Source organism: Brienomyrus brachyistius, chromosome 1 (genome assembly GCF_023856365.1).
Source record: "Brienomyrus brachyistius isolate T26 chromosome 1, BBRACH_0.4, whole genome shotgun sequence".
NCBI classification, from domain to species: Eukaryota; Metazoa; Chordata; class Actinopteri; order Osteoglossiformes; family Mormyridae; genus Brienomyrus; species Brienomyrus brachyistius.
The window spans coordinates 31,797,228-31,919,123 of NC_064533.1; the positions used below are offsets into that span (position 1 = coordinate 31,797,228).

Sequence of the window (121,896 nt, forward strand, 5' to 3'; positions counted from 1 at the left end):
ATGGAGGGGAATTTACGCTCCTGTAAGCACGTACACTGTATTTGTCTAAGGAGTCACAGATGTATGGGATGGCTGTCACTACTCTGCAAGCTCAATGGCCCAAAAGGCTGCAGATCTCCAGGGCGGTCACAAGGGGGCGTTTTGGTCAGTGGTGCTGTCTACTCAGCCACCCAACTCTGCACTAAGCTCCTCTGGTCCAGCTGTAGCAAGCGAGTTGTTGTTCTGGTGGTTAGGAATGAATGAAGGTCCTTCATTTGTTGACTCAGTGCCTCTTTGAGTTCCTGGGGAATTAAGACCCAGATGAGCTCACTTTGCTTCAGCGCTGACCCTTTGCCCCATGGAGGCATGAGGCAGTTGGTTTGGATTGCCTGGGTCTCCCAGTGTTGTGGACCTGTGCTCTCCATTGAAGGCTGCTGATCCCCTTGACGCCCTGCCATAGGAGTCCATCATTCATATCCCTGTCATGGTGAAACATCCATCTCTCATTCGCAAGTCAGATCAACAAGGAGGGTCAATGCTGAAGAAGCTCTCTTGGGGGAGGTTAACCATCTAATGTATGTAGATGAATTCTATTTATAGCGCTGAATGGTTGGTTTATGCTATTTTTATTTAGCTTAAGACGTCATTACCCAGATCTGACTGGCTTAGCGAAGGCATGGCTGACCATTAGTCTCTGTAATTAATTGCATTGGTAACACTCAAGTGAACACTTGACTTGACTTAACTTTCTTCAGGGGGCACAAATACCTAGTTACTACTCAAGTACAAATCATGAACAAATATAGTAGCTACCTGAGATAAAATGTGTCACAATTTAGTAATGATGAACAGACATGAGATCAGTATTTCACTTGTGTTATTCATTACTTGTTCCTTCAGTAGTTCACAAAGGATATAGTAGCAAATATTGTAACTGCTTGGGATAAAAGATGCTTCAAGATTCATTACTTATGAATGAACATGACATCAGTATGTAACTAGTTTGTGGTTAATTAATACATAAGTAAGAGGATAATGCTACATTAATTGTGGCTCCTCAATTAAAGTATTAATATTGCAACAGTCCCTTGCTCCACATTTTTCCTATATTTTGTCTCGTTTGCTGCAATAATGTACCATCGCAGACGTTCAAGTTCAAAACCACCACTACAGATATACTGATAATATTTTTTCCTCATTAATTTTTCGTACAAACTGCTAATCACCCCCCCCCCCCCCCCCCCCCCCGCCAACCAATCCAAGATTTTATTCCACCCCTCTGTGTGATCTTCACGTCCCATAAAACAATGATCCATTTCAGTGGAGGGAAACATGAAGCAGAAATATTCAGCCAGATACATTTTTTTGTCATTGCATGGAAACCATTAGCAAAGCATTAAGGTTCTCTTTGAAATGACCGAACCATCACAGAGCCTCACAGGTTGTGTGAAGGTCCCCGGGCAAAACAGACCAGCCTGCGGAGGAAGACCTGGAGCCATTAAAATCAGAAAGCCAGCTAATGATGGCAATATAGACAATGGTCTGCTGACCACGTTGCGCTTGACCTGGAAATATTTACAGCCGAAAACGAACAAAAGGACTCCGGGCTAATTCTGGAGAACGGGGCTGTGGCCGAGCAGATGGTAACGTAGCCGGGAGGTGGGGACACTGTTAATTACAGAGCCTCCCATCTCCACGACACGGCTGTAACGCCCTGGCCACTTCTCCGTAACACGGCGAGGTTTTTCATTACCACCAGGAAAGGGACGGCAGTGTCAAGCCATCCGCGCAAAACCTGGACCTTTTTGACCTCCTGTGTGTGTAGCCTTTGGTTTATTTCTGGCTTGGACCATCTCCCGGCTCGATAAAATGATAATGGACACCTGTTTGGGGACTAGAAGTTTCCGAAGTTGTTTGTATTCTTTTTCAGGACAGTGTGCTTTTCCGTCAGGCTCATGAGCAGAGCAGTGAAGGTGGTAGTATTTATTGCAGGGAGATACGTGACGGCGACAGGGAGACGTAAAACAGTGAGAACAATAAAGGAGAGAACAGTCAGGATGGGAGCTGCTAATATATGACTGGGTTCTAAATTTTCCACAGAGACTTTTCAGAATTCATGAGGAAGCCTGACAGCTCTGTCCATCTGTGAAAGCAGTATCTTTGTAACATAGCAAATGTATAAAACGAGTTAATGTAATCTTATTGAGAGTTAGAGATTCCTCTTAAGGTATTTCCTTATTCCTGCTTCTGTCTTTGTCCTTCCTCTTCCTCATCTTCCTCGTCTCCTTTATCCAAATAACATTGATTAGCACAACTGCTATCCAAACTGCACAGTACAGGTATGAGGTATGACACAGGTGCTACACACTTGTGCATGGTGCACCAGATTATTTTCAGGGGAGGAACACTGGGAGGGGAAGAGTAACTTGGGGGGGGGGGGGGGGCATTAAAAAAAAAAAAAAATGAATACTGTCACTGAGTTCTTTCTACTAAGCAAACAAACCCCATATTTTCTTAAATTATACAATAATTAATCATAGTAGGAGCAACAGCACTCAAGGAATTTTTCCAAGGAATTCTAAGCCTCCTGACAAAATGTCGCCTTGGACTTTTTCAGTAGATTTTGCCGAGTGGGGGGTTGAGTCCCCCTTGGTCGATCGGTAGATTCTGGCCCCCTGCAGTCTAGGGCCTGGGAACACATCCCTGTCCCAAGCCACACCCCCTCAGTGATTACCCTGCTCAGAACCAATGAAAATGGGAGAGGGGTCACCTGGGGATACTGCCCCCATATAAGGTAGCATAATATACAGCAGGCCCTGAGTATATGGTGGTTGACGATGTATATCGCTGAGGGTCAGAGGTCACAACTCCTTCTTATTAATGTATTAGCCGCAATGCATTTCTGTGCTAAGCTGTCACTGTTCCCAGGCCTGCCACGGATCAAGAAAGCAGGCCTTCGTGAAAAGCCCAGGTTTCGGCCAGTACAGCATCCTCCCAGCAGGAGGCCAGTGGTGCCAGGGATCCCAGGCCTTACTGGTAACACAACTCCGACACACAGGTCACTGACTGCTGAAAGCTGCCTTCCCCCACTGATCTGTGTTCCTTGACTTACAGCCGGTACATTAAACACTTATTATGGTGTTTCTATGACAATACTTCTAACAGTTGATGTTCAACCCCCAGAAAAATCAATAAACCCACAGAAAACTGTATTAAAGCTATTGTGCTACCTTTACGGGTCATTATAACTGCACAAATAGAGTGGAGACCTGGTGTTTTGTTACAGAATATGTATATTGCATTCCTCAAAAGTGAATAAAGTCAAATAACTAAATGAGAGTATCTTAAGCAAACAGCTGTACTGTAATGAAATGTCTTTCATTAATATAAATCATATTTTAACATTGGCACTGCAACAGTGGGGAAGGTAACACTTTACTTGAGGGGGCACAAATAATATAGTATTGTGCTATTACTTGTGTATTAATTAACCACAAGCTATGTCTTAGTTACATACTTATGTCATATTAATTCATCATTAATGAATCGTGACACATGGTTTGTCTAAAGCAGTTACTATATTTGTTACTACATCCTGATCTACTGAAGGAACATCTGAAGGGGCAAGTCATGAATAACACAAGTTAAACACTGATCTCATATTTGTTCATCATTAATGAATCATGATGCATCTTTCATCTCAAGCAGTTATTATGTCACTATATCTGTTAATTCTATAAACTGTTGAAGGAACTAGTGAAGGAACTACAGTGCCGCTTTACAATAAGGCTACCCATATAAAGGGTTTAGGAATGGTTTATAAACAGGTTATGAATTAGGTTGTAACAGTTTATAAATTATTAATAGACCATTTTAAACAAGTTATAACGCAGTTTTCTTTTTATATAACACAAGTGAAATACTGATCTCATGTCTGTTCATCATCAATTAATTGTGAAGCATCTCTTATCTCAAGTAGCAACTATATTTGTTCAGGATTTGTACTTCAGTAATAACTGAGTTATTACTAAGTATGTGTGCCCCGTCAAGTAAAGTGTTACTGGAGGGGAAAGTTATCCTGATTCCAGGGTGAAAGGGGCTCTAAACATCTGGAACATAACTGGATTGGTCTGGGCTGTGGACCCAATATAATATCGTTTCATGAGGCCCAACATCTCTAACGATGCCCGAGTTTGAATTTTCCTTTTTGGGGAACAGATGGAAGAAGCCAGGGAAAGAACAAACACAGCACCTTTGTTGAAAAATCAAAATAAGTTAGCTATTACAGTGGAAGTGGGATTGTGCTTTTCACGGGGCACCATTGACAATCTAATGTACATTACTAGGGGATGCTTCTAAGCCAAACTGAAGTATATAGCAATACTGGGAAATGGTACAAGTAGAATGAACCAATATGAATAAATGTGGCTACACTCACTCAGCCTGTAGAAATATTAAACTTCATGCACATGAATTGCGGTATACATATTTTACATATCTTAAGTTACTTTTAAAACATAACCCTTTTTACGGTATGTTCAGATGATAGTTGTTCTGGGGATCGTGGCTGCAGTAGGTGTCTGTTGGCATAACCTATATGCTAAATGGATGGATGTTTATACAGCATTTAGCTGTGGTATATAAACACATCTGAAAAAATAGGCAGTGGATTTTGCCAGCTCAAGTACCATTAATAATGGGAACATGAGGTATGTTTTTTTTCAGTAACTAACTTGCTAAGTCCTACAGAAATCCCATAATGCTTGTTGAGGAGGGAACACATTAGTTGCCCTTGGCATTGGAAAGAATGGGTCTCACACTTGTGGTCTCTGACTGACACCTCGTCCACTGACACCATGTCCACTGTAAGACGACCCCCTGGCTCAGCATTAGCGCTCACACTGGCTTGTGGCACCACCAGTTTTAGCAGGGCCACTGCCGTTGGGATCATTTCTGCTGACAGGGAAGTGGACGTAACTCAAGCCGCCCACCGTGCTATGTTCCGGAAGGTTCTTCACCTCAGAAATATCCAAAGAATGTTTGGCACCAGCCCGTCTTCCGGTCCTATGATTTCACATCTCGATTAGACCTTGCTTATGGTTAGTAGCCCAGTCTGACAGCTTATAATCGTTTCCTTCAGATCTGGTAGGCTGCACGAGGTCTTCATGTCAGGTCATCTCAGAACGGGGATACTGGCCAAGCCACCAGAGAGGACATCTAAGGTCTCACTCTTCTATGGCTCCTCCAATTTGGCTCTTCAGGATGATTCCTATCCCATGGATCTTACTGCCACCATGATCCTAACAGACTGTGTAGAATGCAAAAAGGACATTTGGTTTGACAACAAGCAAGGGTATATTCAAAATAGGAGTAAGATTCTGCTTCAAGGCTTTATCTGATTACATTACAAGGCAGTTCCACATCCAACTGCAAGACAGTTCATACCTAATGCTTTTCTGCTTGCATGTCTGTGATCTTAATGCCAAAACACAATAATGCATCAAGCTTTATGTTTTGCTAATACTTAATATATATCAAATCCTGCATGCCTTACCCTCTTGTCTCCTCCCTACCATGGCTTCGATGAGCCACATCTGGTGCTTGTTACCCCTCATTAGTCCTTGCATTTAAGTACCTCTTTGTCTCATTAGTCCATTGATGCTTCTTGTTGCCTGTGCCCATCTTGGTTGCCAGTCCATCCATTTGTGATCCCTCGAAGTCCTGTAAGTTTCCATTTGCTGTTCATACTGTTTTGTTTCAGCACAACACCTGCCCTCAAGTCCTTCATTCCTTAAGACACGACAGAATGACCGGACTCCACAAATTGCCAAGCAGCTATCCCCAGGAGCCCCTTACATTCTGCATCTCTGCCCACACTATTTCCTCTGCACCCCAGCCTCCTCTCCCAGCCTGAGGTTCTAGTCTGCTGACCTCAGGGGTTCATGGACAATCCCCTGATAGACTCGAAGAGTGACAGTGATCTGGAGGTGCCCAATGATCCCGATGAATTAGCTAAACCACTCACCGTGCAGATTGCCTTGCCACTGCCAACTATAAATGGGTTACTTCGCTTAGGAAGGAGATCAGAGGAAGCTCTGCCCAAGCTGATTACATCTCGAACTCCTGGTTCCCCAGAGTCAACGCTGATCCCTCTGGAGTCACCCTGCCTGCAAGCCAAGAACTTCTTCTCCAACCTGAACGCCCACCTGGAGTGGAAGTAAAATTCCACCATGTGGAAGGTGCCCGAGGCCAGAGCACTCTTCTTGCTGGTGGGGAGATACTGGCAGGGCTCACCCCAGGCACGGATCTTCAGGAGGCAGAGAAGGTCCAGGGAGGGGAGATGCAGCAGCTAATAAGTGAGAGGCCACTCCGCCCGCCAACTCTCTGCAGCTCCCCAATCAGGCCAAAGAAGGAAGAAGCAGAAGACGTTGGCTGTGCTTGCATCTTCCATCTCGTCAGACCCCATGCAGCTGGACCCCATCTTGTCAGGCCCCTGCAGCCCGAGACTCCTGGTCCACCGGAGCCCACTGCAGTGCCACCACATGCCACTTCTGCGGAGCCACCACACTGCGTTTCTCCTGAGCCTGCTGCAATCCCGCCATATGTTGCCTCTCCAGAGCCCGCTGCCTCTCCGTAGCATGAAGCCACTCAGCCCACTGCATCTCTGCAACATTAAACTGCTCAGTCTGCTGCCACTCCTCAGCTCTCCTCAGCTCTGCCCACCATCTCTGGCTACTAGAGAAAGAAAAGAAAGCTGATTGTACACACTGTAGGTTCCTGATCCATGAAGATCCACATTGCCCTCACCTGGTCCTGCAGCAGCCATGCCATCCGAACCTGACTCAGGAGATACCATTCCTCATATGTTCAACCCAAGTGAAACGACTCCTCGGTTGGGACACTGCTCTGAGCTGCTCCACCTGCTCTGCTTCAGCTATGTCCTGCTCACCTACAAATGTGCTGGCTTCACCTACCTTGCCTCCTGGTGTCCTAGCTTCTCCTGCCTTGTCTCCTGATGTCCCACCAGTGCCTGCCTCATCTCCTGATTTCCCACTGACACCCGCCTCTTCTACTCTTGTTGCCTTGGTGGCCTCCTCACAGTCACATGGCTCACCGTTAGCATTCTCCTCAACCCCTGCCATTCACCACCAGGCCAACACCCGACTCCCCAGTTGCCATCAGAAAGACATCAGACTCCCCGGTTGACACCAGACCGGATTGGAGGATACCCTTCCAGGGGACTTGAGTGGGACCCCCTAGACCTTGCCTTAAGCCCTGTTTCGTGGGCCTCCGCCTTATTCCCGGGCTTATCTCAACCTGGCCCTAGGTCCCAGGCCAGCTGAGGCCCAAGAGATTGGCTGGACAAGCTGGAGAGGAAGACGGGGCAAACCATCCATGCCAGCCTCCAAGACTCCAACACTGCCCACCCAGGCGACTCTCCTACTGAGGCCCAGAGGGAAGAACCTTTAGTGCTCTTCCCCTCCTGCCCTACAGTCCCCTCTGTGTCCTCCTGCTTCTGCCCTGCAGTCCTTTCAGCATCCTCCTGCTCCTGTCCCCCTGGGCCTTCAATGTCCTCTGGCCCTGCTGACCTTTTGGTGCCCTCCAGTAACACTGGCCCTCTGAGGCCCTTAGGTCCTGCAGTCTGGACAGGCTCCGCCTTACTGGTGCACAGGGTCAGGAGGGTCTGCATCCTAGGGTCGTCACCCAGCTCCTCAGGATTCCAGAAGATTTGCTTGAGTCCCTGTCCCAGAGCCCTGTCCTGCCTTTGTTTTACCCTGGCCTGTGTCCCTTATTACCCCCTCTGGTGTCTCTGTCTAAATTGTTCCCCTGTTTGTCTGCCCTGTTCTGGTGTGGTACTTTCTGTCCATCTCTGTCTCTTCTGCTCTCTAGTCCCTGTTGATGTTTAATGTTCATCCTTATGATCCTTGATTGTTCCTGGTACCTAGTTTTGTGCCATGTTTGGTCTGTTTCATCAAAGTGCTTTTGTTTGGTGTTGTTCTCTCCTGTTGTCCTCCTGGTCCCTGGTCTAGCCCTGCCTATTACATATCCATGGTTGTGCCGTGCGTCCTGTCCTGTTCTGTCCTGTCCAGCGGTTCTCCCCCCTGGGTCTTGTGTGCTGTCTACCCACTTGATCCTGACATGTTCTGTTTAATCCATTGTCCCTTCTGTCCCCCGGGGAGGGCGGGGTATACTGTCATGTCCTATACTCCTGACCCCAATGTGTGCCATGCCTGGTACTTGTCACCCCTCATTAATCCTTGTGTGTGTTTAAGTACCTGTTTGTCTCATCATTCCTAGTACAGTCATTGAAGTTGAACCTTCCTGTGTCCTTCCTGGTTACCAGTCCTCCCATTTGTGCTCCCTCATGGTCCTGTTTGTTTCCAGTCTCTGTTCATTAGGTTCAATAAACCCCCTTTTGTTTCACAACAACGCCGGCCCTCGAGTCCTCTGTTCTTCAACACATGACAATATAGTACAGAAATCCTTTAAATAATGATTTGATCAATGTACAACATACCATACAAGGCACCAGAGCAATTTGAATGAAAATAAATTATTATTATAAAATTTATGCCTGCTACTAATTATGATTATATGAGTTTTACAGGCAGATTAAAATAGCTATAATGAAAGACATACCAGAAATGGCATTGTTTTTTTTTTACTGGAAGCACTATCATGCATATAGAAACTGATCCACTGCATCCCACACTGCTTCATCCTGAGAGCTGCTGAGACATTTTACCCAGTGATATATTGACATATATCAAAGCCACATCCCAAATCACCCCCCCCCCTTCGGTAACCATGGGTTGCTGCAAGCCGCTCGCTTCACAGAGCACAGGGGCACACAGATGAAAACAGGGCGGGAACCGCATCTCGGTCACGATTCCGGCGTTCATTAGTGTGGCGCTCCAGCAGAATATTAAGCACAGCCTGGTGGGGCAACGTGCCTCCACAGACGTGAAGGTACGCCCAGTATCCCCAGAAGAAGGCCTCTGTTTGCTCTATGCAAACGCCAGCAATGACGCATAATAAATGCTACAATAACAATAAAGCTCTATCACTCTGTTCGATGTCCTGTGTTTGTTGGGCTCATGGGTGGTCAGCTGTGTTGCCATGGCAATCTATTATCATGCTTGGTTTTTCCATTCTGTGACAAGGGGGTTCGACCGTGCCAGGAAAGTTCTTCTTGAGAGCTAGCATTAGCCAGGGCAAACCCAGCGCGTGGCAAACATACAGGGAACAGCGAAACGCTGTCCAGGTATGCATCACACAAGAGGATTTAACAGGTTAGCAAACTGACCAGCAAAACCTTTTGACCTATGGCCCTCATGGAGATGCCACCAGTTTACGCATCATCCAAAAATACCCTCCTCTCAAGTGACACAGGAATTCAGTCACTGACTGTGACACCACAACATTCGTTGTCCTGGATGAATTCTCTTTGTGCTAAATTAGAAGTTTGTAATCCATCCAACCAAGATCCATAACATCCAACTATTTTTGGGTCCTGAAAGATAACAACATCCTCTGCAAAAAAAAACAGAGATTTCACCACAGAAAGACCCCAAGGCAGAAATAGCTCAGAGTCGAGCGCCACTCACGGTGGAGGGAGAGAAGATTTATGATGTGGTTTGTTCTGATGAAAGCTGACAAGATACATGCCGCTGGATGGGCTGTGCTTTGATTTAAAGTCCGCCTGCTGAGTGTAAATGGCATTTCTGCCGTTTGCCTTGGAACACAAAGCAGGCTGATGCTATTGAAAAAGAGAGAAGGAATTAGCAGGGTTTAAATGAGCCTCTCAATATACAAGGCAGATTTATGTACCGCGCAACACACGCTGTAAACCAATCGCATCTTCAATTTCTCGGGTTTCTTAAAACTTTTGAAACGTCTGTACGAGAAATTTTATAACGCAAGCCTTGTGCTGTTTGGTTCAGTAATTGGTGGATCAGAAGCACTTCCACAGCTATGAGGTACATGGCTAACTTCCTCCTGTCGGTGAGATTAAAAGGCTGCGGTGTTGCCGTGCTTCTCGTGTCAGAGCTCCTGCAGGGGCGATGGAATGTCCCTTCATGGCTGCCTGTCACACAGGCCTACAAAGAGGGGGTGTAAATCATCCATTTCCACCTTAGCCCTGAAGAGCTACTCACAGAACAAACCTGGATACCTACAGTAGAGCCAGTTTGGCTAGCGCATCTTACCCATGATGCCCGGGGCCTGATCCCCTGTGTAGATGAAGCGGACATCTGTAGATGGGAACAACAGCTGTTTGATTTCCTTGCTTTGTCTGGCAGCAGGAAAATCCGGCAGGTCTGAATCCAGCATAGAGTATGCATGACCTCCATGTTTGCAGGAGTCCAGCAGAGGTTGTGTTGAAAACGAGTGCCACAGCTTCATCTGGTGTCTGGTGTCTATGACTGAATGTATCCCTTCTAATTTTGGCTTGTAAGATGGACTCCGGCGGAAGAGTTTAGGGTCTCATACTCAAATTGCACAACTATGTGTAACGGCCTTATTCATTTGGAGGATTCTTTGGGGGTTGTTCTGTGGCAGATCATTCTGCAACGAGGTACAACACACTGTAGCCGTCTCTAGGAGGATGGCAAATAAATAGCTGTAGGCATCGGGGGAAATGTGCAGTGACAGTCAGAAATGTGTCACATCCATCCTTTTTCACAGAAAAGATGGGTAGTGGTCAAGCAAAGTAAATCCTGATGAGCAGACTGGGGATTAGGGGCATGTCACCTGATTGCCACGTGTCACAACCTGGTTGGCTGTTTCTAATAATGAATGCTCCTCGATATCAGTCGTGTGAAACTCGGGCCAGAGCCTTTGATGCCAACCTTCGGAAATTTGATATCAGGAAGATGAAACTGGATATTAAACTTTTGAAATTTGATATCAAATGATTATACGACTATATATCAACTTATTGAATTAGTACAGAAACCAGGACAAAGCTATCTTACTGTCATCTAGTGAATCTGGAAACATTGATTTATCTTTCATTCGTACATTGATACAATCTGTATGGTTTTTAAATGAATACCGGTATGACATTGTATATGTGGAGTACATCTTCTACTGTACGAGGATTTTGTTCCTGTAAAACTGGTGATGTTACAAAGAGTTACAACTGTGGCAAAAACATATTGAAAAACACTTTTACTGGCTGGCCAACTATTTAATAACATAGTTATCTGGATCAATGTCCTCTAGCGATAGTCAGTCAAATGGTATGAGCGGCATTTCGTTTGATCTTGCGTACCGTATCTATTTATAAATAGCTTCGGATCTTAAATATCAACGATTGCTAGAATGTGCTAATATTTTTGTTTTACACGTTAGCCAGTACATTTAGAATCTAAGTCTGTTATACGCATCTATTCATAAGCATGGAACAGAAACCACATGTTATTGATTGTTGTTATTACCAGGTATCAGTACTTGGTATCTGTATAGACGGGACTCCTTCAGAGCGCTGTCTTCTGTCTTGGTCTACTGGCTTCCAGATGGCACGTTCATTGCTGTGGTGTTTTACTGACTACACATGGTTCACACAAAGTGCAGTTGCTCTTTAAGAACCAGCGTTAGCTTTGCGGCCATTTCTGTCAGCATTCAGGCATGCTATTGACGTAGCAGACAAAACAAGACATGAGCAACAGAGACTTTCCTTGCACAGATTCAAACTGAATGTCCCCTTGAAATACACCTTCAGACTGAATTCGTCAGGTCTTAATGTACGGTTCCCTAGCAGATGTCAGAAACCTTGTGATTAACCAACGATTCCCTATACCACCGTGCCATATGATGCACACTAAACCCCCCCCCCAAATCTGTATAAAATACAACATATATTTGGTTACCACTTATGCACCCCACTGCATATACCTCATATATACTGTAAGTATGTGGATTTTATTACAGTTCAGTCCATGAATAGCATCTAAGCCATAAAATTGCCAAAACACCTTGATCCGTATTGCTGCAATACACACTAAGTTTAAATCCACCTCATATTACAGATTATAATTATATAAAGCATGTGAGAGATGCGGTCGAGCCCCGTAGCACAACACAAATGCATCTTATATGAAGACATCACAAGTTGAGAATAAGCAGGCCAAGGCTACTAAAGCTTTGCTAATCTGTACATAATAAAGCAATTTAAGAGAAGCCGTACGTGGGAAGTAGTTGTGAAAAGTCATATTGGAAGCAAAAATGTGAAGGGTTCTCCGCAGAGAGGGAGAAGCAATGAGCCTGAGCCTTGGAACAGGGTTAAATAAGAAGCTGAAGACAGACTGAATCTGCTGCGTCTCCCCCAAAGGAGATTAGCCGTGCTGGTTACGGGAGAGTAAGAAAATGACATCTCTGAGATACAACAATGTAGGCAATTAATTCTGGGCAAATGTCACCGTTATAAGGGCTGTGTAAGGGCCTAATCAAGGATTATTTTAATCTGAAGTGCTGAAAAAAAATAAAGAAAACGTTAGCAGAATTAAAAAGAAGATAAGAAAACAGGTGTTCTATTTTATGCGTCCTCCATTGCATTGAAGGGTCATCTCTCCTTTTGGTTTCCTTAACACCCAAAGTAGTTGAACTGTTGCCTTGTTCTGAAACCTGGTTAGCTAGTTTGTAACTGCAAGATTGGTAAAACAGAAACCTGTTATTTTGATAACATGGGGACCATTTTTGAGGTCCCCACCAAAGATCTGTGAATAAAATCAAAAAATGAAAAATGCCAAAAGTCTTGTATTTTGTTTGGTTACTTATGGTTGAGGTTAGGGCAGGGTAGGGGTTAAGGTCATCATTATGGGATCAGAGTATTCCAAATAGAAATGAATGGAGAGTCCCCACAAAGATATGATTACACACCTTTTTTTTTCTGTGTTAATTTTTTCTAATGTTACTTATCATTCATATTTCAGTTTCGATGATGAAGCTAAATATTTAACTGATGAGACCACAGCTTAATCATTCAAAGGTACAAGTACAGAGCTCTTGTGCTTCTAGTTTCTGGACCAATAAGCTTGGTGTGTTTCTCACCGGGCAGCCGACAGCCCAGGGGCGCCCAGGAGGTACAAGAAAAAAAACATCTCTCCTCTGATAGGATTTACCCAACATCACCCCAACCTGAAGGTTCTGGAAATGTTTGCCTAGAGGAAATGTTCCCAGAATTTGCACTGCCTGCAGACATCAGGGCCCATGATCTTGGGGCAAGAGAAACCCCATACTCCAGACATAACTACCCCCCCCCCCTTTCACTTTTCCATCCTGGAGTCCTGACCCTCACTAGCCAATGACTGACTTCCTGAATATTTCCTTCCAGACCATCTAGGAATGGAAGACAAATTTAGCCTGGCCTTTCGAAGAAATGGCGTATCACCTGACGAGGGAGCATGAGTGTAACAACCGTCTCTTACCTACAGCTAGATTATCATCCAGCCTCCATCTTAGCTCTTTCCGTTACCTGTGACAGTTTAATTAACAGCTCAATGATCTGCAGTGGCACTCCCTTTGCCTCACCACACCCTGGCGCGTTCGCACTGTCCCTAACTGACTTCACGTGTTTGTTTCCAGTCTTCTAACGGTTTCTCCTATTTATAGACCTGTCAGTTGCCGATTTGTGGTTAGGAAGCAACTGGCAGTATTTGTGGCTGTAATTGAAACCCATATAATACGTAATTGAAATGGACTGTGGATCCGGTCATCGCCCCCGTCGCACCTGCTGTGATCTGACCGCCTCCTCCATGCGCAGGTGCAGTAACAGTATATAAAAATGCGCGTCGTGGTTGTGGTCAGAAAAGCAGCCCGGCTACTGATGTTAGACAAACTGACAGGTTTCATTGACCAGTTTTACAGAAAACAAGAGGACCCACCCCTTTCAGCAGTGACAAACGCACAGCCAAAGGTCAACCTCAGCTATGCATCGCTTCACTGCTTCTAATGTCTACTTGGGTGGGGGTGTGGGTGGGGGTCCTTTTAAAAATAGCCTGGAAATAGCCGTGCCAGTACGTGATTGAGACCACGAGTCGGAACCCAGGTGGCGTTGCTGGGAAGGTAAGAACGGGCATGTCAGGAATCACACCTGAAGAAAAAGTGTCTCCCAGTACAGTCGTATATCACTCACCCTGCCAGGCTGAGCAGCAAAGCTCCCCTAGGTGATACCTTTCCATTGATGCATTGTCCATAACTGTCGCGTCTGACCTTCTACTCGCCCTAGCGGCTGAATTCATGTTTCTGACTCCCATACAGAAAGACGTAGAGACACATCTCAAACGTATATCCTGCCAGCTGATTGTATCATGCATTTATCCAACACTGTCTCGTTCCTCCGGTTATTTACTTTGTTTGCTGAAGGATGGGGCTCGCCGTCACATCCTGAGAGTCGCCTGCGGGGCTCGTTCTCTAACGAGCAGGGCTTTCAGTTTGGGTTTCCGGACTTTTATTTTGAATTTAGTTACCTAGCAGGGGCTTACACTGGAAATGACTTTTATACAGTGTTTTTTTTTCCATGATAATTGCTTCGCTCAAGGGTATAACAGCAGGACCCTTCCTGGGATGGGAAGCAGTGGCCGTTTCGGCCGTTTACAGATCCAACCCCTGAAGTGCCAGTTCTCCTGGCCCACCAGGACAGGCCTCCCACCTGGCATGTTTCCCAAGCTTTCACTTGCCCTCTTGAAGGTTCGTCGGAGCCAAACGTGCCCCCCCACCCCGGTAGTAAAAGTGTTGCTGACTCCTCCAAACCACACGGGCTCCCCTGGTGCCGTTTCGCTGGTGAGTCTGGTCTCGCAGCTCATGTTGATATCAAGAAACTGTGTTTTTCCTTTCTCTCTCTCTTTATTTCTCTCTCTCTCTCTCTCTCCCTTTCTCTCTCTCCCAGCAAAAGGAGTGTGAAGCGTTTGATTTATTGCAAAATGATCAAAGGCTCTTAATCCACACAAAGCTCGGTGGACGCGGGTGTCCCCCTGAGCGATGTGTCTAACACTTTGTTACTTAGCACGGCCGGTACGCTCTGTGTTAGTCATCCTAAATAACTATGCTGTTTTTTATGCAGTTCCAACCCCACACAGTATATTTCCTAGGAAATGTAACTGACAAATAAGCCAAATGATTTCTAATCATAAAAGTTATTAAGAAGATTCTTCCATTTTCCAAACTGCTTATCCTAGTCAGGGTCCCAGGGAACTTGAAGCTCACCCTCAGCAGCGTAGGACGCAGAGCTGGGGAAACACTGGACAGCCTGTCAGTCCATTACAGTAATACAGTTTCTCAGTCCAGTCCTCGGAGACTCAAAGACCTCTTTACTTCCTACCCGAAGCTGGGATGGAGCAAAAATGTGAACTGTCTGGCAGGGAATTTGGAGGGAGCAAAAACATGCACCGACTTGTGGGTCCCCGAGGACCAAGTTGGGAAACACTGCATTACAAGGCATACATACACTGTAGGCAATCTAGAGACATATTTTTAGGAAGAAAAAGGGAACCTTCACGTACAACATCACACAAAAACATGGAGCCAAGAGAAGTATGCATACGTGCTACTCACAGAAGCATACTACCCTGGATGAGGACGCTCCATGACTGAGTCAGACTCAGACTGGACAGAGCTGTGAAAGACCTGTTACACAGCAAAACAGAAGATTAAAAAATCAGTAATATGTAGTGGCACACAGCTGTTAACACACGGCTACTGAGCTCCTTGAAGTTTCTCGATGTCACCATGGGTTGAGTCGGCATTCCCAAAGAGGAGCGAGCTGAAAGATACCATAAACGTTTCTGTCCGTCTCAGCAAACAGAAAAGCAACCCATATTGACAAAGAGCTGACCGAGGTTTACATTTCACCTGACACAGAGCCACTGCAATAGAAACACAAACATAAACCTATTTTACAATCTACTGCAAATGTTATTCTTGGTGTTGGGGAACAAACACCAAATAATACATCAGCTCCGTGTAATTCTTAATAATAAATGTATTCATGGCTCTATTCATGACACTTACCCCAAATGCATACTACTGGCTGTGAATCACTGTGAATTAAGATGAAAGAAAATCAAGGCTTAGGAGAAATATTACCTTTTTTTATTATTTTATGTAGTCCGTGGCATTTCAGCTGATTGTTTCAAATTTCAGAGAGGAGCTGCTGTGGAATCCAGAAGATTATATCACCTCAACCTCTTTTATACTCAAAAAACGCTCTTTCCACGGTTGCAGTAGCACAGAAAGTCTGTGAGAAAAACCTTCTTTTGTTATCTGTCTGAGACAAAGATTTATCACCAGTGGCAGAAAGGGAGAGAAAGAAACCATTTCCCCCACCCCGGAGACCGGTTAAAGCTCGATTAAAGCTATTACCAAACTGCCCTACCTTCTCAGGGCCTGTAAAGAAAGCAGAGCGAATGAGTCGCACTCAAATCACCGTAGAGCCACGAAAAGAAGAAAATAAAGCCATTTTCATCTAGAATGGAGCTACAGGTGATTGACTCCGTAAAGTTGAATCAAGGGCTTTTACCCACTACTGTGGAAATGGTTTAGAGAGGAAGTACTATGGAGAAAGTCACCTGCTAATGAAATGACTAGAGAGTATGCTAATGATGTGGGGTTGTCAGGTTTCACTTGATCATACAAATAGACAAAATAGCGAATGTGTAAACATCCAAAATATAGATATTAGCATTTAAGTACAATTTCATCATGTTGATTACTATCTAAAACTCTGAGGCAATTTTTTAGATGACCGTAAAAGAGGACCTGAGAGAGGGTGATGTCAGCGGACGCCCTTCGGCTGCACTGAACGGGACGTCCCAGTGTTCCGTCTTCATTCTGTTCATGTACATGCCAGCAACACGCCAGTATGTTGCCGTGACAGCCGTCTCCCAGCCTGACATCGTGGCGGGGGGGTGGGTGTGGGGTGCGGAGGGGCGGGGGGGGGTGAGAGGAATGATTCAGCCCCAGAGCACAGGGTCGACACGCTGGGGGGCCTTTCAGAGCGAGCCAAATGACACCCTCCCCTGCTCGGCCTGGTGGGGAGAGTGCCATTGTGATTTCCGCGCACCATGGTCGGGCTGCGGGAGGAAAGGTATCCCAGCTGCCGATATCATCATCTGGCTGCTGTGGTGAAATCACGCTTTTACCGCCACTTTACTTTGAGTTCCCATTGGAAATCACCGGCTTAAGCTGTTATATCAGTAGCTTGGTATTCACAATTGGTAAAATGGAGCAGCTAGCACTGTCGCCTGACACCTACAGGTTGATGATTAGGTTCAAACAGTAGATGCCTACTTTAATCCTAATCAGTACTTCAGATTCATGGAAAATAACTGATTTTATCCTGGTGGGATGTTCTCTTGTACCCTTGAGTACAAAATTTTAAATTGTTATATTAAAAAACAGCTAACATGCTAATTTGATGTATTCTAATGGCTAAAATTGTAATAAAAATATCTTTGGATAAAAATGTTAAAATGATAACAGTTATAACAATAATAAGTTCTACATGAGCAGTCAATCATTCCATGTTGTGAGAGAAGTGAGAATATGAAATTAATTGTCATTTGAAAGGCAAAGAGGACCAGAGAGAGCATTAAACTGGATGACTGAGACTGGGACTTGTGCCTGAACACACGCAGAAGAATTAAAGTGCGAGTGAAGCTGTCCATTGATAACTAACACGTAATGTCAGCTCAGCCAGGTTGTCCTGGTAACAAAGACTGACCTGATTCCCACAATGAGGCAGAAGAAACACCAGACCTGAGGGACCATGTAATGGACAGAGGCGGAGACAGACTCACCCGAGATGGTCAGAGTGAAAATATCAGCACCTCAAACAGTTTAATAGAGAATGTATGTTAGGATAATACAGGAAACATATTTGTCACTAAGCTCCGGCTGAGAATTAACAGATAACAGTAAGATAATGAAAGGCTGTAAAGCCAATAATGCTATACTGCTCTTTTTATGGTAACCAATTATGTTTTTGTCATTCAAGTTGAATATATGGCTAAAAGTGTGAACTGCGAAAAGTGTGAATCTTATTCTGAAAGCAAGGGTATTAGTATGAATTTGGTTGCACTGGTTGCTATAGTAGCTTCAGTAGTAGCAATGCTGGAATATTGCCAGCGGGATTCACTGTCATTGATGTTGGATGATCAGGAACCCTTTCTGTGAGTTGTGTGTTGCAACCACTCCACTGCTGGACTTTCTCCCAGACATTTCGACTTCACAGTCACTCGACCAGGGCAACTCCAGAAAGGCAGCAGTTTGGCAGACTGACTTGTTGGGGAGGGTGTACTACACAGTGCACTTTACTAGTATGAAGTTATCTGTGGATGTAGTTCAGATTTTCCACAAAGTTGTTCTTTTCTGAGAAGGTTCCGCCACTCGTTGTACATCTCATTGTCAGACACACATAAGAGGTAAAATTCAGGATAGTTTGTGGGGTGGCATGGTGGCTGAGGGGGTCTCCTCACACTGTGCAGGTTGCGTCCAGCGTCCAAGCAGGCTGATCCGGCGCAGTCGTATGGCGAGGTTGAGGGAGGTGAGCGAGCCTCTCGGTGACATCAGGGCACAGCAAGAACCTGTGTCAACCTGAACAGCAGGGCTACCATCTGCAGGTCAGAGCTGCGTTATGTAGGATGCATTTTCAAATATGGATTGATTATATATATATATAGAATGGCTCTAACCTCCCCCCTCCCCCATGACTCTGTTTTTTGGGAGGGGGGGGGGTCAGCAGCACTGCCTCATACCCCCAGGCATGAGGGCTCAAAGCCCATCTCACTGCCTCATACCCCCAGGCATGAGGGCTCAAAGCCCATCTCACTGCCTCATACCCCCAGGCATGAGGGCTCAAAGCCCATCTCACTGCCTCATACCCCCAGGCATGAGGGCTCAAAGCCCATCTCTGTTTGTGTCTGTAGAGGCTGGCAAAGGCTCTGGGCTTCACTGAGACGCCATAATGGATAAGCAGCTGGAAGCTGGATCGATACTTTGGAGATTTTATACTTTATTATAGTATCTACTTTATTACCTAATTTTCCCAAATGTCCCTTCCCACCCTCCTACTGGGTCCTTTAGGTCTCATGGGAAACCATCTTTCTTATTACCAAATTTTATAACACTGCAAGAGCAGCTGAAAAAAGTAGTTTTGATGCTCTGGAAAACCGTTGTTCCTCGGCTGCCGAGCCTCAGTGCGTGTGTTTCGGCTGCTGGGCCAGCCCTCCTCCTCTCTTGGTGGGCGATCGACATAAACATATGTGCAGACAGCTCATGCGGATTTTAAAATAACGACGTGGACGTAAATTGCACACAGATGGCGCTCAGGCTCTCGGATGCTCCCGCGTGCCTCAGAAAATCGGGCAGAATTCCGCGAATACACCGACCGGCATCCGTGCTCAGGCTGCGCATGCACGGCATAGAGTGCCAGTTTCTGCTTATCTTTTATCTTATATCTCAGGATATTCTATTTGTGTACTGTGTACTTTTTAAATTTGTTTACTTACTCTGCCATGTTTACCTGTTTTGCGCAATGTGTACTGTCTTTGCTCTTTGTCTATTTGGCATTATACGTAAGTTTCTCTGAGCACTACATTCTCTGCGTTGTATACACCAGAGTTTCCCCCTGGGATGAATAAAATCCATCTTAATCTTAATCTTGATCTTAATCTTAACTTTGCTATTGTAACATTAGTTCAACATGAACTAAAAGCCCAGTAATACTTCAGTTTGAGATTAACAGGTTTCCCACTGGGCAGCTGATGTTTCCAGTAGGTTCTCCTGCACGGTATTCTTCCAGACACCTTCTTGTTCCCAGTAATAACATTTCCTGTTTTTAATTCCCATGGCATATTGAACTACCTCTTAACATTTTTATTTCCCCAGTGCTGACTCTTAAAAAAGTTTGGCATTCTTCACAGTGGGTAGTGGTGGCTTAATGGATAGGGACGTGCACTTGTAATTGAAAGACTGTAGGTTTGAATCCCCGACCAGCAAGGCACCACTGAGGTACAACGGGCAAGGTACCGCCCCCAAGCCCTGCTACCCGGATGCTGAATTAGCTGCCCTCTGCTATGTCACATATGGGTTCAATGCAGAGGATGCATTTTGTTATTGTGTGCTGTGGTGTGTCAACAATGACCACTGACCATCAAATTCTAAAAATTCTAATTACTGTGATAAAATACATCAATGTGTCAAAACCAGACCTTGTTTGCGATTGTTTGTATGATAGATTCTTAAATGCATCTCTTTTTTATCTCCAGAAAGCCTACAGGAAAAGCAAGATCTATAACACATTTAATGGCAAATTATACTGCAACAGGAAGCGTGACCCGTGATGCTTAAGTTAAATTACTTATCCTTCAATAGAATGCTCTTTATAAACTTGCATCCCCCACAGGTGACTTTAGGTGATGCACCTAGACATTGGAGACTTATTTCTGAAGGCAGTTCTTTTGTGATCACCGTGGAAACAAGCCGTCAGCGGGACTGCTGGGATTCAGACAGTCGGGTTGGGGGGGGCATCATCCCTCACAGCTGCTCTTGCGAGCTAGAGAACGAACCAGAAAACATAAAAACGGCCTCGCCTTTCATATCAAGCTGGTCCCAGGATAAGAGGGAGGCGGGATTTTCCCCGGATGAGAGGCCGGGCTTATTGATGTGTCCTGTTCAGTTTCTGCCTGAGGACCGATGATGAGATGATGGGAGGCAACAGCGAGGAAGGTGTGGGTGTGTGATGCTACCCCCTAATACCAAAAACTGGGTGACTATTCAGAATGAGTCCTGACATGCATACCCACACATACACATTCACAAAGGAGGCCTGAATCACTCCCCTCTGGAATCCCTGACATTCATATCATTACTATTGTTTTCTCTCTTCTTTTTCCTATCCAAAATAGTTACTAGGCATTTTATTGAAAATTAAACAGATTCAGCGTAAAATGCTCTTTTTCTGGGATTTAAACTGAAAACTTTAAATGGTATGCACCTTGCTGCCATATCAGGGCCACTGCTATGCAGGGAAAGAACAGTAGGTGGCAGATTGGTTAAGGTCCATGAATTTTAAAATTACAAAAAGGGACAGCTTTAGAAGAGTAAATATTTTTACACACAAGCAGCCAGAAAGGATTCAAATTATTTGCTAATTAAATCACTCTGGATAATCAAACATCTCCAGATAGTGTCATGATCATATCCGATAAGTGCTTTGCATGAAATTTAGTTTCATTAAATCATTCTATATTATACCATTCAATATTAAGCAGAGCTTTCACTCAAGATCAAGTACATACATTGCTCATATATATTGACTCTCCCCTATAATAAATGTTAAAATTCTTTTCCATTCACTAAGAACTGCAGCAGACCTATATGATGCAATAACACAGTGCATTCTGGGTAATAACTTAAGTTTAAGTGCAGAAATAACAGCCCTATCCTTGTGGACACTCTGTATGTGGGTTCAATAAAGTAACAGTGTGTCAGTAGCTTGCCCCTTCGACCCGACCCAACGAAAAGTATTGTATAACCTCAGGGAAAAAACTCAGTTCATTTATAGATTGATCCTCATTTAAAATGACTGACAACTATGGAAACTGTACAAATATAGAATTTATAGCAATAACACCAGACTTATTCTAGTAACAATAGGTTAACACTAAAGATCGTATCTATGTTTTTCTTATATTTTTCGCATAAAATAAAAGTATCAAAACAAGATTTGAAAAAATGTATTAAAAAGTCTTTAAACTGGAATCCCAGAAAATTCAAATTCAAAACTCAAAAGATTCACATAAAAATCATATCTGATTCATAAGTAACTCCCTTATTAAGCATTTTGTTTATGCCTTGTTTATAAGCTGCCATAGCCTACTTTCTGAATCGAACCTGTCCAAACACAAACTGCGGACACACTATGGATGCATGCTGTGGTGACAAGTATGGAAACCTTGAAGGGCAAAACGCACAAGCAAGTATGAAAACACATCAGCAAATACGAAAACACATCAGCAAATACAAAAACACACCTGCAAATCTAAATACACACCAGCAAATATGAAAACAATCCAGCAAATATGAAAACACTACAACTTTAGCGGTACCCTTACAACTTTTGGCCTCCTGTTGGGTAGACATCTTTAAGTACCTTACCTGTAAAAGTGAGAAATGCTTTGTCCGTACTGTGGCCAACAGTGTGAAAATACAACTAATTTTGCTGTGCGTATTTCATCTATTTTAAAAGGGGATTTGTCCATGGGGCATGAGAGACCGGAAGCCCAATACTGGTAATGGTAAGTACACTTAAACTGGATGGCTGTGCAGACATACTTTATCCAAAGACGCCAGTATATGTACCAAACATAGCTAAGAGTAAATGAAAGAGAATGGCAGAACGATAGTCACATATTTGTATTTGGGTAAACTTTAAAGTTAGCATTTAATTTAGATTATTGTATCGAGTGATACATTCAGTATAACACCTAATTCATTAAAGCGGTTTGGAGTCCTGGACCCCCCCCCCCCCCCCCTTCTCCGCACCAGAGGGGCAACAGAGGGTGACACAGGTGAAGTGTGGGAGCTGGGAGGAAGCAAGCGATGTTTCCGGGAGCTGTTAGAATAGAAATGACTCCCACAAAAGGATAATCATTGCTCAATGATTAGGGTTAGGGTCAGGGTCAGGGTCAGGGTCAGTCAAATGACAGACACAGACCCAGGGATGATGTTACTAGTGATGGACAAAATGATGCCTCACAAGCCATTTGCTGTACTTTCTGACTCCACTATACGGCACTCTTGGTTTGCTTCGGAGTTTGCTTTGTTGGTGAAGTCCAAAAATACAGCAAATGGTTCATGAAGCATCATTTTGGTTGTCACTAGCGTCTACTGTCACCATGGAGGTCCCACTGAACAAATGAAATAGGCACTTCAATGAGTATGTCAAATGGCCTGAGCTGAAGTTGACAGGGGTTAGTTGTACCTTACACAGTGCATTGCTTTCATTTCCTGTCTTCCCACTCTAGCATCTGATGCCATGTACCAGGAAAACGTGGCTCCTTATCCAGCACTGTCCCCAAATCCAGGGCAAGTGCAGCTGAGTGGCATGGTCCTCAGATTGATGCAGTACTACATCAAGGTGTGGTGCTCTTTAATTGTGTCAAAATATCCACCACATGTGGCACTCGCTGACTTAGAAATAATTGTTTAAATGACTTTGCTGTTTTAGGGTCTGAGGATGTCTTCTCTGTTCCAGATGATCCTGAATCAGAGGCTGGAAGCCAGACTGATCTGACTCTGTATGATGTTAGCCATGGAATCAGGCATCAGGTCTATGACATGTGGGCTAGACAGACTCAAGGGTCCCTGTCAAAGATGTGGAGGAAACCAGAAAGCTTGTAAATCTCCATATTCATGTAGAAAGACTGATCAGACTTCTCAGGAGGAAATATTCAGTCGTGGATGATACTTTACCTTGTTAAATGTTAGATACAAAAGAGGGAGACGAAGAAGCTCAAGTAGACAAAATAGCAAGAAAATGCCAAAAGACACCAAGATGGTGACTCCAGGGTCCTAAAGATGTACCTTTGGATTAACTAATGACTGTCAGCCGATTGACAGGCTCTCTGTCTAGTCAGAAACAAGCATGTGATGAACAATAGGTACATATCCTTTACATTTTCAATGCTGCTGCTGTGTTTTCGTATTTGCTGGTGTGTTTTCGTATTTGCTGGTGTGTTTTCATATTTGCTGGTGTGTTTTCATATTTGCTGGTGTGTTTTCGTATTTGCCGGTGTGTTTTCGTATTTGCCTTAGTTCTTCAAGGCTTCAGTAGACAAGACAATGCCCTCCTCTAATCAAAGTGCCAACCGACGGCAAACTCGGACCCCGACATCACAGTGTGTGTTGCCGGGGAAACAGCTTCCGGCTCAGGTGGCCTACCTTCCCACCAATCCAAAAATCACAAAAAGACACATTCAGCCTCTATTAGCATGCGTAACAATTTCGAGGAAGACTTATTTAATTCTGATGTGCTGAAAAATGTGTCAGACAGATGATAATACGAAATGGATCACATATTTATTAAACCCAATCTTGAAGAAATGAATGCCGTAAAACCCCAAATGGAACAGTGTAATACACTTTGGGGAGAGGAAAATAAATGTGGTCATGTGGGCATAAATGATGAAAATTCATAAATGCCACATCACGTGATTCCAGGTGTTAGTCATCTGATTCCGGTTTCAGGAGCAATATCGGAGGTAGGGGCTGAGAAGAGAGATAATATTTTCCTCCAATGTAAAAGTGTCATTATGATTTATGATGGACACACTGTTCCCAGTGCCCTGCATTATTACGGCAGGCTTCTCCTGGAGATATCCTCTTGGGCACTGAGCAGAACCATAAGAGGACCGTAAGCACACCTAAAGCCATCACTGCGCCATAATGCATATTCATTAACAGGGCTCTTGCTGAAAAGCAGCCACACTGGCTCACCACTTCACTATAAACTCGGCTATACTGAATATCATTCTAATGCAGCCTACAGCAGATACACAGTATCTGTTCCTTTAACTTTAAAAGTGGGCAGTGGCTATATTGCTTTTGTGTTTCCTCTGTCTTCTAGAGGCAGTGTAGGGTCACTGAAAATGTAGGGAGAAAAACACAGAACAGGACATCTTTCCGCTGAGGAATGGAGGCAGTGTACCAAGTAAACACACACACGAGCAGGGGTGGCAAGCCAACGCGACAACCTCCAACCACCGAGCCAGTTACTACAGGTTTCCATACTAAATAACAATCTCTCTCCATTTCAGTACTATATTCTTTGAGGGGTCTATTAAAATTGCAACCTATAGAGTTATCACTGAACAAAAACACACTAATATCAAAGAAGTTAAACCAGCAAACTCCTGATCTGGTGACTTGTCGGTTTCCGAGACTTTCTGAGTGGTGACTGACAGTTAGTTAATAAGGCAAACGGCCGCACATTTGATATCATCGGGGTTCTATTCCAAATGACCTCCTCCTTGGCAACATAGCAGGACGCGATGCTATCTGGGACCTTATTAAATATTGATGCTGCATGATTGAACTTGACATTGACTGAAAGGTGCCCATCTGTACTTAAATGTAGTTTACTGGGACATATAAGGAAAGGGCTGACCGGACGCCTGCATGTTTGTAAATTGCACAAGAGGTGTGTCTCCTTCATGTGGTCAGCATGTGGTGTGGCTGTCAACAACTAGATCTTTCAACAATAGCCTGCAGGTTCAAGTCCCATGGTCAGATTGATTTCTGCACCCAGGCACAGCACTGGAGAAAGACCTTGAAACCACTGTCAAGCTGATAAATATAATGGAATTAGCTTGTGATTCTATTTGGTGATTAAAAAGAAATAAAAAAACAATGTAGTCGATAAATAAACATGTCAGGTACTGAATGATTCAACCAGTGAAGATAAAAACATGAATTAGGTTTATAGTCCGTAGATGAGTCTGAGTTCTCTCGACGTGCCTTTATTTAACAATTATAGCTCTCCTTGTAGGACATTATAAATGTGCAAAATGAATCTCCACATTGGACCAGCAACTGGTTTAATGAGTGCGATTGTTAGTGCTGGATTCATTTGCTTGGTTTTAATTGAATCAATTGTGTGGAAGAAATAAGGCTTCCAAACTGACAGTGGTTGGGATGACTGTGCGCTGTCAGTCACTGATATATCCAATGGAAGACAAATAAGTAACCGATGGGGAAGCGGGATAAACCAGCCTGCGATAGACAGCCCACGATTATCGCACCCACGCTGGCTTTCGAAGCCCCATTATTCCATCACTATATGCTCTATTCCTGTTATATTTTGTGCATATCTTTCTGGCGAAATGCAAGTGTTATTTTGCTTTTACAAATAAATTCCAGAATTCCAGCTTCCTTTTTCATTGGTAGAAGAACGAAATCAAATCCATTTTGGTTCAAAGCCCGCCCACAGAGAGCTCGCACCGAAAGAAGTGCTGTCGTATTTGAGCAGCTCTGTCTGACAGGGTGACCGTGATCTGAGAAGCGCCTTGGTGAATAGTTTCTGACCGATTCTGACAGGTGCATCCTATCTCAGATGGAGTGCACGCACCACCCCAGATTAATCAGGGACATCACGATCGAGCCAAGTGAGCACACTGAGAAATCAGCCATGCAGTCCCAGCCCAGGGGTGACAGACACCCACCCATGCTCAGCTTGTGGGCAGCGTTGGAGCTGAGCCCCCGCTTGCCTGGGCGTCCTCATCCCTGAAATGGCATTTGTGCTACCGTGTTTGCTTTACAGAAAAAGCACTGCTCGTTAGTGTAAAGCCTATTTAAATGAAATGAACACACACATATTCACAGGTGGCATTGTAACTCCCACCTCCAAGTTTGAGGGTTCGGATTCCATGTTTCCTTTGTGTGCGTGGAGTTTGTTCGAAAGGTTTCCAGCTGGAGGCCAAAAACATGCAGTTAGGCTAATTAGTCTCTCTAAATTACCCGGAGCGGCCCCTACCTTCTGCCCTCTGCTGCCTGGGATAGACTCCAGGCCCTCCCACAACCCTGACCCGAACAAGCAGTTAGATGGATAAACATGTGTGTTTTAGCTGCTGTGGCCAGTTATTTCTGGTTTGTTTCAGCAACTTTTCAAAAGGCCTTTTTATGCCTTATGGTTTTACAGGTCCTCCTTATGCCAATAATTAAGGCGATGAACTTTATTCAAGGGTACAACAGTAATTCCCCTCATTGCATATGACCTTGAAACTTTTTCCTCTGCCTTCTGTTTGTTAACTCTGCTCCCGCTCACTGTCCATGTTGGGTCTAGTCAAGGGTCCCAAATGTTTCATACTCAATGTTCCAGGGTTCTTTCATATATACTACATGGACAAAAGTTTTGGGACACACATTTTAATCATTGATTTCCAGTGTTCCATCCAGACCCATTGCCATAAGATCAGGCACCTAACCATGCAGTCAGGTTTACGAACATTTGTGGAAAAATGGGTCATTCTGAAAAGCTCAATGAATTTGAGCGTGGTATTGTCTTAGGATGTTATTTTTGCAAAAAGTCAATTCGTGAAATTTCTTCCCTGCTGGATATTCCACGGTCAGCTGTAAGTGGTATTACTGCAGAGTGGAAGCATTTAAGAACAACAGAAACCCAGCCACGAAGTGGCAGAACACGTTAAGTAACAGCGAGGTCGCCGAGTGCTGAGGCCCATAGTGCATAATAGGCACCGACGTTTTGTTGACTCAATAACTGCAGAGTCCCAGTTTCCTCTGGCATTAACTCCAGCACAAAAACTGTGCACTGGGAGCTTCATGGAATGGGCTTCCATGGCCGAGCAGCTGCATGCAGGCCTCACATCACCAAATGTCGGATGGAGTGGTGTAAAGCACGGACTCTGGAGCAGTGGAAACGTGCTCTGTGGAGCGACGAATCACGCTTCTCTCTCTGGCAGTCTGATGGACGAGTTTGGGTTTGGCGGATGCCAGGAGAACGTTACCTGCCCCACTGCATTGTGCCAAAAGTAAAGTTTGGTGGAGGAGGGATAATGGTATGGGGGTGTTTTTCAGGGGCTGGGCTAGACCCCTTAGTTCCAGTGAAGGGAACTCTTAATGCTTCAGCATACTAAGACAGTTTGGACAGTTCTATGCTTCCAACTTTGAGGTAACAGTTTGGGGAAGGCCCTCTTCTGTTCCAGCATGTCTGTGCCCCAGTGCACAAAGCAAGGTCCATAAAGACATGGTTGGGTGAATTTGGTGTGGAAGAACTTGACTGGCCCACACAGAGTCCTGACCTCAACCCCATTAAACACCTTTGCAATGAACTAGAACGGAGATTGTGAGCCAGGCCTTCACGTCCAACACCAGTGCCTGACTTCACAAATGCTCTTCTGCATGAATTGGCAAAAATTCCGACAGACACTCCTTAGACTTGTGGAAAGCCTTTCAAGAAGAGTGACATGTGTTATATCTGCAAAGGGGGAACCAACTCCAGGTGTCCCAATACTTTTGTCCATGTAGTGTATGTATACAAGACACACGTATTTCGGTGGGGAGCTTGACTGGTAACAATAAGAGAGATGCATAAACTCACAAAAAACATGACCTGGGATGTCAGTAGAACCTTGATTTCAATGTGATATTGATTCTGGGTCTTATTGTAATAAGCTCTGACATTAACAGGGGTCAGAGGGTCCGGGGGGTTGATTTTGAGTGTGCTGATTGGATAAATTGCGGTAAGAGGCAACCACTTGACTTTCAAACTGATTGCTCCTGGCAGAGGTAAGAAGGGCCACCACAAGTCGACTTCGTATGGGGGGTGGGGCCTGTTTGAGCACGCAGAGCAGTCCATGGTACATTTACTCTGCTACTGCTCCTCACTGAGCTAGCTGTCATCGCCACACCAAACACTCGTTCCTCACCTCACCCGGATGTAGAGCTGCTGTCATGCACCATTGTAGACAGGTTGGCTGCGGTCCACTGCTTCTCATCCCCTTGCCCCCTTCATGCAATGTGACCCCCCCACCGCCCCCAAGATGAGAGTGAGCCAAGTCCAGCCAGGAGGCGCACTGCTGCAACGCTGACATCTGGTGGCCACCTGTGATTGTTGCACAGCTACTGAACAGCCAGACGTCCGAATGTCAGACCCCCTCGTTTCCCCACCTCAGCTTCCTGTTACGTTCACGTCCAGGTCAACTAGCTGCATGCCGAGGTCACAGAATGAGCCCCCGAGAAAAAGAACATCCGTTTGTTTGAAGAGGACATCAAAAGAAAGAGTGTGGCTTTCCGTCCTTACACCAACACCTCCCCCGATGTCTTCCATTTATAGCGCCTCGTCAGTGAAATCATGCACACAAAATAAACCAAACAGTCGACGCACCTCACTGGTTTTAGATAAAAGGAAAGCCAGCAAGTCAATTTTTTGGGGTGTAAGTCGGGGGGGGGGGGGGGGGGAGGGCAGGCCAGAGAAGACCTAGCTTTTCTGGGATGTCCGACAGTCTAGCCCCCATTTCCTGCCCTGGCTGGCATTCCCGGGAGACTCCCTCTCACACACACAGTGTCTCCAAATGGCAGTCAGCAGCCAGACGGCCTCTTTTGAAAAGGAGGTGCCCTGATGTTCATCTCCTCTCCTGGCCTTGCTGGGTATTTTTAGTGCTCGTAAACGGTGCGCAGGACCCAGCTTGGGGCGCTCTTTGTCCGTTCCCATGATGCACTATATATATCCCGTCTTCACCCGGACTATGATTAGGAATGGCATTATTCCGGGTGGGAAGCCCTTACATCTTCCCAAATACTTACCGTTTCAGGGCGGAGACGCCCACGCTCAGCGTTTCTCATACCTGCCCCACGCTGGAGTGCCTCTTTCTGCTCTTCAACCCGCCCAAATCAGGAGGGTACGCGGGTACCAGCGTCCTTTGTCACACGCCAAGCTGTTTATCATTCTCGGTCTCTCATGAGAGCGTTTTGATGTGTCGTCTGAGGCCTGTGAGTTTGAAAAGGAAAGAATTGTGCTCTGCCGTTCGTTGAACATAATCAACAGGTACCAAAGATAAATCTGTTGGCTAATAGAGAGAGTCGATCTGCTTCAAATATGTTGCGATAAAGAGTCAAGTCCATAAAAACATTCCCAGCAGTTTTGTGGGAATCCTATTCATGCTTCTGTTTGCTAAAAAGGGACTGTTCAGTCACGCCCACGTGAAACCCAATGAACAGGCTGCTCATGTGAGATACATGCACAATGTAGGTTTGATACAGATACTTTTAGCTACCAAAAAGTCCAATATTCTACTGCAAGGAAATGTCGCACTTATGTACAGGGGTCTCGTTTGTGTCACGGTGGAGGCCAATAAATTAGTGGTTTTTGCCATTTACATTCTCCTTAGTGTAGAACTTTTCCTACTGCGTGGAATAGACCTGGGAGTTTTTTTAAAAGCTGACACAGTCTCAAGAGTCTATACCAAAAAGCGCTGTAGTGCTGAAGGAACAGCAGGGTCACAGCCACTGCAAAGAGAGGGAACTTACAAAAAAGAGACCCCTGGCTACCTTAGGATGAACTTTTCCTGGAGGTACAGTCTGAGATTAGTGGCAGATCATAAAGCTTAGTGGAAAGCAGTGGCTGCTCATGGGTTAAACCATGCTTGTGTACATACTACCTGCTGCTCGTGGGTTAAACCGTGCTTGTGTACATACTACCGGCTGCTCTTGGGTTAAACCGTGCTTGTGTACATACTACCGGCTGCTCGTGGGTTAAACCGTGCTTGTGTACATACTACCGGCTGCTCGTGGGTTAAACCATGCTTGCACATACTACCTGCTGCTCGTGGGTTAAACCGTGCTTGTATACATACTACTGGCTGCTCGTGGGTTAAACCGTGCTTGTGTACATACTACCGGCTGCTCGTGGGTTAAACCGTGCTTGTGTAGATACTACGGGCTGTTCGTGGGTTAAACCGTGCTTGTGTACATACTACCGGCTGCTTGTGGGTTAAACCATGCTTGCACATACTACCTGCTGCTCGTGGGTTAAACCGTGCTTGTGTACATACTACCGGCTGCTTGTGGGTTAAACCGTGCTTGTGTACATACTACCGGCTGCTCGTGGGTTAAACCGTGCTTGTGTACATACTACCGGTTGCTTGTGGGTTAAACCGTGCTTGTGTACATACTACCGGTTGCTTGTGGGTTAAACCATGCTGGTGTACATACTACCTGCTGCTCGTGGGTTAAACCGTACTGGTGTACATACTACCGGCTGCTCAAGGGTTAAACCATGCTTGTGTACATACTACCGGCTGCTCAAGGGTTAAACCATGCTGGTGTACATACTACCTGCTGCTCGTGGGTTAAACCATGCTTGTGTACATACTACCGGCTGCTTGTGAGTTAAACCGTGCTGGTGTACATACTATCGGCTGCTCAAGGGTTAAACCGTGCTGGTTTATATACTATGACGAAGGACACACAGAATTGGCGAGTGACTGCGGTACTACCCCAACCACCTCACATGACAGGAGACCAGGGTGTTGAGTGAGGAGGACCAAAATGACTGTGATAGCCTGGATTTTACTCTGGTCCTGAGACACTAAAAGGTTCCTGTTGTCTCAGCCTCTGTTTCTGTGCTTGTTGATCAGTCCAATGTCCTGTAATTCACAGATATCCAGTCCTCAAAGACCCTGGGAATCATTTCAACGTTGTGGAAACACTTAACATTTTAAGAGACTGCAGAACTTTATTCAACTGTTGCTTCAGGTTCTTATTTAATAGTCCAATATTTGATATTTGTAACATTCTTTGATTGTTTAGAAACATTACCGCCAATATTTGTGTAGTAATTTTTGTGGCCAAAAATGCCACATTTCCACAATTTTGCCCTCTAATGCAGATGCATGCATTTGAATTTCAACTGGCCAAAACATTACTGAAATAGGGTATATTTCGCCACACTTATCTTTGCCTGGTCCTTGTTGTCTCCTGTCATGCTTATTATAACACCTAACTGTTATATCCGCATCACTGTATATGTCTTTGTGACTGACTGATATTCCCTGGATCCTTAAACTCCCTTTATGCTAATACACCATATCCAGCTCTTTTCCGTTTTGCTGCAGTTCTGCTTTCTTAACATTTCATCACGTTCTCTGTACCTGGATAAAGGTCCGTTTCTCCCCTCGCTGTTTCTGACTTTGACACGTGGACAGTTCCATGCATTGGAGTCCATTCTTAGCATCTCAGCATTGTGTCCAAGTGAGCAGTTAAACAGTCAGGATACTTTGGTCAGGCCAACATGACTTCCTTAGACATTCCACTATGACCAAAAATATTATAAGGTGAAATCCAGTAGTTTCTGATGTTTGTCACGATGTGTGTAAACAGAATCACTTAAATAATCCAGTGTAAACAGTGAAAATTTAAGTACGTTTATGCTAATTAATCTGCTAAATAAAGGAAGAAAATAAAAATGTTTTCTAAAGGTACAGAAGCCAACGACAAATCCTGCATCTCTCTTCTTTATTTTACCTTATTTCAGTGTTTGTGTTTTATTTGTACGGGGTAGCAGAGCATGTTCTCCTCTCCCTCAAGAAACCAAACTGCTGATCCGTAACCATGCCAACGGCCCATGTGGCCTACATCCTGCCATTCCAGGTATCCAGGATGTGTCACAGATAAGTTCCTCTCTACGCTTATTTTTATTTTTGTTCCATCATACGATGGGAGGATACAGCTGTCTCTTATTGATCTAAAATAACAAGAATAAAAAACACAACTAATTTGGGAGAAAAATCCCAAACTGCGGGCTATTTCTTTGGCTGTATCACAGCGACACAAAAGCTAAAAGGACTAATAAGTTTCAGTTTTTTCCTGTTACACAGTTTGGACAGTGATTTATATGAAAATTAAAGACTCGAACTAAAGGTTGCCCCCTGATGGCATGTGTGAGATCAACAATGACTCCCATGCCAGCTCCTGCAGCTATGCAGGTGTCCATCTGAAAGGTCCAACCCCCCCCAAGCAACCTCTGGTCATGTGATATGCCTGTCCGACATCTGAAAAAGTGGGCCACGACCTGCAGAAGTACATGCTAGTAATTTATATACCTCTTATCCAAGACATGGGTAGAGTTAAATAAATGTACGTGCATTATAGTGCATGACATACATACCTGTATATTTACAATAGTAATGGTGTCTCACAGTGTAAAAAGTACAAATACTTCATGGTAATTTCATTTAAAATAAAAGTCAGCCGAACACTCCCCAGGACATAAGAAATTATATTAGTGATGTATATGGCATTTATAATAATACAAAACAATATATGGTGCACCAATGTAAACCAACACAAAACATAACAAGGTAAAGCAAATAAAGGTCGTGCCTGCATGCAAGAACAAGGTCAATCGGCATTCAGAGCTGGCATATCATTTACGCGTGGAACAGTGGGAGATGTGAGTTCTAACAAAACATAGCAATTCCTCCTGAAAATATACAGAGCCGGGATTGAAAACGGACAAAATTTGATGATCTCGAATACAAACACTTCACGGCACTTCATCCAACGGCTTGACAAAAGCATGCCCGATAAATCCACGACGTCTATCGCACTTCCACCACTAGATGGTAGGCGTCAGCCATTTTTTTTACATGAAGGTTTTCTCCAATTTTAAATAAATGTTAATACATTTTTCTGTTTAAATGTCTGCGCTTCTTTCCCTATGTTTGGCTAAACACAGACAAATTCCATCCTACCGCTACAACTCCTAAATTTATTTGCAAATAGAAACAAAGTATTTTTGAAAGAACAATTTTCCCTGCCCAACGTTGCTCAGTCAACCAAATCATATTAGCGACTTAAGCGTTCCGTCGATATTGCACCTCCTAAAATGTAAAATGTCAAAAGGTTAATGACTTTTCGTTCCACCTCATTTGCCGTGGCGTGGTCATTTTTGTCTAATTAGGCTTGATCAAACCAGATGGGCTCTGGCTCTGTACTCTCGATAAACTTCTTTTATTTACCCATCAATGAATTTTGCGATATTTCCTATCTGCCTGCATGTCATTAGTGTGTGCTAGCTGTGAGGACCGACGAATAACGATAACAAACAAGGTGCCACTGACCAGTGGACTCGATTGGACGATGCACGCCGAACTAAAGCTGCGGTTCGAGGTCCTATTCTGGTTCCGGTCGCACAGCAGTCATTTTATTGTGCCTTGTCCTGGGGGCACCAATATGAAAAGGAAAAAAAATCATTGCATATTATGAGAACCAATATTCACAACCCTGTAATCAATGCCAGTGTCACTACGAATCAGGTAGACATACACTTTATTTTATTGAGAATGGCAAAAACTCCAAGACAAGTAAAACAAAAATCGGTTTAAAACATATCAGTGGACAAATCAATAGAATATGTAACAAGCTTCAGCAGGAAGGTGAGAAGAATTAGTAGTAGATGCCCTTCCCCCTCCAACTGTGTGCTTTCTGGCTTGGCTAGTAGCAGCGACCCGGTGGTAAATTTTGTCATTTCAGCAAACCAACGTTCTGACCCGCCTGATCATCACATTCAAGTGACCGCATTTGCTGTATCGGCGCGTACGTGCGACCACAAGTTGCATGATCTATATTCGGTATTTTGCATGCTGATCACATTCTAATGTTCAACATTTTAAAACCACAATACACGATGGTGACGTCACACAGACGTCCCAGGTTTGCCAACTTTTGTCAGATTTTCAATTCCTGATCAGTCTACACACATGCACACGTTTGTAACAGTTTTATTACCTTGTAAATAGCGTAAAGAGTTTGCAAACTACCCCCATTGCTTCTGATGTAGCTAATTATAGGTTTATAATGGAATAATATAAATTTGCCGTAAGATTTCTTGCGTGAGAGTCTGAAAGCCTGAGTGTCACTCCGGATGCCCGCTTTCCATGTACGTCCGTCTCTGGACTTTAAGTGGCTTGCGATTCAGTATTATTCAGCATTAGGAGCCACTTGAATGCATAATAATTATGAATTCTTTTTACCCCTTACAGTCCGCTGCCGTGGAACATTATGAAAGCAGCCCCAAAACCGGCAACCTCGTAATATTTACCGCCAACTGTGTTTTCAAAATAGCCCATCTGGGCGGTAAAACTGCAGGCCTGACAACTCCGCACCGGTGGGAAAGGCCAAGGGCGTGGAGGGAGGTGCGCATGCGCGCAAAGTTTGTCCTAAGTTTCGGTATCTCCCTGAAACACCGATCCGAGTATCTGGAGAAATGAATGATTTTGAGGTGTTTTACTGAGTGACCCAGAGGTATGTGCTGGATTTAGCGATTTATAGCCGTCCGACGGTGTTTGCAAACAATCAGTATAGCTCGAAAATCTATTTCCAGTGGAAATGCATTAGAGACACGTGGGGTTTTATTTGCTGGCTTTGGAATGGGCTCAGGTAACTTCCCTGACGCTACTTAATGATACGCTTAAACGGACTGTTTTGGCGCAGATTGTGGACAATGCTCATGCTGTAATAAATGGTGTGTATATATATATACAGATCAGCGCCGGTTGCATTTTGTATCAAGGAGTTATTCTGCTATGAGCATTTCATACGTCTGCGTCTTTCGCATTCGTTTTCTTCTGGCTTTATCGTGATCATGACTCCAGTTTTTAATACATCTAATGCATTACTTGGAAAGCCATTTGGGGAGAGTACATGGATTACAAGGAGAAAATCCCAGGCGCCAGAATTGTGTACTTTTCTGAAATATATTTTTAAAAATATTTCTTTTAATCTTTTAAGTTGTATTTGTCAACGACACGTCGCCGGTTGGCATAGTCTCAGGTTTATAATCTCTGCGTGTTTCGGAAGCCTCGCCGACTGCAGAAATGTCATTTAAAACCCACATAGGAGCGTAAAAGGGAGAAAGCGATATGTCTGTGTCTGACATTTTCATATCAATTCATATAGTAGTCTGTCAAACACAAAGACCATAATTATGTTAAATACTGTAATATGTTGACTGTTATCAGCTGCGGATAGATCAGGGGTATTTTATTTTTCTAAATACTAAACATGGAAAATTTGCTGAGATGAATGTTATACCCACTGGTAGTGCGAATTCCGTATATGCATCAGCAAAAGTCCTTAATATTACGCAGATGCATATTGTTATATGTAAATGGTAAATGTTATAATGTATTTTTGATTATTTTGGGGGCCCTATGAGGTTTGCTGTGCCGTCAGGGAAGAAGCGAGTCCCGGGGTGAAAAGGGAAATCGCTTCATCTCATCCATGATTTGTTTGTTTTGTTTTTGTTTTTGTTTTGTGTTGTTTTGTTCTGTAGACGAAATGTCCCCTTTTTCCACAGGGTCGCAAAACGATCATAACAAAATGGCTGCCCCTGCCAGCCCATTCAACCTGTCCGTATATTTCCTCGGCCGCGTAAAACGGTCCTGTTTATCAAACCTCCATCTACCCAAAGGCAAACGCAGGAGTGTGTAAAGCACCGCGGAGGCGCGTCTGCTTCGGGCAGCAGATGTTTTTACACAACAAATTCATAAAATTTTGATCCTGCCAGAGAGGAGAAAAAAAACAATGTTCGGGCATCATGTTATTTTTACGAGAGGCTGTTTTTCATTTGGTGTAACTGAACTGTAACTCTTTTCTGTCTCTTCAGGAATGACTGCCTGAAGTTGTCCTCTGTCATAAAATGTTATTCTCTATTTTAGTGGTGTCAACTATCAAGAAGGCGGCATATCAGAGTTGTATATTCGCTGACAAGAATGAACTTACCGGTTGACCTGGAGCAGCTGGCAGAAATAGGTAGACCATTCACCCCTTCATTTAATTAATATTGATTCCCCCCCCCCCACTGATGTAATTTCAAACAGTGTATATTATTGTTCTGTTTTTGATGGAATTGTGATAGAAAATGGATGCTAGTATTTTAAATGCCTTGATCTTGGCCTGAAGCATTCAATCAGAGTCACAAGTGATCATGTCCATTGTGACTTAATTGTCCAGTTTTCCAGGAGTCTTTCCGCGATGGAGCAGTTGTGATTTTGTTTGGTTAAAGTCTAGGCCAGCTTTGCTAGCGTTTTATGTCATGCTTAAGTTTGTTTTATAAAGTGCCTTTACTGGTTGCAAACATGATTAATAAATCCTCTGTTCGTAACTAAGGGTGCTTTTCAACCGCACCAGGTACCGTACTTTTGGTACTTCAAGAAAGTAGCCATAAGTACACTATTTTGAGGTGTTAAAACTGGAACCGGTGCTGAATGACATCACAGCACGAGGCGGGTATTTTGTACTGAACTCGAAAAATGGCTATAGTATATTACGGCTGGAAGACGTGTGATATTAATACCAACATCGCATGTTGTGCATGTGCAATTGTTGCTTTGCTAGTATTGAATATTAAATTAAATATTAAAATCAGTTTGCAGTTTTAATAATTATTCCTTTTATACCTACTTATATATCTAATAAATGTTTAAAAATCAGCTTAAAGTTTACCTCCATGACTGCTGCATGCGTTCTCAGAGACGATCACATTTTCATCCTTGCTGATGGGTTTCTGAGTAATTTAACTTCTTTTTGCTTTATAAATACCCCAATATTTATTACAAAATCACATCCCTAGGATTCTACTATATTAAATATATCCTGTTATATTACTCAAAATAAAAAAAATTATATTACTCAAAAAAAAAATTCCTGTCATCTATTCTTCCTACCACAATATACAGTCATGTGAAAAAAATTAGGACACCCCATGAAATATGTAGAACTTTATTGAGACGTCTTTGTACAACATATCAATATTAAGTCTTGTTTCAAATTATATTTGTAGATAACGGTGATGTAATTTCATCACCTACGCAAAAACAAGAAACAAATTCACTTATTTGACAAAATAAATTAACTAAGATGCCAATTCCTACTGAGGAAAAAGTTCGGACACCCTCTGCCCTAATAGCTAGTATGTCCCCCTTTGGCTATTCCAGAATTCTACATTTCATTCTTCTAAGCCTATTCTTGGTGGATTTACTGGAATGGTTTGGGTCATTGTCATGTTGCATGGTCCACCCCCACTTCAGCTTCAACTTCTGGACAGATGATCTCACATTGTCCTCAAGCACCCGCTGACATGATGAAGAATTCATAGTGGATTTCATGATGGTGAGCTGGCCAGGTTCTGCTGCAGCAAAGCAGCCCCAAACCATGACATTTCCACCCCCATGCTTCACAGTTGGTATGAGGTTCTGTTGCTCAAAATCTGTCTTTGGTTTGCACCAAACATGTCCTCTGTTACTGTGTCCAAATAATTCAATTTCAGATTCATCTGTCCAAAGCACATTGTTCCAAAAGTTCCGGTCTTTGTCTCGGTGGTCTGGCAAACTTCAGTGCTGACCAAATGTTTTTTTTGACAGCAGGGGTTTCCTCATTGCTCACCTCCCATGTAAATCAAACTTCTGCATCTCTTTCTGATGGTAGATGCATGTACCTTGACATCAACTGTGGCAAGAACCTCCCGTGTGATCAGTGATGACATTTTAGGATTTTTGGAGTCGTCTTTCAGCATCTTGCCGTCTGTTCTTGGGCTGAACTTTCTAGGACAGCCTGCCCTGGCCATGATGGCAGTTATGTTGAATGTTCTCCACTTATAAACTATAAACTATTTTCCGGATAGTGGAATGGCTCCAAGTACAAAAAATATCGTTCCAAAATTACGGCTCTTGCTGCAGTGGAAAGCGTCCTAATCGTCTTTTCCCGTTACTCGTGTTTATTTATGTTGTGCCTGTAATGGCCTTGTGGTATTTATGTTGTAACGCCTGTAATCTCTTTCAGGATCAGTACTGTCTGTCTGCCCATCCGTTTGTCTTTCTGTCTATTGGACATCTTGTATCTTTATAAATAGAAATAATAACCACACGTTTGTCATGTGATATCATTTTGCCATGTGATATAGTTTTCAAACTGAATTGGTCTTTTGAATCCACATATCACTATTCAGGGTAAAGTTAGGATAATGGGGGTGGGGGGGGGTGTTGTCGGGGTTACGTTTGTTCATCACTGCATTTGAAATGATGCTCTAATCTTGAACAAAGGACCAGCAAATAATTTAATGCAAACTGATAAATCTTCATGAAGGCTTGAATATATCCATGTCTTTTAAGCAAAGTGTTGTATCAGCTTTTCATATGCGAACCGACATGACTTTATGTCCCCCTCCTCCGTTACCCCCCCCCCCCCCCCCTTGTTCAGATGCACTCTGCGGTCCATGGTAAGGGTTAATATATCCCAAGAGCCCATTTTTCTTCAAGACTGCTTTCCTGGAAAACGCTGCAGGCCTGCTGGAATGAGCCGCTGCCTCGTGTCGGGAATGGGGAAGTGACTCGTTTAAAACTGATGCTAGTTTTGTTTTTCTTTGCAGCAAAGCCTTTGATGGCACGTTTGGTGGGAGAGGAGGGGTCCTTGCCTTGAGATCGCTGTTTGAAGCCCAGCTGCTGTCGTGGGGCTGTCGGTGGCGCGGCGTTAGTTATGCCAAGTGGGAGTGGTCCGGCGTTTTCCCCGGGGCTGGGCGACGTGCCCACTTTCCGCACATTGTAGATGGCCAACTGCTGTGACGGCAGGATCGTGGTCATTCTGACTGCTTTTCTTTGGATGAAGCATCCTAGCATTTGGGACCGCCCACGATATGAGCAGTGCTGCTTAGGCACTGCATGCTGGGATTTGTAGATGGTTGTAGAATTCCTGTTGCCACTGTCCGCATGATTATTAATATACCAGTATTTCTGGCATTTGGCGCATCTGCATCTGTGCTGTAGAAGCCGCACGTCTCCTGTACATTTGGAGAAAAGTCATTCTTGCTGTATCATTCGGTTTTGGTGAATTTGTAAGCTGCTGAGGTTTTTTGTTTCTTTTTCCTGGTTCCAGACCACTTCCTGTTTGACTGTGAAAACAGAGTCTGGATAAATACTGATGGTCATTTGATTTGTCAACAAATCTTTGTAACTGTGATTGTGGAAGAATGGCTGCGATAGATGCTATCTGCATTGATGGGAATTAAGCTAAATTATCATCAGGATACCGTATGTGCCCTGTCATGGGCTGGCCCCCCATCCTGGGTTGTTCCCTGCCTCGTGCTCATAGCTTACGTGATAGGCTCTGGACCCCCCGCAACCCAGGAGGATAAGCGGATTGGACAATGGATGGATGGATGGATACTGTATGTTAAAGTAATAATTTTTAATAGTTATGCCTTACACACTAAGGAAATGTGAGCTGTGGTCAAGCCAGAGCTGTATGTGCTGGGTAATTTCTAGAAAAGCCAAGATCTGTACTCCGCCCCTTTCCCAAATGACTGCTCCGTTTCAGATTTGGCTTTTGGTGCCAAAACTGAGCAACACACTAGACTGGTGATATTTTATTTTATGCAACGCAGTTTATACACACCCTGCTTTGTGAAATTCGATCCCAAGCAATGCTCTGGTAGTGCAGCTATTATGTAACACAGTCTCAGGTCCTTTTAGAGTGTGTAATGGCCACCCACTGTGCCTTGCAGAACTGCAGAAAGATGAGGCGGAGCAGGAGCAACCGGAAGGGTGTTCGCTGGCGCCCCCTGGTGTCCCCAGCAGCCAGGACACGTCCCACCCATACTATGATGTGGCACGTCACGGCATCCTCCAAGTGACAGGTGAGCCCTGGGCAGGAGGGGCGAGGAATGCATAAAAAGTCCGTTTTGGCTGGCAGAATTCGCCCGGAGTGAGGCAAACTTTCATCCTAGTTGCGGCAAGATGTTCTGGTTTACACACCAACTGGGTTCATCATATCCCTCTTGAATGCACCATATAAATAGCATTGAACTTAATATATTAAGTATATTATATTAATACATTGAAGCCTTATATAGAAGAGTCTTTATTCTTTTTTACATTGTACTTTTGTATGTTCCTTAATTTAATACATCTTTGGCTTACCAGAAATACTGTGTTCTCAAGTAACATTGTTTTCGCCACGCGAGTCATTCAGCCAGTGGCACCTTGGAAAGCAGCATGTCTGCAGACAGGGAAGTTGGATGATGCTAAGCAGACAGGTGCGATGAGGCGGTTGCTGCAGAGAGGCAGGGACAGGCTGACTGACACATTCTCTCCAGGAGACGACAACTACGGCAGGAAACTGATTATCTTCAGCTGTTGCTGCATGCCCCCCTCCCACCAGCTGAATCACCAGCGGCTTCTGGAGTAAGTGCAGAGGTGCCTTCTCTCTTCTACATGAACAGAGCGGAGTAGCTGTGCATAAGCGAGCGTTCTCTGCGAAAATCGTTGGTATTCAGTCATCTCTTTATTAGCTTATTAAAATACGGTAACTGATACATCTTGACACCTCACTTACAGTGTTTTCTTGCTTATTCCATTATTCTGAGATAATTTGCCCAATAATAAATACAGAAATCTTTACTGAGTGTTCATCAGATAGACCATTGCTTTGCATTGTATGTAGCCATAATAGTATTTTAATTACTAGGACTCAGTCCTGGCCAGTTTTGTTTTGGTTACCTGCTTTGTAGTGTTTAATTGGCTATTGGTCCTTCTTGCACTCATGTAAAGAATATCTGGGACCTTGTGGAACCTGCTGTCCTAGACATGAAAGTCCGGAAGAATTTCCTGATCACTGTGCCCTTCTGTGAACCAGAATGAGGGCAATATACTTGTGGTTTGGGTTTAAGAGGCATAAACCATTAGCCTCTGAGTTCCCTCCCTCCTCTGTGGATTTCTCTGGTAGTCAGGAGCTTGGATTAACCTTCATGCGCATTCCTCTTGCAGGTACCTGAAGTACACCCTGGACCAGTACGTAGAGAGCGACTACACCATAGTCTATTTCCACTATGGCCTTCGCAGCACCAACAAGCCCTCGCTTCGCTGGCTGAGCAACGCCTACAAGGAGTTTGACCGAAAGTAGGTCCTCTGGAAACTCCCTTCCTCATTCTAGCGTTTCATTCATCGAAATGAAAGCAAAACTAAAAGCATGAGACGCAAAATTTTTAAATGAAATTGATAAAAAACTGTAAAGCTAGCAAATAAAAATGAGTAGAAAATTATCAGATTCTGTTTTTTACCTTTATGATGATAGAACCTCCTACCAATCAAAGGGCGGCTTTGAATGTGGGTCTTTAGTTTGTAGTGCTAACGATGCGCGTTTTATGCAAATGCATGCAGACAAACGTTTTATGCAAATGCGTGCAGACAAACCCCGACCGAAACAGTTACTCATACAATTGGTGATAAAATCTGCAGTTTTTAAAAAAAAAAAAAAAAAAAAAAAAAAAACTTAATCTAGGAATCAAAATTGAAAGAAAAAAATTTAAATAGAAACAAATTTTTAAAATGGAACTAAAATTGCCCTGATTTCTTATCCTTCTTTGTGCCGCTAAGATGCACAGAGCCGGTGTTGAGGCACGTGGCTGAGTGGAGTTGCTGGGTGGATATTCAGCTTGAACCTTCTCACATGAAATGTTTTGTTACCAGATACAAGAAAAACCTGAAGGCCCTGTATGTTGTTCATCCGACCAACTTCATCAGAGTCTTATGGAATATATTCAAGCCTCTTATCAGGTAATTCCACACGTCTCTTACAATGATTCAGAGCAGAGATTGCGAACTCGCTGGCTTCTGTAACATGGCTTACATACACTAACTTTTTTTTTTATTTTCTCATAGTCACAAGTTTGGGAAGAAGCTGACGTATGTCAATTATCTGGCGGAGCTACGGGACCACCTCAACTACGACCAGCTCATTATTCCCCCTGATGTCCTTCGGTATGTTGTTCTGATTTTGAGGTGGGCGTTCCTGTAGCTAAAGCACCTCTTATCCTCCTACACAGAGATGGCCAAGGTCAGCCTGTTCTATATGCAAGGGGGCGCAAAAGAGCAGGTGCTCAGCAGAATCTCGCCTGGGGTGCCAGAACACCCCGGGCTGGCCCTGGAGATGAGTGACCGCATTTTAATGAACCCTACTAGTATGAAAATATGGAAGTAAAAAATCGATTCTTGCAGTTTTTTGATAGGTTTCTGTTTTCAGGCGCCATATGATTCATTAGCTGGTCTGTGAATGCTCTTAGTGTTCTGCCGTGCGTGTTAATTTGAATAGGTGTCTTGCGTTCTTTTTCTGTGTTTGTAGTGTATTGTGCTACTTACACTGTTACTGGTCGTTCACAGGAAGCTCAGCCTGGCTGCACTTATGCTTAGTTGGCTAAAGTATTATTTGCCTCATTTATGCATCGCTTCTGACAAATTTTCTGAATAAAATAAATGTCTTTCAAATGAACTGTGAACATGAGATAGGGATTCCCAACAGGATGCTTTAATGTAGCGGCAGTTCTTCAGTTCCTCTCCTGAAACGTGGCTAGTGTGAGATGTAACTGCATCCCACAGGCATGACGAAAAACTGCGTGTGGCACAGAAGGGTGGGCTGCCTCCCCCCATGAAGGTCCCGCCCCCCCGACCGCCGCTCCCCACCCAGCAGTTCGGGGTGAGCCTGCAGTAGTAAGTGTCAGTCCCACGCCCCCTCTTAAGTTCTGTTCTTGTGGAACCGAGGGACGAAAAATGAAGGAGTCTGCTCACCCCTGGATCCATGCCTGTTTCTCCCCTTCAGCATCCGGGAAAAAAACCAAGACATGATCATTCCATTGGTGATATCTCAGACCGTCGCTTACCTCAAAGAGAAAGGTATCATGTCTATCGTCTGCTTTCAAAATTCACTTTAAATCTGTTTAATTCTAATTTATAGTCCCAAAGATGATGCGGTAGCATTGCCGGATTTGCCACACAGTTGCCGGATTTGGAGTCTGAAGTACTGCCCTCATTCTCTTTGTGGGGTTTGCACGTTCTTCATGTGTTATGTTTCTCCTGATGTCCACACATGTGGTTAAGCGTATTAGTGTCTTTAAAATGCCCGTTTTGGGTAATATGACCATATTAACATTGTCAACAAATGTGCTGCACAACATAATTTTTGAACTGATAATCAGTAACCTTGCAATTTAATTGCACACATGTGTTTAATGGCATGAAATAAATGAGAAATATATCCTAGGCCTGGAGCGCACTTTAATTTGTGTAGTGACCAGCTTAATTTCTGCAACAAAGATGAGTAACCTAGTTGAGAAGACGACTCCTGCTGAAGTCGCCAGGGTTTTCTGCAGTAAGGATACAACCCCGAAAGACAGCAACACCACAAACCATTGACCTGCTTTTGCGAAGAGTAACAAGGCCACTTAAGCAGGTTCAGCATCACGTTTGAAGCAGACAATCCGCAAGTCAGATTCAGATAGCGGACCGTTATCGGTGTGTTTACAGAAAGCACCAGATACATTTGTGGGAGTTTAAGATTGGAGGAATACGCAAATCGTTGCAAAATCGTTCCACACAGTGACGAACACTTTCAGATGTTTGGGCATCAGTGTGAGCTTTCTAGCTGCAACTGCTTCATTAAAACCACTATCTTCAGTTGCTACAGCAGAATTTGCTCCAATTTGGGCAGTGTTCTTTTTATTTTAATTATGTTGTTGGTAATTAAGATTATAGCCTGTTGTTTTCACAAGTACAGAAACAAATAACTTCATTAGTATAATAAATATTAAAATATTATTTTTCTAATTACTGACAAGAGTGCTTTGTGGCCACCTTGCAGAATGTGGACTTTATTTTTTGGAATTCAGATTATTCAAATGGACATTCTTTTTAAATATGTTATAATTTTGTCACTTCAGTGCATTTACTTTTTACAAATGTTATGCCTGCTCCAGATGGGGCAAGTCCTGGGAATTGTTTAGTTATTTTGACTAGTAAATTAAGTAGATCTTGTTGTTGTTCATATCTTGGTCCTCTGGATGCTGCCCAGTTTACAGGAAGTTTTTGGATGCATACAGTCAGTTCATTTTAGCTGTAACATGAATTCATCACTGTACAGAAAATGTTCTGACTAATGTTAATTGGGGGAAATGTAATTTCGCCTCCTTCCTGTTTGGTGTGATAGTGGGCAAAAACTAAATAAGCAGAACTGTGTATGTGTGTATATTATGTTTGTATTACATTACGGGGACCAAATGTCCCCCACAATGTAATAAAACCCTGTTATTTTGACTTTGTAGGGACCATCTTTCAGGTCCCCACAAGGATCTGTGAATGCAATCAAAAAACTAAAAATGTCAAAAGTCTCGTATTTTGTTTGGTTACTTATGGTTAAAGTTAGGGCTGTCCTGTCTGTCTGCTGTCAGGCCTCCGCACTGAGGGCATTTTCAGGAGGTCGGCTCGTGTCCAGCACATCAAGGACGTTCAGAAGCTCTACAACCAGGGTGAGAGTTGGTCCCTGGCCTGGCCTGGTGTGGGATGGAGCGGAGCACATCAATCTAGCCGTCTGTGAGGACGTGGGAGACCTCAATTCCTTCATATTCTTCTTTGTTCTTTACAAGGCTTTTGTGTAACAAAAGTATGTTATGCTCATTGAGGTGTCACTTCTGGCCTGAGTTCAGTCCTTGACTCGCTGGGAATGATCAGTCTTGATCCTCCTGCACTGTCTATGCAAGGCAAGCTCAGAAACTTCAGCTGATTGCTGGATGGATGAAACAAAACATGTGGTGCATTGCTGCCCTCAATGTAACTAGGCCTTTCATGATAACTGATGGACGACATATTGTCCCAGAAATAATTGCATTTTATGATAATTTTATGCCACTGATATAATGGTAATACAATGGCATAATACTGCAAGTACGCCCTTTCATTGACTAATGAGCTTTTATTAAGAAAACTTTGGAATTGGAATATAAAAAAAGTAAATATTCTATATAAAACAAACTACATAACCAAAAAAAATGAACTCTCGGGTTCTGTTAAAGCCTGCATTATTTATCCAACATTTTGGCATTGAGGTATAGAAAGTAATTTATTCCTTTACAAGCATCATACAACCTAACTTGGATCGTCCATTGGCCACGGAAAAAGTAACAGTAGATGGCCATACCCATATATTTTTTTGCGTCTGTTTTGATTTTCATATTTAATTTAGTTTTTATATTTTTTAAGTTCAGTAAGTCTATCTTAATTTTACGTGTGGGTTCATTAGTTTTCATTCTAAAGATGTAAAGGTATTTAGTTAAATGTTTTGTTTTAGGTTTCAGTAAAAAAATTTTAAGGATTAGAAATAAAATCGCTAAAAGGCCTACTACAGAATGTTGCGATGTGGTGCCGTTGCCTGTTTCTGTTGATTAAATGAGGGGCCCGAAGGTAAACACGTCGTTACTTGAGCTAAACCGTGGAGAGTGCGGCACCGAGACGTGTGTGCTGTGGTGTTCGCTTTCACGTGAAGCGCGAACCGGCTCTGAGTCACACCTGCAACACGGCAGACTAGAGAGCAGAAGTAGCGCGACTGGTTCGAATGTTGGGAGTGTTCATATGTACGTAAACACAATTTGCCAGTATCGATGTGAGAAAAAATTAAGGTTTTGTCCATGTATCGTGCGATAAGTCCATAACATGATTATCGTGACAGGCCTAGATGTAAGTCATGTAATTAGCTATTCTTGCTTATTGGTTTATTCTTTCCTGTAGATAGCCTGTTAGGTAATATTGGCTTGCTTGTTTGGTTCTGACAACACCACTGCAGAGCATGTGAGTTGAGACGTGTAAGTTTAAGATTGTTTGACAAGAGACAGACCCAATACTGAACATTCTGGAACACACATGGAGCAACAGGGCCTCTCTCTTTTATAGGGAAGCCAGTGGACTACGACCGTTATGGAGATGTCCACATCCCAGCTGTCATCCTGAAGACCTTCCTGAGGGAGCTGCCCCAGCCGCTGCTGACCTTCGCCCTCTACAACCCCGTGCAGGACATCATGAGTTAGTGTGTCAGATGCTTATGATGGTTTTGGAGCTGAAGATATCAGCTTGGGATCGGTCAGATCTCCTAGTCTGTGTGCCATCCATAGTCCAGTGTGATGGTTCAATTCACTGTTAGTCATGGACACTTCATGCTGTACCAGGCTGTCGATGGTGTGACTCAAAATAGAATGTTTGTTGTCTGCCTTACAGGCATTGAGAGCAGCTTGCGGGTCACGACCTGCAAGCGGATGGTCGAGCACCTCCCCGAACACAATTTCCTGGTCCTGAAGTACCTGATCTGCTTCTTGCACATGGTGAGGATGTTGCCAGTGGGCCATAATTGCGTCACATTGCATCACAGGCCTTTGTTACACTTCTTTGCGTGTGTTTGTAGCCTCCTTAGGGTATCTGGTGAGTATACTAAGTAAGATAAAGCTCACAATATACAACAGTCTACTGCATGTAAGCTACATTGACAGTTTTGCATTAAGAGCTCGATCCATTGGTCTTAGGTCGTCATGGTTTAGTGTGTGTGACGTTCATGTGTTGCCTCTGTCCTATACAGCAATAGAGGACAACTGAGTCCAATAGCCCACAGAGATTGGTGGGTTTGGGCTATAAATAAACTGCCAGGAGGAACTCAGGAAGTCTCTAGAGCAGGGACATAATTGCTGAACCCAGGAGAATCTGTCTGGGGAGAACTGGCATTAGCAGACTGCCCTCTCCTGGACAGTTTCTGCATGTTCACTTGTAAGATTCAGTAAATACAGATAATTTAATTAGTACTGTGTTTGTTAGTTACAGGCATGCAATTAAATAATAGTTTAATCATTTGGTATGTGAAATTAATCAGCAGTGAGAGTAACTGTGGTAATGTTACCGTTTCTGTGTCACAAGTGGCAGATGGAGGATCACTTTGGTTTTCGTAGTTAAGTATGAATCGGCTCACCAGCATGGCCTTCATCTGCATTCAGTGCTGCCTGAACCCTGTGGATAATCAATTTGTAAAACTGAATAATCTTCCCTGGTTATTCCCGCTGGAGTAATTAGTCACCATGACAAGCCGCTTTAATTAGGAAGAATAGTGGATAATGACTCACAATGCATTCCGCTGCTATTCTGTAAGCAGGAAGTCAGATTGGAAGCTGGGGTGTGGGGGCTCTGTACGTCGTCTTCGGGGGGATGTGTTGTACGACATGCTTTGCGTAAGACACACCTACAGGTAATACAAGTACGGGAGCCGTCTGGGAAGGTCCGACCAGGGCTCTTGGAAGGGAATGAACCCCTGGGGTTGTGAAAACGTGCCACATTTCCGGTTTAGTGTGATGATTCAGTAGCTCTGGCAGCACTGAACAGAGATGGTTTGTCTAGTAACTGTCGTCATCCTTCTCCGATCTCTCTTGGTTTTCCTCCTGTCCTTCAACTTCCAGGTCTCTCAGGAGAGCATCATCAACAAGATGAACCCGTCCAACTTGGCCTGCGTGTTTGGCGTCAATCTGATTTGGCCCAACCATGGCTCTGTGTCGCTCGGCGCCCTGACCCCCATCAACATCTTCACAGAGCTCATCGTCGAGCATTACCCCACGGTGTTCAGCTCCCGGTCAACTGCCCAGCAGCTGCTGCCCTGAGGGGCCCGGCATCACACCGGCACTGGCAAGGCACCAACTTTCTTCTGGACCACATTGAATGCTAGTGGGCCTGGTGTCGCCGTGTCCTCCCCTGACACCAGAAACAGGACCGATCCCCAAGCTAAACCAGCATTCGTATCACAAGTGACCACTCCCCCAGTATGAAATCTTATAATGAAGGCAAGGATCTTTCTTCTGTTATTCTGCTGCAGGACGGATAGTTTTAATCTACTGTTATGTTAATAGTATTCTTTATCGCTCAACGTACATTACCATCCCATTTCTTCCATCTTTAAGGTCAGTGATGCGTATCCGAGTAGCAGTTTGGTAGCCTAGTGAATATTAAACTCTGAGTATCAGTTTCATCCCTCACTTAATATTTTTATTATGCCCGTTGAGCCAGTAGTTATGAGTGTTTTGTGGTGTCGTCAGTGTTCTGTGCAGTTTTTTTCAAGTTGCGGTTTCTTCTTTGAAATGTTCCTTTATAGTTTCTAATCGGCCAGGATGGGGTGACTCTACCCACTGACCTGCTATTGCCATGTAACCATGTGACCTTTTCCCATCACCAGCCGCCCAGCTGTCCTCCTGTATGCATATACACCTTCATGCGGACGGGGGAGGTGTGGGGGCGACTGATCCAGTCTCAGTATTATGTGATTAGATTGTGTTAGGGGGCCTATTCATCAGAAGGAAAGCAATGATGAAGGGACACTGGATATAAGCAGTGCAGGATTTCGTTTCCTGCTTCCTGGTCCAAATAGGGCAGAGTTGGTCCTCTAGAGAGAAGGAGTCTGTTTTTTTCCCCTCTTTCTCTATGAATCACAGAGTAAGTCTTTAAACTGCTGCCTTAGGGCAAACAGGCGTAGGCTGAGGTCTGTAGATGGTAAGCTGGGTCAATAGAACGAGAAGGGGTGGTACTCTGGGGAGGGTGGAAGTGCCTGCATCTATGTTTGGGGGGGTGGTAGTTCATTAATAGAGAGGCACCCTGCCTCATTATGGTCCGCAGTGGTCCTCTTACTACAAGCAGGTGACTGAGAACGTAACTGACTGTGCTGCTTTAAATTAATGGCCACTACAATAAACTTGTTTGGTTATCCATTGTGTTCGTTTACTTTACTATAGGCTGGGGGGGGTTTTCCACTTCCAGCTTGCAGCAGGACCAATTTCAGATTAATGAGTAAAAATTATTTAATATAAATGTTCAACCAATTCTGTTTGATTTTGTTTTCCCCAGGTATATAAGCATTGAATCCCAGTTTTGCTGACCTTAATTGCATCCATCCATCTTCCATAATGGCCCATCCAGTACAGAGTCACAGTGAGCCTGGAGCTTATCCCAGATAGCACAGGGCGCAAGGCAGGGGGCACCTTGGATGGGCTTCCAGCAATCACACGATATATGGGCAAGGCAGAGACACCAGAGCATCAAACCGCATTTGGAGGAAATCCATCCAAAGAGGGAATTATATAAGCTCCCTCTATACAGGGTTCAGGGTTGGGACTTGAGCCCACAACGTTCTGGATGCTGGGTCACAGTTCTGCCCACTCTTCCAGCCTGACCTTAAGTGACACTCGGGGTATTTTGGTGTCACGCTTCTCAAAGCCTGTTACTCCCTACATAAGAAATCTGGGTTTCTTCGTTGCGTCGCATTTTGGCTTGTGATCTGTCAGGCTTGGGTTTTTTTTTTTTTTTTTTAATAGGGTCAGTTGTATTTTTTTTCCCTGTGTGACTAGAAACTACATGACACGTCAGGAAGTGAATCTTTAATAGTGGCTGGCAGCATAACATGCCTGGTTTTTACAGAGCACACACTTGTTTGTTCAGGGTTATGATAATGCAGAGCTTCTCCCTAACCCTGGTCGCAACGTAGGTCTCGTCACAAACGGAATTCCCGACCATCATGGCATGTTCACTCTGAGCTCACATACATCTTCAGCAACCATTTCCTAGCATGAACTCGAAAAGCTTTCAAGCTGTTATTCTTTTATTACCGTTTGTTCCTCAAAGGACTCCATACAAAAAAATGGAGACTAGGCGTCATCAGTCATCAATTTCAATTAACTGATCTTTAATACATTAGAAAGAAAAAAAAAACTACATTGGCATATGTAGGACAAACACTTTCCCTGTACACATTCTACTGGACAGTCCCCCATTTAATTACAAAGAAAGGCGATTTTAAGAGTCTCAAGAGAAATTCCTGTCTTCTTTCTCTAGTGAATGAAATGCTTCAAGCTTTTCGCGAGCCATGTCTGAATGCATAATTGGCAAACGATAAACTTTCAAACCCCTTTTCCCCCTCCCTTTTTTCAATTGTTCCTTGATAAAAGAATATAAAACTTTTTTTCTTTCATTTTTGTTCAACATAGCGTCAAGTGTATTAAAATAGATCTGTATTACGCTGCACAGTTTCTTCCGGAGAATTCTGTAAATGGTTGACGGAGCCGGGGACACACATGCTGTTCAAACGACGTGTGGGAGTGTGTTCTTGTTGTGACGCGGAGGGCTGATATGGTGTGGGGGTGGTTTTCCTGTTTCCGGATTATTCCCAGCCTTTTTCTCCTCGCCTTTGCTCTTGGTCCTGCTCCTACAGCAGAGCAGCGTTCCCTAAAACAGGCAAATTCCTACAGGCGTATGACAGTCTGTGGGTCGGGATGGCGGCTGATATGTGTCGGATTCGCTCTGCATTTGTCAGCTTTCCGTCCGCTTGCTTTTAACCGCCCGCCTCCAGCCGTCGTCCTGCTCCTCCCAGGCCTCTGCATGTTACACGCCATGTCAGAGTCACATGATCCACGGGGCTTCCTTACAGGAGATCATTTTTGTCAGGGAAAAAAAAATCAACCACTCACTAAAATCAGCAACTGAATTTTGAACTGATTTCTAACATCTGTCACTGGCTGCTTGCTGCGAAATCTGTCGTTCCTCTCTAAACTTTCTGTCAGCTCTCTTTCTGCTATCATTTTGTTCCAAGGTTAATGTTCCTCAAATCAGCAATGGATGTGGGAAGGAAAGTGCAGGGTTTTTTCCCTTTGATTTCCAACTTCACAAAGAGTGAACTGGAAATACTGGGAAAAGGTTTTAGTTGCTTATTGTTGCGTGTGTGTATGTATGTGTGTGCGTGTTCGTTCAGCTCAATCCTATATGTGGGAATTCGACCAAGAGTAATTAAGGGGATATTCGCAGAGGGAAATGTACAGGCCCTTTAGAACCGTCTTGTGTAGACTTGAATGAAACTGAATTACTCAAGACCTAGAATTTTGAAAGGCCAACAAGAAATAAAGCTTAAAAATGAGAAAATGGTGCCCTAGAAGACCCAATTGTGACATGTTCCAGAGAGCTCTGCCTTTGCCCTGCCACAGACTTACACACAGGTCTCCCCAGGGAAGCTGACTGCCAGACAAACAGCGCAACGGAACATCTGTAATCCTTTGAAAAGTCACTGGACTTTTTTCCAGCTGCTTTGCACATGAATGGTAAAAATAAAGAACACAGAAAGGCTTTTGCAGTGTCGACGTAACGCGTTCACGCAGATTTCTGTACCCCCTTCTCGCATGGGAGACAGAACCTGCTGCTTTACGTAGCTGCTCCTTTCTGGCCTAAAAACTAGCCCTCGTATCACTCGGTGTTTGGTTCATACGAGTATCGTATTCCAATCGTCTGCATCTAAATAAGCAATTTGATCTGTGATATTAAAAAAATGTGGAAAAACATTAAGACCAAGTTTGTCGTTATCGGATATTTCCTTCTCGCCAGAGCATTTTCGGTCGTATCATTGCCCCCTGTGAAGGCTGAACGTAATTGCATGTGGAGCAGCGGAAAGGGAGGCTACGAGGTCACGACACCTTCCCTGTCCCCTCAAAAACCTTGGCGTAGCAGGAAGACTAACTGTAGGAATCAATGCAACGTTCACAGCAAAATCTGTCCCCCTGAAACGGACACTCCAGGAAGTGTCCTCATGTCCTCTGACTTGGAAAAAAAGAGTAGAAAGCAACGTCAGGAAACTACGGATTGCTCCTTGAGGCAGTGTGGATTTGAACTGTCATGTAGATAAAATTCCTCAAAGCGAACCTTCCCCAGGAAAATGTCGTGTTGTTCAAAAAAAAAAAAAATCACAGGAACACACAATAAAAAAATCGCTGTTCTGTGCATTGATGCAACAAGAAGATGACAGACTAAATAAACGAAAGACAACAGTCAATAAAAAAGAATTTCCAGTACAAAAATGAAGGATTTTTTTGGCATAATTCCTATACTGGTAAAGGAAGGACAGTGACAGGATGCAGAGTAGCACGCCTACAGGAATGACTAATTACTTTTGGAAAAACACCTATTTTTGATCGCAACCACAAACAAGATCTGAAGAATAATGATAAAAAAAAACAAAAACCAGCATTAACAATTCAATTTCTGTACAGCAAACCCCTCCTCAAATACTTCATTTTACATTATCAACAAGCAAGAAAATACTACATTTTTCACTAAAAATGCTAATTTTCGTAGTAATTTTAAATACTTCTTTTTTTTTAACTATGTTAATACTGAAAAATGTAATTCTCTGGTTTTGTTTGAAGGCTCATGTTTATGCATGTGATGACACCCAAACGGCGTCCTGATCCCTCCTCCTTCCAAAGGAACCTGGAGACGGTCAGGCGCAAACGCGGCTAAGGCTGGCTACTGTTTCAGCGTGCCGCCCAATTCCGCGTCCACTCTTCCCATTTACTTGTGACTATTTCCTACTTCTAGGCGCTATCGGTCTCTCTCCCTATATCCGGGAACGTTTGCTCGTTACAGCTCCTGACGTGTTAAAACCACGACACGGCTTTCCCGCGTGTCTGCAACAGGCGTGCGTTTCATCCTGCTTTAAAAATTCATAAATACATTAAGGCCAAGAACATTAAACAAAATCGATAGGTTTAAAAAAAATCTCATAAGCACTGAAGGTGTTTAAAAAAATACTTGCTGAAGATCTCACATGGGATGTCCTTTCTGTTCCCACAACAGCTCATTTAAAAAAAAAAACTGAATCTTTCCCTTTTGACGGACACGTTTGATATTACTCGTACCACAGACGCATTTTTCGAGTCTGTTTCTGGGATGAGTTAGGGTGTGGCCAAAGATTTGGCAGATGGCTGCTTGGCTCAAAGGTGCGAGGGCCTGGAGGGGTGGAACCGAGGTGGGGTCAGTTGTTGCTCGTGGTCTGTGGCAGGGTCTTCTGAAGTAGTGTAGAGGTCCCAGCAGGGGGCGCTGTGACTGTGCCAGAGGGCTTGATCCAGGGTAGTGAGAGGAGGGAGGCCCCGGTGGTGGTAGTAGCTGTCATGGTGACCTGGATCATCTGGTCTCGCTGGATGAGTCGGATCAGAGCCTTCAGCCGCTCGAGAGAGGCCTGGGTCTCCTTCTGCTGGCTCAGAAGGCCACTCTTCATGTCCATGCATTTCTGAACCAGACCAGAGAGCCATTGATTACTTCTCTGAGCCAAACAAAACTTCCAAATTAGCAATGGATCCTTTAATGTTGCAAGTGTCAATGTTCTCTTCCAATCTGAACAGTACTGAAGAATGGAAGAATGGCACTACCATCAGGGGGTGGAAGACTCCAGCCAGGGCAGGACTGTCAGGATCACAGGTGGAAAGTTCGGGTCCATAAAGTAAAAATCCAGACTGAGGTTTTGTTTCAACCCGCCAGTTTAGTATAAAGAGTCATGGTCACAGAGTACTCAACTGGTTGGTTGAAACAAAATTTTGGTCTGGATTTGTACTCTCTGGACCTGAACGTTCCACCTCTGGTGAGGATACACAGTACCACATTCATACCATGTGACCTGTCAATCCACAGAATGCAGGCAGTGCCACGTTCACGTCATTTGACCTGTCATCCCGCCATACAGTTTCATATGCTCATGTCACATGGCCTGCACACCCCTTCTCTGACATACCGTGAGTGACTCGCTCAGCTGCTGGTCCCGCTCCTCCAGCAGGGCGCACTCGTTCTTCAGCTCGCTGTTCCTCCTCATCAGTTTCTTCTTCTCCTCCTCTCTCACTGCATAAGAGCACAGGCAGACTAACATGACGGATGCTGCCTTCCTCTCACTAAGCCAGCATGTCAGCAAGGATTTCCATCCTACAAAGTTACCCCGAATGTTTAACTTCTAATGTGTTATTAATGTTCCCAACCATCTTCCAACCAACTGTAGCCCCCTACCCCCCAACTGTAGGGGGGTAGGGGGCTATCCCAGACTGTATGAGGCTACACCACGGAGATCACATCAGTCACAGTTAAAAACATGCAAGCTCCCCTGACACAAGCAGCATTCAATCCCCAAACCCTGGAGGCCTGAGGCAGCAGACCTACTCACTGAACCTCCCTGAACACTTGCATCCTTATTAATAAATGTTAGAATTATTGTTTCATGGGCTTGTTTACCTGTTTTGTGTGTTACATATGAATGAACGAAACTCTGCGGCCATGACAAGTTGTCTTTGTTCAGTACCTGGAAGTAAGACACACGTGAAATAAAGATATTAATCAAGTTCTTGCAAGAGCGGAACTTCCGCATTAGAGAGAATGTCTTCTGTATATCTGAGAGCTTAAATGAGACAATGAGGGATTTGTGAACCTGTGGGATGACCAGGGTCTCACATTCCGGGCTGCTTTCACAGTTGTCTATGTCAAATCATTACAACAAGCTGCTTTTCTAATGAGGCAAGTTACCAAGAGGCTCACAGGCTCATAATTACACTGACAGCTCCAGAATTAACTAACAAACCTTAGACAATTTTATTTAGTCCATTAACCAATGGTTTTAAAAAGCTGATCGAACTAAAGGTAGCGTAAGTTATGAAAAAAACCGTGACTACATATTTTACTAAATGGTATAATAAATAGTAACATTCTATTGTTCTGTTCTTAGTTGAACGAGTAACTTCCCGCCTTTAAGACTGCGTTCACAGTAAGCCATCTTTCGGCAAACATTCCAAAGAAATATTGCTGATACCAGCAGTTTCTTAAAAGGTTGTTTTTGGACTCTGGAATGGCCTCTATTCAGCTCAAGCAGGGATCCTCTCATGAACAATTACCTGCCTTTCTGGTTATTATTTTTGCAGAGGACCGAGATGCAGTTGTACGGGGTTCTTCTATAATAACAAACACTGCAAGGCAGGGGCTGTTTATTTACAGCTCACATGTATCTATACCCAGACAGAGCCAGATTTTTAGATAGGACATTAAATTAGTGTGGCTTGTACAACCATGATCTTCCCTTAAAAACACGTTTTGCCACGTCTCTCAGAGAATGGCTGGTAAAGGGTGATTGTGGAGGCCCACCTTCTTCTGGCACTTGGGGCAGGTCCAAGGGCCCTTGGGGGGACTCCTGAGGGGTGGGTGGAGGCAGTCGAGGTGGTAGGCTCGGGTACAGTTGTGGCAGGGCTGCAGATCTCCTTCCTCCTTACATACGGCGCAGTGCTCATCATGCTCCAGCAGCTCCTGTCACATAAACGGAACAGGCCAATCACAACAGTGTAGGCGTGGCATCCAGACAGGCCACACCCCTCAGTCCCAATAATTCTAAAAATAAAATGAAGAAAATTAAGTGAATTTGTGATTCAGTGTACAATTAGATGGTTTTCGTCATGGTAACTATTGCTCCTGTTGGAATTAACCATCACCCATCAGTGTGAACAGTCTGACTGTTTTTCTCCTTATACACAATGGCCATTGGGAAATGGGTGCTGTTATCTTATCTTTTTTGTCTAAAATTGCTACTGGAGCTATAAACAGAACAAAAATAAGATTAGAAAAGGGTGGAGGTCAAAGGAAGTATGGTAATCTTATAGTAATCTCACTTCATATTGTCCTGGGATAAGAATGAGGATAAGTGGAGACTTCTGGAAAATCTGGCAACTTTTCAGAAATCACTTCAGAAAAACAAGAGAATGTGAGTCCAAACAGCAGGCATCTCCTGTGTGCCATGCTGGAATGGCTTCAGAAAATGAGAAGCAAAAACAAGAGTGGAATGACTGGAGGTGTTTCTGCAGCTTCTTCATTCTTCTGGATAGTTAAAGATTTAGAACAAAGATGTATTATGTATGTGATTTGATCCAACACACCTACTGAATTTATCCATGGTTGGACTCATTTGATCGGTATTTTCATGTGCTCAACATTACAGACAGTCTGAGCGGTCTACGGATGTAGTTTTAAGATTAAATGTTAATCTTAAAGAGATTAAATATTTTTAAATTCATTAAAAATTTATGATACTGTCAGATGCCTCTAGTCAAATATATACAACAAGGAGATAAGATCATCTGGGTTTTAGGAAGGTGCCGGACCTGAACTTGGAGAAGCAGCTAAAACACCAGTCTTTTCATGTGGTGTCACTCTGCCGAGATGCACCACTTGGAATGACCCACCCCTTCACAGGTGAGTGAGGAGATCCTGTCAGCCTCATGTGCCCACCATTAAACATGTCTCAGCTTTCACTCCCCAGCCCAAAACACCTAATTAACCAATCAGCAGGAATATCCTGGCTCTGGGGCCCGCTGTGATGAAAAGGGGGAGTGTCGAGCATCAAGTTCACCATACTGCACAGAAATACTGGTGATCTCCCGTACTGCACCGGCATGGCAGCAGAAAGGAACACCAACAGCTTCGGCGGTCCAAATAGGCCGAAAATCCAATGTCTCAAAAGGGCAAAGGTGCGCAATTAGGGAATCCGGTAGAAAAGGTACCCATATATCTGACATTTACGTCTTACAGCTGAGGCAGTTACAAGCTCAGTTCCAGGGGCACGGATGACGGCTGGAAGTGAAATAAATGAGTTTGGAAGGGGGAGGGTTAGCTGTAGAACATGTTCCTATGTCGTGTTTGACTCTAGCTATCAGAAACTAAAGGCCGTCTCCTGAAATAACAGCATATTTTTCAGGGGCGGTGTTAGAATATTTTGCCCGGATCTGTGATATTTCATGTTAATCCTGGAAAGACGATTGTTTTCTAGCAATATACAATCATTTAATTCATTCAGTACATTCACCACAAAGCTGTTCTAATGCAATTGATACATTAGTACCCAAGTCTGAAATAGTGTGGTTTCGCATTCAAATTTGTGTGATTTTCAGTCAGAGAAAATAAGCGAACTATACCTCAATATGGTTATAGTGAGAAGCTCGCAAAAACAGCTATTCAAGTGAACGATAGTGATGTCTGATTCGTGCTTTTGAGCCCATTCTTTTCAGTGAATCTCTCAAACTGGTTTTCATATCTAAAATAATCAAACCTTCGTACCTCCACGCATTCCACAGGTCAAAGTCTTAGATTCTAAAACTCTAAAAATATTTGACAAATTATAATATAAAAACAGAGCCGCATTTTTTTAATTCACTTACATTTGCTTTTCATGGACTGTCTGTAGCCACGTTGCCTTTAGTGCCCTTCCACATAATCTAATCTGATGTATTAGTGTTGTTTGCAAACCCAGCCGCATGATGGTTGTGGCTCACTAATCCTGACTAACAATGGCCAAAACCATGCTTCATGAAGCATTTCCTGTATTTTCTGAACACACTAGATGGTGCTCTCTGCTCAAAAAAGTACTTAAAACATGCCCAAAACTAAACCAAGAGCACCATCTATTGGGGTAAAAAAATACAATAAATGGTTCATGAGGCATCATTTTGGCCATCCCTACTCTCGCCTCTTAGCAATTAGCAAGTTCAGCGCATTCGGTTGAATTGGTTACTAGCCAATTCTCTTGGGACTCATGAGACCCATAGCTGATGTTTATGATACAATTTATTACTGTATTAGTATTATTTCATATTTAAAATGCAGATAATTATATTATTGGCCACTTGTAGTGCTGTTTTCATTATGAAACTCCCCACATGAAGGGGGAGGTTTGGTAAAGTGGGAAAGGACCTGACACTTGAAGACCAGCAGGCCACTCACAGACACCACTTACCTTCCAGTTCAAGTCCTCAGTGTCTAGCGTGCGGACAGGAAGCAGATGAAAAGGGTTAGTAGCTTGAAACAGGCTCGGACAGACAGGTCAGCATTAGGGTTAGAAGATCAGTCAAGCGAGGCCCTTCTGAAGAGTGATATACTTATGGCTTATTTATCTGCAACAATATCCCCCTCACCCATTATAATATATGGCACGGCAGCAGGTGGGGTCAAGGTAATAGTCTAACTTGTAACTGATCTTGCGGTAAACACTTTAAAACTAATGACCTGTCAGCGACAAATTAGTCCCAGTTTTGATTGGCTACTGTACTGGAAGTTACTCAGTATGTTTACATGCACACTAAGAAAATCGAATTATTGTGTTAGTCCGACTAAAACCGGACTTTTAAAATACATGTAAACGTTAGTCTAACTGAAATCGTACTAAATCGAATTTCTTAAAATCAGTCTAAGACACCTAGATAATGTGATTGGGAATCGATTTACTCCGGCATGTAAACGTTCAATCAGACTCAAACTGGCCTTGATGCTCTTCGCAGGCTCTACAGTTTCCCCCTGGGCTTTGACCCAGAAGTAATAAAAAATGCCGGTACGCAAAAGGAGCTCAGAGCATAGCAGAGGTCATGTTGCTGGCGCACTCCAGCACCATACGGCAGTGTCGTCTGCCTTCGGATAACCCCATAGCCACAAGAAACAGAGTTTTCAGCCTTTGATCCAGCTGCATATATGGGGGAAATGCCATATAAAGTTCCAAGTTGTGGATTTAAAATCATCTTCTCTAATGTGTCTCTTTTTGATTGCCTCAAAGCTGCATGTAATGTTTTTGAATCCTTTGCTAAGCACTTCAGGGAAACCATTTTGTGAAAAGGGCTGTGGAAGAATGAAATGAAAATCCAAAGTGCTTGTGGGTGTGTGTGGGGATACAGACTGTAAGGTGTACCGACGCTAATATCTGCATGTGTTTGGTGATGCTTTGCCCTGCCATTCCAGGGGTGTCCGGCGGCAAAATTGTCGCACCTCTTGCAGACAGGAAGAGTGGGTTGTTCAGGAAGTGAGATGCATGGCGTTTGCGCTGGGAAGAAACAAGCAGAGAGCATTATATTAGGGCCTCCCCTAGACTCAAGAAGGTTACCATGGTCTGTCATGCAGGGCATGTTTCCCAGCATGCACTTGGGCCAGTGCTTACCTCAGGCTCAAACAGGCCGCTGTACGCAGGATTGGCTGTGCTCCTTCTCTTCCTCTCCTGCCTCTTGCTCTGGATCTCTGTAATGAAATCAACATCCCGTCACGTTACAGTTAAAGAGGCGAATTCAGCACTCAGAGTGAAAACCAAACAAATTCATTAATTAATATCGATAATGAGCCCATTATAGTAGCTTCACAAATGAAACCCCTGTGCTGTGGACAATAACGGTGACGGGAATTGTCTGGGGATTTAATAACGCACATCTCTCAGCAGGATGTACTCAGAAAGTACTCATTAGTATTCATTTAGCAGACACTATCTTTAAACCAAAACCAATTTCCTAACCTTTAAATTAAAAATGTGTGCTTAATTCAACAGTCAAACATTATACATCAGTAATTTGGGTTAAATACTCAGCTAAAGGGTAGGACTGAATGTTTTGGTCACAGTTTAGAAATGTTTAACTATGCTTAAAAATTAAACGGTACTTTTCACAATAACTAATGCCAGGGCAGCTTTAAAAATCAAGTGGTTTCACTCTCAAAGAAGTTTCACTATCAAAATCAGGCTGTAAATAACCATAGATTCAATCAGTGCACGTGTTCAAGGAACTCACCTTCCAAATAGTCAGTGGTCACCAGGCCAAGAGCTGTCATGAAGGCAATTTTCTGTGGGAGGACAGGCACACTGGTTAGGCCGTAAGAGATGTATTTGAGCTCCACGATTCCAGAGACATCCTCTGATAGGCTAGGGCTCAAGGTGATCAAGGTAGCATATCCCTCATAAGGTGTGTCAGACTACTGTTGCTAGGGGCGGAGTGAATGAGGGTGCTGTGAGGGCTCATTGGTTAATGACTGAGTTTCATGGGTGGGGCTAGAACCGATCACTGCAGGACAGTGTCCTGTAATTATTTATTTCTCCACACAAGCGCAACACTTGCGTATCCACGGAAACGTTCACAGTTCTCCGGTCTTTGGTCAGCTGGCTGGCATGAGATTTTCAGTTCAAAAGTCTGCACATGCATTTACATGTATGTAACACTTTTATTACCTTGTAAATAGTCTGTAAGGTTTGGACACTCTCGTCAAAAGCATCCATGTTGGTATTTAAGGTGGACGCTAGCGAATCGATCGTGCGCAGTGTGTCCAGAGCCGCGCGTACAGTGCTGTACGGCCGCAAATTGGAGTGTAGCGGGCGTTTCACCAAGGAGGCGCACAATGACGTCAAACACGTCATAAAAGTGCATGTGCAAAGTACGTGGCCTGACCAGAGAACCACGACCGCTTCCGTGTACGCATACGCACAGTGGAAACGCGAATGTTGCGCTTGTGCGGAGAAGATTGAGGAGACCTTTACTTACACGTTTATTCAGAAAAGTTCATGAAGCTGTGTCATTGCTTTCTGGTCAATGCTTAAATATCCACACCACTCACTCGGTCATTTATTTTAAAAACAAAAGAGTTGCAGTGAAGTTACTGATTTATGCTTTATTGTACTGTCATCGATTGCTATACATATAATTATGTGAACTTTAAGGCTAAAATAACACCTGACACGTTTTGTGGACAGGAGCCGGCTTGAGGGATGAGCTGGGATTAGCCAAATGGATGATGGGATGTAGCCTGACACAGTTCCCAGACACCCCTTCTTAAGAACCCCCCCCACATACACACCTCCAAAAGCTCATAAATGATTTAAAAGCTTCACAATTCAGCTGTATGCTCAGTCTCAGAACAGATTTGGCAAAACACAACAGCTTCTTCTGTTGAGAATATTAATACTTTACAGTTATAGAGGAATATTTCTTGAAGACTCAGGTAGGCAATGTCTCACGTTTGACATATCTCCCATTTGACACATTTCATGGTAGGTACACATCACGTGTGACATATGTCACGTTAGACACGATATGTTTGACAGATCTCATGTTAGATACATCTCCTGTTAGATGTAATTCTGCTTTCCAACTGTCAGCCTCACACACAGGAATATTTTCATTACAACCATCAATCCAAAATGTTTTGTACTCAAGTTCTATGATATATCTAGAATGAGTGTCTGTCTTGAGAATCTGAGACTATGGTACTGGTATACAAGACCACCTCTAAGGGTACGCAGAGGCAGTAGTGTTCTTAAGCATTGATTATAATGGTGGTATGTGGGTCCCTTCATTCAACAATTTGTACCATCACCGTACCACACAGCACTAACTTTTCCCCCAGAATCATTTACGTGTTCGGAGACGCCTTCCTGCCCACCACTGATTTAATTTCGCACTTGTGGCATTCTTGTTGGCTTTAACGAGTCTGGCCACTCTCTTCTGACCTTCTCATTAACAAGGTGTCTTCAGCCACAGAACTAGCTGGGTGTGTTTTGTTTATCGCACAATTCTATGTAAACTCTACACACTCCAGCATGTGAAAATGCAAGGGGGGGCCAGCTGTTACTGCTATACTGGAATCACCATGTCTGGCACCAACAATTACATCACATTCATAGTCTCTTAGATGAGGAATACTGGGTGTCCTAATGTTCATTTGAACAGTAAGTGAATCTCCTATTTCTGTCTAGGGTATGTATTGAGTTGCGGTCACATGATTTGCAGTTTGGATGAGCAGGCTGTTTGCGTTCGAAATAGGAAAACAATATCTAAATTAAAAATAAATTTTAATTAAATATTAGTAATTTGTTTTATTGATTGGGACAAAGCAAATGGTCTTCAGAGTTTAAAATTGCTAGCATTGCTTCTGAGACAGAAATGGGGGGCGGGCCCTACCTCTGGATCTTCCTCTCGTTTCTTCTTGGAGGGAGGGGTGTTTGTGGCTGGGGGGTCCTGGGTGGGGCTGTCAGCCTGCTGGCCAGGGGAATTCTGAGGGCTGCCGGAGGCCTTGGGCTGGATTATTATCACCTGGAGGAAAGGGGGTGACAAAGGGAGGAGAGGAGGGGGTGACAGTCACTACAGGGGCGGGATTAGCAGCTCTGGGCTACTGTTGATCCAAGGTAAAAACCTCACTAAGGAATACTGCTAAGACAGGAATTATTTAGGAAAAAAAACAAGTCACTTGCAATGGTAATACACACGACCAGGACAAGAGGATGGATGGATGGATGGATGGATGGATGGATGGACGGATGGCGGATATGTCGGTATAAAACATTCATTCATTCATTTTCCATGGTTCAGAGAGTAAATCCAAACTGAGACTGTGTTTCAACCAACAATTCGAGTATAAAGGCTCATTCACAGATTACTGAACTGATTGGTTGAAACAAAGTCTTGGTCTGGAGTTGTTACTTTATGAACCTGAACTTTCCACCACTGTCTACAATATCTGAATAAACAACCATCTTGAAATGAAATGCTCTTCTTTTTTGCAGCAAAATATAATCATATTATAAAAGTGTATGTTTTGCTAGATTTGCTAATCCTGTTGAAAAGCTCAGTTGTCATATCAAGCAAATAATATATATTTTTTTGAACAAAATGAGATTTTAAAAAGAAGGTTAAGTTCCAGGCTTTAAGATAAGACGTGTGTAAATTAGCAGCATTCCAAATGGAAGGTAGGTCTCCCATAATGCCACACTGTGCAAGGAGCACCGGCACAACCGCAGCTGTCTGGGCTTCTAATGCAGTCATGTGACACATCACCGAGGATTCCATTCGCTCTTATAACAGACAGAGACATTCACAGGCACATGAGTAATTCTTCGAGAACTGCTCTATTGCAGCTGGAATCCAAGGCTAATTACAAGTCCATTCAATATACCAAGCACTGGATTATCCCCAGTTTGTATGCTCCATTCACGACATAACCTTTCAACTTCACAAGAAAGCCATTACATTTACAAAGATTAAATGCGAGTTTTAATGTGAAAAGGTTATCCTGAAAAGGAAGGAAATGTGAAAATCTGAAAATTGTGTCCAAGGCCTCAGGTCCCCCAGTGACCCTGACGAGGATAAAAGGTTTAGAAGATGGATGGATGAAATTTCCAGCTGTCTAAAGTATCTTAAAACAGTAACACGCCTGTGCGTGTGCAAAAGTTTGGGGTACGATGTGCAGTGGATTTAAAATTGTGAACTGAGCAGAGTGTCCCGTCTGCCAGGAGTTGACCAATGAGGATCTATATGATGGAATTAGCTCTGACCTTGTTATCTGCACTGAAGAGCAGAGGCTGCACCTTGACGGTCTCCGATGAGGCCGAAGAGGAGGTTGAGTGGCTGGGCGAGGCGGCGATGATGGCGTAGGCCACACCAGCGCCGCTGACCCCTGTGGACATGGTGGGCGAGGCTGGAGATGAAGCAGGGGCAGACTTGCCGTTGGGCCGTCCCGCGGGGCTGAAGGTGCTGTTGGCAGTGGGCAGGGCTGGACCAGGGCCCTGGCTCTTGGAGCTAACCACAGCAGGGGCCTTCTGCAGGCTAGGAGGCTGGCTGGACAGCTGCTCCTGGCAGGGGCTGTGTGGGAGGCTGTCCGGGATCAGCGTCTTTGGCCTAACCTGCGGGTTGGTCACAGCGTCATGTCAGCAATACATTTCTCCAGAGTGCCTTACCACCCTGCCTCTTTAATTCAGCTAGAGGGCAACATAGTAGCTCAGTGGGTGGCACCGTCGTCTCACACGTCGAGGTTTGAATCCTCCCTGCACTGTGTGTGTGTATGTGTGTTTGTGTGTGGAGTTTGCATGTTTCCTCTCATAGTCCAAACCCATGCATGTAGGCATCTCCTAACTGCCTATAGGTCTTGTATGTATGTACCCTATGCTGGACTGTCATCCCATGTAAGGTGTACCCCTGCCTTTTGCTCATCTGGCGGATGGAGGAACAGCTAGATATTTTGGTTAAGGAGGTAGGAACCTGGTACTTTATGTACCAACATGCTACCTTTATGTACCTCATGCTACCTTTATGTACCAACATGCTACCTTTATGTACCTCATGCTACCTTTATGTACCAACATGCTACCTTTATGTATCTCATACTATTTTTATGTACCTCATGCTACTTTTATGTACCAACATACTACCTTTATGTACCTCATATTATTTTTATGTACCTCACGCTACTTTTATGTACCTCATGTTACCTTTATGTACCTCATGCTACCTTTATGTACCTCATATTATTTTTATGTACCTCATGCTACTTTTATGTACCTCATGTTACCTTTATGTACCTCATGCTACCTTTATGTACCAACATGCTACCTTTATGTACCTCATGCTACCTTTATGTACCTCATATTACTTTTATGTACCTCATGCTACTTTTATGTACCTCATGTTACCTTTATGTACCTCATGCTACCTTTATGTACCAACATGCTACCTTTATGTACCTCATGCTACCTTTATGTACCAACATGCTACCTTTATGTATCTCATACTATTTTTATGTACCTCATGCTACTTTTATGTACCAACATACTACCTTTATGTACCTCATATTATTTTTATGTACTTCATGCTACTTTTATGTACCTCATGTTACCTTTATGTACCTCATGCTACCTTTATGTACCTCATATTATTTTTATGTACCTCATGCTACTTTTATGTACCTCATGTTACCTTTATGTACCAACATGCTACCTTTATGTACCTCATGCTACCTTTATGTACCTCATATTATTTTTATGTACCTCATGCTACTTTTATGTACCTCATGTTACCTTTATGTACCTCATGCTACCTTTATGTACCAACATGCTACCTTTATGTACCTCATGCTACCTTTATGTACCTCATGCTACCTTTATGTACCAACATGCTACCTTTATGTACCTCATGCTACCTTTATGTACCAACTGCTACCTGCTGCCTTTTCTTGAGATCAAGAAATCCAAACTTCTGTATCCTCCATTAGAAAAACTTCCACAAAGGATCATCGATTTACATTTGCTAAGCTAACTTCCTGGAACAGTCTAGAACTGCCACCTCACTTTTAGACTCCTTTAAAACTAAGCATCTCCTAAATACCGCTGTACCAGATCTTCCATTCAGATAGTCAAATGATATTAAATTACAGGTGTGGGTCTGAATTACGGCACAGTAGATCCTTTCAGGGCGTTAAGGTCGTTAGGAGCCTCGTCAATCGCATCCTAATGTGCCTGTAATATTCAGCACAGAGAGAACACCAAACAGCTCGCTGTATCTATGAAATAAATGCCTGAGTTTCCTCTGCGAATTTCCATAGTAATGCCTTTGCTGGTGCTCAGGTTTCACTCATAAACCCTTCACTTTCACAAGGGGGCGTTTTGCATTAGGAATTGTGTGAGTGCTGCCACCCTGTGGCCAATGAAAAACTTGTAATGTTGTCCTTGCTTGCATTGCACGTTAATGCATTAGTGAAAAAATAGACCGCAGTTTCTCGTCCTGCTAATTCCAAAGTGATTGACAAAATAGCATTTTCGTATGCATGTTGGCAGCCACAGTGGTCACACTGTGCAGTTAACTGGCGTATAAGTTAACCGACACGGACTGAACAATCCTGCATTGCTCATCCTTCAAGGACTCGCATATTTACTGTATTTGCCACGGTTCTAATAATAAATCTGTTTTTCTTTGTTTCTCTTCTAACAGTGCAGTGCAGGAATTTAGCAGAATGTTTCAGAGACTTGGCTGTTTGGCATCACAGTAACTGTATAACATCACAGATGGCCAACAGCATATTGTGGAGGATGGTGGTCAGGTTCAAACCATTTCATCCATGTGACTAGTTGTGAATGGTTCATTTGACAGACACTCATAAACACATTTTCCTCATCTGCAAGGGGACAGCAGGAAGCTTGCGTTCCCGATTCTTCCCATACACCCTACTCCAACCCCAGACCCCAGATCGCCTTCATCCAGCACTGGTGATTTTGAGCCATCATTGGACCCGGCGTGGGGTACCTGAGGTAGCAGTGTGGAAGCCTGGCCGGCCAGCCGCTGCAGGGAGCTGACGTGAGGCACCTTGATGGGCACTGCTGTGAGGGTTCCCAGCACCTGTGTGGAGACAGACAGATCCTGAGTGGATCAGCTGGACCATGCCGTCTCCACGCCTCACCCCACTGTGAAAACAATCTGCTCTGGGAAGTTAGGACAGCTGTGACAAACACCAGCAACCGTGAACACATGAAGGTCATCTTTAATCCAGTTCTCATTTTTTCACGCAGTTTCTACTTGACTTACTTTTGACAAATGTGGTCACAATTCCATTAAATTCAATTCATTTTTATATAGCGCCTTTCACAACCCTCTGGTGCTTTACCTGGGTGTGTTGTGATACATTCCTGCACCATTCATACAGGAATTACCAAAAAGTACATTTTTAAAGAGATTATTTTATTATCAGCAAATAACATAGGTAAAACTTCCACAATTTACACACCAGGATATGCTTCTCTTCACGCTGCATACCTCAAGGGCACAGAAGTTGTCCTACTTAGACGTGGAACATACAAGTCCCAAACTGCTATGTTACCTACCGCCTACAAAAAGTCCAGTCAGAAGAGCATTATCCTCCCAAAACTAAATGTCTGCTGCACACACAAAAAAGCTTCTTTCATTCTGTTTGAGGGACAGACACGACATGGTTATGCAAAGACTTCAGTCAACTGCATAATCATCATACCATGGAATTCTCCCATCATAAGTCAAAGAATTTCCCCGGACAACACCATTTTTTGATGTAACCTGATTACAATAAAGGAACAATAACCTGAGGCGCTGCATTCCTCATGCCAAAGGGCAACACAAATGACTCGCAGAAGCCATGGCTCTGTGGCGTGTGGGTCCCGAGGAGGTGTGTACTGCAGAATGGGCTTGGAAGGAATACAAGGGACAGAAGGACAGGAGACATAATGACAGGCCTTGAAAGAGAGTTCACGGTGACACTTCACGCACGGCCTCGGCTGTCAGGCTTTGGTCCAGTTCTGCTCCGTCACAGTAATGAGTGTGTTTCAGATCAAGGGCACCGGGAAGGAGCCTGCTATGGCCTTCTCGGGATGCAGAAGCCCACCGCTGCTGAAAGCACCCGCTGAGATCTCTGCCACAGGCCACACCTTCTGGCCCTCCGGTGGTCGTACACAGTAAGATCCCAAAATTGTTTTGGTAATGCTTCATGCCGTCTGTCGCTCGGCATATTATGCCGTTTACCTCTGTGTCAGAGTCCAGGAAAGCCTTTTTATAAACCCCCTAATTCAACACCTAAACAATGACAATTAACAAATGGTATCCTGGTAGCCGCCTTAGATCCGGCCTGGTAGTCTTTTCTGAGAGTCTCTGGCAAACTTTCATTCCATACTTCTTTCACCAAAGTCATTTTCCTTCAGTATTTGATTATATTCAACATAAACTTTTTTTTCTGCATTTTTTTACCCTCACGTGGCGTGTTTATCGGCCCTAGAGGGGAAAGAGAGCTCATCAACAGCAATATTGGATTGTTAGCGCTTTTAAAGTGCAGTTAAAAGCCATATACTTTTGGGAAAAGCAAATTTGACACATACATTAAATTCTGCTGACGACCGCTGTGGCCGCTTTTGTACGTCGTACCACTGCAACTGCGATTTGGCTCAGTGTGTCATTCCGGCCAGGCCAACCCTGCTGAAATAGGGGACTGCCACCCCCCCCACCCCTTTCAAGGAGCTGTCTCAGAGCAGGTCAGATGCGTTTGATCGGAAAGACCCGCAGATTATGCCACGCGGTCTTGGCACACAGACGTGCTGACCTTGCCAAGGTGAAACGGCCTGAAGACATGGTATTAATACTCAGCCAGTCCCCACCCCAGCATGTTAGCATCCTGCACTGGTGCCCAGGGGGACGGGGGGCGTGCAAGGGCCAATCGTACGGTGCTGCTCACTTTAAAGCTGTCATCCCATCACACACAGACCGGGCACAGGAGGGGTGACAAAACCGATTATAGAGTCTGACACCCAGGCCAAGTCCCTTACCTACCACTTAATTTCAGCGTTTGTATTTTAAACAAACAGCAAGAGTTTATTTTCTTCTCTCCAATCCATGGTTAGCCAAAGAGTTTCTGTGTAGTGGATCTTTACAGCCATTTTTATCAGACTAATCATTCATTTACATGAAAGTAACAAAACAAATAAAATAACCACTTTTTAATTCTGCTACCCAACTGCTATACTCATTAAAATAGTGTTAATCGAAAGGGTTAAGCAATTATTGGGCCTGTGCTGGTGGGTAAATGATATGAAATACTTTTATATGTATATACTTCCACACAGACTGACTAGTATACATATATAGGGCATAACATTTTCATTAATAACTGTGGTCACTGGAAAAAAATAACTCATTTCCATTCATCTCAGGACACAAAAACGGGAGAAGCGTTTTCAGGAAAGACAAGGGAGATCCGAGTCCTCCCACAAAAGCTGAAAGCCTCACCGTCTTCCAGCCTCAGTCCCATAGCTTTGTTGTGTTATGGGGAAGAAGGGATCTGTTCCCGTGGCAACGGATAAGACAAAATTCTTACGCTGAAAAGGCGTTCATCTTCGTAATTGCTGCCTGCTTTTAAAACCAAAGCACCCTCACGTAAACCTCCTCAAACACGCATGGTATAGCCTTGGAGGCTCGGGTTGCTTTTCCCCCATCTCGCCCCCCCCGCCATGCCTCCTCCTCTGCAGTCGCTGAGTGTTCGAGTCGCATGCTACTCGGCACTGCTACACTTCACAGTGGTGCCCACATGCCCCCTGCCCCAAGTTTGCCAGGGGCACCGGTGAGTTGTCTGTCAAGGCCCACCGTCTGCATGGCAGGTGTCGACCTGGTGGCCCTCATTAGGCTAATTCAGCTCGACCAGACCAGCATTATCCAGAAAGCTGTGAAGGGGGCAGGTTTTTCTGAGCCTCTCTTTTATGCAAAGCTACCCTTTCTGCTCGCTGAAGGAAATGTTTACTGTCCCATTTTTGCCGCAGAGAACAAAGAAACATTCCTTTTCACTGTATGTTGCATCTGTCAACCTTGGCCTGAAACCCCGCACAGCCAGACGAAAGCACATTAACAAAACGAAAATACGGTTTTCCCCACACTTTCTGTTCTATTCCATTGAAATAGCAGGGAGATGTGTGGCAATGCCATCATGTCATTGAAACACTGAGACGGAAGGATTTATGTCGAACAACAAAACCAGCAATTTCTGTAGTTTATACACATTCCATTATACACGTTTACTAGGAAAATAGGATTCAATAGACCATTCCCACTGAAATCCTTCACACTCTGCATAAGTGGAGGACGCAGGTGAAAACCTCAGCGTGCCCCATTACTGAGAAAGTGCTGGTCCCTGTGCATTACTACAGAAAGCGTCAGGTGGCTGTAGCCCATTTCTAACAGGAGGAACCTGTAGGATACATGTTACACAAGGGGCAAAGATGTATATTAAGTGGTACAGGAAAGACCCCAGAGTGCGGTACATGGCAGACCCCTAAGTGTTGCACCACCGATTGTGGTATAGGGCAGATTCTTAGCTGTTAAACCCCTGAGTGTGGTACAGGGGACATGACCTTAATGACCAATTGTCATCGTCACTGGAGCAGTGCTTGAGGACAGTACCTTACTCAGGGTACCTCAGTGGTGCCTTGCCGGTCGGGGATTCGAACCTGCAATCTTTCAATTACAAGTGGGCTTCCCTAACCATTAAGCCACCACTGCCCTAAAATGGAAAGACCTTTTGGCTGTCATAAGGGTGTGGCATTTGACCATCACCTCCATTAAGTAGCAAGCCTGTTTTGGTAGCCAACTACCCAGCCTGTACATATTCCTTACAACCGAGGAGCTCCCAACACAACAGACAGTCAAAGATCTTCCTCCATAAGTGGCCGTCAGCAGATCCTCCCGTCTCTGCAGTGCTTCACTCTGACCATGAGGCTACATCTCATTTCTTTGTTTAATCGCATTCCCCAATCGTGGCCTCCCGCTCGACGCGAGCAGCTGAGAGTCAGCGAAAACCACGGAGAGCTGAAAGGGCCGTTTGCGGGCCCCGTGAAACACCACAGGCAGCCTCTAAAAGGGTCAGCAATTCCTGCTTCAGCATTATAGCTCCATTTATCCAGGATTTCAAAGAGGCCATCATGGTGCTTCCTAACTGCACTTAAATCCAGAGACATTATCCTTCAACCATTTGATGAGATGAGATGTTCTCCACAATACTGCCGTGATTTTGAAATATGTAGCTTATAACAAAGAACCGTATTTTTCTGGAAGCAGACTTTCAGTGCATATATGTCTACCTACACACTCCTTCATTGGCGGTATTAACAATATTATTGGTGTTCAAATATGTTAATTATGTTTGTAATGTTTTTTATATCTTGATTTATAGAGCTACATATGCATTACAATAAATAATATTCAAGAAGGAAATACATCAAGAAAGCCACAGTATTAGACAGATCATCCTAACATTCGACAAGAGGCCAGACCATAGAATTAAAGACAGCTGAGACAGGAGAGCAGCAACATAAGTGCTACCTCTTTTTGGAAGTTCTCTTTACTGCCTCTAGGCGGCAGTATAAATAAAAGGCCTCACTTGCAACAGCTCTATTCTACTTAAGAAGCCCTGCTGAAGAAAAGGCTTGAGAACAGATCTACACTAATGTTGTTCTTCCATAAAACACATTCAAATGCACAATTTTCACTCAGCGGAGTGGACTGATGTTCCAAGATTTCCTTTTTAAATGGATGTATATTCATATAAATGAATATGCCTATGTTCAGCATTATAAAGAACATGCCATGTTTGTTTACAGTATTAAATGGTTTTGCTGTTTTAAAAACTCTATATTTCAAGGCCTTCAGAAGCACTTAGACAGGCTTCAAACTGCTATCCATCACTATCACACGCTGAAAAATATATAGTTTACCTGCCACTGTGAGATGCCACACTTCTAAACAGCCATTTCACATTCATTTATTTAGAAGATTCTTTTTATACACTTTTTGTCATGCAAGTGAGGAAAGCTTGAGGTCAAAGAGCAGGACAGCCAGTGTTCCTGGAGCAGACGGGGTTAACGGACTTGCTCCAGGGCCCAGTGGTGATATCATTACCCTGCTGGCCACGGGATTTAAACCCATGACCTTCTGGAAACAGGCACAGATGTCTAATTACTGAGCTGCCCACCACCACTCTGTAGAGCAAGTTGTATCGTTTTGGCAAGTTGAAGCTTGAATTGTTTGTTTTTAACAGCTTGACTTTTGTTGTTTTTCCTTATCTATGGGATTTACATTTTAAATTGTACCCAATGGTTCTAGATTAGCAAAAAAAATAAAAACTGGCTTGGGGTCCAATCACACGAGAATAGCAGCTGGACAAAAGTGTACTGGGTGAGACATGCACAAGGGTCCAAAATGCTGGAAATGTGTGTTTCACAGTCCATTCGGTGGAACATAAGCCTTTCAAAATACCTCCTCACTAGCCCTCATGGACCCTGCCAAAGCAAATATGTGTTCTGCATATTAAAGGCGGGGCACTGTTGTCTCATGCTTCTAGGGGTGGAGGTTTAAATCCCATCTCCACTGTGTGTGTGGAGTTTACCTGTTCTCCCAAAGTTGTGCAGGTTTCCTCCTGTAGTCCAAAGATACACAGTTAGGCTAGTCGGTCTAAATTGTTCCTTGTGAAGGACTGGCATCCCATGCACAGTGTATCCCAGCCTTTTGCCCTGTATTGCCTGAGATTGACTCCAGGTGACCATGACTAGGGAAGGAGGTTGGAAAGTGCATGAAAATGTTCAAGGTTTCATATTTGCCTTGTTTATACAAGGGACCCCAGGCAGCAGTTGATGGAGCAGGACAAGCCCCCCCCCCGAGCGTCCACATCCTTGCAGGCTTGCTCCGGTTTGTTGTTCTAACCAAAACCCTTCTAGATTTTGGGTGCAGGAATGGCACTGATCATACCTCCCAAACGGTGTTTCTTCTAGGGTAGCTGTGGTAGAACTTCCACAAGCTAATTGATTATCAGTCATTAACAGTCTTAAATAAGTAGCCAGGTGCCCTGTAGATCTGCATTTTCTGACCCCCCCCCCCCCCCCCCCCACACACACACACACACACACACACACCAAACAGAAACTAGCCCCCTGGCTAGTTCTGCTCTTTGACCTCTAGGGTTGATTGGCAGTTGCAATTGGCGAAAACAATGAAAGCCTAGGGTACTCAGTGGCCCCCCCATACCCCTATATCTGTGGAAGAAAGAGTACTCTGCTGTTCTCCTTCCATCTCCCCAGGCAAGAACAATGAAGCCCAAAAAAGCAGTAAAATAATCAAGTGGGCTGGCTGCTGTCCCATAGACTTGATGGGACAATAGCTAGCAGAAGGGTGAGAGAGACAATGAAGGAGGTACCGCATCTCTAATGGGACTCGTATTGCAGATGGAGGAGTGATAAGACTGCTTTGCTTGGTAAGTAATGCGTCGGCAGACTTTATTTCCACTCTCATCTCAGCTACTGGGAGCATATCCAGCTACTTTAGCTATTTACAGCACATCCTAGCATCAGAGAGAAAACACCTAATCACTTGAAACTTGTTTTTAACATGTGTGAGGAGATGTTTTCCTCCAGTCTATTCTCGACTTCAAGTGTCAAGGTCTACTTTGCTGGCGGAAGAACCTGCATTAAATGCCATCCCCCGTCATGTTATGGTGAGCTCCAGCTCAACGGCCAGCTATACCGCAGATGAAAAACTCTGGGTAACATTGTGTGATCTACCAACATTGGTTCAAATTTGTTTGGGCAATTGGCTATGGTTCATTGCCCTCAGTAGGGAGAAAATCCAATATGCATACAGCTACTTCATCTCTGTTATTTTACCAAGACTTGCATATTGTTTATATACAGATCACAGGTCATAATTCAGGTTTTATTCTAAAAATGCTAATACCTTTTTAATACCTTAATGTTTTGATAGAAATTATCCATCCATCTTCCATAACTGCTGATACACACACATATATATACACACACACACACATACACACACACACACACACACAGTTTTGTAACTATATTTTTGTGGGGACGCAACATTCATTTCTATAGGAAAAGTTCTAATCCCAACATGACACCCCTAACCCCCACCCAGCACTAACCTTAACCATAAGTAACCAAACAAAATGTGAGACTTTTGACATTTTTACTTTTTTGATTGCGTTCACAGATCTTTGTGGGGACCTGAAAAATGGTCCCCACAATGTCAAAATAAACCGGTTTTTATTACATTGTTGGGGACATTTGGTCCCTACAATGTAATATAAACATAATTCACATACACACACACAGAAACGTACCACACACAAAGTTCATTTTATAAATATATGCGCACTGTCAATCACTGCTTTGTACAACCAAAACAAAAATGTACCTCGTTTATACAAGGGAGTCTAGGCAGCAGCTGATTGCACACCGACGCTTAATTGTCATTCATACTCATTTTACAGACACAATGTAGGCTACAGAAACTCTGCTCCACTACAAAAGCAATTTAATAAGACGGGCGTCATTTTGCCTGGATTAACTGACATAAAGGGAAGCAAACGGGGTGTTTTTGGGTTTATCAATCGAATGGACCCCCGTTCCAAGGACACAGGGGATCAGCTCTGGGTTTAAGCTTAACTCATGGAGCTCGACAGCCGTCTGTACACTCCCTCGATAAGAGGAAGTGTTCCTGCTGCACTTCTCCTCCAGGCCTTTTAGCTGCCAAGCAGCTGACATCAGATAAATGCACGGCGGTGCTGCATTTATTCTGCACGTGTTCCTCCATGCCGCTGCTCAGGAGCCGCTGACGATAAGCTGCGAGGCAATTACACGGCGAAGGAAACAAAGCACTTGTTTACACTCGACTTCTCTTTTTGTAGGGGCCCTAATTTCCTTCCAGGGACCTTTGTTCTTTACGGGACTCTGTCAATGTGTGTGAGCGTGTGTGTATGTGTGTGAGCGTGTGTGTATGTGTGTGAGCGTGCGTGTAGGTGTGTGAGTGCGTGTGTGTGTGTATGAGTGCGTGTGTGTGTGCGTGAGTGGGTGTACGTGTGAGTGCGTGTATGTATTTGAGTGAGTGCATGTGTGTGTGTGAGTGTGTGTCTACGTGTGTGTTTTTGGGAGACGGGCTGCTGCTGTGGCAATACTAAGGCAATTAGCTGAACAAGCGCCTCCGGTGAGAGGTATTACTTTACTTTGCCACCGTCCTGACTACCGAAAATGTGGCTTCATCCATCCAGTGCCCCCTACAAACATGGACGCCTGCATCACACTAATGTGAGACAAGTCACTGAATTAAATACCACTTTCCGAACACAAACTCATTCTTCTAAAGTTTAACTTTCACATACCTGGTCCACAACCTCAATGGGGTGAACTTTTTCAGAATTATGCTTGTGGTAATGAATAATAAATTAAACATTACTAATATCTACCACAATCAAGAACGAAAGGACGATAACATGAAATATTGTAATTGCTCTTCAAAACAATTGCAATTATCCAAGTAAAAAATATCTAACACTTTAAGGAAACACAGTATTTTATGAAGGTCATGCTTGTAGCTTATCCTAAGAATAATTACACAGGAAATAACTTTTAATTTCCCTCCTTGACCATAAAAGGCCAAATTCAGCATATATACAGAGTGCTCAGGGTTGCTACCATCTCCCTGAGTTTGTATTGAAAAATATAATTTCAGATATTATAAAGGAGGGCAGCTTAATGAAGGTTACAGACTGGTGTTGGCTGCTGCATTCATCACTACAAAGACTAACTGGACATAAGCTATCATCTGAATATGGGAGGGACTGAATGTCCAGGAATCTGACTGCTATACTAATACCCATGACCCTGTACAGGAGATGGATGAACAGATTGATGGAGTACGTCACAAATTGTTTCACAGAAGCTGTTTTGTACACCAGGTCAAGAGGGAGCTGCGAGTGAGTTTTATAGTATTGCGGCCATTATGGCAGTAGGCTTTGCAGCAGTGCTGCAAAGTGCCGTAAAGCATTCCTGGCCCAGTACCTGTGAGTGCGGCTGTTCGCTGACTCTCCGGCCCACGGAGGATAGGCCGCTCCCGGCCACTTTGCTCGTCGTTTGCAGGTTGATAGGGGCCGTCTGCAGCGGCTCGCTGCCTGCCGCTTTTTGTCCGTTAATGTGTGCGGTCACCATGGAAACGGGAGCTTTCGCCGGCACCACAGAGATGGCTATGCTCTGGCTTGGCGGCTTGATGAGTGAGACGGGTTTGGTGCTCCCCATAGGACAGCCCCTCACCGGCAGCTTCTGCGTGAAGAAGGGAAGAGGAAGGTGAAAGACAGTCCGGCTGGAAGGAGAAAGAGGAACAACCGTGCGTCCGAGAGCTTTGCCGCGTTTATTCCACGAGCGTGAAGCTCCGGAGACTCTCTGAGATCCCCCTACGGGGTGCTTCAAAGGGCCTCCAACTCAGAGCATTAGCAGTGTTTGCTGTGACCAGACAACTTCAGCTGGAGGACACGGCAACACGGGCCTAAAACACAGGGGCATCATTAAGGCCAAGCGGGACGAGCAGGCAGTCACAGTGACCTTCCCAATCCTTCTGCATCTCCATCATCCCATATGTGGATTGCCAGCCAGACATTAACCTCTTTCTTGTGCAGAAGTAATGCATATTAATAAATATATTCACTATAAATTAAATAATACATATTACACATCAGAATATCGATAAATGCTTATTGACATTTCCAGGAGTTACGCCTCTCTATGCCTGCTTTTACCACTTTCACAAAATGGAAATCTAAGCAAATACAATTTTCTTATTTACAAAAAAAAATCTAATTTCATTAATAAACAGACAAACAGTGCATCTTATGACCAGGATTACTTTGCTTGCATTTAGACATATTGTCTTATTTTAGGAAATCTTACCAAGCGCAATTTTCTTACTCCACTGGCAGATAATTCTGCTATTTGCAGGCCATCTGATTTCAAAACAGAAACAGTTTCTCTGAAATCTCAAAGGCCATTTTTTGCAATTAAGTATCTTCAGGAAAAGGTTGGCCTGCCTTGGCTACAGCAGATTTGATGTTAAGAGCGTGTACAAGAACATGGTGATTTTATACAGGGACATGCAGACGAGGGCGCTTGTAAAAATAGATCAAAGCAGGTTTTTGTTTGCTTGTCCCTGCATTTCCACAAGTCATCTTAACCAGCATCCTAAACCCTTTTCACTCGCCTGGAGTAGAAGCCCTGAATGCCGTGCTCACTTTGAAGCGAGTTCACACTGGGCTGTTCTCCCGGTGAGTCGCTCCACGCGTAATGAGGCTCAGGGTCCTGCTGGACCTTGAAGCGGGCACTGGGCCTTCCTGTCTTTGACCGCACCACAGTGGCCGGCGGGCTCACAAAGAGCCATGGTCATCGTCATGCCACTCACATTCAGCATGCCCCATATCACCCCCCCCCCACACACACACCTTACTCCTCCTCAGCACAGGAGCCAACATAAGTACAGCCTGCTTTCTCCCCTCTCCTCTCCTGTTCTCCCCTATCCTCTCTGACACAACCAGTGAAGCTGGATGAGAGCAGAGCCTCTCTAAATATTTCATATCCTATTCTACTGCCCATCTTTATTTTTGCCGCCTTTCATCGCCTTATAAGACGAGGCTTAGATGGAGCGGGGGGGGGGGGGGGGGTGTGCACTGGGGCGGAGGGAAAGGGGCCTTTCATTCTCAAATGTGTATTGATGAGGGGGATTTTGTTCCTCTCCTTCTGTGCATCTGCCTGAGATTGTACCCAAATGCCCTGCCATGAACACTTAAAATCAAGCCGCAGAACGAAGGCCAGACTCGCAGCAGAAATACCAGGACCTTTGCTCAAAGGCAGATTAAGAAAAAAAAACATCTCTAAAGGATCTTGGGGTCTTAGAAGAGTCAACAGCTTAAGGATCCTTTGATATGAATTGAATGACACTGGAATAATGGAATTCACCAGGAGAATGTCACACAACAGCATCACCTCGAAGCATCTTCAGAGCGAGCAGTCGGACACAAGCGTGTTTTCTCAGCGATAATTAGAAAGACGCACTCACAAGCCGTCTGACTGGCCGAGTCCTTCACCCGAGTTTTCTAGCGAAAGCCTCACTGGGTGAAAGAATCAATCCCTGCCCAACCTTTGCACAGCTCAGCCAACCGAGAATCACCCACACAGGACACGGACGGCCCACCCTCTCATTACAGAGGCACAACACGGGGAAGTCAGGGGGGTGGTCTGAGATTAATTTTGAGGCTTCTGGCTGGGACGATGTGTATTTAATCAGCCCCCACAGTCTCCGTCAGCGCGCGTTTTGTGTTCTTAAAACTAATGGCCGGGGGAAGGTGGGGGCCATCCACGAACTCCGATGTGGAATAAATTCATGGAATCATGAAGGGGGGAGGGGGCAGAAAGAAGGAGGGGGCGCTAGATGGAGAAAAGCTTTTTGGGGTGGAGGGAGGGTCTCCGTGGAGATTCAAGTCTTGCTTTGTGTCAGGACCTGTTCTAGTCAGCGGGTGCTCTCATTTTCTTTTGCAGTAAGGGGCGAGAATGGAGCACTCCACTCTGGGCCACCATTAGGAGGCCTCACCCCCCTCCAACAAACACACACACACAAAGTAGCGCGGCCCGTGACGCGAGATCAGTCATCAGTTACTATGACGCTGCTTCATCACACCCTGTAGTGAATTTCGGTTCGAAGAAAAATATGTTTCTTTCAGCCTCTTTTCTGTGAGGGTGACAGGGGGTGAAACACTGAGCACAAGGCTAACGCTTCAACGCAAGATTAGCCACGTTAAACTTGGAAGGTACGCTCCCCCCTTTCCACCCTTAGCTAAAAGTCTCAAAAAGAATAGGGACCTATGTTTACCATTTTAACTGAGATACAGTTACTGAAGGATGCGTTGTCCAGGGTAACATTTTTAACTTTGTCAATATTTAGATTTACACTTCCAACTCTGTAAACTGCACAGATTGTCTGTGAAGAGAGAGGTAAATTAACCACGGGCAAGTAAATCGAAAGCAAAGGAGTGAAACCAAATGCAAAAGTCATCGTTATAAGCGCCGCGGCCAATTAAAAGAGCGCGAATGGTTCCCTGCTGCAGGAACAAAGAGCGTTAAAAACAGCCTGAGATTGTCGAGTGAATAGAGACTTCATTTGGCCTGTTATTTATTTATCCTTGAACAATGTGTGCAGTGGTACCATTGTTTTAGCCGATCAATGTAATCCACAGGCAGAAAAAGCACCAGCCAGCATCTGGGAGAGGGCTGCCGTTTGTTCAGTCAAAAGGGTTCCTCTGATTCTCTCAAAGGTCACCCATTAACATCACTGGCCTAATGGCATGGAGTCCCTCCCCCGCCCATTCCCAATGGAAGAGAAAGCGACCTGAATTGGGGGGGAGGCTTACAGGCAAACTAAGGCACATTGTTTTCACTGGTCCTCTCTGGGACCTGGATAAAAACCTTGAGGACTAGAAAACAACAATTAGCTCTTCGGGAAGCTGATAGCGAAAATTCCGGATGTGAGCCCAAGAGAAACGTTGCTGAATCGCTCCCCGGATGTAGATGGATCCCAAGCACAGTTACTCTTAACGTAAACGTCACACATTTTCGGCGATTGTATATTAATGGATATATCACTGCAGTAGCGGGCCAGCTGCCAATTTCTGTCATCCTCTTCATCGGAGATCAGAGAACCACTTCTGGGGGGAGACTTAATTGCAGGTATTATGTCATTAGAAGCCCTCGGAAGCCCTTGGGTATGGACTTGTACACTGAAAATCCTGCCCTAATGTACCCTTTGAGGACAGCACTTTGAGGCATTAACTGTTTCTCAAAAATTGCCAATATGAGTGACTATTACCCACAGAAGGAGCAAGACAGGTACCAGCAGCTGTGTTGTGCCAAAGATTTACGGCGCAACAGGGATTTTAACCAGTTTGATAAGCTTATGAACATTTATTTGAACACCACCGGTGTTTCAGATACCATTTCTTTCAGTTAACTTTTAGCTTGGCCGTGGTCGAGGTAAACGCTATCTCTGAGAGCCAAAGCTATTCGGGATCTCGCCTCAAAACAGGATCCGGATAATGCCTAGAAGAGTTAGGAGGCCCGTTTTCAACATACAGAGTGTGTGGGCAAGGCTGGGCCAATCCGCAAATGCAGCTGTTGTTATGGTGATGGCGCATGCAGCCAGGTGCATGCGAGACCAGGGATTCGATAAGACCATTGACTGCAGCATGCTGGAAATAATTCTTAGACTGAGACAACTTGCTTATACCCAGAGGGCCATACTGATCAATTGGTCTCCATGGTATGCTTAAGAGGTAGATGTTTCACAAGTTAACACCTTCAGAGTAAGCAGAAGAAGGCATGGCGGTTCACTGGAAAGCCAGGAAGGGTTCTGCTCTCCTTTAGCAGGGGACAGTTACCATGAGGTTAAGTCAACAACCAGGCCTTTGGAGTCAACACAGTGAAGTGCTGAGGAAGAGAAAGAGTGCCGCGTCAAGCACCAGGCTCCCTGACAGCAGGATGCATGGGGTACAGCGCTGTACCACATTAGCATGACTGTTTATAAGGAGTAATAAAGGATATTAGTCAAAAAAACGAGCAGCAACCAGGCTCTTGTGACCCAAAGCACAATGCAATTCCATTAACGGCTTAGCTTAGCGGTTGGATCCTCCTGTATTATTTGGAACTTTTAACATAATTGCTTGCTTAGCAGATTAAAATGCTCACAAATGTGCGTGAGACCACAGCCACAGTGTCCTGCTTGGGAGGGGGTCTCTCTATCCTGTGCCACTGTAGAGGGAAGCATCAGGCAATCCCGACTCATGACGATGGACTCTGGGTGTACTGAGACCCCAGTTCTTCAGCTGATGTTAGCAACAGCCAAGTTAAAAGGGAGTAACTTTCAAAAAATAAGAGCAATACACTGGAATAAACTGACCAACGACAGATTGCTCTAGAAGAAATGCCACCATCTGAAAATGAAGAGCTCCTTCGGTGATAGTGGATGTCAGGGTATTATGGCCTTATGATTATAATTAGGACTGTTAACATTTCCAAGAACACTTGGCAGCACTGATGTGACTCTGTACAGCTCTGGGCCGTGTCAGAACAGCGGCAAATGGCAAGAACCGGATGAGTGGGTTTCGGATCAATTACGTGGGTAATCCATAGTTTCCGTCTCCTTGTGGATATGACTGAGGTAACCGAATTCCTGGGAAGGAAGGGCTATTTTTACCAGCTGTTTCTCAGTTGAACCCCCGGCGAGAAAAAGGACACTGGCATCATCTCAAAGTCACCAAATCACACCATCAGCAATTATCAACGTTCACTTAAGCTCCACCCCGAAAACTTTCCAGGAAGTTGTCCTGGCTAATCAGGCCTCATATCTCCAGGCTCTGTAACCAATGCTGCACCGCTAAGCTAATCCACCGTGTCTTCTGAAAAACACAGTCACGGAATTAATTATCTCCCAGACGGCAGATAAACAGCTCCTCTTAGGTTGAATTTCCCAAAGATACGTACTAATTGCAATTTTTTTCTTATTCCTGCTTTTTTTTCTACCAACAGATAACGTAACGCATCGACCGTTCATTATCTCGCCCCAGAAACAGCGAGCGCAAAACTGTCCTGTGAAACGATGATTTGACGGCATGGAGAAAGCGAAATTAAATTCTGACTCCCAATTTCCTTCCAAGAGAAAACAATTTAATCGCATGGTCCCGTCTATGTCTGTAGACAATAAACCCATTTAAATGCAAATCTTACAGACCCAGGCTCTGACTATCCCGACGCATGCATCGTTGCATTGAGATGCCATGAGGAAGAGGGGGGGCTCCCCTGCAGCCACATCCCACCTGTCCCCCCCTTCAAAAAACAAACGGTGAAAGATGAATGGATGGTGGACTCCATGTACATATATAAACTATTCGCATGTCAGGCACACATCATCAGTGTTTTCTGGACTGAGACTTGAAACGAAAACAGGAAGTGATTTTAGAAAAATCCCCCTCCGAATGACACTTCAGCTTTTCGCATGTGCTATCAAAACAAGCTGGGAAGCCATTAAGATTTAAACTGCTAAAAATAGGTTTGTTATTCCTCGGAGTGAAGCACTGGTGGCACAAGCGTGGCGAGCATGTTCTGTATGACTAATCTCACTAAGTTCAGCTTCTGGGCTCCACTGAATTCTAAATCTGTCAAATATTAAACATTCAATGCACTCTGGAAATTAAATGGGAAATCCAGGAGCCCCCCGGCCCCACCCCCTCCTGGCAGTTTTAAGCAAATCGTCCAGTCAGATTCTGTTATGCAACTACAGGGTAAAGGATGCTCTCCCTACAACAGATCATTGCTTGAAATAAGATGGTGTATCCACACGGGGGAGGGGGGGCGGAGTACTATCATGTCTGTCATGTTTTCAATTTAACAAACAACACAGCTGTTCTGATCCCCGAAGGAGGTCCTTCACGGATTTACGCTAAACACACATCTTGTTCCTCTGGCCTCTTTCCTCCATATATCTCACATAGTGTGTTTTCCCTCTTTGAACCAACTGGTCCATGGATGTCACCCCACACCACCGATGTCCCCGTGGGGGGGGCAACCTAGAGCCAGGTGTAAAGGCTGTTCCCCTTCATCATCCTCCCTTCCTCCTGGGCCAGTTCAGATCCCCCCTCCCAACATAAACAGAAGGAATACCCGGTTTCCACTCTCCCCCCCGCCTATCAACCCACATGAAACCGACTACTGACCCCCAGCCACAAGACCGAATCTCTGACAGCTTATTGAGGACTTAGCATAAGCTTAATCAAACCAGAAACCCCTTTTAGCAGTTAATACAGAAATCCTTGCCGTGCTGATAAGGCCATATAATATTCTAGTGAAAAGTTCATTTTCCTGAAGATTTTTGATAAGAATAATAATAATAAAAAAAGTTAAACTGTTACCATTGTCTGTTTCCCATTCAAAATAATCAGTCTGCCTTTGACAAATTCTCATGTGGTTTCTCAAAAATGTTCATACGGGATCTAAACCCTATCATAAGCCAGATTATAAGTACATATATATTTTAGCGTAAGGAAACAAGTAGGGCATGTTAGCCTACACCGTGGTACCAAGGTCAAATTTCCATGCCCGCCTTCCTAGCAGCGTGTGAGAGATCCACATGAGACTTCTGTTATTCACGTGATTAGAGAGTGTGTCAAAGGATCAAGATGTTAGGAATTTCCTTCTGGTTCTTTAGTAACTTTCTAAGCTGTCGGACTTGCAGGACGTTTGCCGAATGGCACAGGTGCAGCCAGGGGCGCTGTAAAGGGGGGGTAAATGATGATGATTCTCGGGGCCCATGACTGAGAGGGGGCCCAGAGAAGCCCCCAATAAACTGTGTTGGGGGCCCTGTCAAGATTCTTTTCATGGGGCCCAAAATCCTTAGCAGCGCCCCTGGGTGCAGCTAGAGCCCAGCGTCCATAGCGATGGCAAAAAGCGACACAGTGAGCAGCAGCGACTGGCCGCTCTGTGCTTCTCAGAAGTGCCTCTGTAGGGTTTAATGTGACACTGAATGAGCTGATCAAAATTTATTTAGTATAGCAGCGCAGTCAATTTTTTACCAGCAAGTCAGTAAACATTTTGTGGTGATGTTCAGGGACTTTTTCAGAGGAATTTGAAACATAGAAAAAAAACCTAAGATATCAATACTGAGAAAAGCTATAGATGATGCACTAATCCCTTCAATAAAAACGCCTCCTGGAAGTTGTCCTCTTGGAGAATGATGTTTATAAGTACTAAAATTCATTAAAAAGAAAAAGAAATGATAATCCAACTGGTGGATGTGAAAACCTGAGAGAAGAGCAATATAAATGTATATTATTATTGATTTATTATCCATCCATCCATTGTCCAAACCGCTTATCCTACCGGGTTGCGGGGGGTCCGGAGCCTATCCCGGAAGCAACTGGCATGAGGCAGGGAACAACCCAGGATGGGGGGCCAGCCCATCGCAGAGCACACTCACACACCATTCACTCACACATGCACACCTACGGGCAATTTAGCAACTCCAATTAGCTTCAGCATGTCTTTGGACTGTGGGGGGAAACCGGACGACATGGGGAGAACATGCAAACTCCACACACATGTGACCCAGGCGGAGACTCGAACCCGGGTCCCAGAAGTGTGAGGCAACAGTGCTAACCACTGCACCACCATGCCGCCCCTTGATTTATTATATAATAATTCAATTCAGAGCTTATTTTAATATATGTCCAGAGACAAGTAACCATAAACAACAGGTGCAGATCTGAACTGCTTACATGCCTTGAGATGCCTGCTCCTTCATAACCAGTGAGATGTAGGCAGCTCTCTCGCAGTCAGCCAACCACACGTACAACTGCACCTACAGTTCCAGTACAGCAGCCGGGATCGCGTCCAACCTCTGCCTCATTACCGTGCCTCATTTCCAGGCAAATATTTGGATGATCAACACCCACCACCCCCATCCTTCCACACACAACAACCCCACCCATAACATTATTCCATTAATGCTGAGCTTCACCTTTGATTACGGGGCTCCTCTGAACTCTTGACCAAGTTGGAGGTCAAGTAACATCTTCACTGTGCTGGGATCAGGCTATATAATCTTCCGTTAACATTCCTATACACAGTGTGGAAAAACCTCCATAAACCCTAAAATATCAATCAGAAAATCTATGGATGCCTACACTAAGAATTTGTTAATACTAATAATTAATCTTCTTACTTATTTAAGTAAGTTTTCATAATGCAAAATATAAGAGGACTTTAACCATACTGCGTGTGAATGCAGCAGGAAAGCAAGTGCGTCTCAAGCAGGCCTCTCCAGCTCTAGGCTTCTGGGAAGTAAAGCTGTGAATTCGTAGGGATCTGTTCCCGAGGTGTGAAGTCGAATGGAACGAGGCAGATGGAAAAGCAGTGCAGTAAAAGGCTTTGCTTATTTCTCACTGTGAAAAAAACCACAGCCCACGCCGCCTCGCTGTCTGTCGAGGGCTGCATCAAGACACCACAGACAGAGGAGCATCAAGGAAGAAGGAGACAAGGCAAAGAAGCTAGATCTGCAGGCTCCTTTTTAAATATCCAGGAGCGTGTGGGGGGGGCTCCCACTTACCTGCCAATCAATATACAGAGACTGGCAGACAGACAGCAGAAAGCAGCCAATCGATGTTGGCAAACAGGCGACGGAAAGGCCAATCAAAAACCGTCGAGATGGGGGGCGGGAGCTGAGCTTGATTGCGTGGCTACAGATAGTGGGCAAACGTCCTTTCTAGCGTGCCCCGGAGAAATTCCGCCATGTTTGTTTTCATCTCTAATAAAGCACTCCCACGCTGTGAAGTGGAAAGGTGGCATTTTGACTGCTTTCAAATTTGAAAAAAAAAGTATATTCTATTAATTATGATACATGGAACCTCAAACAAAGAAAACACTGAATTCCTTACATTTTATTTACCCTGTTTAAACACCCTGTTTAACACATAACAAATAAATACTGGAGATAAAGCAACGTAGGCACCCTGTCCAGACTCCAGGGGGGCTGTAATTTCTCTTTATAAATTAAGATAAAAGTATCAAGTAAGCAAATAAATAATTCAGCATCACATTTTTTAGAGATGAGGTGGGAAAAATATATGAGCCCTGTCCAGTAATGTCAACATGCCGTATTCATGTAAGAAGAAGAGGAAACAGGAGGAAGGTGATGGGCAGGGTCTGTGCCATTTATAACTAGGAGGGGGGTGCCTTGCTGGAAGAGGGGCAGGTCTGTATGGTTTGTGACTGGCAGGAGGGGCCACTGTGCTCCACATCATTCAGGAGGTGGGGGTGTCGCTCTCCAACCTCCAGCAGAGCCTGAAACTGGACGGGTGGTGGGGAAGGGGGCAGGGAGAGGAAGGAAAGGATGGAGGGGACAGCTGGCGTTCCCACAGAAAGTGGCAGGGATTGGGGAGGGGAAGCCGCGTGATTGGACGGCTGGCCCCCCGAGTGCGTGTGTGTGTGTATGGCAAGCTCTGAGGCCTGGGCCCACCATGGAGCGCAGCAGATGGACCCCCACTGACGTTAACTCGAGACAGATGCAGCAGCAAAGAGCAACAACCACACAATGGCAAACTGAGGTAGACGAGGGGAACAGCGACATGAAAATGAGTAACAGGACAGGGACACGGGATAGGAAACTACAGGATTACAGCAGCAACGTGAGAAAGAGAGACAGGACAGGGACATGGGGGCAGAAAACTACAGGAGGACGGCAGCAATGTGAGCAAGAGAGACAGGACAGGGACATGGGGGCAGGAAACTACAGGATTACAGCAGCAACGTGAGAAAGAGAGACAGGACAGGGACATGGGGGCAGGAAACTACAGGACGGAAACAACGTGAGAAAGAGAGACAGGACAGGGACATGGGGGCAGGAAACTACAGGACGGAAACAACGTGAGAAAGAGAGACAGGACAGGGACATGGGGGCAGGAAACTACAGGACGGAAACAACGTGAGAAAAAGAGACAGGACAGGGACATGGGGGCAGGAAACTACAGGACGGAAACAACGTGAGAAAGAGAGACAGGACAGGGACGCAGGGACAAGAAACTACAGGAGGACGGCAGCAACGTGAGAAAGAGAGACAGGACAGGGACATGGGGGCAGGAAACTACAGGAGGACGGCAGCAAAGTGAGAAAGGGAGACAGGACAGGGACATGGGGGCAGGAAACTAAAGGAGGACGGCAGCAAAGTGAGAAAGAGAGACAGGACAGGGACATGGGGGCAGAAAACTACAGGAGGACGGCAGCAATGTGAGCAAGAGAGACAGGACAGGGACATGGGGGCAGGAAACTACAGGATTACAGCAGCAACGTGAGAAAGAGAGACAGGACAGGGACATGGGGGCAGGAAACTACAGGACGGAAACAACGTGAGAAAGAGAGACAGGACAGGGACATGGGGGCAGGAAACTACAGGACGGAAACAACGTGAGAAAGAGAGACAGGACAGGGACATGGGGGCAGGAAACTACAGGAGGACGGCAGCAAAGTGAGAAAGGGAGACAGGACAGGGACATGGGGGCAGGAAACTAAAGGAGGACGGCAGCAAAGTGAGAAAGAGAGACAGGACAGGGACATGGGGGCAGAAAACTACAGGAGGACGGCAGCAATGTGAGCAAGAGAGACAGGACAGGGACATGGGGGCAGGAAACTACAGGATTACAGCAGCAACGTGAGAAAGAGAGACAGGACAGGGACATGGGGGCAGGAAACTACAGGACGGAAACAACGTGAGAAAGAGAGACAGGACAGGGACATGGGGGCAGGAAACTACAGGACGGAAACAACGTGAGAAAGAGAGACAGGACAGGGACATGGGGGCAGGAAACTACAGGACGGAAACAACGTGAGAAAAAGAGACAGGACAGGGACATGGGGGCAGGAAACTACAGGACGGAAACAACGTGAGAAAGAGAGACAGGACAGGGACGCAGGGACAAGAAACTACAGGAGGACGGCAGCAACGTGAGAAAGAGAGACAGGACAGGGACATGGGGGCAGGAAACTACAGGAGGACGGCAGCAAAGTGAGAAAGGGAGACAGGACAGGGACATGGGGGCAGGAAACTAAAGGAGGACGGCAGCAAAGTGAGAAAGAGAGACAGGACAGGGACATGGGGGCAGGAAACTACAGGAGGACGGCAGCAAAGTGAGAAAGCGAGACAGGACAGGGACATGGGGGCAGGAAACTACAGGACGGAAACAACGTGAGAAAGAGAGACAGGACAGGGACATGGGGGCAGGAAACTACAGGAGGACGGCAGCAAAGTGAGAAAGAGAGACAGGACAGGGACATGGGGGCAGAAAACTACAGGAGGACGGCAGCAACGTGAGAGCAATGGAGAGGAGAGGACAGGGACATGGGGGCAGGAAACTACAGGAGGACGGCAGCAATGTGAGAGCAATGGAGAGGAGAGGACAGGGACACGAGGATGGGAGCCACAAGAGGACGAGAGACCGCATGCTACCTGTTGTTTGCTGGTCCTGAGTGTCACACTGCATTTACTGGATTTTTCTCCAGCTAAGTGTGTAACATATTAAATTAATTAAATCAAGATGCTGAGTGATTGGCTTGCATTGTTCATAAGTTGGGGGTGTCAATTATTTCAACTTATTTCTTTTGGATTTTTAATACATATGTTAGCCTTTTAAAATAAAGAGTAGTACAACCCATACACTATTAAGTGTATGAATGGCTTGTCTAAATTAGGTTCAGTGTTAATTTAATATGCTGCCTGAAAAATTAACATGATTAAATAAAGGGCACACACTTATGTTTATTAGAATATAAAACACATTAATGGACATTCTTTCTAAATGCGCCTGCAGTTTGTGACCCTTGACGTATAAATCAAGGAGCAGGCCTGAAGTAACCAACAGTGAATAGATTAGAAGCGTAAAACACAACAGAAATAAGGCCCATCATAAAGTGACGATCTCTAATAAATTATTCAAATAATGCATCAATTATTAAAATAATGCAACAAACACTACATTTTAAATGAAGCATTTCAAAATACGCCCCTTAAAGTAGAGAACATGACAAAATCTGAAGCAGAAGTAATTATGATACTGGACCTCAGATTTAATGACTTCCTGTTGCCTCCCAAGGGGACGGTTGAGAGCCTCTTCCAGGACTTTGCCTGGGGCAGGTTGTGGGCATTTACCGCCGGTGTGGGGGGGCGCTGCCAGTCGGATGGCACTGAAGACGCCGGACATCACCGGGAAAGCCACGAGTGCGCTCAACACAGGTGTAACATCGTATCACCATTGATCACGATTACAGGGTGAATTCTGCCCTGAGCAGGTTCCACAGATGCTGATAGGTGACCATTCTGTCGGGTGGCTTGGGGTAACTCTGGCCAATCACAGGTTGGAGCTGCTCCTGCAGAAGGTGAAACCAGCCAATCCCTTGCATAGGGGGCCAAGCTGAGGAGTAAAGCTGTCCTTCCAAACACAGCCAGAGACGAGTGTGGCAAGAGATGGTCCTGAGCCCCGAGAGAGCGGGAGGGTCTGTGCTTAGCTCAAAATGAAGATCAGCCCCTCCCTACCCCCACCCCCTGGATGCATTCCGATGGAAACCTCCATCTTAAACAGCCAAGAGGGCCTTATCTTGGCCTCATCAGGCACACAGGAGACGTGCGTCTCACCGATACCACTGCCATGTGCCTGACCGGGTATGTGCAGAATACAGGTCTGCTGGGAAGGTGTGACCACACACACACACACACACACACACACACACAAATCACTAAGGAGACACTGACTCTAGCTGCAAATATAATATAATATACCTGACCCCTAAATCCACCCCAACATAGTACTTTTTAGTGTTTTGTTTTTTTTTCTTTTCCTTTTAAAGAAACACATTTTTATCTTTATTTCCTGTGGGTATTTCTTCAAGGACTGCATTCTTCAAAAATCTAAAACACACACACGTTTGCAGACATATCTTCGTGGGGACTCTTAGCCGATAACCAGCCTAACTTGAACAAACTTTAACCGTAAACAAACAAAACACAAGACTTTTGACATCTTTAGTTTTTTTGAGTGCTGTTACAGATTTTTTACAAAAGTTGAGTTTCCCCTTGTGAAGACCGAAAAAATGGTCCCTGCAATCTCAAAATAAAACATTTTTATCACATAGTGGGTACATCTGGTCCCCAAAATGTAATATATACATAAACCACACACACGCCAAAGCCCTCACGCCGCCTCCCACAGGGGGACAGTGTCGCGCTGGCCATAATGGCCGAGGTCTTCATCATGGCTCCCAGAAATAGTTATTCCTGTTCTTGCCTCAGGGGGCGCTCCCCGGGCCCCGGCTGGTAGCGCGAAGGTGGGTTTTCATCTCGAATGCTCTCGCTGCCGAATGCCACTGCGTCTCAGAGTACCAAGAAAGGAAAGAGGCACTTTGCAGCTAGCTAGCATAGTAGTGAGGGTGAGGGGCCATTTTAGGTGAATAATGTTGCCTTTCATGTATGACGCAATCTTACATTATCAGACAGCAGGAAAAATCCCTGTCAAAGGACAGTTCCGATCAATAATGGAAAAGGTAAGTGCACCTGAACAGCATTATAATATGTTTTATTTCAACTAATTTGTAAATGCACAATTTAATAAAACCATTTGGCATGCCTCCATCCCTAAAATGTTTTAAGTCATTATTTATTAATTTGATGTTTTTATTATGGGATGTTCCCTGCTCGGCTCTCTGATGCAGTGGCATTGAAAGGCAGTGTTTACCAGTTTACAAGCAAAGCACTCTTGTTTAAATTCATGAGACACCCCTGGGATCACGCTTGACGCATAGCCTCAGGGTCGACCGGAGAGCGGTTCCATACCCTCCCCTGAACTCACTGGGCTGGCTCAGCATGTCAGTTCGTCCCCTTGAGGCGGCAGGTGAACTTTGACATGGGAGAAGTGCCAATTTTGTTTGATCAAGTAGCCGGATCTCACAGTACCGAGCTTACCCGTAGATGAAACGTGGCTTGCATGCAACACATGTTTGTGAAAGTGTTCTTCTAGTTGGCTACAGAAAAAGTTGGGCTCTCAGATTCGTCCTATAACAAGTCCTGCAAGCTCCCTAAATCCTCGACACAGCTGGCTTCACGTCTGCGTTGCTCGGGTGATTGTCGCGCAGTCTGTTCTGCGCGACACATGCACATGCGAGAAGACACACGCTGATGGACAGACTTGGTGACGCAGACACGCACACGTGTGTTACCATGGGTGCATGCATGCACATTCACGCTACGGGCATCTTCAGTCCCAGACAGCATCCATAATGACTCCCACAGATACTCTCACAGACAGAAACACTCCCTCCCTGTGTCAAGACTATGCCCTCTGTAGAATGGACACATTGGGATCATCTCAGGAGAAGCAGGTGGATTGGCACTTCTGGAAGGAACATTTTCTCTACTGGTCTCCTGAGTGTCTTATAAAAGTAGAACCCACCAGACTGACCATGTACTACCTTGACATGGAGGGCAGCTGGGCGGCTGGACCTCAAACAACAAAAGAGTCACATCAAACAACCACATAGCTGCCCGCTAATTCAGTGCTGCAGCTATAAAGGCTGATTTTCCTGATCAGGGCTGTGGTTTGTGTGATCTAGAACAGTTCATACCGTAAACCATTCTGTGGATGGTGCAGCTTCTGGAGTAACTGATGTGGACAGCAGGGTAGCGAGTAGGAGCGTGTCAGTGGCAGGGGTGGGGGTCAGTGGCGGGGTAGTGGCAGGGGTGAGGTCAATGGCAGGAGCAGGTCAGTGGCATGAGCAGGTCAGTGGCAGGAGCAGGTCAGTGGCAGGGGCAGGGTAGTGGCAGGGGTGGAGTCAGAGGCAGGGGCGGAGATAGTGGCAGGGGTGGGGCAGTGGAAGGGGCGAGGTAGTGGCAGGAGCAGGTCAGTGGCAGGAGCGGGTCAGTGGCAGGGGCAGGGTAGTGGCAGGGGCGGAGTCAGAGGCAGGGGCAGAGTCAGTGGCAGGGGTGGGGCAGTGGAAGGGGCGGGGTAGTGGCAGGAGCGGGTCAGTGGCAGGAGCGGGTCAGTGGCAGGGGCAGAGGCGGAGTCAGTGGCAGGGGCGGAGTCAGTGGCAGGAGCAGGTCAGTGGCAGGGGCAGGGTAGTGGCAGGGGCGGAGTCAGTAGCGGGGTAAGTGGCAGGAGTGGGTCAGTGGCAGAGGTGGGGTCAGTGGCATGGTCAGTGGCAGGGGCAGGGTCAGTGGCAGAGGTGGGGTCAGTGGCATGGTCAGTGGCAGGGGCAGGGTCAGTGGCAGAGGTGGGGTCAGTGGCATGGTCAGTGGCAGGGGCAGGGTCAATAGCAGGGTAGTGGACGTTTCCGGTCACCTGGTAGCCCAAGGCCACATCGACACACCTACAGATTTACAGATGCATTTGCACATTTACAGGATAGCGACAGAGAGCTCTGCATGGCCACAGCCTCAGACGAGGCTCGCGAGAGACACTTAACCACCTGACACCCTGTCTCCCCATTATTCCCCTTTTATCTTCCTCGTTAACTATGTCTAACGATGCCCCAGGGAGACAACAAAAGCAGGCCTTCGACGAGAGACCCACCAGTTACACCATGGCTTGGTCAAGTGTCCGTTTCAACATGGAAATCTAAGCAGACGAGGCCAAACAAGGAGACTTGCAAGGACCAAAGAGAACATCTGTGATTGCTAAGAAGTTCCATTTTACACTTGCATAACATCAAACAAACCTGTTATATTCCACCTACACGGTCACTATCCCAATCTTCAGACATTTCTTTCCAGAACTTTCAACTAAATCACTCACACCATTTAATTCTGTCTGATAAATTTCTGTGAATGTCTCCAAGAACTGCCCCACCATCCTGTCGCAAGATTCACTCTTTGTTATTTAGTTACTGCTCCCAAACAAATTAATTATTTTTTTGTACTCAACATATTTCTTACTTTAACTTCATATAATGCATAACAATACCATAATGAATAATAGTGCATTATAATCACATGTTGCAGATATAGTGAAGTGGACTAAAATAGTTAAATAAAATTTGCACAGTTATCAGAGGGCATGTAAGTTGATGAAGGAGAGCAGGATCTCAATTACAGAGCGTCTGGTTACAATGAACCCTGCTGAACCCAGGTTTAATGGCGTCTCTTAAAATCCTTTTTCAGGCCACTGCTCAGCAAGGAGAGAGAAAAGCAGCGTATAGGGTTGCTCTCTGGAAAGCAAGCTCGCTCTGTCACAAAGCAGTGGGAAACAAACTATCCAACGCAATAAATTAAAGCTTTAAATTAAACCTGAGTGTAATAAAGTCCGTTTTCATCTTTCCCAACGGCGAATGGTACTTTTTACTTTCTTTGTGTGTCGTTTAAGGGGCAGGTAAGTTTAAATAAAAGGGACACAAACTCCTAGTAACTCATCTGGTTGACTTCAGAATTTAAATGCAAAACTTAACTTTGTTTTCTGAAGGGAAAACAGTTCGCATTAAGTTAACCAGGTATTCTTGTTCTTGCGCGCGTGTTAACGCGTTTGGGGTGATTGCTTTCGGTCCGGCGGGATACTTCCCATTCTGCTTTAATAACCTTCTGTCGAACTTTCCTTGCTTGTACAAACAGTTCCAATTCAGAGATAAGTTTTATTCAGGGATCAGAAATTTGCAGTACTTTTACACACCAGTCAGCAAATCCCTCACAGAATTAACAAGATGTGCACGCTTAAAAAGCTTTATATGGAAAACGTCCATCGGCTTTTTAAAACCTTAATCTCATAAAATGTCGACATCGTGAAAAAAGGTGGGAAATAAATGTCAGGCTTGGTGAATAAAAGTGAAAGAAATGGGTTTGTTTTGTGCGTGCAGGGCACGTTCACAGCAAACGAAATCACTCTCATATTCTCACGCACGGTCGACAGATTGCGCGATGAGTATTTCACCTGAAGTCCAGCCCTCCAAAAACTGACCTTTCTGACATAGTTGGCATCCAAAAAAACAAAAACAAAACTGGCACAAAGACCAATGAGAAATTAGATGAACCCAACACAGCAGTCATAGGGTCTGGCCAGCCATTACCTGTGCGTTTATTCCCGAAGGTCAAAAAAGGTCTAACTGCAGACAGGTTTGTTTATATGTCCGGGTAATTGCTTTCAGATTAAACTGGGAGCCCGGTACCGGGGCAAATCAAAGTGGTAGAAATATTTAAAAAGTAAGGCAGCTAGGATGCGACGTGGGACACAGGTAAGGGAGGGGCACATACAGACTCTCACAGAGAAAGACATATAGGGACAGTCACATGTACACACGAACACAGGGACAAATACACATGTAGGCAGACAGATGGAGCCACAAATCTGTTTATATAAATATATGTCTATACAGTTCATATGCATGTACAGCATATACCTGTCAGCTCTGTCTTGTTTCTAAAACACACAGCTCAGAATGATAGGTGGGTTTCAGAGGGCTTCTCAGTTCCCTGTAAAGGAAGATGAGTAATCTGCTTAGACAGTGGAGGCACGCAGACAGGGGGAAAAAACCCCACAGCAGAGGGCCTCTGGACATGCTGTCGTTTTCGCATCCGACTCTCCGCCTGGTGGACGTTTTGCTGTAGAGCTCAGCATGATTTCCTGGCGCTCTCAAGACCCCACAACCTCCCACACATTCTGCCTCTGGGGGCCACATGGCTTTATTCGCCTGTTAGAGACGCCATTCGCATCTCACAGCTGCCTCAGTGAACTTAAGTAACCCTAACGCGAATGCTGCAAGGTCACAGCCCGTACTTCTCAATCTCAATAGTACTAAGCGTTCTTGAGGCAGACAAATATGGTAAAAATCTAGGACTGAGTTTAGCAATATGTATTTATGAAGAGTAGCCATTCATGCAGTGTGATGGAATGGCATTCCCATCATCCCTTCCCTGTAATCACTGCAACCCTGTACAGGATAAGCACTTTTGGAGGATGGATGGATGGATTTCTGCACTATATTCTCCACATTTCACTATCACAGCACTTCAGACCTCCTGAAAGTGACCTGCCTCCACACACATATTTGTTAATAAATTTTATCAAAAGGGACGCGGTTCATGTACACAACGCAAACCTGAAATGCCCCATCACCGCACAGGCACAGAAGGTTATAAAAAAAAAAGCCAGTTATAGGAATGTCATAAAAAAAAATATATAATAAAAAATATCTTTCAAAATTATGCTTCCAATTTGATATATCTGTGTTTTGTTTTACTGCTATAGAAAATGGAACAAAAGTTAGTTCATACATATAAAAGAGCTCAAATCTGTGTATATGCGTTACCGTATAAATGAACTTATTTTCTTTCTTTCCTCGTGTTCAGAAAGAGAGGGAGAGGGAGAGAGGGTGGGAGGTGGGAGATTCACCAGGGGCCCATCTTCCTTCTCCATTCTGGCTCTGGTCTCAGCCTGTGGATTTCTCAGTTTCACTGGGGTGAGTGTGGGTGCCAGTTCAACGGAGTGCACCAGGGACTGGGACGCTTTGAAACAGCGGTACCTCCGCACCCTCCGTTCCTACTTGACTGCCCACACCTACTCTACTTTCGTCAGACCGGCTCTGGTCCACTGCTCCTGCAAGCAAGACGCTGAGCAGATTCGTAATCCGCGACCCTGTGAGTGTCTCAAATGTGACTATGACAAGTGAAGTAAAACCTGAACGCCAGTGTTTTTCGCTGCTGAAACAGTTCATACATCCATCTTGCACATGCATATGCAGCATAGGGGGCCTGAAATCTATACCTGGCAGGACGGGGCACCAGGAAAGGGACAAACTGGATGGAATGCCAATCTATTGCAGGACACATGCTCACACACACAATTGAACACATGGGCAATTCTCAGAATCCACTTCCCCCAGCTGCATGACTTTGGGCCATGAGACAAACCTGAAGAAGTCTGAGGAAACCCTCATGACTCAGGGAGAACAAGCAAGCTCTACACACAAGTGAGATTTGCATCTCCAGCAATGAAGCTGTGAGGCCATAGTGCTAGAGAAATAAGGTAGGTGGACCCATAGGCACTTGTTGTTATCCTTGATGCTGAAACGTCGCAGGTCTGATCCAGTAAGTCTCAACGTTAGTTCCTGGGACAAAAAGACTGAAATAAACCCATGTACTTGTTATTTTGGAATGTGTTCTTCATTTAACCATAGGAGTACAACCATTTGGCCACCTAGATGAAAACTAGGTTAATATCAGAGTAGGTTGGGACTAAACGACTAAGGGGTGTCCCCTTTATTTTTTTCACTGGAAAATCTGTTTCTATGGCGCCTGGGTTGAACATGTTTCTCCATGTCCTGCTTTGCACTACTTGATGGTGGAGTTAATTTTTACCTGTCACCTACCAATTCATTAATGGAACAAAATGGCTCTGTTGATACCTCCCCTGGATCTGACACCAGGACCTTTCATGCGTCAGAACTCCCAGCTGGGTGTGTGTTGACCCACTTAAGCCTTGTGGGACCAGGCTGCTGGGAACAGACCCCTGAGGAGGTCTTATTTGGACTCTGAAGCTCCACACACTATGTATTGGTGAAAAGAGCCCACCACAGAAATCAATGTGGTAAAAGAGGAATTAGGCCAGACTTGAAACCTGGGACTTTCCTGAAAATCCCCATCTGGGGGGATGTAAGACAGCATCCGACTTGTCTGATCTGCCGAAGAACTAGCTAGCAGCATCCCCCGGGATTTCACATCCTGCACAATATTGAAAGTTAGGATCTGAGCCTCAAAAAACAGACTATGCTTAAAAAATCTGATGGAGACATTTAAGCTAAATTCACAGTTCTTATCGGACCTTTATCTCACTAGGGCATTTGTTCACATGGTGCTTAGCTAACTGGTTACTGTATCGCATCCGTCCTGGCGTCGGCTTCAGTCATACAAAAAACCACCCAGCAGAAAGACCCAGAACTGAATCAAGCAGCATCAACCTGTGGTCAGGCGATGTGTAAGAACAGAGTATGAGGTGTGGAACTCGGCTCGATTAGACTGCAGCTCATTCCCTCGCCTCTGCATCATGGCAAAGACCCCCTGCCCGGCACACTTGCCAAATCCAGTGGCCCGATGTAGACGCAGCTTGGGGGGTCGACCAGGGCCCCAGCTGCGATGGTGTGATGGTTTTTACTCACTGCACAAAGGAGTCATTCCACTTTTTCATTAAAAATGTCTCAGCCAGCCACAGAATGAGTATGCAAGGAGTTGATGAACACATTGCTAGTGAGACAGAGCTTACATTTCCATCAAATCTCGAAGGTTATAAGCACATCTAAACGTCCTCTTATATAGGCCAGAATTGCTCCTGTATTTGGACTAAACATGTACTACTAAACTGAATAACGTATTACTGTTATAAATATATATATGATGCAGTGTGTTACTATTATAACATACAATATTAATTTCTCCGCAGACAGTGAAATATAAGCAGAAACACAAATCGACTGAGGGACGCCTTTACTTTTGCATGGCAGGTACTTATATTAGCCGCTGCTATTTCTGTGAGCACGTGAATTAATTTTCTCTCTGTCCTTTGTTATCGAAAGAAACAGGAGCATAAATTAAAAAAAAAAAAGCCCAAATCACAAAAACCTGAAACCAATTAAAGGGAAGGTTCTGTGGACCAGACTGCCTGGGGGGGAGATAATGTTGTTTTTCTTTTTTGCTGTTGTATGAGCTTTTTCCGAATGTCGTTCATGGGTAGCTTTAATCGGGCCTGCTATTGCCCTCCCCGAAAGCACTCCCCAAATAACCATGAGTGTGAATGCATGTGCACCCTGCCACCCCCCCTCCCCACAACTCTGTGCGAGTCTGAGCGTGTGTCTGCATGCTGACGGCTGTCACACCACACAGACACCCCGGTGCAGTGCTCGGACCCATGGAACCAGGCTGGGGGGGGGGGGTCGGGTGGGGTCACTGAAAAGATTCCTTCAAAGAGTAACAATAGGCGGACTACTGATGGGGCGGGGGTGGGTAGTACATGCAGCTGTACCTGGACATACCCTCTTGCATTTAGCAACATGCTAAATATTGCGCTACTTATTCACAACATGTAGAATACAAGTATATTGAACAAACAGGGTGGAGCGAGACATACAGCAAGGTGAAGCTCTCAGGTGCTTCACTGTTTCCTGGCTGAGAGCTCTAAAACAGACTGCAGGTACCAGAAACCATACCACAAGCTGCGATGTCCAGGATTCCACCACAAGAAAGCCTCCTGCGTGAGCCTCTGGAAAGATCTGCAGGTGGGGTATAATGCTGGAGCGGATGAACGACCAACCCTGCAGGTGTGAGGTAGTCTAAAAGGCTTCTTAATTCACTGTCCATGCTGTAGGATGAGGGTGCAGACCTGCGCCCCTTGGGCTCGTGAGGCACTGCGAGGGGCGAGAACGCGGGAGGAGCTGGGATCAGGGTGTGCTGCTGTAGGGTTGAGGGTAGCATAAGATCAAATTAGTATGGAAACTCAGCCCTCCCATCCACAGCGGTAATTCCGGGGTCTCTGCAGCCACATGCGGTCGTTCAGACTCAGGATTTATATTCTACGGTTCCTGGGTCTTTGCGCTCTCAGCCACATGCACTCTGAGTAAAGACAAACGGGACAGCCTGACATTCACCAGTTAAAAAGCATCTCTAGCTAACACATGCGGCATAAGCAGCGAACGGTGAGGGGAACGTGTCGCACTAGATGCATGATTGTGGTGTAAGGAGATGACCAGTAGAGGTGTCGGGGATGAGGCTACGGATGTAGAAGCTGGGGATGCTCGGGTATCTGCCAGGCACTGTGGTGTTGGCGTAGGCAGATAGAGGGTGTAGATGATGGAGTGAAATGTACTTGAACTCGCATGTCGCCGTAGCTCCCTTCAGATGGATCTCCCAGCTGACCTCTGCGCTAGCGCTCAGCAACTTCTTCAGATAGTCTCCAGCTCTGACAGTTAAAGGTGGCTTGGTGTATGAAAGGCCAGGGAGACGTGGTGAGGTTTCCATCCAGGACCTTCATCTACAAAGCGCACAGCCACTTCCACATAAGGAGAGCTCCCACAGCATTTCCGGCTCTAAACCGCTAAACAGAGCATTATAAACGGGGTGTTTTTCACAACTGGGGCTATTTCACGCCATTTCCAAAATGCGTCTTAATCCAGATGTGTCACATCATTCTTGAGGAGAGCGGTCTACGTCTGGCTTTTTTGCACCTCTGTGGGGAGCCGGGGGAATGAGCGAGACCGAGCAGAGGTATTTTCGGAGCTCTCCCACTCTCTCGTCTTGAATCCTCACCTCGAGTTGGCCCATAAGGCGTCGACAGAAAAACCCACGTGCCCGTGCGACATCTACGTGTGATCTTTAAAAACAGAGCACAGCAAACAAAAAAAAAAACTGCCTTTATTCCAGCCTGAATTTCCACAGGATTCATCCATTTTCAAGTTTGCTCTTTATTATAATCATGGCTCTTGTTTCATCCATCCATCCATAACTGCTTGTTCACTCCTGGAACCTGGAACTTATCTCAGGAAGCGTATGACACAGGGGAGTGGTCACCTTGGATGAGAATCACACACTATAGGTAATTTAGAGAGCAATTTACTTAAATCTGATTCCTTTTCGATTGCAAGAGGGAATTGGAGTACCTGGAGGAAACCTATGTAAACAAGGAGAGAACTTCGTACACAGATGGGAACTGAACCCACAACTCGGCACGTGTAAGAGGACAGTGTCATCCATCAAGCCTGCAGCACCCCTAGTGTTGTTTTAAATAATTTTAAATACAGTCTATTGTTTTACTATGTTATAATTCTTAACAGAACCAATGTGAAATACCATACTGTACAAAAAGAGCCGGCCATATTTCTCTGGTGTCCAGCATGTCATCCTACATTCCACATTAATAAAATACACAAATAAACACAGACAAGCAGACAAACGCAGATTATTCAGCTTTATGCAAAGAGCAGTAGAGCGTCTCGGCCACCCCCAGACTCCTGCACTCCTGCTGCCTGTGGGCGTGATGCTCTGAGATGCCTACAGACGTTCCTCAGGGAGCCAGCAACATTGTATGAAGCGCATGAAGATACCACAAGTATTTCAGTCGGGCAAAAGCACCAGGTGGACCATTTGCAACTTAAGTGTCCCTTAATACTGTAATTTAATAAAAAGCAATAATACTTATAATAGCCACAGCAGTGATCCTGCTTCCTTGTGCACACCTGATGCATTGCTAGCTCATCCACCAATTGACAGAGACAGACCCTGACCGAGGCCCAGGGGACACGGACTTCCGCGCGTTTCCTCTCGGAGACGCAGCGACCTTCCAGTTGCGAGACGGTTTAGGCTGACAGGCCTGAGGGGGACGGAGGCTGCGACGTTTGGTCACACTCTGGGGTTCCTGCAGGTTATCGGCCTCCGGCTGCTTCCTCACATCGACTTGTCAGGCAAACAGAGGGTAAACACTGACTAAACATCACCCGGGGTGCCAACCCAAACAGGGCTGGGCTGGCGGCAGCCGGCACGCGGTTCACCAGAACACAGCAACTGGTGCCCGTGCGAGGAACTCGCTGGGCCCCGATCCACCAGTCTCTCTTTTAAAGGGTCCATGCACCGTGTGCTAGTCAGCGAAAAAACAAAAAACAAAGGAACCAGTTACCCCCCCCCCCTCCAGTATCACCATACCCCCTTTTTCACAAGTATCAGGGAGTCCCACAGGATCTCCACGTTGTGACAACCCCTGCCTCCCCCTTCTGCCCCACCCAACTCCCCCCCCCCACCCCCAGCATCTCAGACATTATAAACCAGACGCGTCTGTCTGCAGAAGAACCCTGTTAGCATCAAATTCACGGGGAACGACATTAACCAAAAAGACCGTCATGGACGGGGGAGGAACGGGAAAACTGCTGAAAATATGTTTCAGCCTGGGGGGGGTCATACAAATGGGGAGCGACTTTGGTGTGTGTGTTTTCAGGCTCCCAGAGTATAAACCACAATTTTATACAAATCTGTGAATGCAATCAAAAATCTAAAACAGCCAAGAGTGTTGTATTTTGCTTCATTACGTGGGTAAGGTTCATGGCAAGAGTCATCCCATATAAATAAATGTAGAGTGCCTGCAATGATAGGAATACATCAGCTGAGTGTGGATGCATTTCTTTGGTCCCCAAAAGGGGAAACTCAATTTTTAAAAAACATGTGAATGTCAACTAAAAATGCAAAAAGTCTTGTGTTTTGTTTGTTTGGTTACTTATGATTAAGGGACGCGGAGCGGGGAAGCAGGCGAGGGCAACAGGACTGGGATAAATAAAAAGGGGTTTTAATCAGAAAACGGAGCACAACAGTCAGAAAGACGCCAATGACGGAACTGGGGATACAGACTCGAACACGGACAGAAATACACCGTCAGCACTAATCAGAACAGCGAGAAACAGCTGATGAACACGGGGAATCCACACGAGGTAGATGAGGGGGCGTGGCCGACGAGAGGGTAGGGCGAGCGGAGCATGACAGTCATCATTATACGATTACAGATTACAGTCCCCACAAAGATATAATTACAAGCCTGCGTGTGTGTGTGTGTGTGTGTACATGAACTGCCTGTTAATATGTTAATGTGAATGTATGATTATGTGTGTTTTATACACTGGGTGTCTCATAAGGACATACACACAGTATACAGAAAAATACTATAGTATAAGGATGGCCGATATTGCCAAAATGTCAAAATATATCAATAGTTTTTGGTTAGAATCATGATTGACAATATAAATCGCAATCTTTTTTTACAAACTAACCAAACTGGAATGTTTGTAGTAATGCTAATTAACCATTTAACCACTTAGCCAGCAGATCTATTCTTATTATTATGCGTAATAATAATAAACTTAATGAGTTATTAATTATGTAAAATACTGTACATATAAAAGTAATGGAGTGATTATAGCAAAAGTGCTTTTTGATTTTTATTAATACTGGTTCAAAAGTTTTGAATACAAATGAAAATTTATTAATCAATAACTGTGAACTTCTGAACTTAGTTTACCACAAATACAAACAAGTAATAACAGATAAATAAGATTTATATAAATATAAGATTTCGAATTTTTATTTGACAGCGTAGTACACCCATCTACTAATCGTGTGTTTTCCACCTGACATGAGTGCAATATTTTTAGCAGTCCGATGGTATTATTTTTTTCTTAACCAAGTTAGCTAACTGATTAGAAAAGATCAATTACGTTTTTAATTCAAGATCTAGTCATTAAGCTGAGATCCACTGAGACAGATAATTGACGAAGAATTGAGATATAGAGACAGGGCTGAGATGTTATGCAGGCCGAAGCTGCTTTGTTTCACGCCGGCCTGTTTTTTGCTGTAGTACTGTCGCAGCCCCTGAGCACACAGGCATCTCGTGACAGACGCTTGGCAGTTTGTTCTGTCATTATAATAATGATGTTAAGTGCTGCTGTATCGCGATTCCTGCAATATCTCTGAAAAACTTATTGCAGATACAGGTGCAACCAGTCATGATATCGCCCACCCCTACTTGGTGTTCACTTGTTTGGTATAATTGTATATGTGATTATAAATATAGATATGCAAATTTATCTATATATTATATACATTATGTAGAAGTATGTATATATACAGTGTGAATGCATAGTTAGGTGGGTGCATGCATAATGGTGCACATGTGCATGCAGGCCTGCATTCAGGGATTAAAAAATGTAACCAAATGAAACAGATTATGTCTGTATATTGGTGTGTGCTTATACGTGATTTAGTGTGTATACATTATGTACATTAGTGTGTAGATATGAGTAGTACTGTGTGCATTGTTATGTATATATCTGCATTAATGTGTGCGTGTATGTGTGTGTGTGTAAGTGTATTAGTGTGTGTCCCTTTAAGAGGCGGTACAGCTGCGAACTGGCAGGCCTCCCTTTATTTACAGTGAGTCACTTTACCTCTCTGCTTTCCGGCTCTATGTTTAAGACCATAGCCAGTCTATTAATAGCCTTGCCGCCTGCTCTCTTCTTGCACTAGGGAGGAGAATGCATAACCATGCCACCTTCTGGCTGCCGGGCTGCAGCGGTGGCTAAGAGGACACGGCAGTGGCGCCTTCCCGACGCTGGGGAGCAGAGGGGTCACGTTTGGCCCTAGGTGATGGGCAGAGACTCTGGTCCACCTGAGTGGAAAAGAGCGCCGTCTCCTGGACGGTTCTGTGTAGTATCCCCTCTGAGTGGTGACGGGAAGCCGGGCTCGCAACCCTTCAGAGGGTCAACGACCTCGAAGGGCGACTCGGCTGCTCCGCCGAAATGACCTCTGGCAGTGAGCATGGTGCAGCGGTAGGCCTGCTCCCCAGCTCCGCTTGCCAAATTCCTCCACGTCCTCTCCTCTCCTCGGCCAAGCGGCCAGCAGACGGGTGACAAAGCCGCAGATGAGCTGCCTTTCTGCCCGACGATGATTCACGCGGCTCGGGAGGGAGCAGAATGCCGGAGCGGCAGATTTGCGACATGAGTGCATGGCGTGAATCGGGCGGATGCGCAGCCACACTCATCCGGTCGGCGTGAGCCGGCTGCTTTCTGCCTTTAGGACTCTATCCCAGCAGCGCCTAAATAAGGAAACTTCCGGAATTTAATTACCTGGAGTTATGGTCACGTGATCCAATGCCCCGACAGCTATTTCCATCCAAACCCCGTTAAATTACGTACAAATTAGGCTCATGAGACTGAGAAGACAACCAGCTACAAACTTTTTGGTCTGAATAGCTTGCTGATGGTTTCCACAATAGGTGCAATGTCAGCCCCCGTGGCATTACACAAATATACGGAAATGCAACTTGAGCAACACCATGGCGAGGCTCTGACCTCTTTCAGCACTCATAAGACAACAACACATTCTCCCAAGAACACTGTAATTGTTTCTTAGTCCTGCGTCCTATTAAGGAGACTTGACTGAAAGAAAGGTTGCCATCCGTTCATCTTCCAAATGCTTATCCCGGTCAGGGTCGCAAGGCTGCCTGGAGTCTATCCCAGGCAGTTCAGGATGGGCTAGGCCACGGGATACAGAGGATGCCAGTAAAACAGATATCGACAAGTGCAAATACAGCTGGAAGAAACTGAAATGCACTTCCTATAGCCCCATTGTCTAAGGAGTTCATACAATTAAAGGGCAGATGTGCACTGAATCAGGCTAAGGCTAACCAGCTAGACATGTTTTCTCTGGATTTGAGATTGGAAAAGCTGAGGCTAATGTGTTTACTTTGGGTTTTGCCTTTGAAAAGCTAAAGCTAACAGGAGAAACGGGGTTGTGTTTTCTCCGGGTTTAATATTTGGAAAACAAAGGCTAACTGCAAATACACGGATGTGTTTTGTCTGGGTTTTACCCCTGAAAAGCTAAAGGTAATGAGAGAAACACAAATGTGTTTTCTCTGGTTTTCAGTTTTGCTAGGATAAGACTAAAAAAGAGAAACATACGATTTTTCCTTTGGATTTCAGTTCTGCAGTAAAAAAAAAAAAAAAAAACAGTGGTCTCAGCGGTCCTGTTAAAATTCCTCACCGCTCCTTGTATGACAAAAATCTCGGCGCCGGGCCCGCAGCCTGTCGAGGCTCTCTCTCGGCACGACCGAAGGAGAGGGGCCACTTCTCCATGATCACACGTTAGCCGGGAACGGCACAACCGCTGGGCTGTGTGCCGCGCAGGCCTGGAAAAGCAGGCCCCCCCGGTGTCTCATTACAAGACCGGGCCAGAGAGCCTACAGTACAGCTCCGCTCCCTGCCCCCCCCCCCCCAACCCCCCGCAACAGCTGCTCACAGACATCCAGAATAGAAGCGCACACCATGTCCCTAACATGCTAACACTATAGCACCTTATCAGTCGCCAAGAAAAAGAAACACGCTTCCAAAAAAAGATGCCTCAATCTTGCATTTTTTAGCCTCCTTTCCCCTCAAGCTTCTTTCTTGGCTCATCCCACCTTCCAAGCAGACCCTCAAACGCTACACGTTTAGCTGGCCTTATGAAGCCACTTTTTTCATGCTGTTGTTTCAGCTCATTTTTTTTTTTCCAAAGCCATGTTTGTGTCACAACCGCTTTGATTAAGGAGGATTTCGAGGGATTAAATTCCACACCAGTTGAGGAAGCATTATCTAAACTATCTTAAGACAGCAATGCCTTCAGCTAGGCGGAGACTGCCCGTGGGTGCAGATTTCAGAGGGATACCGGGATTAGATGAGGCGGCATGAGCCTGACAGTTTGCCACAGCTTAGGAACATCCTGATCCCATCAGCACGACAATATCCACGAATCCGTGGGCATTACACTCTCAGTGGCGATCGCCACCACGTCGACTGCCGGGGGTAAAAGTGTAAATGCCAGCGAGTAGCCCAATAAGAGCTCGGCTTCACTTGTTTTATTTTTTTTTATTTTTTTGCTTTCCTCAGAGTCAAAAAGAAATCGCGAGTTAATTTCAGTGGCTGTAGATAGAAGAGCTTTGATCTGCCATTGACCTGGAATTTCTGATGTGGAACGAATCGGAGTATTCACTCAGAGCAAAAGAGTATCCGGCTGGTGCGTGAAAAGCTTTAACATGAGGTCTAAATATAAGGTCGAGCTGGAGGTTTGGCTACCGGTTCACATGGTGACCCAGACTGAGAGCACGTAGAGGTGGTGCCAAGCTTACTTTAGCTGCTCTCACTGTGAGGCTGGCATGAAGATGGCAGGGGCAGTATTTTGGGATACAGCGACTCTCAGCTTACTAACATTTGGAGGGGCCGGCTGTGCCTCCACCTTGTGCCCACTGTCCTCCTGGTTCGAGCGAGCTGTGTAGTATCTTGAGGGTGTGGTATTAGCATTAGCATTAGCATAGTCATGTTCATATTCAAACTCTACTACTCATTACCACTTCGAGTCCCTGAACAACACCAATGTTATGCAAATATTTTTTGGTGATTTCATAATGGGGGAAAATAACTCATAAACACTGTCCATCTTCTAACTACAGCCTCTCCCTGGGTTACGATGGGGTTACGTTCCGATAAACTTATTGTCAGTCGAAAATATCATATGGCGAAAATGCATTTTAATGGAGTACACCTAACCTAACAGACATACTAGCCTAGCCTAGCCACCCTTAAACATGCTTAGAACACTTGCGTTAGCCTATACAGTAGCTGGACAAAATCATTAATTACACAGCCAATTTTAAAATAAAATGTTGACTACCTCATGTAATTTGCTGAATAATTTACCTAAAGTGAAAATGATTTACTCACTGTAAATTCGAAATATCGTAACTCGGATCATTGTGTCCTGTACTTATTCAATACACGGTCATGGGGTGGGCTGGACCTATCCCAAGCAGTATGTGACAAGGCTGGGGGACACCCCAGTGAATCAGTCCATGACAGGGCGCCACCCCTCACAGAACTGCACGCCTCTGGACAGCAGAAGGAGGCGCACATATCATGGGGAGAACATGCCACCTCCACAAACAGAGCACAGCGATAGGATCTGAGCCCTAAAGGTGTGAGGAATCACTGTGTCACCCCTCAGTTAAATATCACCAAATGGACAAAAAGACACGTCATCATATTATTTCCGTGTCATACCACTAGCTTCCGTTTTCAGCTATAGAGAGTTTAGATGTATTTTACACTACAAACCTAAAAACCTGAATTCAAACCCGAAACTAAATTACACCCCCCCCCCCCCCCCCCACCATGCGCCCACCTCCCGCCCATCTATTTTAAAATCCCTGCTTCTCTTTGTGCATAGAACAGATTTCCTGACAGTTCATCCAGGGAGCAGCTTGAGGACGAGCTTGAAACCCATAACAAGGCCGGAGGAAGTGGAGATGTTCTTAACTTCAGGTGGTCATTTCACACACGTCTGGCCGCAACGGAAGCATCTGGAACAGTAAATCTTGGAGACGGCAGTATTTTTGGCTGGAGTACATTGAGGCGAGCAGGTTTGGGGTTTACTTTGGGCTTTGACAGGCAGCTGAGCTACACAGCAGCCACCGCCCAACACCCCTCAGCCACCTAGAGGAGTAACTAGACATTCTGTGTGTGCTGCAACACTGACAAGGTAGGCCCTCCCAACAGGGATGTAAACACAGAGATGGGGCCCTCAAACGTCTTAGCTGAGCCTGAGTGTTGGCTGAGAGGTCCTAATCTAAGCCTTCATTAGCCAAACCACAAATTATAGCTGTAATAATGAATCATCTTTTATCTGGATTTCTTGTTAAAACTGTGCGAATTTAGCTACCAAAAACACAACGTTGCTAATAATAAATTAGTAACAATGGCAACTGAAATGGCAACAAAGATGAATAAAAAGAACAAAATGTGACGACCAGCGCTTCCACTTAACACCGGGCTGGTTGATTATAAACACAAACCGGACACAGGCTGAGAGTGAAGATGTGGGCTCTCTTATAGGGAGAAGTGCTCCACCTAAAAGCAGAGTCATGCATTTCGATTGTGGAACAACGTTTTGATCTATTTTTAAAACCTCCTTTGAAGTCATTCCTTTTAAATAAAGAACGGCCTTCTTTTTGGATTCACTTTTTCCATTATGATTCCAGCACAATGAGCCTCAATAATGAATAAACAGTTGCAGCGCAGGGGAAGTTGACCAGAAATCCCAAAGTCTTGCTTTCTTTTGAGGGTGGTCCAAAATCACTCACATTGCCTCTGATTGTGTGCGATAATAATATTATACTCAGGGGGCTGCATTTTTTGGTGACGTGCACCAAATTCATAGATTGAAACCTAACAAGAATAAGCAATCACCAGTAACACTTAGTCTTTGGTAAAAGCAGTATTACACCAAAGTACGGCCAAAGTGCACATCCGAATGATAGAAATGTCTAACCTGCCAGCTCTTCAACCAAAATAAACACTGAGAATGAAAACCTTAAATGGAAACATATTATTAGTCTTACACCACTACAGGAAATCAAACATTGAAAACACATAATTATTTAACACAACTTTAGTACAAATATTGTCAAACATAGCCTGGGCATTTGGAGCCAAGGCTGTCGATTGGTTCCTGGGAGGGTTGATTAATTTTTTACACACTGGCACTCCCAATATTGCTGTCGTATTCCAGGTTCACTATGAAAAGTTAAGTTCCAAAAGGTTTTTTTTTTTTTTTTTTTTGGGAGGGGGGGTAAGACAAATGAAGTCATCTTTGCATATTTGGAAGCATTGGCCAGTTGTAGTCGAGTAATCCAACTGGACCACTAATGCAAGCTAATCTTGTTATTCACCCATGAATTGAGACGTGTCCAGCTGACAAATTGGACCACAATGAACTCACAGGCAAAACCCCACATCGCCTCTGTTTTGGAAAAGGAGAGCTCCCAACTTTTCCATTTCACAGCATAACTTTATATTGTTTCATTGGGAAAACCTTTTCGTCCTCAATAAATAAAATATCGATGACACACCCAGTGAGCATAAACCATCATGTGGCATTCTGGGTAACCCAACAGTCGCCAGCTGAAAGCATCAAACTTTTTTTCCTGCAATGCCGGGGGTGTGTAAAGAACCCACAACAGCTGCTGTAAACTAAGTTTGGGGTTATTATGACTTTGTAATTTTTGACAAATGTGATTATGCCCAGTAGCAATAATAGCAGCGGAGTCTTCCAGCAGCACAACTCCTCTGTCAGCACATTGGGGTGCAAGGCCGATGCCTTCGTTAGTTCTGCCAGCTTTAGTGAAACTCTCTTGCATCTGTCACTTGAAACGGCATCTTCGACCCCCTGTGTTTCTGCCTCATTATGGGAGAGTGACCAGTAACATGATAAAAGACATTCATGCCGCTGACGCCTTGAACCTGAAACAGATTAGGAGATCAACTTAATCCCAGAGCAAAAAGGTTTGGTCTAAACTTTCTCTAAAAAATACTTTAGAAGCACTCGGTTTAAATCATAATGCAACACAAAAACGTCACTCTACAATATCTTTGCTTTTAGGAGTAAAGAATAACTTTAGAAAGGATGAGTAGGATCGGTGAGAACCTAAATCACAGTGTAATATCTCAAAAAAGTGTTTCAGGACAAAGTCAGACACTGATGTGGCCGAACAATCAATCTACCGATCAATGTGTGTTTGTTAAGATGGAGGGATAACTCCCGAGGCCATAATAAGGACACAAATCAACAAAAAAAAATCCACCCCCAGCACAAAACACTCATACCAGAAACAACGGCAACAAAATGCATCTGCAAAAACACAAAAAAAGTCACACCAGATTTAGAACAGCGAATGAAACACATTATCCAGAAATGTAGCTCACAGTTCAACTTTGTGGGACCTATTGAGTCATTTGAAGTGTCCTGAGTTTGTACCTCTGAGAAATGTTTATATATGCCCTTTAGCGTCTATTACAAACATGTGAAGATGAATCAAACACAGCTGACCGGAACAAGACGCAAGGCCAAGAGGTGGGGACAGACAGCACATACGAAAAGCGCAGGTGACATTCTGACAGCGGGCTAGGGGACAGCCTTCGCCCCAGCTGGTGAGCCGTCAGACGTGTTGCTATGATACAGGGATCCAGAGGTAGTTCATTAAAGGAAGTTTAAGCTGCCACATCTCTCCATCTCCTTAAAGAGACCTGTCATTGGGTATTGTCCCCCCTGTACTCATAATTAAATTCCAATGTGTACAAGTCGGCCCGTGTTCTGGTGAAGTACAGCCCTCCAGATAGCTGATGGCTCCAGGACTGGACGTCACCTCATGTGCCCCCCCCCACCACCAAACACACTTTCAGCACCAGGTCTACTGTCAGAAAACCTCGTGGACTCCAAACAGCTGGGGTCTTCAGCAAACTGTGGTAGCAGAAAAATGTCCCTCCCACAGCAAATTTTAGGCTGAGGATTTTACCAGCCAGCATAATCACCCATTTTGGGCATGTGCAGGGAAACGGCATGCAGGTGGGCGGGACACTGACAGACGTACAGTAAGCCCTACGCCATGACAAATCCGTAAATCTCTGCCCCTCCGAGCGGGACGCAAAATCAGGACGTGCTCTTGTCTCCGCCCTAAAGGAAGATGGAGAACACGTGAGCACAGCTAGAAGCGTTCTCTCTCTCCTGACGGGCCGCGGCTCAGCTTTCTGAGAGGAACGAAGGGCACAAAACAACACCTGTCCTATATAGAGCGCTTTCTTAACTTCATCTTCTCTATAAAGAGTGAAATAGTGAAGCACGCTATTTATATCATGATGACCTTGTAAAGAATGCAAAAAAGATCTTCATATTCTAATACTGTGAATAATAAGAGGCTATTTTACAGTTATGTGGGCCTTCCAGAATGATCACTTTTATAACTTTTTCGTTCGAATGACTATTTTCCCTGCGACGTGAAATGTCCTTGAGAGAGTGCTTCCTTTTCTTCTTTTACACTCCACGCTGCCACCCTCTATTATCTCCAGAGTGCGGAGAGGCAGCGGCAGTGATGCGGGGCTCCTGAGATGCGAGTTGTCCCAGTCGCATGCAATCTGCAACGAGCCCCACCACAGATTGAGTCACCACCTTTACCAAACACCCCTCAGCCATTTCGCCTGTGTTTCCTTCATTGCTTGGAGAGATGAACACCCAACACAGGGCTAAGTGGTATGTGAGCAGCAGTCTTAAACTGAGCAAAGTGGCATCCTGCCTCGTACTCCCTGACTCCCTGACTTACTCTGCTTAATCATTCCCATTTTCATGATGAAAACGTAGCCCCCTCCCGACCCTAATAGTCTTTTATGCGTGTACGGCAGGCCTTACTCATCCTGAAAGAACATTCAGGACATAAGCATGTGTAAGCTGTTTCTGAGAAAGCCTTTCAACAAGTGTGAGTCGGCCTTGAAATTCAGAATTAATGGCGTAAGAGCACCGAACAATAAACCGGACATTATTATTACAGAAGGTCAACCTTCTGTGTGCTAGCCACAGGCTCGAGCTAGAACCAGAATGCATCAACACCCAGGAAATGGTATCAGAGTAACAATGTAATGCACAGAAACCCTGAAGTTAGGCTAAGCTGTCTCTAGTCCACATGACTAAGTTTCATCTCCTTAAGCTTTACAATGCCCCTAAATTAAAAGAATGAAACAACCGTTATGATCATAAACTGATGTTACATTGTTATAATCTGTGTTACCGGGTGTTTTTCAATATGCGTACTTGACCATACTAGTGTTCTCACATAGCCATTTTCCATCATCTTCCATTGTTGAAGACCAGTTCCAATACTAAGAACAGGAGAACGGAAGATGGTACAAATCCCTGGATGTCGCTCTTGCCCAGCCCAAATATCAAAGATGCATTGGTCACATCCTTTCCAAACGAGAACATTCTCATGAATCATCCAAGTTTTTTCTTGGGAGGCAAGTTAGTATGGGTCCAAATCGTAAGCTTACCCATAATACAATTTGATTTCAGTTTTGTATGGCACCGATTCCATATCTGGAGATATTTGAAATGTTATTGTGATATGATTCAATTCAATATTTTCAATACATTGAAACATAAGCTGATTTTAGTGGAATTTATTTAAATTCAAAAAAACTTACTGTTACATTTTTCATTTTAACAAGAGAATATGTTGAAAAAACTACAGAATGCTTTAGAAATGTCTCAAAAATACAAACATGTCTGTATAACAAAGACTGTCTTATATTTATACTTTAACAACAAAAAACTATTTCTGGATATGTGTAGGATACTTTCTGAAAACAGAAACATAGGTGTACTAAACTGCATAGATGTACTATAATGTATTGGCATCTACTCTACTAAGGTGAGTCTCTAGATTGATTTGTGTAAGAGATTTTTTCGCAGTGTATCATCAAAATTTAATAATATGAGTCAATATTTATTAATTGAGCCGACTGAACTGTATCATTGCTTTAACAATCAATACATTGATTAGAAGAGATGAACTGTTATACTCCTCAAATTACCAAGACCGGTCTTGCCAAGACCAGAAGTACAATCATTGCCTTCTTGGGATTAACACGGTCAGTGTTACAGTCAGAGTAGCCGTCAGAGTTACAATCAAAGTTACAATCACTGTTAACAATCAGGGTTACAGTCAAGTCTTACAATCAGTGTTGCAGTGTTACATATAATGCCATACCATAGCATAGCTGAAACAACAGCTGTAATTCTTCAATATGCAGCAAATTACATGACACTGCTCACTGTCAGAAGCACTATGGCTTGCAGTGCATAGTGCATTGAGACGGGACCCCTGTTAGCTGTGCGTACCCTAACTAACTAACTACTAACTAAATACCACAACAATTCTTCATTCAGCATTATATTATTTTGTATGTACTGATTTAGTCTGTGCTTGAAACTTTGTATTAAATGTAATATAATTTGGTCTGCAATTAAATTCATATCAGTAAAGCAAGGTCCCTAATATTATCGATTTATCACGGTAATAATTATTACAACCTTGCCAGTGAAGCGAACATGTTGTTACCAAGCTAAATACACGGTAATTATAAATAAAATATGTCTGTATGGAGCTAAATATATAGTTATAATCAATAAAACATTGCTATCACATAATTAATCCAATAAAACATGTAAGTGAAACAATTCTTATTGAATATGTCTCTATCGAGCTGAATGCATATAAATACTCTGATAAAATATGTCGGTTATACTGTCAAGCTAAATGTAAATGATTTAAAAAAAAATAATTCATAAAAACCTTTAAAAAACATTTGTGAACACTTACTGTCGCGGGAAAGGTGGAAAAAATACCGTGATATACTGTGAAACCGCCAGAATCTTAAAAAATACCACGATACAAATTTTTGGTCATACCTCCCAGCACTAAGTCAGACTAACAATCAGTGTTACAATCACAGTTACAGTGAGTGTCACAGTCAGGATCACAGTAAGTGATACAGTCTGGGTTATTATTCAGGGTTACAGTCAGTGTTACAATGTGTTACAGAGAGAGTCAACATTGCGGTCAGAGTTACTGTTAGTGTTGCTGTCAAAGGTACACTCAGAGCGGCCTGTTTTGTTCATTGTTTCAGGCCTCTGTCACCCTGAGAGTGTTAGCACAGTGATCCCCTTGAGGAAGCCATGGCATGAGCCATGAAACGGCCTTCTTAATTAAATGTGGACGTTTAAACTGCCTTCCGGTAGTGTTTAAAAGGATTCTGCAAACAAAAGATGACACACATGGCTTGAAGCTCACAGTAACAATGGGAGGAGACTCAATCACTCTCTGGTGATGCACAGATGCCCTCTACTCGTCCCCACTCATGTCCCCACACCCCTCACCATGAGCCCCGGAGGCCCATGTTACAGCCTGGACCATCGTCATGCAACTTGGCCGTGTTTGCTCACCTCCCACCCTGAGGGCCCTGGTGACTACAGACCCAGGCTTTCTGACAGGCCTGGGAGCTGCACTTTATGAGTGGGCAGCAGGCCGGGAAATAGGCTCACAATCCCGGCAGAGGGGGAAGCTGTCGCTGGAGTGAGAGCAGGGAAAGCAAAGAAGGCACACACAGACGCAGACACAATTGAAAGTCATACAAACGGCTGTGCAGGCCTACCAGAGCTATGCAGCTAAATAAATATATCCATAAGCTTCAACGTTCAGAGGTATTAAGATGAATGACTTGGCAGCAACCACAATCAATGCTCATTTTTTGTGAGAAACCTTCTACAGTTTACTTGAAGCGTACTGGCCAATTGTTCAGAGATTTAATTATGTTAAGACTGAGAAAGCGAGATCAGAAGCGATGAATATCACTGCCAGCTCAGATTCACGAGCCTAAAAGGATACTTGCTTCCTGCCGGCAAACACGGCCAGTGAAAACAAACGTCCGCATTTCCAGTTCACTAATGAAATGCTCCTATAGAAATGACAGACAGCAGCCTGAGCGAACTAAGGCGAAATACACCTTCATAGAACTTCTGTTACTGCACTTAGTGTGTTTTTCTGTCTGATTTCAATATTAAACCGTGAATTACAAGGAATGAAACTTGCAGACTAAATATAAAAAAAGCTGTATGACTGCGTTTAGGGCCTACCTTTCAGACATGCTTTCTCAGCAATGTCCAATGACAACCAAAAAGAGGGCTCAGTTTTTTATTTCTTTACTAAAGAAGTGTTCTGTTTTCACACCTAAATGAGCCAGCAGATCAGAGGGAAGATGGCCGGCCCCTTGAGTTAATCTTGCACCCGAAAGGCAAAGACACGTGAGCAGAAAAACACTCTCCAGTTATGCCACATAACCACATTGGCCAGCTAATGAAGCATCTTGGGAATCTCGTCAGGATGTGGGGAAACTCACCAGCGGTGGCTAATTTTACCGCCATGTCAGCGGATGGCGACCTGGAGCCACCAATACAAGTAGCAATCCATGAGCGTAAGCAAGATTAGGAAGTTCCTGAAATAAAACAGACTCATTATAGGCTGCAAGGGACATGAGAAACAGCAAAAAGTGACGCCACATCCCACTTCAGGAAGGCCAGCTTTGTCTCATGACTGACCCTGGGCCCATAGGAGGCAACTGCAGAGAAGAAGATGGTGGCAAAATTGGAGAACGTCGTCAACGATTCTGCCCCTCCCCACGGTATGCTATGAAGCACTACTGGGGATCCTTCCTGACTGCTAGCGGGAGTTTTACTTATACAAAAATGTTCTGAGGGCAGAATGAGAAATGATTGGCTCAGAGAGACAACCAATCAGATGTCTTGGTTCGGCCTCCTCTAGTTGCTTGGACCCACCTCCTCTACAATCTGGTTATCTCTCTAAACCAATCATTTCTCATTCTGCCCTCAGAATATTTGTTTGGAAGTAAAACTCTCAGGAGCTTTCTATCTGCTCCCTCCCCCTGACGTGTCAGCCCCCACCCCCAGCCATAACACATGTCAGGACAGCATTTCATCTTAAAAAGATAGCACTGGAATTTCACTACCTTAATTTTACACATACTACCTGTTAATTTATTTATATTTATTTACTCCCTTCACAATACTCTGTTTGCATAATATTCTGTTTGTGTACTTTATACTCTTTGCACTATTTGTACTTTTTCCACTATATGTATCATCTTTGCACTTTGCCTTCATTTCACACTACATGCTTGTATCAGTGTACTTTATGTATCTTGCTGCTACATGCGAAAACATTTGCCCTTGGGATCAATAAAATTTGTCTTAAACTTGCGTTAAATAAGGCGTAGCTGTTCTGCCCAGTTGTTCTGAAGCGTCCAGAAAGAGGATATTAAAGTGGGTATTACTGGTTTTACTGGTGTGCTGTCAGTGTGTTCAAGCACTGCAGAGTGGTGAAGACGACAAGAAATTCAAAACATGTGAACTAGCACTCCAGCTCGCTGTCTGTCCACCCTGATCACTTCATTTAAAGCACCTTCTATGTTTTCAGTCAAATTTTCACATTTCAGTACAGGCTCAGTCAAATTTCAGCAAAGGCTGTTTCCCCAGATACCAGTGTTCTATCTTTGTCGTCAAGCTTTGATCTCCTTTTGTGAACCTGAGCCCTGTTTCAGAACCCAAAACAAAAAGACAATAAGAGTAGTTATACTACCACTAATCCTTCCCATGGCCCCTCCTCTTCACCTTCTTCACACTGACGGACAGATGCAAGCAGCGCTCTACAATGGTTTATCCAAAAAGGTTAACTCCTCCCTCATGACATTAAAACAAAACACACCCCCCACCCTCACCATCACCATCCTGTAAGCTGCTGGCTGAACTCAGCTTCCAGGCCCAGAAGACAGGGAGCCGTACTTTGGCCAAATGCCCTTATAGGTCAGCAGAGGAGGTCAGGGGTTAGCTCCAGCTGAGCCTTTTCCACGCCTGTCTGCTATTTAATGTTGACAGAGGCCTTTTCTGGGAGGGACTCCAATAGTTATCCCTGGTGTGTAATTGTAGTCAATACCAGCAGCGGAAAGACGTTTTTCAAGAACGTGCCACATTAAAACAAATGTAATCCAAGGATGAACTCTGAGATCTATATGTCAAATTGGTTACATCACAGCAACTCCCAGTAACGACTGATGGAGGTGTGCAGCTTAAAAATTATACCAAGAGTCCGTTAATCAGCAAGCTGTTGGAAGAAAATGTTGCTTGAAACAAAACTATGTTGACTAAAAACTGAAATATCAAGGTCCCCAAAATTGTGCTTGTCATGCAGCCAAACCATTCGCTCCAAGGACATGCTTCCTTCAACCCACGTATTTGTATTTGTCCTTTAATCCAAGCTAAGTTTATATTTCTTTTCTGCTTTCTTTCTTTTTGTCCTTCTTACGCCATCCAACTCATCACTGTCTCTTTCCTGTGCTAGATATCCCTGGTCATTACACCCATCTGCTTGGCACATCTGTGCATGGTTAACCGCCCTGTCACTGTAACATACTGGGCCAGCACCAGCCAACCAATGGGTGCACAAAAAATAAATAAATACACACACATGCATGTTGTCCTTTCACACAGCAAGGCGAATGCTTATTTACAGCTTCCCCCCCCCACCCCCCCGCCCCCCGACCTCCACCAGCCACCTCTCTTCTATCGATGGGGGGTGCGGAATATGAATAAATAGGTGATGCACATATAATCTTCTCACAACGAGCCTGGGCAGAAGGAAAATTACTTTGTGATTATGGCGTCCAAGCGAAGGAGTCTCCAGATCGCGTCTGTGAGAAGAGCTGCCCTCAAACATGCTGCCCCTTCTTGGGCGCAGCCCCATTTCCCAAACTAATTTGAATCTCTTTACCAGGAGGCTTTGTTGATGGTATGAAACAGCGGACAAGACAACGCAACATTACACTTTACAAGCAAAAACTGCTGCCTACGACGCCGCTTCTGCTTGTGACGTCCTTCCGGCCTGCCCACCCTCATTCCTGTAACGCCTCTCCTTCCTTCCCTGCTGCTGTACAACTGTTCATCCTACCACCAGACGCAGCACCAGCACCTGTGTGCCATCACCTGCCTGCCCCCTGCACAGAGACTCAAATCTCAAAATTTGGACGGTGAAAACTAGGTTTTCGCTATCTTGTTTATTTGACTTCCTCTGCCGGCCCCTGGAGGATGGGCTCCCCCTTTAAGTTTGCTTCCTCCCAAGGTTTCTTCCTTCTAGGGAGGTTTTCCTTGCCACAATCGCCTCTGGCTTGCTCACTGGGGGCTTTGGGCAGGGACAGTGAAAAGGGCTTTAAGACAATATAATATTGTGAAAAGACGCCATATAAATAAAATTGAACTGAACTGAAAAAGTCCGAGATGTTTACGGTGAATCCTATGCAGGATCAGGATGTCCCTGTTTTAACACAATGCAGAACAGGGACACACAGACACAAACACAGACAAACCTGTGCTCATATCTTTGTGGGGACCATCCATTCATTTCTATGGGCAAAACTGTATTCCTAGCAATGACAACCTTAGGCCCTACCCAGTCCTAACCTTAAACATAAATGACCAAACAAAATACAAGTTGGCATTTGTAGTTTTTTGATTGCAGTGACAGATTTTTATAAAATTGAAGAAAAACATTTAAACAGCAAACACAGTTCCCACAGCGTCAAAATAGCAGGATTTAATCATGTTGTCAGATAATGTATACCTGGACCACACACACACACACACACACACACACACACACACACACACACACACACACACACACACACACACACACACACACACACGCACGCACGCACACACACGCACCCCTGGTGTGTTCAGGTTTAATATTGCATACTTGTATGAAACACAGAGTATCCTTGTGATCCCTAATACTGACAGTCTATGACAATGTTTAAACACAATGGTCTCTCCATCACGCTTGTCTGTACATTTCCACCATGAGTCATGCGTCAGCATTAATCAATCTACGCACTGCGTGCATCCAGAACTAATTCAGCAAAAATAAAACAGTGTAGAAGGTCTTCATAAACATCACATGGGAACAGATACTCCAACAGTTAAATTATTTTGGAGCGACAAAAAAAAATGTTAACGGGTCCAGATGTTAAAAATTAAAAGACCATGAAAAACATAATTGGAGTCATAAATCTGTAGTTGAGTCCGTTCAGTAGGAGACAGCAATAAACGTGCCTTTACAGGCATCCATATCCAGTCACGCTGATACAGAATGCACAGCAAATATTGGCCATCATCAAAAACAGGATTATTTACAACAGTGTGTGAAGTGTTGGCTTTTTAAAGGTAACCCCCCCCCCCCCCCCCCCCAGTAGAGAAGTATTGGATATTCACTGCACGTCACTGTAAGATTCAGCGGGAGAAAAACAGATATCCCCAGATGACACCATATGTGCAGAACACCAGCAAATGTTCACACAAAGATGTAAAACGAATGAAAAAAGCCCTCATTTCAAATGGCCAACCAGCATTCCTCTCTTCCCTCTTGAAGGGGGCGGGGGGCTTTTTTTTTGCCTGAGGGCCAGGTGGCTCTCAGTGCCCGTTCAGCACGGGGGCTGACGGCTAAGCTGCGAGGCCACCGGAAGCCACTTCCTGGTAGCATGGCCTGAAAAGGCCAAGACTACCCCAGGGGGAGCAGAGTCGGTGGATAGCGGGCCCTGCCGTGGACAGCCGGCCCTGCCGCGGATAGCGGGCCCTGCCGCGGACAGCCGGCCTTGCCGCGGATAGCGGGCCCTGCCGTGGACAGCCGGCCCTGCCGCGGATAGCGGGCCCTGCCGCGGATAGCGGGCCCTGCCGCGGAAAGCCGGCCCTGCCGCGGATAGCGGGCCCTGCCGCGGATAGCGGGCCCTGCCGTGGACAGCCGGCCCTGCCGCGGATAGCGGGCCCTGCCGCGGATAGCGGGCCCTGCCGCGGACAGCCGGCCTTGCCGCGGATAGCGGGCCCTGCCGCGGATAGCGGGCCTTGCCGCGGATAGCGGGCCCTGCCGCGGATAGCGGGCCCTGCCGCGGACAGCCGGCCCTGCCGCGGATAGCGGGCCCTGCCGCGGACAGCCGGCCCTGACGCGGATAGCGGGCCCTGCCGCGGAAAGCCGGCCCTGCCGCGGATAGTGGGCCCTGCCGCGGACAGCCGGCCCTGACGCGGATAGCGGGCCCTGCCGCGGAAAGCCGGCCCTGCCGCGGATAGTGGGCCCTGCCGCAGATAGCGGGCCCTGCCCATATTATTTTGTTATCATTCACCAAAAGGTGACCATGGATTTCACAATTGTTTTTTTTTCTTTTTATTTATTTATCCATCTATAACGCCTATCCAGGGTAGGTTCATGCTATACATTTTACTTTTACTCAAACAATTGTCTGTGTTTATTATTTTAATAATCATAAACAGCTTCAAAGAATAGCTCAGTTTTTCACCTAACCTATGTGGTCTATATTGCAACACTTCAAAATAATTTACAAATCCTGATAATAATCTGGCATATACCGTAATTTTTATATAAACGTCTAAGTTTTAAACTTAGTAACTAAAACACAATTAATAAATAATGTTAACATTTTTAAAGTTGTTATTCCTGTTATGACTTTGTATAGTGACTATTAATTAGAACACATTAAAAACACACACACACACACAATAAACACAATGAAAAGATGCTTAAATATGTTATTTCCTGTACAGATTAACAAATTGTGTGTATTTTTCTATAAAGGTATTCACTAATTTTTTTTATCTGTACTACAGTGTTTTCTTATACAATATCTCTTTTAGAACAGAAATACATGTATACATACTAACATACATACACACAGATATGTCTGTGTGTGTGTGTGTGTGTGTGTGTGTGTGTGTGTGTGTGTGTGTGTGTGTGTGTGTGTGTGTGTGTGTACTTCAATGATAATAAAGATTCTGATTCTGGGATATATATGTATAGATCAGATATATATGGGATATATATGAGACAGAGAGAGAGAGAGAGGGAGAGAGAGAGAGAGAGAGAGAGAGAGTATGGAGACCAGAGAGAGGGGTGGGACGTATCAAACTCAGTCCAACGTCATTGTGTGTATATTCATATAATCGCATAATTCAATAATACAATATTTCCTATAGTGATTGTGTACGGCTTATAAAAGAATTTTACATATATACACACACAAAGCTATTCCGCAGGTGTTTATTAGCAAACAGTGGCTGGCTGCTGTATGTAAAACCGTCGGTACATGGCGGCAAACGCAAACGCAGCGCCGTATATATAAGAGGAGGTATCACCAGCGCGAGGTCAGATTCCGCCTCTGAAAAGAGCCCGGATCGGCTGCGCCCAGCCTCTGAACATGGCCTGCGCCGTGCTGACTCGGTTTTTCTCTCTCCCTTTTCCTCCCTCCCCCTTCTCCAAAAACAGCATCAAAGCAATCAAAATGGTAATGTTCAGCATGAATGGGGCCCATCCCCCCACCACCAAACTCCGCTTACTTTTTTTCTCTCCATGTTGGGAAAGGAACCGGCTCCCCCTTCTCGCACAAAATGGAAGCTTCCACTATCAAATGGGAGCGCTTGGCGAAAACACGGCAGAGCCCAAAAAACAGCACCCTGACCGCGCAAAGGCGGCCCCTAATGCTTCCCAATCGCTAAAAATACAAACTACCAAATCCCAGGTTAAGCTGCGACCCTCATTTCGCAGCACGTTTACAGAAAATTGCAGGCGCCTTTGCGGAAAGGTGGAGGAGGGAGGGATCGAGGCGCTGTTCCAAGTGCTGAAAACTGCATTCCGAAGGAAAACGCGATCGATTAAACTTAAGCTAAAAAAGGGCCATATGCGTGAAAAGCCCCCGTTTCCCTGCACACGCCCAGCGGCGCACAGTCGAGTAGCCGCGTTTGCATGTTTCACAAAGTGTTTCACTGCTGTTTCCCGTCGCAGCTTCGGTAACTTTGTAAATTACCGAGACTCATGGCGATGGGGGTTGGGGGGGATGTAGCACAGCTTTCTAATGGCATCTGTTCGTGGTGCTGAAATACTGCACGTCCATACAAAAAGCGGCACAACTGTAATCACCCTGGTTGATAAATAACACCCCACCCCACCCCCCACGAATACACATCTTTACTCAACTGAGAGAGGAGAAAAAGGGAAAGTTAATCTTAAGCACCGTCTGATGGAGGATTATGAAAAAAGTGAAAGTGGACTAGCGAAGTCGAATCAAATGCTACCATCGTGTCATGTGACCACGAAGAAATAATAGCTCATGACAATAAAGTAATGAATAAGTACATAAAAAAAATTTAAATGCGCCCACAGGTTCCGGAATATATACATTTATACTTAAATATATCTCCACAGTTTTAAAGTAACGGCAGGACACTTAACATCCTTCCCTTTATTACTCTCCAGAAATATGTCGACCTACTCAAAATGGACGCTAAATTTTTTTCCCAACATTTCATATTGCACAACTTAAGAGTACATCCGAACAAAATAGTAATCGACCGTCGGGACTTTGTGTAACAATGGGACTTCACTCGATTTTCGCCCAAAATAAAATCGGATACTTTCCAACCATTTGATAAACCGTATTTGTCCCGAACACCGTTGGAGCACAATACTAAGCTACGCTATGACATGGAACAAATTACAGTAATTTGCCACAGATCAACACAGGGAGAAAAGCTTACTTGTTTTTCGCTTAGAGCTGTTATTCTTGTTTGCCTTTCGTGTAGTTGTTTCTTAAGCTCTCCATCCTACAATTGAACAAAACATATTCAGTGTAATGAAAACGACACCCCCCAAATACTTTGTATAACACCGCCGATAATGTAAAAAAAACTTGAATTAATTGCGTTGCGTTTTTCCTGCAAAGTCACACTGAGGACAAAGCAGTGAAATCTCCGGTGAGTAAATGGGGAAAGAGAGAGAGAGGGAAAAGATAGATCCAGATAAAGTTTTTCCACTCTCTCCCAATGCAACTGCCTCGTTTAAAGACGATAACAATACTTTAGAAATGGCAATTTACCTGTGGTTCTTGCTTCATTTGCGCAACTAGTTTCTGAACGGAAACAGAATAAAACAAGAATTACAAAAGTGTTTCAAGTTAGTGTGTAAGGGAGGAACAAAGCGGCGAGCACACAGCGAGTCAGTTCCTTGCACCTCATAAATATTCAAGTCTCGTACTGATCGCTACACAGAAACCACCGCATTATTACTCCAAACGCTTGTCCTTCCGAAAAGACGCACGGAATTGCCAAACTACTCCAAAAAGTACATTAACAATTTCTCTCCAAACAACATGTTATGCCGTCATTAGACACAGAAGTGAAACAGTACAGATCGCCTACTTATTTCTCCAGATTGTAACCGGTCGCGTTTGATCTTCCTCGGATTTTCGCTCTCGCTCGCTCCCGTTCGCTTAAAAGACCAATAAGGGTATAATAATAAGATTTTTTCTTTTACCTGATGACACTGGATTTCTACTTTCAACGCCTCTTGTAGGCCTTGTAATTCCATGTTCCGACTTCCAAATCACTTTTCTTTCACTTTCGAACCAATCGAGGTGAAGTTTCCGGAAAATAAAGATTTTTTAAAAAGCGGCAATAACAATCGAAAGAAGAACTACTCAGCCTGCAAAGCAAGTTCTTGTTTCTTACTGGCAATAGGACTCATCACTCACTTTACGCCAGTGAACAAAGTGCTCTAAAGACGGAAAAAAGATTTCAGCACCTGGACAGATCCACTCCTACGATCTCTTAGCGACGATTCGTGTAGTCCAAGGGGTCATAATATTTTAAATTCGGTGATTTCGAGTTGAAAACGGAGGACTATATTTGGTCCGAGTGCGCGGCTTGATTTCACTTTGCTCCTAGAAAAGTTGCGCTTCGGCTGTCAATGCTAATTCGAAAGTTCCCGGATGGAGCAGTGAAAGACGAGCAGAACTCTCTCTCCCCTCCTCTCCCTCTCTGTCATATACACATACGATCAGTCATGCGCACTTTTACATGCGTACAAAGCTAGTCAACAACATTGCTTTAAAATAACTCATAGTGTCCAGAAATACTTCCGATTGCGTGCAATAAGTAAATGCAGTTGCCACGAAAATATACTGTATGAAAAAAAAAAATCTTTATTTAAGACAAACATAGTTCTATGTACCTTAAATGTGGCTTCCCTGTCTATCCCTATTTTTACTGTCTCAATATAATATAATCCAAACGTGTAGCGAAACCTTGTTCATTTTTGCCTTAATATACCAATTCATTCTTCGTAATACTAATTTATCACGACTGCAGTCAAAAGC

The 121,896-nt window shown here is 44.6% G+C and overlaps 2 protein-coding genes and 1 long non-coding RNA gene across 11 annotated transcripts; 1 reads left to right on the forward strand and 2 right to left on the reverse strand.

Annotated features, from left to right (window-relative positions):
* Positions 1 to 2,434: 2,434 nt before the first annotated feature.
* LOC125751569 (uncharacterized) lies at positions 2,435 to 10,774 on the reverse strand. Of its 5 annotated transcripts, none has more exons than XR_007400683.1 (4): positions 9,588 to 10,774; positions 6,274 to 6,714; positions 5,534 to 6,185; positions 2,435 to 5,287 (listed from the first exon to the last, which is right to left on the reverse strand). It is a non-coding gene; the product is annotated as an uncharacterized LOC125751569 (long non-coding RNA). The 5 variants fall into 5 exon arrangements; XR_007400682.1 differs by having other exon boundaries at positions 5,534 to 6,714; positions 9,588 to 9,739; positions 10,188 to 10,773; XR_007400679.1 differs by having other exon boundaries at positions 5,534 to 6,714; positions 9,588 to 10,770.
* Positions 10,775 to 34,415: 23,641 nt separating this feature from the next.
* Positions 34,416 to 49,095, forward strand: LOC125740247 (rho GTPase-activating protein 8-like). 4 transcript variants are annotated; one of them, XM_049011150.1, is made up of 14 exons: positions 34,416 to 34,435; positions 34,539 to 34,586; positions 36,216 to 36,309; positions 40,055 to 40,186; positions 40,646 to 40,733; positions 41,316 to 41,447; positions 42,018 to 42,104; positions 42,210 to 42,308; positions 42,924 to 43,034; positions 43,144 to 43,217; positions 44,768 to 44,845; positions 46,263 to 46,391; positions 46,584 to 46,687; positions 47,804 to 49,095. In XM_049011150.1, the coding sequence occupies exons 1-14, from the start codon at positions 34,421 to 34,423 to the stop codon at positions 47,999 to 48,001; spliced, it is 1,389 nt and encodes a 462-aa protein (XP_048867107.1). In that variant the 5' UTR covers positions 34,416 to 34,420; the 3' UTR covers positions 48,002 to 49,095. The 4 variants fall into 4 exon arrangements, with proteins under 4 accessions (XP_048867107.1, XP_048867123.1, XP_048867130.1 ...); XM_049011166.1 differs by lacking the exons at positions 34,416 to 34,435; positions 34,539 to 34,586 and adding an exon at positions 34,644 to 34,800; XM_049011173.1 differs by lacking the exons at positions 34,416 to 34,435; positions 34,539 to 34,586 and adding an exon at positions 34,795 to 34,935.
* A 1,939-nt stretch (positions 49,096 to 51,034) lies between these two features.
* Positions 51,035 to 121,448, reverse strand: LOC125740237 (PHD finger protein 21B-like). Of its 2 annotated transcripts, XM_049011131.1 has the most exons (15): positions 121,056 to 121,448; positions 120,619 to 120,651; positions 120,281 to 120,346; positions 75,139 to 75,396; positions 66,032 to 66,124; positions 63,292 to 63,639; positions 61,922 to 62,053; positions 59,762 to 59,813; positions 59,146 to 59,222; positions 58,977 to 59,031; positions 57,958 to 57,980; positions 55,323 to 55,481; positions 54,423 to 54,489; positions 53,935 to 54,038; positions 51,035 to 53,436 (listed from the first exon to the last, which is right to left on the reverse strand). In XM_049011131.1, exons 1-15 carry the CDS (start codon positions 121,107 to 121,109, stop codon positions 53,182 to 53,184), a joined length of 1,776 nt encoding a protein of 591 aa, XP_048867088.1. In that variant the 5' UTR covers positions 121,110 to 121,448; the 3' UTR covers positions 51,035 to 53,181. The 2 variants fall into 2 exon arrangements, with proteins under 2 accessions (XP_048867088.1, XP_048867096.1); XM_049011139.1 differs by lacking the exon at positions 120,619 to 120,651.
* Between the last annotated feature and the right edge of the window lie 448 nt (positions 121,449 to 121,896).

Bases quoted from the DNA above. Each gene is read 5' to 3' on its own strand.
- LOC125740237 (XM_049011131.1), bottom strand. From the start codon at position 121,109: ATGGAATTACAAGGCCTACAAGAGGCGTTGAAAGTAGAAATCCAGTGT. The intron at 57,981-58,976 runs GTGCGACAATTT...TCCGCACGCTAG, and splicing joins ACTCTTCCTGTCTGCAAGAG to ACACTGAGGACTTGAACTGG. The intron at 54,039-54,422 runs GTAAACAAGCCC...GCTCTTATGCAG, and splicing joins ATATGTAACACACAAAACAG to TGAGAGAGGAGGAGAAGAAG.
- LOC125740247 (XM_049011150.1), top strand. The intron at 42,105-42,209 runs GTAATTCCACAC...ATTTTCTCATAG, and splicing joins ATATTCAAGCCTCTTATCAG to TCACAAGTTTGGGAAGAAGC. The intron at 43,035-43,143 runs GTAAGTGTCAGT...TCTCCCCTTCAG, and splicing joins TTCGGGGTGAGCCTGCAGTA to CATCCGGGAAAAAAACCAAG.